The sequence below is a fragment of the Martes martes genome, assembly GCF_963455335.1.
Source record: "Martes martes genome assembly, chromosome: 2".
In the NCBI taxonomy this organism is placed as follows: Eukaryota; Metazoa; Chordata; class Mammalia; order Carnivora; family Mustelidae; genus Martes; species Martes martes.
Window position 1 is genome coordinate 168753791 of NC_137889.1, and position 144179 is coordinate 168897969.

Below are 144179 nucleotides of genomic sequence, written 5' to 3' on the forward strand. Positions count from 1 at the left end.
AAATAAAATAAAAGATTTTCTGAAATCATTAAATGTTTAAAAAGTGAATATACATTTTCCTATAAAACTATATGAATTGGCAAAAGGATAGAATTAAGCTGGTGGCAGCAGAGAAAAAGAAAGATGAATGAAGGAAGCAAATTTGGGGGCCAGCCTTAAAATCAGAGGAACCCACAAACCTCTGAGTTCTTATCTCCTCAAAGTCTGCATCATTCTCCTGTGGTCTGAAAGAGTACATTATCATTAGGAGTTTCCATATCACAGGAGAGAACACAGATACCCAACTCTAACTAAAAACCTCAATTGTGCAAAGAAAACTTTACTCATATAAATTGTGAATGTAACCTTATATGAGAATTTTGTCTCTCTAGCTACCCTGTATACAACTTATATTTTAGACTGGAAAATTTCAAAGATATAAAAAAAAAAGATGTCAAAAAAATAAAAATAGGGGTACCTGGGTGGCTCAGTAAGTTAAGCAGCTGACTCTTGGTTTTGGCTCAGGTAGACTGAGCCCATGCAGGCCTCCTACAGAGTTTTCTTAAGATTATATCTCTTACTCTCTCTGCCCTCCATTCCCCCACACTCACATGCTTGCTCTCTCTCTCTCTCTCGCTCTCTCTCTCAAATAAACAAATAAACCCTTAAAAATAAACTTTAAAAAATTAAAAATAAGTTTTCCTATAAAACTGATGTTTCAGAAACTTATTTAGGCAGTAGAGATTAGAGTATTTCATTGATGCTGATACGTATTTTACACTTTACTACTTCTGAAATGTGGATTCATCTTTAGATGACCTGCGGTTGGCCAGGCAGTAGTCATACTATAATTTGTCATTGTTTGCATGTTCGTGAACTTGACCACATGTTTATATTGTCATCATTATGGACAGTGCCACACAGGTTGAGCTTAACTGTCATCTCCAATGTCTTTAAAAAGATTACGCTACGTTTCGGCAAAAAGTCAAGGAAAGAGAGCAGTGGGATGTTAGATTAAAATCTACATCTAAGTAATTATTGAAGAGCATTTTCACATATGCCTATAATAAAAATTTGAAGTGATTTGTATTATATCTTATTTAGGTCACAGTGATTTTTTTTTTCTCATGGTTTTAAAAAAGATTTGTGTATCCTAAAATCGATTGCATTTTAGAGTTGTTGACATCCAGTAGTTTCTACAACTGCTAACATAAATATCTAATTGTATTTTTCCATGAAAAAAAAAGTTCCTTAAGGAAAAATTATTGTTAAAAGGAATTCCAGAGAACCTAATTATTGCCCAGTGGATTCACAGATGAAATACATTCACTGAGTATAAAATCATTACTTTCACTTTTTGTGCCAATTGTTCTCATATCTTTCCAAAATTCAGTTTACTAAACATGCCAGAAAATTCTATTTGTGCCATAGTTTGAAAATGCTTGTATAGCTCCATTTTTTTTCCTTTTTGCTAAAAATGCTACCCTTATAATATATAATTAACTTTGACAGCTCTCTGACCTCAAGAAACAAAAGAGGGGGGAGCCTGCTTCCCTTCCTCTCTCTCTCTGCCTGACTCTCTGCCTACTTGTGATCTCTGTCAAATAAATAAAATCTTAAAAAAAAAAAAGAAAGAAACAAAAGGGGGGGATTTAAAGAAGGAAAAGGTAGAGAGGTTAGAAATACAAAAACAATAGCTAGAAATAGATCCCTTGGGGCACCTGGGTGGCTCAGTGGGTTAAAGCCTCTGCCTTCGGCTCAGGTCATGATCCCAGTGTCCTGGGATCGAGCCCCGCATCAGGCTCTCTGCTCGGTGGGGTGCCTGCTTCTTCCTCTCTCTCTGCCTGCCTCTCTGTCTACTTGTGATCTCTGTCTGTCAAAAATAAATAAATAAAATATTTTAAAAAAAAAAAGAAAGAAAGAAAGAAATAGATCCCTTACACACCAATGAAATTAAACTATTAAAAACCTAATTTGAAAAGCACAGACTAATACCCATGTAAAAGGTAAACAAAAAACAAGGAAGGGATTGATAAAACCTCATACCACAAGACAACTGCCATAAAAGCAAAGGTCACAAACTTACTATGGGCAGCATGAACTCCAAGTATCTTTCAGAAGCTTAGAGTTTAGCAATTGTTAGTTTCCCAACTTGAGAAGATTTTATATTAAAATATGGATTTTCAGCTTCTTTTGAAAAATCAGAATGTCTGGTAACACTGAACTCATTCCCACAAAGCAAGTCTGAATTGACTGGAAATGCAGCTGCCCTTTCTGGACAGGATAGACATTCTTCTAATCTGCAAGAGTCCCACTCCCCCTGTTTCTCCTTGAGGTTGTAACTTAGGAGCTGTGAAGATTACAACTAAGGGATCTTGCCTGAAATTGTGATCAGTGGGAGATAAGCTATATGAGTGGTCTATGAGGCAAGCTTATGAATTTCCAAAATGGAGGTCTTAGAAACATACAGCCCAGGTCAAAAGTCAGTACCCAATATATTAAGAATGTTTTATCAGCAGAAGCAGCAGCAGCCTAATCTAGTATCTACTGAGTTCTTAAAGTAAGTTAAAGAACATATTAAACACTTTGTAACTGTTATTCATTCAACTAAATTTTTGTGGATATTATAAGATGTGATGAGTCATGGAGATGCAGAGATAAACATAGACATGTTTCACTATCTTTTGGAGCTAGCACTGTGATAGCACAAGCAGATATTACACAAATTATTACACAAATACACATGTATATATGGCACACACATGTACTATTATACATTTACATATAGAACACATAGTAGAGTGTACATATATTACATATATTACATACTACATAGTATATCTATGCAGGCAGACATATACATTTACATATTTACATGTGTACACAACATATGCTTGAATGATTATTTTTAAACCATATAAATTATTGATATTTGTCTATATTTTACCTCAAAAATGGTCACTGCATGAGCTTTATATTAATACATTGTAATTGAGAATGGAGGAAATGCTTTTCCCCTACTACCAATCTTTCCTTCAAGCAAAGGGAGTTCCGAACCCTACTGCCTCTCTTTGCCCCCATTCCTCATCCCTACATACTGCCCTGTGCTAGTGGAGTATCTTATTTATTGGGTATATTTGGAAGGAGGGCCTGGTCACGCCACCGGTCACCCCACTCCTTCATCCCATCTCTCTTATAGTGTGGGCTGCCATCAGGGAACTCTGTGCTGCTCTTCCAAGATGTAACACCTATGGGAGGTTTAAATATATTCAGAGCTTCCAGAACCTGACATGTTGACTACAAGTAATATTTGATTCCTTGTCTGCCTGATTCCTGGTATTACGAATGAACAAGGTTGGGGCGCATGGGTGGCTCAGTCATTAAGCATCTGCCTTCAGATCAGGTCATGGTCCCAGGGTCCTGGAATCGAGCCCCACATAGGGCTCCCTGCTCAACAGAGAGCCTGCTTCTCCCTCTCCCAATCTTCCTGCTTGTGTTCCCTCTCTCGCTGTGTCTCTCTCTGTCAAATAAGTAAAATTTAAAAAAAAAAAAAACTAAAAAGAAAAAAAAAAAGGAATGAACAAGATTGTACGCAAGAAAATAAGGAGAGGAATGGTTTTTGACCAGTTAATCAGAAGAGTCCTCTTGAAACAAGTGACGTTTCAACTGAGAAGTAAAGGCTGGGTGGGAGTGAGCTATGTGTGCTGAGCTTGTGTGTGGGAGGACTGAAATAGATTCCTGGCAAAGAGGAGCATTTGTCAAACCTCAGAGGCAGCAAAAGTAGGAACTTTGGAGGAACTTAAATAAGGTCTTTCAGCTATATAGTGAGCAAGTATGTAGATAGACAGGACTAGGCCGAAAGGACAGGCACATATATTACATAGTGCCTCATGGGCCATGTCTAGGTTTGGGGATTTTATCAGGAGTCATTGGGATGGCAATGGAAAATCATTGAAGGGATTAAAGCAGGGGAGAATGAAATTATTTCCTCATCTCATATAATCTTCAAAACAACCCCTGCTGGAAGGTACTATTTTTATGCCAATATATCAACTGAATAAAATGAGATGCAGAGAAGTTAATTGCAAATGTAGTAGTTGATAGCACATACATACATATGATTCTAGGGACCACTCTTTTAATCACTCTTCTACTCCACCTATCCAAAAGAAGTAAGCAGTCTAATCTGCAGAAATTTCAGGGTATATACATTTGTAGATTGTAACTTAAAGTAATAGCTATGACTAATCCACCAGCTTTTTGAGGGATTTATAAATATTTTCAGTATTTATAATTTGATACCTCTGGGCTTTGGGAAACAAAATGGACAATTGAGTCAATTCATCCTTCCAGTTTCTACAGATGCTAATGTTAGGGAAGATTCGTTTTGTTTGTTTGTTTGTTTGTTGTTTGTTTTACTGTAAGTGACCTCTTTTGTGTTAGATAAACAAATTCGATCATTTCCCCAAAACCAGGTAATTAAAAATAGATTGGAGGAAGGAGAACATAGGATAAGAATGCCCCAGCACTTCATGTAAAAGTTTTGGTAGATTTGACAATGAAGATGCTAACCAGTTACTGTCTCTGTATCTAAGAGCGCCACAAATGGACACGGGATTTAAAGGGTCATTCATCACGGATAGTTTGTACATTGGTTACTAGCAACTTCTATGCCATCAGTGTCTCAGGTTCTTACTTTATAAAAAAAAAAAGGCGGGGGAGGCACCTGGGTGGCTCAGTGGATTAAGCCACTGCCTTTGGTATAGGTCATGGTCTCGGGGTCCTGGGATTGAGCCCGGCATCAGGCTCTCTGGTCGGCAGAGAGCCTGTTTCCCCCTCTGTTTCTCTGCCTGCCTCTCTGCCTACTTGTGATCTCTGTCTGTCAAATAAATAAATAAAATCTTAAAAAAAGAGAGAGAGATCCATACATCCTGTTTCTCTGTCTAAAAAGGTAGTGTTTTCAGTTTCTTTAAAACACATTTTTAAGAAAAGATATCTATCTGCCATTTGATCATTCTCTATGTGCGAAATATGACATACCATCTCAGTTATGCCAAACAGCAGGTGCACCAACCTTCAAAGATCTAACTCTCAAGTCTGCATTTCCTTCACTCCACATGGCTTCAGTAGCATCCTGTATAATGGTTTTGTATTTTTTCCTGTGGAAACTCTCATACCCACATTACTTCAATTTCAATCTGCTTTAGCAATCAGAATCCATGGTGTCTGCTCAGTACATTTTACAAGCATATTAAGGAGACCGTGGCAGTCATGCTTGATTGAACTTTTCTTCTTTCACTTGTAAAGGAACTACTACTCATGCATTCACTTGGCCATGAATGCTTGGCTTTTTTTATTGTAGTTACTAGGACACTAAAAAAGGTTTTTGTTTTTGTTTTTCATTCATCTCCAGAAAATACAAGAAAATAAAACAGCACTGAAATCAGTCACTTGTCTTGATGCCCCAAGTAGGACAATTTTTACTGAAGTTATAATTTTTTTAAAAAGACACCAACTTAATTCATTAAGCTATCTTCCTAAAGTGCAGAGTGCGTTTTCAAATAAAAAGTAAAACATTATCATCAGATGGGTAAACACTTTATTGAACCAGCTGAATTCCATAGACAATAATTAAATGTAAGGAACTTTAGTATCTCTTTCATTGTCCCTTCCAAACTATGCTTTTTGGATTTACTCTACTCTTGCCAGTGAATGAAATATAGGACAGGTCCCTTAGATTTTCTGATCTGTGTCAATGAAAAGAAGAGTCTAATTCATTTATTTATTTATTTTTAAAGATTTTATTTATTTATTTGACAGACAGAGATCAAAAGTGGGCAGAGAGGCAAGCAGAGAGAGAGAGAGGAGGAAGCAGGCTCCCTGCTGAGCAGAGAGCCCAATGTGGGGCTTGATCCCAGGACCCTGGGATCATGACCTTAGCTGAAGGCAGAGGCTTAACCCACTGAGCCACCCAGGGGCCCCAAGAAGAGTCTAATTTATTTGATAAAAATGTCCAGCCTGATCTAGCATGACAGACTAACTCTAATATAGTTCATTCAATATATAACATACTGTCCTCAGTCACCACCCTCTTTCCCACAAGCCTGCTTCTGGTCCAGAATGATTCCCTGGGGTGGTGTTGTGGGGGCGTGGTTAGAGGACCAGCCTTATTTCTCTCAGTTGCTCACCTCTTCCCTCATTTGCTAGCTGCCAGATCAGACCCATCAATGATCAGGTCAATCAGAAAAAGAAAATTGAGAGGAGAGGTTGTCTCTGAAGTGATGGGTGCAGCTGTCATTTTTCTGGCTTTTCTTCTCCTGGTTTCCCCAACTCTATCCCCACTCTACCACCACCCCCTCATAACCGCTGCTGGAGCCTGGACTCTACTGGATGCTCTAGAGATGCCGGAAATACTTCCTCTTGGCCAGCAGCTTTTGAAGCCCCACCTAAACATGTCCTGATTCCTTAGGTTTCTCTCAAAAGACTCAAGTGCCTACTTCACAGCTCTCATACAGTCCACAGTCTTCAGCAAATTTTAAAATACACAGCTGAGGGGCGCCTGGGTGGCTCAGTGGATTAAAGCCTCTGCCTTCGGCTCAGGTCATGGTCCCAGGATCCTGGGATCGAGCCCCGCATCAGGCTCTGTGCTCAGCAGGGAGCCTGCTTCCCTCTCTCTCTCTGTCTGTCTCTCTGCCTACTTGTGATCTCTCTCTGCCAAATAAGTAAATAAAATCTTTAAAAAATAATAATAAAAATAAATAAATAAATAAAATACACAGCTGGCATTTACTACAGATGTATGGACTGCTGTCTTCCTTTTTCCAAAGCTGAGCCTCAAACTGCTGCTCCCACCGCATCGACCATGGCTAAGAGTAATAGATAAGAGCCAGAGGACAAGAATATCACTTGATAGAGACAAGCTGTGAAAAGAACATGTTACTCCCTCAACAAGGCTGGGGTCTCACTGATGTAGGAGTGCCGGCATGTGTGCATGTATGGGTGATCATAGCTATTAAATACTATCCCTATTTATTGATGCTGGGGTCATCTTTATTAATGACCCACGCACAGGCCCAGTACATAAACCATCTCTCGTAATCCTCATACCAGCTCCATTAATTCGATTCTATTATTAGCCTCATTTTATAGATGAGGTTACTTAGAGGTTTAAGAGTTTAACTAACTTGCCCAAGGTCACATGCCTTATAAATGGTAGAGCTGGAACTCAAGCTTAGTACCACTGTCAGATGCATTGGTCTTGCTCAGGGCAATTACTACATCAAGCCACCTCCCCTTGGGACCAGACTGTTATTAATTTAAGTAGGGACTGGAGCTGGGGTATTTAAATGGATTCTTGCATCCATAGTCAAAGGTTTGCCCAGATAAGAGATTTTAACAGTAGCTTTCATCTCTGCATTATTGATAGAAATCTTTCACTGAGTGAGGTGTTTCCTGGGTACAGGCCTATACATAACTATAATCTTCCAGTTAAACAATACAAAACAATAACAAGACCCAAGTCTTCAAAGTCATCTACCCACCCCCTCACACATCTTCTTGAAAATTGCATCAGTAATACAGTCAACAATGTTCTGATTCACATTTCTTCTAATAGTTCATGAAACTTAGAGTTTACTTAGTTATGATTTCTAGGAGTCTAGTTATGCATTTAAAATTCTAGTTCACAAATTCCTTGTCGTATCTTTGAACATTGAAAATAATCATATTACTTACAGTAGCTTGTGAGAAAAAACAGAAACAAAAACAAAACAAAACAAAACATTATCAGGCAGGTCTTCCACAAGACCTTCCACAAGAGCATTAACATCATGCTGAGTTCAGAGCAAGGAGATTTGCTTTATAGGCAAAGCAGCATATCAAAACCTTGAAAAACTTAATGTTCTTGGCTATCAGGCCCATAAGGTGCAGTGGCAAGGTTCAAAGGAAAAAGAGAAAGCCAGAATCAGACCTGAGGAATGGTCATTATTTGACTTCATAGTCTAAAGAGGTTAAAGGAGCACAAATAGATCGAAGAAAGCATTTGACTAATGACTTAACCTGATGGGATGGTTATGCCCACAGAGAACCCATGTAGTTCTCCAAATGATCCTGTTTAAGCCAGTCATAAAATTAGCAATTCCAAACTAAGGTTTTGCATTAGGTCTACGTAATGCTTTATGAAAACTAGAGCTACTTGATCAAGTTTGAAAATGCTTTCCTCAATACTCTCTTCTAAAGATTTATGACATATATTATCTCATTTAAGTCTTTACAGGAGTCCATAAAACAAAACAAAACCAAAACCAAAAACCAAGAAAACAACGAAAAACCTGTTTGATCTTGCTTCACTTAGCATTTCCTAGGTCTGTTGGATCAGGAAACCATCTGTTTGTGTAACGCCTTTAGTTTGCTGAACCACACTTTTAGAAAAGCTGATAGAGTTTAATTAGGGAACCATACATCTATATGTAATGCTCAAAGATTATTGACTATTGTTTCTTATAGCAAAGCTACTGAGAATTTTTCGGTGAGCATGAGTTAAAGGAAATGATCTTTAAAATGCTTCTAAGCTGCAGCTTTTCTAGATGTCTATTCAAGGTCCAAAGACTTCATCCTGGAAACAGGGGTGACAAACCGAAGTGAAAATTACAGAGCCTCTAGTTTATGAGCCTCAATTGAAGGTGTGTCCACCTCTTCGTGGAAATGCTATAAGGTGTCCCTATGGATGAAGTTGAGGTTTCTACTTAAAAATCAATTCTAGGGGCACCTGGGTGGCTCAGTGGGTTAAGCCTCTGCCTTAGGCTCAGGTCATGATCTCAGAGTCCTGGGATCGAGCCCCACATCGGGCTCTCTGCTCAGCGGGGAGCCTGCTTCCCCCTCTCTCTCTGCCTGCCTCTCTGCCTACTTGTGATCTCTTTCTCTGTCAAATAAATAAATAAAATCTTAAAAAAAAATTTAAAAAATCAATTCTAGAATCCAACTCAACTCGCAGCCAAAAATGAAGATCACAAAGTTTATACTACAGAACAAAATTTAACTTAGAAAATTTGTGAATGGATGATAACAAATCCTGCTATAAGCTCTAAGGAGCTCAATAAAGTACACTTATGACATATAACTAATTAACTAGTTTAATTTGTGAAATAACTTCCAAATAAACTCTTGAAACAGTTATTTGCCAAAAATAATCAGTATAACTGAATGGGTTGACATACTGGTCTAACAATAAGATGATAATATTTTTGAAGGCTTAATTTGTGTCAGTTACACCAGTGAGCACTTTGATGGATTAAGTATGTTGATCCTCATAGCAACCCACATTTCACTGAAGGGAAGGGAATCTGAGGATAAGAAACTTTAAGTAATTTGGTCACATTTATATTGGTAATACTTAGTTGAGTCAGAATTTCCCACTCTATTCTATATCCCATTATAGGACTTCTATGTGTTGGGATTTTATGCTACTTCTCGGGATGTGGCAACAAAGGTCAGAATAATAGTTCTCTAAATAATACAGAAGCTTATTCCTCTCTGAGTTCACATAAGCTCTTTATCAACGTGTGGAATTTATCTCATGGCCAGAGATGGCTGCTCTAGCTCTCGCCATCACATCCACACCCCAGCTGGTGAGAAGGGGAGAAGAAAATGCACGGTTTATTGTTTTATAGGACAGATCTAGAAATCACTCACTATTTTTATCCTCAGCCTATGGCCTAAAATTTAAGGGAGGCTGAGAAATGAAATCCTTATGTTGGGCATCCATGTGCTCAGTTAAAATTCCAGGTTCTCTTACTAAATGAATGAGGAGAGAATGACTGGGGAAAACTAACAGTTTTTGTCAAAGAGTCATTAGCTGTAAGGTATTGAATTATAGATCCCTACCAAAGATTGTTTTTTAGCTTTAGAATGGATTATGTTAAGCAATCTTTCTGCTAGAAATTGAATAGGAGAGCCACTTTGCTGGAATGGCATGAAGTCTGAGTCAACAAAACATTCTTTCTTCAGAAGGATGGGAGAGGGCAGATCTTTCTCTCAAGATGAAAGTTACATCCAACATCTTCAAAAATATTACAAAATTGTTAGAAATTATTTTTGGATCAATTTAGAGATCAAAATACTTGCTATGTCTTTATGGTGCTATCAAGATATAAGTAGTGCTAAAGCATGAAGGTTCAACATTAAGCTTATGCAGATGAATCCATGAATGATATATTTCATAAGGGTCAAGGAATTTTCATTTAAAGTATTAATAGTTTCATTTATTTCAACTGGATTCAATGGATCATAAATAAGAAAACTAAATATGACTGTCGTGAGATTACCTTGGATAATGTATGAGAGAAAAATCTACATTAGAGCAATCCATTCTAAAATTTGTGAGGACAGACTACATCAAAAAAACCTCACAGAAATTTCTACAAAGAACCATTTCTCCTGGGGGGCCTGGGTGGCTCAGTCAAATCAAATGTGTACTTTTGGCTCATGTCATGATCTCAGGTCCGGGGATGGAGAGCCTCACATGGGACTCCCTGCTCAGTGGGGAATCTGCTTCTCCCTCTCCCTCTGCCCTTCCCCCCAACTTGTACACGCTCTCTCTTTAATAAATAAATAAAATCTTAAAAAACAAAAAAAAGAACCATTTTCCTTTGAAAAAAATATTTAAAAATCTTTGGAACCACACAGAAATTATTGCAACTATCACAAGTAAATTGCTCGATGTTTAAAGACTAAGATTTTCCCAGATTTTGCTTATTTTGACTAGCAGACACTAATGTATAGTGAATTTAACCACTTTGAAAGAAATACGGCATTTTTTTTTTTTTTTAAGCAGACTCCACTTTCAGTGTGGAGCCCAGCGAGGGGCCCCAACTCATGACCCTGAGATTAAGACCTGAGCTGAGATCAAGAGTCAGATGTTTAACTGACTGAGCCACCCTGGTACCCCTAAATAAGTCAATTTTTAAAATCCAGCCTTTATATATCTCCCACCTATATAGGGTTCTGACTACTTTTAATTTTCTGTATTTTCATTTACTTTTCTAGATTTTCAAATATTTTTCCAGGTACTCACTTTTATTGAGAAGAGCACTGCAAATATCTACATATCATTTTTGTTAGAAATCCGCAGCTTTCAAATCCCTTTCACATGCAATTTTCATTTACTCCTTGGGACTAATGCATATGAATGCAAAGTACAATGTCTTATTAGAAATATCAGAAGCTCAATACATTTCTTAATTTTCTCTTAACTAGTGAAATCCAGGGGTTCTGAAGTATGATCATTTTAACTGATGGAAGTTTTTCTTGTACTCTGGGACCTCCAAAGTATTAAATGTCACTCCCCACCTTTTCTAAGTTCTTCGGACCCATAACAACTAGTCCAAGAAACATAGGCTTTGTATTTCCTAAGAGACCACGTACACACAGCAATATTCTTCAACAAATAAAGAGCACACTTACTCTTTTTCCAAGATTATAAACCTTGGGAGAAATTTTTATATTAAATCCTATGAACCAGAGACCACGTGAATTTTTTTTTTTTTTTTTTAACATTTATAGTGGTGGCCTCAGCTTGAAACCTAGGTATTTTTATCTTTGTAATTGGATAAGTTTGGGTACACCTAGAGGCTTTATGCCAGTAGTTTTGAAAATCTTTTTGTGAAGATTCCCATGTTCAAATGAAATCTTCAGAGGAAATGAAAATGAAACTAATAAAATTGACGATAATCTAGTTGAAGTAGGGAAGACATGGGGGTGGAACATATTCCCCTCTTGTGAGTGTGGGTAATTCTAAGTAGTTCACTCTGTCAGTGACACGGATTGCCCTTCAGCTCAGCCCCATGACTCAGACCTCTGCCAGAGGGTAGCACTAGCGATAAAATAGAACTGTAAGTGAAAGCTGTGCCCTTCAAGTCTGAAAGATACTGAAAACCCAACAGAAAAGTCATAAGTAAAGCCTATCAAAGCAAGCAGCCCTGGAGAGTGGAAGTTATATCATGCTGGAAATTTTTGGAGCAAGGAGTGAGCAGTCTGTGGAGCTGCAGAATTAGTAGAATGGATCACCATTTAGACCATCAAGGAAGACCTCATCTTTGATGCATAGCAGCGGGATCAGAGTTTCATAGCTTTCAGCAGGCTCTGGCAATAGACATCACAAAAAAAACAGAGGTTGAGGAAAATCGCAGGTACCTCATTAGTAGCTGACAGGATGTTTCTTGAGGATATCTGAGGAAAACCTTAAAAACAGTCCTAAATATTGGAGGAGAGGAAGGAGGCAGGGAAGATCTAAACCCCTCTTATTTGCTAGAAGCCATGTAATAATGAATGTATCAGACAGGTTCCAGACAGGAAAACAGAATTCACATTCAATGCTTTATCAAGAAAGACAGAACATAAAGAATGGTGACACAGGTGTTGGAGGCCTGCAAGAGGGAAGCCCAAGGGTAAACTCAGAGCTAATGAGAGTGCTCCAAGGGCTATGGGAACAAAAGGCAAAAGAAGAAGGTTTCCAGGGACGCCTGGGTGGCTCAGTGGGTTAAAGCCTCTGTCTTCGGCTCAGGTCATGGTCCCAGGGTCCTGGGATCCAGCCCCACATCTAGCTCTCTGCTCAGTGGGGAGCCTGCTTCCCCCTCTCTCTCTGCCTCCTTGTGATCTCTGTCTGTCAAATAAATAAATAAAATCTTAAAAAAAAAAAAAAAAAAAAAAGAAGGACATTTCCAGAGTAGCAGTTTCAATGAGGGGCCTCATAGAGCTCAGGCTCAGACCTCTGATCAGGGGGCCTACTGGGCTGGTGCTGGTTTCTTTAAGGCAATTGATGAGCCTTGTTCTAGAATAAACGGTCATTTTGGAGTAGATTGCCACTACCAGGTGCTGCTGAGGTTAAAAAAAAAAAAAAAAGAAAGAAAGAAAGAAAGAAAAGAAAGAGGAGGGAGGCACTTCCTGCCCTTTGCCTTCCCTTTTCCTCTGAACTCCTTGTAGTGACTCCTACTGGCAGAATGTAATAGGACATCAGCTAGCAAAAAGGTACCACATGTGGGTTTGCACAAAGAAAAATACATTTGGGGCATTTTGATTCTGTATCATTGAAAATTAAAGTTGAAAAGCATAAAAGAAAGAAGTATATTATAAAATTATTCTCAGGAAAAAAACAGCTTGATATAAATTATGACAAAGCCTTTGTTTTTTAAAGATGTTTCAACACTCAATTGATATATTGACACAATAAATATGTATTTATTTATTTTTATTAAATATTTTATTTATTTATTTGGCAACAGAGATCACAAGTGGGCAGAGAGACAGGCAGAGAGAGAGGAGGAAGCAGGCTCTCTGCTGAGCAGAGAGCCCAATGTGCGGCTCGATCCCAGGACCCTGAGATCATGACCTGAGCCGAAGACAGAGGCCTTAACCCATTGAGCCACCCAGACACCCCTAAATATGTATTTATTAAGTAATTAAATTAACTCCATTGAGTTTCTTGGAGATATATTTTATAGGCAATTATAGACACATGAAACATTTTTACTATTAGAGGCTTGACTGAGAATGCCTGCTCTTAAAATTTTCTTGACTAAAATATTATCCTCTGCTTTTTTAGGACACCCAAATCTAGAGTCTCGACCAGGTACATTTATAGGCTTTCATACGTATTTAATTTCAGGGGGCAAAAATTTGGCCTCTTGTCTCATACATTGTGGGGTAGTTGGATGAACTCTTATATGGGAAACAACCAGTGAAGGACTTTAACTTCAATAATTTATAGTCACATTTTCTTCTTGTGTATTTGGTATTTGAAACAAATGAATTATGTTCACTTGAATCCAAAACAAAGGGTATTGGACTCTGAAGACCGACTGCATACATCTTAATCCCTAGGCTAGGCCTAAATTGCCCATTCATTCAGCAGATGTTTGCACTGTTACTCTATCAGTCAGGGTTGACGCAGGGGAGGAGAATCACTCTGTGTTCTGGGAAAAAGGATTTATGACAGGAATTAGACTTTACAATTGTGGGAGGAGCTGGAGAAGTGAAAGTCTAGAAGACAGAGTTTAGAAGATCAGAGTAGTTAGCGAACAGCCAATCTGAGAAGCCAAGAGCAGTCAGTTGCTAAATCAGAACCATAGAAGGGGATGGAAGGGAAGCTTTATGGAGGGTTGTTCTTTCTGTGGAGGCCAACTCTACGGTCCACAGTCAAGTATTTGGAGGTATACGTGAGGTCCCCGTTGATCATCAGGGCCAGTAGGCTGCAAAAGATGTACTGTCAGAGCAGAGGAGAACTAGAACCTTCATGGGACCCACTGATCACAGCTTTGTCTGTCTATCACCTCGTCTTGCAGCAAAACAACTTGCCGAGAATAATGTTTGCTGCATCACTTCCAACTTTCAAATATCTTGCAAGTTCTTCTTTTGGCTAACTCTAGGTAGGGGGACCATATAGATGAGGGTATTCTGGGAAACATGGTTCTCCGTTTAAAGAAGATGACATGATAGTCCACCATAGCCTGTCTGTGCAAGAGACTTATTAAGTAATTTTCTGTAAAATGGGAATAATAACAGGGTGTTTGTGAGGATGAAATGATATAATGCATGTGAAGGTTTTCACAGTGTCTGTCACATGATGAACACTCAAAAAGTGATTATTCTTATATATTAAATAAACAAAAATGGAAAGTAGTATAAATAATTCTGTTCAGGGTCAAGTAAGGCTATTACATGCACATTGCTATGGTGGGTCTGACAAGGTGTCTCTTGGATCTCTGACTGCTCAGAGTACAAGTAATGCCGCCCTTGGCTGCTGAGTGCTGGCCACGCCTTTCCCCTGGCCTCCAGCCAATGACTGGGTGTGGCAGTGATCCTAAGGCAGGTCTGTTCCTGGGAGACCCAGGACTCCCTCTGGCAACAGAGCCTTTGGCTCAAGACCTCCCAGATTGTCATTGCTGTACTGAAATTTCCTTAAAATTGCAAGGCCCGCCTAGAATCAACCCTTCTTTCCTTCCTTCCTTCTTTCTTTCTTTCCTTCCTTCCCCCTCTCTCTCTTTCACCCAAGTTCAGGGCAAGGCCTCTCCCAGCTCCTTACCCTTGTCTCTCACTGGCAGTTCCCCTAATACATTTCTAGCATGGTTAATCTGATACTGGAATTTGCTTCTTGGAGGACGTGGACTGACATGACTGCAAAAGAAAAATGTCAGTACCCTAAGAAAGTAAGGCCTGACACCAAAAAGAAAAAAAAGGGGGAATTCATAAACTGATGATTAATTTAGAAAAACTGACCTTCATAATTTGATTACACCACAACAAAAACTGTCTGTAGAGTGTATGTGGTTTACATAACCTGCCCTCCCTCTCAGGAGCCAGGCTATGACTACACAGTCCTAGAGTTAGAAGGAGAAAATCCTGTTTTCCTGAGACCACACTGATGAAAACCCAGGGAAACCACTCCCATTTCATGTCTCCCTATGGGGACTTCGCTGGAATGAAGGCATCATGGGAAGAATATCCTGGGAAGAGTATCACTTTTCCCACCCAGTCCCAGGGAATTCAAGTAGGTGGAGCTATAGTTCATTCTGCTGTTTACAATACAATATTGAATGAGCTGGCATCGATTCTAGCCTAAAGCATAGTTGTTATAATATTTGAACAAGACTGTAAGAGATGTTAAAAGATAAACTGAAGCACATTAAAACATTTTTAAGGATTTATTTGAGCAAAAATATATTCAAATCATGGAGCACCTAACCCATGGTGGCCGGGAGCACTCCCCAATCAGGAGCCAGGGAAAAAAACTTATATGAAGTACAGAAGCAAAAAAAGAGAACTTTTGATTGGCTAGAGCTTAAAGCCTACTTGGCTTTTGGGATTGGTTTTCCTTACCCTTCTGATTGCATAATCTTGAGGCATTTATAAACTTAGATTTTGGTTTATTTACATAGGCCCCCACAGAATTAGGGCCACATCAGTCTAATGGGCTCCTTGTTCAATTAATTTAAGAAGGTGAGCAAATCTTCATTCCTTTAATTTCTTCAAACTCTATTCTTGTTTCAATGGAGGTTATTATAATACACTATCTAAAGTAATACTCTTTTTCCCTAAAGCAAAATTATTTTCCAGTAGTACAATGTAATGTTCAAATGGCCCCACTGGACTCAATATAAGAATTTGAAGAAATGTTGATGCTTTTTAAAAAGCCTCTTGTGGAGACCTTGTTCATCATTTTAGTCCTTTACCTGTAGATCTATATGCTGAAATGATCCAGAATGCAGTACGAGAAATGTTTTCCACCTCTTTTCATCTAAAAATAAGACCAAAAAGGCTTCATCCTGTCATTGCCTGGATGAAAGGCAATGGAAGTTTCAATATTTATGATTTCACTCATGTGTAGAATTTAAGAAACAAAACAAATTAACAGAGGCAAAAAAAAGAAAAAAAGAGAGAGAGAGAGAAACCAAGAAACAACCCTTAACTATAGAGAACAAATTGCTGGTTACTAGAGGGGACGGTGGGGGTAGTGGGGGAGGGGATGGGTGAAATAGATGATGCGGACTCGAGAGGCCACTTGTGATGAGCACTGGGTGATGCATAGCATTGTTGAATCACTACATTGTATCCGTGAAACTGACATAACACTGTATGCTAACTATACTGGAATTAAAAGAAAAGAAAAGAAAAGAAAAAGAATGAACTTACCTCTTTCCTGGTCATTTTTTTCCCCCTTTTTCTTTGTATGATTTCTGCTCTTTCTGGTTTTATTTGTAATGATCATATTGCTGATGAGTTTATTTTAAGAATGCTAAAATATTTGGATTTGTTTTGGAAGGAAGAGGAATAAGAAGGCTATATAATTTTAAATAAATTATATATATAATTATAATGTAGGTGATCATATATTATATATATGATTATGTATCTCTAAATGTTTCTTCAAGCCATGATTACAAATTACTGGCCAAATTTTAGAAATAAATAATACTTAAAGGAGTTATGAGTAATTTAATAGTTCTAATTCAAGGAAGTGCATGGAGTTTACAATTCATGATTTTTTATTGAAAAGAACACATCTTTCCTGTTCAGGACTGAGCCAGGTACCAGAACTGGGAAGTGGAACTGGCAGGTAGCAGATGAGCTCCATAGCAACACCTCACACATGTGGCTATTTCTTTCCTCAGTGTCTGCATCATAAAGTAAGAAGGTGGGACTAGGGCAAACTCAGATTTCCAGCTCTGGAATTGTATGATCCTTTTTAAGTTTAAGTTTATTGGATTTCAACATTCCAATATCTAATTACAAGAGAACATATACAGGAATGACAAAAAGAGGTGGCATTAGCAAGACGGAGTGTTCAAAGTTGCACCTATTTACAAGACACACAGGAAACGGACACTAGTGAAGAATTTCCTTTCAAATTAGATTTGAATGTTTTATTACATAGTGAGCCTTTTGAAGTTCCAAGAACTCAAAATTCCATTCAGTGATCTGACATCATGAAAACGGACCTTTAACCAGTCAGAGGACCAAATTCATTATGGGGAAAACAATGATACTAAACGTATCTGCAATTTCTTAGTCATTATAATGTTTTGTGAAGCTATAACCAGTTTAAAAACACACTTTTTGGTATAGTATCACGGCATAGTATCATCAAAACAGATACTATGCTTGACAACAAGGGAGAAGAAGAGTCTTCATAATTATTTTGAAATGCAGTGATCTGTTTCAAGCATGACTATTAACAATTACTTTATTCTAGCACTCAAGATAAACAAAAAAATCAGTGCTGAAAGAATTTGGTATTAATTTTGTTGTGAAATATCAGATAACCTTTACCTGCTGCAACAGGTTGCGAACTGTCTTTTTACCCGTAGCACTAAGATAAACTCCCAAAAAAATACATAATAAAGGCAGAATACACCGCATTAGAAATAGTTTATCTGAAGTAGTTAGTTAGTGAGCCTCTCTTGGCAGGCTGAACTGCACAAACAGGATGTGTGTTTCACTTTACTATCAGTTCCATGAGGAAAGGGACTTATGTGACCAGTGCCTAAAAGTATTTGACACATAGTAGACGCTTAGTAAACATTTGTAACAAGTGAACATATTTGTAGGTTATCTTGCTAAATTTAGGATTTATAACTGAAAGTGATTGGGACTCACCAAAAGAGATGAATTTTGTTTCTCTACAACACGTGGAACACATTTTAGAATGTGTGTGTAAGTATATGCATATATTTCAAAGCCAGTTGTATTTCCGGTATAGTATACAGCTGTTTGAAGGTGGCTGCTGTTGTTTTCTTATACATATTTAAAAAAGGAACTCCCTAGGTGTGGGAAATCCCTTGAGTCTGAGCTGACAAAGTGCTTTATTATAAAGCTCCATTTTATCTTGGTATTGAGGCTCTCCAAAGGATATACCATTCAAAAGTAAGGAATCTGTATTTTATCTGGCAGATGCAATCAGCCATAGGACAAAAACAGCACTTTTTTGAAGGCTTATGAGAGGGTGGAAAGTTTTGAATCTCAAGGGGATGGAAGTAATTACCTCATATTATATACTCCCATCGGTTTACCATTTTTGTATCCTAGAAAATCATTTGAGAGTAAACTTAGGGAAAAATGTCATGTTGACAATTACCATAGAGGAGTAGAAATCCCGGGATCCCTAGAGAAGTAGCAGGTGTGAGAAAAACTGTTTCTTCCAGTGCCTTCCACACTGTGTCAGAAAAAAAAAAAAAAAAAAAAGCCAACCCCACACCCCCTCCAAAGCCAAAAACCCACCAATGCTTACATTTTCATTCAAAATCACACCCACAGAGTTTTCTTTGGGCCAACCAAATTCATTTATCCACCAGGCTAAGAGATTCGAGGATTGAGCAGAAGAAATTCATTATTAAACAAAAGTTCATATATAACCCAGAGGAATTTTTTTTTTTTTTTTTTTTTTTTTTTAGGTTTAAGATGTCAGCTGTGTCACAGTTCCTGTCCCCACGGAAACAGGATGTGCTTGGTCTACCTACATGATGAGTGGAATGATGTCATGGTTGCTCGGCTGCATCCCTGGGGATGGCTTCACCCCCAAGTTCTCCTGACTGCTGTGCTCTTGGTTCATCTGTGGTTCCACTGCCCATTCTGCAAGTCAGAGACTTAGCCACAGGTTTGTAGTTGCATTGAGGATGTCTACATCGATATATATTGAGCCTCACTTGCCTGCCTGTGCTGTTAGGCCATTTCTTCCATTTCCTTTCCTTGTCTAGTCTATGGCATTAATTCTTCTAAAACCCTGGATAACACATGGCTAGTTTGCTCTTTTGGTGTAAATTTTCCGATTCTTATTAGATGCAATGTTTGACTACTTCTGCTAGATTTTTTTAAGATCCACGAGGATAAGAACTATTTCTTCTAAGGCACATAGAGGATCAGAAGAATACTCAGCACACGATAAATATTCACTGGCAGGCAAATATCGCACTTCGGGGCTCCCGTTCTCTGTAATATGTAGATAGGCAGGTCACTTGTCCTCATTTTTATTCAGCAGAGATTTGGTGATAAACACCTAGCTTTTCTCAAGTGGATTATGGCTGATGATCTCATCTCACTGTCTGTGCTAGTCATGGCTCACGGGTGTTGATTGAAGTTGCCCCCCAATAGGCTGCAGTATCTATTATTGGCCCAAATCTCACAGCTAAACTGTAGAGAATCTATCACCGCTTTCACACTGAAACAGTTAACATTCTATGGAAGCTAAGCTGTATGCACATAACCGACTTGCTCAAGAATTCACTTGCCTTATTATATTCTGCTTCTTTGTTTATTTTGTATCATACAAAAGGGCATTGCCACAGCTGCTGGATTAAGTAATGGCTCAAAATATCAGTCTACAAGGTCATACAAACACACTGCTATTTCTTCCTTTGGACAAGGATAAGGTTTTCAACTGCTGCAAAAATCCTCAAAACACAGTTCTATACTCACATGAATAGCCCTCCCATGGATCACTTCTTCCTCTTGAAAATCATATTGAAAGTATTTTCTCGTGTGTGTGTGTGTGTGTGTGTGTGTGTGTGTGTTTTAATTCCTAACACGTTTGCTGCTCTCTATACCGACGTGCTCTACTTTCTGGGTTCTTAAGAATATTGAGATTCTGTTGGCAGGTATTAAGCTTAATGCTTGTTGCTGAAGGGAGAACAAATGAAGTAAAATAAAATATTTGGGAGTCGGGTACTTTTTTAAAATGTTGAATTTCTTACAGAGAATATTTTGAATGTGTTAAAAATGTATATTTAAAATCTTACAGCTTGTCCCACAAGGTAAGCTGAAGTCTCCTTGTATTGCCAGTAATTGAATTAGTAACTATCAATTCTTTCAGAAGTGTTCCTTTTTACTATTCTAAGCTATCATTAAAATCATGAAGATTTCATTAATGAAATTGTGGTTTTCAAAAGTACCCAAACAGAGGAGTCAGCCCTTTCCATGCATGAATACATTCGCTCTCTTTTTTTTTTTTTTTAAGATTTTATTTATTTATTTGACAGAGAGAGAGACAGAGAGCACAAGCAGGCAGAGAGGCAGGCAGAGAGAGAGGAGGAAGCAGGCTCCCTCTGAGCAAGGAGCCCGATGCGGGGCTCTATCCCAGGACCCTGAGATCATGACCTGAGCCTAAGGCAGCTGCCTAACCCACTGAGCCACCCAGGCACCCCCGCTCTCTTATACATTTGGAATAAGAAAAGTCCTCTAGTATTGAACACACTGGCATCTTTCTCCTGTGAACATTAGTCCCATATAGGATATAAATGAGGCACAGAGGGGTTAACTCTTTCAGAGCATAAGGAAGTTTCCCATACAGAGGTGTTGACTTATTGTACTGTCCTGTATAATCGAATGAATTCATATGGTACCTTTACTAAAATGCAGTTAAATAATTAATCCCTAAGCACTTAGTTTATTCTTTTCCAGGAATGATCTTAGACTTTAGAAAAATACAGACCAGTGTAAAATCAAGGAGAAATTACAACCACGTATTTGTAACAAAGGGAGTATGAAGGAATGGTGGGGAAGACCAAGTGGACTATACTATTTAAACTAGAATTTTCTTACTCCCACCCCTACCTGGACAAAGATTGCTTATAGAAATCACTATCTATTGCTTTTAAAACAAAACTATGGGCGCCTGAGTGGCTCAGTGGGTTAAAGCCTCTGCCTTCAGCTCAGGTCATGATCCCAGGGTCCTGGGATCTAGACCTGCATTGGGCTCTCTGCTCAGCAGGGAGCCTGCTTCTTCCTCTCTCTCTGCCTGCCTCTCTGCCTACTTCTGATCTCTGTCTGTCAAGTAAATAAATAAAATCTTAAAAAAATAAATAAATAAAACAAAACTAATATTCTGGAGCAATCACAGCATATTAGAAAAGCGTAGACCTGATTTTCAGACCTGATTTTCAAATAGTGCTCTTAGTTCCTTTGTAGGCAGCAGCCAAGAGTTAAAAACGACCCTCCTCTTGTGTTAGATAATACCACAGAGAGTACTTCTAATTTCAGCTTTAGCTTCTGTCTACTGACTAGACCTATTTAAATTTCCATAACCTGTTTAATGAGCTCCAAAAATAAATGTATATTATAGAGAAAACTGAAGCACACTCACTCTTTACAGAGAAATGACACAGAGGGCGTTTATGCAGTATGTGACCTAAATAACCCAAAACAGATTTAATTCACTATGGGAACCTGGGATTACAGTGGCGCTGTTATCTGGGTCTATCAGGAGCTGTAAAAGCATCTTTAAAAGGTGGCACCATCTTGGATCGTCTGTGTCCTAACAAATGTGAATCCTTTATGAGAACAGAAATTAATTTACTCTTGTTTTGGTTTTCAAAAATCAAATAAAGTTCCCCTATGATTGTGTAGCTTAATTTTGAATGAAGAAATGAAACTTTAAAAACCATGCATTGCTAAATAACATTGTTCAAAGGGACAGAAAACAAAAATGTTCCTGATGATGTCACTTCATGGTGCAGACCTAACACACAGACTGAGAGGTACTATTGCAAATTCATTCTTAAAAAAAATAATTAATGCTAGTGAGGAAACTCACAGACCTGCCAAGACTCTAGTGCAAATGGGTTTATCCAAGGGATTCTTGGCAGTTGATTCAAGGCAGCAAAAGAAAAAGAACAGGGAAGATATGCTGAAAGGAAGAGGCAAGAGGGAAATAGTTCCAGAAAGGAGATGCCAGTGATAATTTCGTAATATAAATGCTTGCCCAGGGCCAGTTATGGCCGTCTTCCTCCATTCATTGCCACTTGCTGAGATCCTAGGGTGGCCTGGAACCTGGAAATCAGAGCAATGAGAGGGAAAGTGACAGAAAAAAAAAAGATTGATAACGTTTTCTGATATTGGACATGGTTCATATCTGTAGTGGATATACATAATTTAAGACAGCAGTTGAATGCATCACATCAATGTGTCAAGATAACAGTGGTCTAAGAGGGGAGAAAGTTGTGGTTCTGAAGAATTTAATACTTTCTATTTATAATGAATTTTATTTCTAAGCTATACAAAGTTGTTTGTATTTTTTATATTTTGTATAGTGTATTTCTAGGTATACAAACATACCTAGATTGAGGATTGAATGGGTATAATATTGTTCTCCTGGTGATGATGATGCTGTGGTGTTCTGAGGTGGTCTTAGTCTATCCATATTTAATTGGAAGAGGTCTATTATTTCTAAAAAGCAGCAAATTATGCATCCCTCAGCATCCTATCCTCACTTCAAAATCGAGTTTCCATGATGTTGAGGGTGTGGTTCCCACTGAAGAATTTGTTTCTTGCATTTTATTTTTGTGCTGTGAGGAATAAGATGATGATTCCACTTCCCAAGAGATGAATCTTTATATGACATGTCTAAGAATAAGGTCTCTAAGAGATGACTTAGAGTACAGGCGAAGGGTCAGTTTGTGGAATTGACATCTAGGATGGCACAGTCATATTCTATCAGTAGATTATGTTGTGACTGTCCAGAGGAAAGGAGGGAACCTGGAGGTGAACTTGGAGGACTATATAGTTTATGTTACACCCTTCTTTTTTCTTCTTTCTAGATTCTCTTTCTTTCAGGGACTTCTTTCTCTTTGCCAGAACTACCCTCAAAACTCTAATTACACTCTTGAAGAAGTCAAGCCGTGAGGAGGGTATATAAACACGTTCTAAATACTGGGACACCATGGGTACCTGTGTGGCTCAGTGGGTTAAGCATCTGCCTTGGGCTCAGGTCATGATCTCAGGGTTCTAGGGTAGAGTTCTGAATCAGGCTCCCTGCTCAGTGGGAGCCCGTTTTCCCCTCTGCCCTGCCACTCTCCCTGATCATTCTCTCTCTCTTAAATAGTAGCAACACATCTGGCACACCTTCATTTGAAAACGTGTCTCAGAAAACTTTGGCAGAGAGGAAAACTATCTCGTTTTTATTTCACATAAAAACTTACTTCATTGGTTTCATGTCATCAGCCCATGACTGTATGAAGAGTCAGAACCCTTACAAACACATCAATGACTCAACAGAGAAGTGCTGCAAAGCTGTAATCTAAATCCTGGTATTAATTTCGGAGGCCTTTAATGCTGTTAAAAGAGGAGGTTTTGCTAACCAAATTAACGAAATACCCTTAATTACTTCTCAATTCAAATATAGTCCCTGACAGTCTGACAGACCATTTTCTTTACATACTGACTATAGAATTTGCCAATGGAGGACTTGCAGTATTAAATTCCCAGGTATGATAAGGCATCTCAAATTCAATAATGACTGCAACTGAATGGTAAAAATTGACTATTTCTATATAAAGGAATGTAGCTACCTCTGTAAATACGTCTTCTGTAGTTTTGTAAATCTGATGCCTCAGTTTAAATCAACCCTTACTTCTACTTCTCATTACATATAAAAATGGCAAAATGAAAGATAAGTTTCACACCCGTAATTAAATTGTTCTATCATCATTTTTAAAAAAGATTTTATTTATTTATTTGACACAGAGAGAGAGATCACAAGTAGACAGAGAGGCAGGAAGAGAGAGAGGAGGAAGCAGTCTCCCTGCTGAGCAGAGAGCACGATGTGGGGCTCAATCCCAGGACCCTGAGATCATGACCTGAGCTGAAGGCAGAGGCTTTAACCCACTGAGCCACTCAGGCGCCCCTCTCTCACCGTTTTTTTTTTCTTTTTTTTCTTTTTTTAAAGATTTTATTTATTTATTTGACAGAGAGAGATCACAAGTAGGCAGAGAGGCAGGCAGAGAGAGAGAAAGGGAAGCAGGATCCACGCTTAGCAGAAATCCCGATGCAGGGCCCGATCCCAGCATCCTGGGATCATGACCTGAGTCGAAGGCAGAGGCTTTAACCCACTGAGCCACCCAGGCGCCCCTCTATCACTATTGTTATTGGCATTTTTTTCAATGAGTTTATCCTTTTCTTTAATTCATATGAAAATCATTAATGGGAATTAGTTGTCTATTTGGACTTTATTTGGAGTCCGATTTTTAAAACTTGTGTGAAAAATAAGGTGTTTATGACTTTTATGAGAAAGTTGGGAACTTGAACCCTGGCCAAGAATTTGATAATATTAAGGAATTTTTTAAAATTAATTTTTAAGGAGCATAGTCTAATGATTTTTTTAAAAGGATGCATGGATTATTTATTACATCTCACCATTGTCCTAATCATCAAACATTTGTTGACCTTCTGCTATATCAAGAGCTCTGTGCTCCAGATGAAGTATTTGATATGAGGCCATTACCAGGTGGTAATTATTCCACCTCTGTTTGAGGATCCTGCCAAGTGCAACTGACTACTTTTAAGTTCATTCTTGAACACCTGCCACTGAATTCCAAGCATTTCCAAATGACAAAATACTCTTTATAAAGTCAATAAGAATATATATTCATTGTTCTGAAGCAACCCACTTGATGTGGCTTTTTTGTTTTACAACTGTAATATGAATGCAATATTTGGTGTTAGTTCTCTTTTAATATATAAATTTCATTTGTATCAATGTACTACATGTATATAGTTCTTTAAGAATCAATAGCATGACAACTTTAAAGAAAATCAATAGCACTTGCTCCTTTCCCCCTCCCAGCCGAATTACCCAAGTATCTATCAATGCCCTACAGTCAAATGCCACCAGGAACACACCTGTCATTGAATAGGTAGAGCTTATTACTCATTTCAGTAAAGGAGAACTCACACCGTGGGGAGCCATGGGATGTTTTAGTTAAACAGACTTATTATAGGGTTGGGCTTCGGTTGTGTGGTTTAGAGGTCGTTTCTTGCTGTAGGTAAGAAGTTGTTTAGAAATGGGGACAAGTCTATAATTGGGTTTTTCCATAAATCTTATCTATAGGGAGGGAAGACTAGAGAAATACTAAAGTTACTGTTGGTAAGAAGTAGTCTTGAGCTGGAATGGGGAGATGTTTGGCATTTTGTGGCTAGGACAATGCTCATATCTAGTTTGTGTTTAGACATGATTATAGATAGAGTGGTTTTCATTTTGCCTTGATCTATTATAGTCACAGAATGTCCTTGTAGGATATTGATGTTCTATGAAATTTTTGTGTTCAGCAAGAGAATACCAGGTCCTAGTTGTGAGTGTCAAGCCAGTCCCTAACAATGCCTGAACCCAGCAGGGAGTGACTAGCCCTTAGAGGTCTGGAGTTGCTTTCCTCTTTCTCACAATTTTCACCAGGGGCAAACAAATTCATTTTTTTTTTTTTTAGCAGTTTCTTCTGCTAAAAATTTCTTAAATATTAGTTTCCTCTTATTCTTAAATATTTGATTTATTTTTAAATATTTGATTTCCTGCTATAGAAATAAGCCTTTTGCTCTCATATCCATCTGATTATACTCATTCCTCCACATATATGTCTCCTGTACCCTCCTGGTAATGTACTAATATCACTGGTATTACTTAAGAGTACTTAGAGTTATTTTTGTTATTATGGCAGTACAAATATTATCCATAGCAGGGATATATAGTATACTATGATTATGTTTCCTTTCCTTTAGAATTTCATTTTTTTTTAAAGATTTTATTTATTTATTTGACACAGAGAGAGAGAGATCACAAGTAGGCAGAGAGGCAGGCAGAGAGTGGGGGGTGGGGAAGCAGGCTCCCCGCTGAGCAGAGAGCCTGAAGCGGGGCTCGATCCCAGGACCCTGAGATCATGACCTGAGCCGAAGGCAGAGGCTTAACCCACTGAGCCACCCAGGCACCCCTAGAATTTCATTTTATTAATTGCTTCATTTTATTTCATTTGCTCAGTTATATATAATTCTTCCCCCAAATTCTCCAATAGAATTGCAAAACTTCCCTTTGACTGGTTGAAACATCAGACAGTTCTTTAGTTCCATTTACCCTTTGCAGACAGCCCTCTTGGACCCTCAGATGACCGCCGCACCCCAGACTAGGAGCTGTTGAGGGCCTTGACCCTGGACTTCATTTTGCATTTAATTTATCTGTCCCTCTCTTTGCTGGCTTTTCTAGCTCCTGATTCCCAGGACTTTTTTTCTTCTGTTAACTGTTGCTTTTGATGAGTACATCCCCTAGTACTTCCCAAGAAAATGTACATAGGAGGCAAATTTGATATGTGCATACCTGAAAAATCCCTCCCCTCCCTGCACACCTGGTTTTATTTTTTTTTTTTTAAGTTTTTATTTATTTGACAGAGAGAGAGAGAGAGAGAACACAAGCAAGCAAAGGGCAGGCACAAGGAGAGGGAGAAGGAGACTCCCCGCTGGGCAGGGAGCCCCATGTGGGGGGGACCCTAGGGTCATGACCTGAGCTAAAGGCAGATGCTTAACCAACTGAGCCACCAAGGTGCCCCCAACGGCTCACGCTTGAAAAAACATCTTCTCATTTTTTCCAGCTGTATTGAAATATAATTGACAGGAGGCTTCATTACGTAGGCATAATTGATGAAATCATTGGCCATTAGTAATTGATTCAGCCTCCACCCTCTCTTGCCTCCTTGGAGGGGAGACTTTGACAACCAGCCCTTTGACAACATCAGGGACTGTCCAAAAGCCACTTCATTAACATAACAAAGGACACCTTGATTGCTGTCACTGCTTAGGAAATTCCAAGGGTTTTAGTAGCTCTGTTCCAAAAATGGGATCTAAAACCAAATTTGTATTTCTTAGGATAAATCACAATGTCACAGTACTGCAATATGATTATCACCATAGCGTTAGCCAATCCTTCTACCACATCATAGCAACTTTTCTTTTTTGTATCCCAGTATACTTGCATGACACTTTGGGGGAAACAGAATTCTAAGTAAGAAAGCAGTTTCCCTCTGAATATTAAAGTCACAAGTCTGTTATTTTCTAGGTCTTAGTGTTCCTGTTGAGAAATTCATGACTTTTGATATAAAAGTGACCATTTTCCCTCTTCAGAGGCTATTAGGATCTTTGTTCTTGGGGTTTTGAATATTCCTTATGACATGACCAATTATGATTTTCTTTTTGCATGTATTGTTCTGGGACTTTTCTATCCAGAATATGAAATTCTTCAGTTTTGGGAAACTTTCTTATATTACTTCTTTGATAATTTATTTTCTTCCATTTTCTCTTTCTAGGGTTCATATTAGTTGAACCAGCAGGATTGAACCATCAATTTTTCTTAACCTCCTTTTTTCCCCATTGTCTCTTTGTCTTTTTGTTTGACCTTCTGGGAGACTTCCTCAACTATTTATTTCTACCCATATACCAGTTTGAAAAATTTCTGTTGTCCTATTTACATTTGTGTGAGTTCTTTCTCATTGTCCAAATGTTCCTGTTTTTAGAAAGTCTCTTGCTTTGTTTTGTTTTGTAGATGCATTATTTTCTCATATCCCAGGCTCTAAGGATGTTAATTATAGCTTTATTTGATATTTTCTCCTTTTCCCTGTGTTCGCTGTATTTTTTCATGTTCTTTATTCATGTTTGCTTAAGTGTCTAACATTATATTAGAGACTTTTTCCAATGCCCGACTCCCTTGTTCTGTTACTACATTCTTTTTTTATTTTTAATATTTTTATTTATTTATTTGACAGACAGAGATCACAAGTAGGCAGAGAGGCAGGCAGAGAGAGGAAGGGAAGCAGGCTCCCTGCTGAGAGGAGAGCCTGATGAGGGACTCAATCCCAGGACCCTGAAATCATGACCTGAGTTGAAGGCAGAGGCTTTAACACACTGAGCCACCCAGACACCCCATGTTATTACATTCTTAAAAGTGAGGCATTAGAAGTAGCTTTAGAAAACTTTATATACACAAGATGGGCCTTATGATGGACCACCTGGATGCTTCATTGTTGATGACCTGGGGGCAGGGCAAACTTTTGGGGGTAGGGAGTAGGAGAAGGGGCACTAACAGCTCCAGTATTGATAGATTTTGCTCTTTGGGTGTTCGTTATTCCAGAGAGGAAACCTCTAATCTGCCTGAGAGGTCATGCTTGCCGTCCTCCGTTCTTAGAACTGAGCAGAACAGCAGAGTGGGACCTCGCTATTAACACTCACATTTTACTTAACCATTGTTGTCATCATAGCACCTCCTTCCATTTCTTGTCTCAGTCTAGGCCTCCTACCTCCCTGCTGCAGCTTCTTCATAAAGAAAATCTCTAGCTTCTGATACATAGGAGAGAGCGTTGTCTGGCTCCTCGGGGCTGAGGAAGGGATTTGGAAACCTACCTCCTCCCCAAACTGAGTTTCAATTATACCTTGCTTGCTTATACTCCCCACTTCACTCTCATGGTCAGTGGTCAGTGGTGATGAATGCCTCTAATTCCTGGCACCTTCTGAGATTCCATGGCCAGAACTGGCCTATTTTCTACCCCTAGAGGTTCTCTCTTTGCTCGGTTAAGTCATTTAGCTTATCTATCTGATTTTGATCTTCCAAAAGATCGACAAATCCAGATTTGTTGACATCTTTTGTCTATCATTGTAGCACCTGTTTTCTTTGTCCTTGAAGGTTTATATATTATTCATCCTCTCCAGTGGCATTTTGGGAGAAAGCAGAGACAGAATATATATCTAACCTATATTGTTTAACCAGAAGTCTTAGCTTCGATTTTTACCACTTATTCTTTAAAAACTTTTAAAAATTGATAAGCACACTGAGAATTCTGTAACAAATTCCTGGGGTAACAAAGACAAAACGTCTCCTTTTCCTACTCCTTCCACACATCATGCAACTGTATGAGCTTGTCTGAAGCAGATAAAAAAATAAACAGAAATTCAACAAGAGTTTTCCAATGGGGCAAATGTAGTCTGTGCTTGTTGCACCAAAATTTCTGATATAGACAACTGCAGGCACTGAAAGAAAGTAACAAAATCAGATAACAGGAGTTGTAATATTAACTCATGGTACCTCAAGCGTATGTAACTCTTTTGCTTCCCTCTGACTTAGGAAGCATTACTCACGGTAAGTTTCGTGGAAAGTGGCATACTTTATCATATCGCCGTTCAAACACGGTTTGGCTGGCATCAACAGATTCCTCAGTCTCTTGTGGAGTTTTCTTTCTCAGGTAGTAAATCAGTGACGAACCTACTCAACTTGAATTTCATCTCTACTCACTGTGATGCTTTTAACGTTAAGAACAGTTGCTTTTCAACCACATAATGTTTTGTATGCGTTCACGACTGTGTACGAGTTTTTTTCATGTCAGTGGAAGCAAAGAGTTCTCAGTCAAGAAAGTAAAAGAAAGTCTTAGTAGTGCTAATAACTAGTGGCCACAACGAAGATGTTAATCAAATGTCAAATCCATCAAGATGAATTTTCACAGTTAACGTCTGTGGGTGTCACAAATCTTGATGGCAAATGTCAGTTCTTTCCATGGTTAGTGACATCAGTTCATTGAAAACAAGAGGCAGGAACATGCAGATGCTTGTTTTAACAAGTAAAGGTAGCACGGCCTGTGGTAGGTCTGACTTTGCAAATATTCTATGTTCTTGGGAAGCCAGACAGAGAGCAAGTTTGGACTTGAGGATAGCAAATGTCAACGAGGCTAAGGAGGAATGTTTTGGTGTTTTTAAATTCCTCTACCCTGAGAAAGAATTTTCCCACATATCTAGAAGGGGAAAAAAAATGAGTATTGTTCCAGTGTTCATCATTTGACTATTAGTTCTATCCAACACTCAAAACATGAATGGTGTAAATCTCCCCTGATCTCTTCTAATTCCATGGATTCACCCATCGGCTGGCTGTTTGCTGATGACATTCAAATATGCCAAGATTTTTCTGACTTTTTTTCTTAATTTCTAGTACATTTCGAAGAACTGTCCTCAGCTATCTCAAACTCCACAAATCCCAAATTAATCCAATTTTCTACCCATTTTCTACCCATCCAGTCTAATTTTTTTCCCTAATTTTTTTCTTAATTCAATGAATTTTTTTACCACCTAGCCAGTCATCCAAACTGAAAGTTTTAATCACATTCTACCACCAAGCACAGTTCTTGCACCGATGGCCAATAAATATTTCTCAAATAAATGAATGAATGGATTTTCGATGCATTTGCTTCTTGTCCCTCTAACTAATGATTTAGTAAGTTCCGGTCACTTGACAGCAAACCCCCTCTTGAGGCATCCTCTTCCTTTGGCTGCACTGTTGCTACTCCAACATGGGCCCTCAAGCCTCCTCCCTCTTGGGTCTCTACCATCTTGACCATCTGTAGTGCAGCTTTGGTCATATTTCAGCTTGGTTTTAAAATATTTAATGTCTCCTTTTTGCCTACCAAACAAAATTCCAACCTTCTCTTCCTGATTCTCCTCAATTATCAGAGTCTTGTCACTTCCTCTGACTTCTTATTGAATCCTCCCCTAAAGCCGTGCTTTCCCATTTTTGATCACACTGGGTCATTTCATGCCTTCACACCTTTGATCATGTGATAATTTCCTATGCTGGAATGTGCCTTTTCTTTATTGTCTAGCCTGCTCAAATCCAGATAGTCCTTTAGCTCCTAAACCAGACACTTCCCCGGCCTCTAATTGGAATTATTTTTATACTCCTCAAAGCTTCCATGATCTTTTTTATTTCTGCTCTTGTGCTACCTCACTGCACAGGCTGAGCTGCATTTTCATAATATGTTATGTGTCTGCCTCTCTCCCAAGTCCTAAAAGACCCCATTCCCAGCCCATAGGTTGTGGGCAGTAAATGCAGTAAATGCTCTCTTATTAGGAGAGAACAGTAAATGCTATGGAAAGTTTTCAGAAATGACACTGAATTAAAGCCATTATATATACTAGTACCAAGAACTAAATACTTATTTCAGGAGTTAAAGGAAAAGAAAAGAAAACAAAAGTAAAGAAAATTGAACAAGAAAATGTTTAGTGTTGAGAAGAAGGTGTAAAATATTAAAACAATGTGACCCATGATGTGGTATGAACTCGTATCTCCAAAAAAATCGCCTTTTTGGTGAACAGGGGTTCACTGCGCCCCTACTTCTGCACCAACTTGGTACCTCGCTGCATACTTCTCCTTTCCTTTCCTCGAAGGCTCTTCAAACCCCAGGCAGCTGGGACAGTATTTAGGCCTGTGATATCATTCCTTATTTATTCACTGGGGTTTGTCTCCCTGTCTTGTCTTCCAGGCTTCAGGAGTGCAGCTCTACGAATTCCCCTGTTAGATGAGATGATGCAATGGCTGTGGAAGGCAGCAGTCTGGCTCCGCTCTGGAAAGCTTTCACTTCACCTAGTACTTCTGAGAGAACATGAGTCTGTATGGAAGGTACTGCCCTGTCCTTGGGTGCTGTGTTCTCTCTTATCAGGAGAGGGGAGTGGGATTGGATGGGAGGAAGCGGGCTGTCCTGGGTTCTCCCCACAGCACCTCCCCAAGGCCCTCCTGTATCAGGTCCTGTGTTGCAATGGCCTCATGCATAATTGCCAACTGAAAGGCCAGTGGTAGTGAGAACTTGTTGCATTTGATTTTTAATTATACAGGGTGCAGAGTCCTTGCTAGTTCAGAGAGAGTCACTCTTCGGGTTTGCTTTATTTTAGTGAAGGGGCATTTTATCTAATTAGAGAGAAAGTATCACAGAGTAAAGAGTCCAAGCACCTATCTCAATCATACTGCAGATTTGCCCTATAGGAAGGTACTAATTAGATCTTCCCCAACAAATGCCAATAGACTTGCCCCAGCAGAGAAATCTTTTTTTAACTCTTTATTATAGGGGTGCCTGGGTGGCTCAGTGGGTTAAAGCCTCTGCCTTCGGCTCAGGTCATGATCCCAGGGTCCTGGGATCGAGCCCCGTGTCGGGCTCTCTGCTCAGCAGGGAGCCTGCTTCCTCCTCTCTCTCTGCCTGCCTCTCTGCCTACTTGTGATCTCTGTCTGTCAAATAAATAAATAATCTTTTAACTCTTTATTATAAAAAAGTTATAAATATATGCTAATTAGAGAGACTTGTAAAGACCTTGCTTATAATCACGTCCAGCTTCAACAAGTAAGTAACAACCCATCTTAATTCTTCTGCACACCGCTCCCACTCTCCCAGATTGTTTGGCAGCAATTCAAATGTCGTATTACTTCATTCATAAGTATTTTGAAATATCACATAGGAATCTTGTTGGCAATATTGTTAAACAGTTTACCTTTGATTAATAAAGTTCTCATCCTGCCACAGAATCTTTATTTTGTTGCCTCCAAACTTGAAAGGCTTACAGGGCTTCCCATATATATATTGAATGTGTAACACTTAGATGGCAAGTGGAATGGTGTGAGCTAGTTTTATCCCTGTGATTAATCTATTCTGTACACAGTGGCACCCAGGGTGCGGGAACACCCCTCCTTGGTCACCTAGTAACTTTTCACTGGTCAACAAGAAGCTGAATAAACTATTATATTGCAAGAAAGTGCTTGGCTGGCTCACTTGGATCATCTCCTAGATTTGAAGCACTATCGCCAAGTTTGAATTTGCTAAACCTTTAGGCTTTGCTGGCAGAAAAGAAGCATTCCACTCCTAGAGCATACATGGATTCAGAGGACATGGGCTCAGGCAAACTAGGAAAAATACTGAAGCAGATTTGGAGACAAAACCTGATGCTACAGCAGGCCCTCCTGGGTGAGAACCCTGGTGAAGGGTCTGGTGAGGCCACTTGGATAGCCACAGTGGTCTTTCTGGGTCAAGAGCTCAGTGGGGCCCTTCACCAACTCTTGGAGCACACTGCAGGCACTCTGCTTTTTACCTGCCAGCAGCTGTATGTACTGCTCGACAAGCAGAATCAATGTATCCGGAGACAAGGCAAGTATTTCTTTGATTTATTCTTTCTCTAAGAAATGTTGGTAGGGTAGTCACTTTGAGAGGTACAAAGGAGCATGCAAAGAAGGCTAAGGTAGAGCCTTGTCCACAAAGGACCCACAATATATTAGGGGAAATAAGGTAAGACAAATGCACAATAATGCAAGGGACATTAAGGCCAGTCCCATTAAAGATATACAAAGGAAGCCCATTAAGACTTCACAAGCAGACAAGATTCCATTTTCAGAGTGGGAAATAGGGAACCTTGCTAGACCAGATGTTGTATTTAAACTGAAGCTTAAGGAATGAACTGGATTTATGCTGCTGGAAATTAGGAATCTTGAAAGAGCATTCCAGGCATGGTTATTATTAACAGGATCCAAGATTAAAAGTAGGAAAATATCCCTAGTTTGAGGTAGAACAAGCAGTTTTTCTAGATTGGAATATGATATTCTATGTGTAGAATTACTTGAATTTGAAGCCATTATTGCAAAAACATTAGAAAGACTGGGCTGAGCTGAGCTATAGAATTGGATCCCCCTCCCACACATACAAAAAGGGGAGCAGATTCTTGGGAATAGTCCCCATTGGGTGCTATGGATGCTGAGAAGTATGGAGGGAAGAACATTGTGTCTGATAAATATGATCTCAGACAACAACAGTTACTCTAGATAAAAAGATGGGTGGTATCATGAAATCCAATTCTAAATAATACAGTGTCAAGGCAAGTGGGTAGGTCTCATCAATCAGGAATCCAGGGGATAATGTTAAGAAATTATCTAGGGGGCAGTTGGTAGGCATCAGGGAAATTTGCCCAAAGGCAGCATGACCCAGACAACAGCATCTGGAGCCTGTAGCCAGGAGTCCAGTCTCTGGAGAGAATTGAACAAGGTCCCAGGCAACATATTGAGACAAATACTTATTCATGGAAAATGATAAGGACACTGCTTCCAGAGGAGGAAATTAAAATAAAGACAGTCTTAGGTACAAGACCCCCCCCCCCAAAAAAAGCACAAGTTGTCAGATAGGAGCCCAAAGATAAACCCAGACTCGTAAAAAGATGATTTAATGATGATTCTTAAAATACCGACCTATGGGGTTATAAATTACATATTCCTTAGTTCAGAATTGAATTCTAAAGATTGGAGAGTTGCTAAGCCTGCAAGAAGTGATCAGATGCCTTCAGCTGTGAGCTGTAACCTCCCAGGAAGGATAGACAAAGAAGAGAATGGCAGGACATGGGGATGGAGTGAGACACTATATCAGATCACATCATGGGGAGGGTCTACATCAGCATGAAGAGGTTTGACTTGGTTTAGCAGCCTTTGAGTAGCCAGTGCGTGTTCTAATCAGAGAATCAGAACCTGTACAATTGGAGCTATTTTTTGGAAGGCCAATTTGAAAATCGTAAATGATCACAAGCTCAGCAGGAGGAATAGTGTAAACAGAACTTAATTCTTATAGCATCCAACAAAGCACCTTATAACATGTAACATCTGTGCCAGTAGAAATAGTGTAGCTGTGGTATGCCGGCTACCCAAGTCTCATCCAAAGTGTTTTCTAAATTTTACGCACATAATTATAAGTGGGTCATTCATAAATGATATAGTACATTCAAAGGAGAAGAACAATTCTCAAAATCATACTAAATCATCAAGGAATTATTGAGAAAGATGTTGATTTCAATCGAAGAGTTTTATGGATGTGATGGGGTCATGGTGTCTGCCTTAAACATTCAAAGCATTTTTATGAGCAGGAGGGATTAGACTTATTCTTTGCTTCTACAGTAAGAAGGAGTTTGTCCCCAATTCCTAAGTATGTTAAAAGAGTGACAGTTGTACACATGACTTGTCTTTCAAGAGGGAGTTAGGCTTACATGCCTGATAAGGGTCTTAGTAGGTTTCTAAGGTTATCTTGCCATACCTCATTAGATGTCAGTGGCAAAATATAATTTGATTCAGTTTTGTATTTTGTTCTCTTTGTGTATCTGTGTGTGTGCAGAAATCTCTACTTTCATAGACTGCCTCATGAAAATAAACGAATATTTGGGGAGCACTGCTACACTTCTAAAGAAAGAAGAAAAAGAGATGTGTAATTTATGCGGCGTGCATGATGAATGTACCCCACTGCAGACAATGTCCGCCATTCACGATATCAAAGCAGCAGACATTGCTGCAAGAGGGGAACAAAATGTCATAGAAACAGCTACTGTTTCTCCCACAAATGGAGAGCAAAGTCCTTATACAAACCAGGTCCAGTTAAAAAAAAATAAAGCACATGTGAGTTCAGAATTAGTGGGGGAAAAAAACAATACCTCATTGAACGGAGATGTAACAGAGCAAGGGGAGTCACAGAACAAAATGTTCCCTGATAATGATGAAAATGAAGACGATGAACAAACAGTACACATGACTGCTGAGAACATAAATGGCAACAGGGAAGAGATGCATGACATAATCCGGACAACAGAAAGAGAAATTCAAGAGACCTCAGAGAGCCAAAGAGAAGAGATTACCACATCCTCAATAACACGTGATATCTCCAGCAAGTATCTGAATAATCTTCTTTCCAGTGATTCAGAGAGTCTAAAGCAAAAGAATAACATAATGGAAAAGGAGTAAGTATATGTAAAGTGAGAGGTACTTATATATCCCTGGTGATAAGCATGTTTCTGTAGTTATTATACATAGTATTTATATATGATGATTTTATGTTTCCATTTCCGATCTCCAAAATATATTGTAAATCAATAATTCTGTTTAAATTATTCCCAGTAAAATTATGTGACTGCTATTACCAATATTATTTAAAATTTTAGGAAACAAACATTAAATGTTTCTTTAAAGGAAGAGGAATCCACTATAGAAGAAAGTAATTTAAATGAACAATTGTCCAGAACATGAACACTCTTCTAAATCACTACTCTTTCAATTATAATAAGAAAAAACTAGGAAGCTGTGGAGAGTTCAAATACTAGGAAAACATTTTCTAGCCTCAGATTTATTTTAGCTGTATCCTCAAATAAATTCTCACATTTATTTTATTTATAAATTATCATAAATTCTTAACCTGTGTCTGTAGATTTTAGGGGGCATGAGTAAGCTTTAGGCAGTTTTTAAAACCTAGTGTATGGTTTCATATTTATTTTATCTCCTTAGAGATGATGCAGAGCCTTTACCAGATTCTCAAAGAGCCCCTGACTTCAAAAAAAAAAAAAAAAGTTGAAATTGACAGATATACTTTATGAATTATCTCCCTTAAACAAGGGGATAATCATCCCTATTTGTCCAAATAAAATAAAATATTCACAGCCATAGTTTTCCTGCAACGATCACACTCTTAGAAGACAATGGGGAGTAATGAAAAGAATCATTGCTTTGGGAATCAGATGGACTTAAATTTTATCTCCTGGTTTTTTTTTTTTTTTTACATGCTAGTTTTGTGACCCTGCTCAACTTGCTTCATTTCTCAGTCCTATTTTCTTCTTTTCAGAAATAACATAAACTTCCTGGGTATATTTGGTAAGGTCAAATGAGAAAGTCACATAAAGAGCCTAGCACCACACTCCTTTGCAGATGTTCAAGCTGAATTAATTGTGAGTGTGTAATTGATTCCACTCTCAACAACCCTCACTTTCTCTACCTCCCACGTGCTTCCAACCTTCACTTAACCCCTCTCCGCCATGACATATGATGCTCTTTTCAGGTGTACAGTACAATTTCCACAACTGAGTCTTCAATCTCAAGCAACTCATTTTGCTATTTTGACCTTATTTAACTCATCAATAAAATGAAGAGGTTGAGTTAGGTCAGCTGTGAGGTTCCTACAGGGCTGAGAATCTAATGAATTTTATAGATGTCATGGAAGCACATTCTGAGCTTGACAGACCCCATAGCTTTAAAGAATTACTGCCCCTGCAAAACAGGTACTTAAATTAGTTAATATGTAGTTGCCCATTTCACTTGAGAAAAAATTAACACTTCATATTCTCACATTCAGAAATGACTCAAAGCATCACCTAATGAGTCACTGCTGAACCACTCCCTCTAACACCTCCCTTAGGTGTTCCCTCCTTGGTGATTTCCTCTTTGTAGCACCCAAACCGATTGTGCTTGGCTTGCGTATTTATAAAGATGACTAGTCCTTTCAATCCTTCAGGCTAGAAAGCCATCAGGTCACTTAAAATATGTGTATCATAAACAAAACCTCGCTGGGAATCTGTTGTGATTCCTCCCTGGATAGCTTTCTGTAAGAAACCTATCTCGTCTAGTGTCCTTGTCCTAGTGTGTATAGACTTAAAGGAAAACAAGAGTAACATAAACCAATCTGATTACTTTAGCTGTGGGACTAGATCTCTTTGACTAAGGCTAGAGGAAACGGAAGTATTTACAGTTCTCTTTCCTCACTTCATCTGTCAGTCTTTTAGTGCACATAGTTTCCAAGGCACAGAAGAAAATTATTTTTCAAATTGTACAAGGCTGGGTCACTGTATTCTCTATTAAACAATTCAGAAATTATTTCTCATTTTTTTTGAAGTACCATCATTAAAGAATATACAAACAAACCAATGTACTGGGTAATTTTTCTTCCAACTTTACAGGTTCAGAATTATAAATAAATCAACTTCTCTGCAATTTCAACATTTTTTAAAAGATATCTATGTTAAAGGGCACTATAAAATTCAGTTCACTAAGAACAGAAAAATAGTTAAAACCTGATTAACCTACAAGTGGGTATTAGCACTCTATTTTGTATTGATTGATCCTCTCATTGACATTGCCAATATTTTAGCCATTTCACTGACAAGAAATGAAAAGTAGAAAGAAACTCAAGGTGGTAATTTTAATGTAGAGATGTAATTTATTGAGCATGAAATTTATGCTAACCTCCTATTATAAGTTTAAATATTTTATCTCATTCCGTCTTCAGACTTTTGTGAATTAGGTATTAGTTTTAGTTTGTAATGAATAAAGAAGCCAGTGGTTTGGAATGATTTGAGGATATTTTGTCAGAGTTTGGGCTTTTGTGCTAAATATAGATGGATTCAATTATTGATTCTATAGATCTACCATCAGTGTAATTTTCAACAAGTGAAATTTTCTAAGCCTCAGTTTCCCTATCTGTAAAAGGTGATGACAGTAGTACCTGTCTGACTCCCTAGTGAGGGTTAAATGAAACAATGTGGGGGCACCTGGCTGGCTCACTCAGTAGAACATGCGAACCGTGATCTGGGGGTTGCAAGTTTGAGCACCATGTCAGATAGAGAGATTACTGAAAAATAACAAAATTTAAAAAAAAAAAGAAACAATGCATAACCTAAAATCTGGTCCATAGAGAGAGCTAAAATATTGGCTATTTTCATAATAATTATTGATGTGTAAAGTCAAACAAATAATGACTGATCTCAAATTTTAATCAAATGTTTAAGACCCTAAAACCTTTGGCAAAGGTGATGGTTATAAAAAGCAAGAGTGCAAAAAATGGTCAAAATAAACTTTTGGATCAATTCTTCAAGGATTGTAAATATTTTGCTTCTAATTTTAATGATTAATCATATGTTCACAGTACTTTTGTACCTTTCTCTGGTTTTCTAAAAAACATAGTAAACATCATCTGATATAATGCATTTGGGTAATCCCAATACGAGAAATGTATTTATCCCCTCTCCTCAAAATTTAGTTAATGATTCAGGTATTAGTACTTGGTTTTTCAAGAAGCATTAACGATCTTCAGATTCATATTGTAAAATGAACAAAATGGAGAAATCAACCACCTAAATAATAATAGTAATGTCAACAGTAACAATAGTAATAATAGCTCATATATATAATACCTACTATGTTTCAAGCATAGCTTTTTAATTACTTAACATATACTAGTTTATTTAATTCTCACAGCCTTCTTATGAGACAGGTATTATTTTATTATAATCTTGCAGTCGAATAAACTAAGGCACAGAGAGGCTGAGTATCTTGCTAAAGGTTGCACAGTCAGTAAGTGGAAAAGTTGGGATTCACAGGAAGACAATGTGGCTCTAGAGCTTGAACTTATTTATATATTTGTTTTATATTTTATTTCATTTTTTAAAATTTTTTATTTAAATTATAGTTAGTTAACATATAGGGTAATATTGGTTTCAGGACTAGAATTTAGTGACTCATCACTTACTTAAGACAGTGCTCACCACAAGTGCCCTTCTTAACACCCATCTCCCATTTAAGCCCATCCCCTGCTCACCTCTCTCCATTAACCTCAGTTTGTTCTCTACAGTTAAGAGTCTCTTATGGTTTGTTTCCCTCTTTTTTTGCATTTAGCCATAAAGTACATAAGTAATTGGAAAAATTGTTTATTTTTTTCCTGCAGGTATTTTGATATGCTGAGTGATACCAGCCCCCAAGTGTCTTGTTACATTACGGCACCATCGTATATTCTACAACACCTAGAATGCCGGATAGTTAACAGCATGAGTTCTTTAATAGTGAGCGATAGTGAAGAGTTGGTCAGTAATGTCATCACTGTTGAATGTTCAGATATGGAAAAAAAAATTCCATTTCCAATATGCATTGCAATTCCATTTACTGCACGTTACAGGGGAAATTACAGAGACATCATGGTGAAAATGTCTGACATAAACCTTCAATCAAGTTACCTAACCCCAAATTCACTGGAAGGAATGAGAGGAAGTTGTAAGGTTGGTAAATCCTTGGCTACATATACATTTGCTATTTGACTCCTTTACTAAATATTACTAAGACTACCAGATTGTGTGTATCTATAATTATTCCATTGGTAAAAAATGGAAGGGTTAATTAGATTAACACCAGTGAGTCCACGAACTTTTTGCTATCTTTTTATCTTTATGGTCAAAGAGCAGAAATTATTGGCCAAACTTAAGAATGAAGAACTTGGGTCTAGGACCCAGCAACTGTTGTATTTTCACCTGGGAAACAAAATCAAAATCATGGCTTAATTAGCTTCATGCCTTAGACTACCAATAGACTAACATTTAAATGTGATGGACTCTCTGTCTAAATTTAAGAATGTTGGAATCCCCAGATAATACTAGCTTTATTTTTTATCATTCATGAGTTGGGAAAATATGTTAAAAAAAAAAGATGAACAATTGTGCGTGTACCTTGAGATAGTTTTTAAGTCTATAAATTGTGTTTTGTTCATACACAAGAGACAGTATATGTGGTAGTTAGGATGTGGGTTGTGGACGAAGATAAGCTGGGTTTGAAATCTGGTTCCTGTACTTCCGTGCTGTGTTAGTGTGGGTAAATTATGTAACCTTTCTATGACTCAATTTCTTTATCTGAAAAATGAATACAATAATAGTGTCCACCTGATAGGGTCATAGGGATTAAATTAATAAATGCACTTACAGAGATAAAAGGAAGCCTATAAACATGTGTTAGTAGTTAACAAATTACCATTTTTCATGGTCAACTTATTGTAGTAACTCTGAGTTTCTCTATGGTCACAAAATCATATGTTTTGAAAACAGGCTGTAACAGTTATTAAACTCAACATAGAGTTGATGGGAACTAAGGTTAAAGATTCTTCTGTGGGCCACTGAATTTATTTTTAAACAGAATATCTGACTTTTTAGCTTTATGAAAGTTGTCATTATTTGAAGACAAGGGCAAGGAATAAATATTTAAAATTCCACTAAATAAGGGGTGCCTGGGTGGCTCAGTGGGTTAAAGCCCCTGCCTTCGGCTCACGTCATGATCTCAGGGTCCTGGGATCGAGGCCCGCATCCGGCACTCTGATCAGCAGGGAGACTGCTTCCTCCTCTGTCTGCCTGCCTCTCTGCCTACTTGTGATCTCTCTCTGTGTGTGAAATAAATTAAAAAAAAATCTTAAAATAAAATAAAATTCCACTAAATAAGAAATTCTTTATAATATATCTCTTCTTTTTCTGATTTGTGTCTTTTTTGAGTTACAAACAAGGTTATACAGAAGAATATGAAAGCAAACCCTGTTCTAATTATTTATTCCAATTCATGTCACTATCATATTTTATATTTAGTCCAGGAAGACTATATGTCTAATAGTCTGGTCTGCATTGCCCTTGACTGTGGCTTTTTAATCTTAAACAGTCTGTGTGACTGTCATTATAAAAGCAAAAATGGTTGATAGTGCATGTGACTTTCACAAAATGGGCAGCAAAATGTTTTGTAAATGGATCATCAGTGCAAAAAGGAAAACAAAATAAGAGAACCATTGTCTACTGGAAAATATAAAAGCATATACTTTTTATAGTTTTCTAATGGTAGTTATCCCTATTTTTAGCTCAAAAATTTTTAAACTCTGGATTCCTTCCAAAATTTTGCGTGGTTCATAGGACATGTAAGAATTCTAATTCTGGAGTCAGATAAACAAACCATCATCAGAGTTCTGCTCCTGACACTCCCCTGCTTAAAAACACTTCCGGTTCCCAGCATCTGCCAAGTAGGCTCTGAATGTACAACCCACTATAAGTTCCGGGAAGACGTTTTTTTTACCTCGCACCATTTTCCCTTCAGCCAATTAACTACATTCATCACGCCCTGAATTTTCCCAACGACGGATTCATGAAGTGATATTGTGAAATGTCTTCCTTAGTTTTCAAATGACAGATTATTCTCCATTGTGACTGTCCCTGAAACGTGTGTGTGTGTGTGTGTGTGTGTGTGTGTGTGTGTGTGTGTGTCTGCATGATTATCCACTCAGGCTGGGGCGGAGCCAGGCTGGGGCGGAGCCCGGCTGGTGTTTGGGGAGACATGAATAGACCAAATGACTTTTAAATCTTCCTCTTCATTTTAAGCTTTGCTGATTATATGAGTAGATAATTTTATTTTCTTTTATGTACTCAGTTCCTTTTCTATGTGATAAAAAAGCTTGAATACGTGCCTGCATAGATGCATTACAAATTTAAATGTCACTATATAAAAATGAAACACAAATATCTATTTTCAGTCATTTGTTCCACTGCATGGAGAGAAATGGAGAAAATGAATTTACTAAGAGACTGTGAATTGTCAGAAGGAAGAATTTGTTGACAGAACAGGTGCTCTAGCTTTTGCATAAACTACCCAAATGATGACGTTTGGGATTCCCTAAAACAGTGTTGAATTTTCTGGCTAAAGGCCAATATTTAAAGTTTATTCTGGTAAAGGAAGAGAGGATTCCAAAAATAGTTAATATTTGTGAAAACACTACGTCTGATTGTCCATTCACTATACATTTCAGGGAGAATTTAATTTAAATTTAAAAATATATGTATTTCTCTCTTTTCTGTTGTGTAGTTCAAATTTGAGGAACTAATATCTACCTCTACTTCACCTCATGAGATGACCATCCCTTCGGAGTTAATGGAATCTTTCCCAACTGTGGAAGATTACAGGGATAGCAGATAGAGTACGTACAGCAGATCCTCCCAGAACTGTGCTGTGTTAATGTACTTTCATGTCCTCAATCCATACAGGGGACCTGTGCTGAAGTGAAAGTGTACAAGTTGGGTATCTTTTCTGTTGTGTCTTGTTTAAAGAAAGAGTCCTTCACAGTAACAAAGAAAGGCCTTACGCTTAAGCCAAGCATGGATTCCCGAGTGTCCTTAAATTATCCTCCAGGAGTTTTCAGCTCACCAGTGCTGGTACAATTAAAGGTAAATATTAAAAACTCATCAGTTTCTTTTCATAGATTTTTTGGGTCAGTAAACTTGATCCAAAAAGGCTAAAGAAGATACAGCTTTTTAACATACCAGTAAATGAATTCTTCTCTTACGCTTTTAATGACCTAGCATACTAAAAACTCATCAGTTTCTTTTCATAGATTTTTTGGGTCAGTAAACTTGATCCAAAAAGGCTAAAGAAGATACAGCTTTTTAACATACCAGTAAATGAATTCTTCTCTTACGCTTTTAATGACCTAGCATACAGTGTTATTAGTGATAAAGTGATAATTTAGAGCATAGCGAATCTCATTCTAAAATAAATCCCTGCTATATTTGAAAACTTTCTTAACTACTTTCGTGAGTGTTTGTATGTCTCCTTAATGTTATTTCTTGACAAAAACATATGTTGAGTATCTATGATAAAACTGATGCCAGACATTGGGACGTTTATGAGTCAAGATTTGCATCTGAGAGGATGACAAATAGGAGGCTAATCAATTAAAATATTTATAATTATGAATATTTCATTATACTTAATTATAAAACAGCCCTTTTTTGGAATGAGGATTTAAAATATACAAACACTATTTGCAAGGTATACACAAGATGTAATGGAACGTGGTTGCACGTTTTAGAAGATACACTTTCTCCATATTTCTTGTCCTTACAGCCTGACTCTTCCCCCTTGCTTGCCTGTTTCTCTCAGTTATTGTAAGTGGTTAGCAAGAAAGAAAAAGTAGGGGAAAACCATATTATGAGCAATTTATTCGTAAATATTTTTCATAAACTTGAAATTTTAGAATCATGCTAGCTATTTTTATTAGCCATTCTTATGTGATAGGAAACAAATAAATATAGTCTTGTTTTTCTAGTTTCTGAAGATCACTTGATCTAACAACAGTTCTAATTAGAAATTATGTAAAATGTCTATTTTGTTTCCTAGGTCATTTTGTTGCCTACAATTAAGAGTGTTTCTCGGTTATTTATAACATAGGACAGGGAACCTAGATTTCAGAAAGACTTTGTAAAAAGGGGAGCAAATGCTGTGTTTTTTTTATAAATTAATGCAGTGTTGATTCTATCAACAATGCACAAAGAAGTATATAAAACTAGGTTCTATCAAATTTTCAGAAAATTGGTTTAGTAATGTGTTGATATTTTGCATCTTTTGCTATTAAAATATATGAATATATGTATTATTTCCTTGTATAGGTTCAGCCAGTTGACCCATCATTAGTGGCATATCTAAAAACACAGCAAGATACTTCTTACCCGATAGTATCCACAAGCCCTCTGATCCATGTTAAGCACCCATCAATACATCCTTTCCAGAAGCCAGTCACTGTATTCCTACCTTGTGCTCCACAACCTGATAAAAAGACCCTTGGGTCTGAGATAGATCGTAAAAGAACAGCTAGTGCCACGACCAATAGGATCATACCTTTATACCTCAACCGGTGAGTTAAATCTTACTATCTCTGACTTGATGATAAACAAAGAAATGTAAATAATTGAAAAATGTAATTTTATGTCACATATTTAAATATCAGTATTAAAATATTATGAAACATTTTGAGGTGCCTGGGTGGCTCAGTGGGTTAAGCCTCTGCCTCTGGCTTGGGTGGTGATCTCAGGGTCCTGGTATCGAGCCCCGCATCTGACTCTCTGCTCAGCAGGGAACCTGCTCCCCCCACCCCCAACTGCCTGCCTCTCTGCCTACTTGTGATCTCTCTCGGTCAAATAAAAAAATACATAAAAATCTTGAAAAAAATATTATGAAACATTGTAATATAGAAATAAAATACTGTGGATTCATAAAATATAATAATTTTAGCTGTAACATGCCCAAATGTGTGCTATGTGATAAGGCTGATACAGAGGAAGTAAAATTAAATCTTGCTTTCAAAGAAATTGTGGTTCTGTTGATTATAAAGATGTGGTATAGTGATTTTAATTTCTATATTTAAGAGTGTTCTGTAAATGTCAGAAAAGAATTAACCTGAACCTTTCCAAAACAAATTAAATTTGAGTCTGTTTTTCCTATATAGGTAGATTCTTTCCTAATTTTTATAATTAAAATCCCCACTGGTAAGAAAAATATGCATATTGAGTTACTAGCCAGAAATGAAATTCAAAAGGACAGGTTAACAACAAATAGGGTACACGCAGAATAATCCTGATCTTAATTCTTATCCTTTCATTTAATACTTATTTTCTTTTCCTAATGAAAAATGTAGAAGGGAATTTCCTACTCTTCAGTTCTGAAGGAAAAGGGTTTTGTTTTCCTCTGAAAAACTGGAAGAGGGAGAAACAACTTCAGACACTTAATTGAAATGCTAACTACTATTCATTAAGAAGCTTCTGTGTGCCAGGATTCCTGTGTATATCTTCTTATCCAATCTACCCACCATCTTATTTTCTTTTCTTTTCTTTTTTTTTTAAAGATGTTATTTATTTATTTGACAGATGGAGAGCACAAGTAGGCAGAGAGGCGGGCAGAGAGAGAGGAGGAAGCAGGCTCCCCGCCGAGCAGAGAGCCCAATGCGGGGCTCGATCCCAGGACCCTGAGATCATGACCTGAGCCGAAGGCAGAAGCTTTAACCCACTGAGCCACCCAGGCGCCCCCCACCATCTTATTTTCCTTTTATTAGAGAGAAGATTGAAACTCAGTATGAGTAAGAACTTGTACAAGTATCTGTATCTACCAAGTGGTGTAATCTTGGATGCACCCACATATCTCTAGATCTACTCATGACTCTGAGTAGCTCTCATTTATTTAGTTTGAGGCTGCAAGGCTGGAAATTAAGAAGAGGATTATTTGTCCTTTCCCACCATGTTTACAATTTAGGGTACTGGCAATAGTAAAACATCAGGTTATGGCTGGGAGAAGAAATTAAACTTTCCCTCATGTTAGATCAGTGAGAGAGGGCATAAAAATATATATGTGATCCAGTGATATGTACTTTTGCTACTTGATAAATATATATATAATATGTTTAATATATCTATATATGAATATAATAATTATTATATAAGATATAATAAATATAATATTTAATAATATTTAATAAATTTATGTAATAAACATACCATAATAAATATAATATAATAAATATAATTATTATATTTATATTCTATATATATGCATATATATATACACACACACACACACAAACAGTTGTAGTTTAGTTAAGCCACATTCCTGTGTATCATGGTAAAGTAAGATTTAAAACCAGAAATATCCTGGAGCTTCCAATTTAAAATGTACATTCTAATAGATTAAGACATTCTCTTTTAGACATTCCCTGAAATACATATATATATATTCATAAAGACAAGAACTTAATTCTTAAAATGGATTTTACCAGTAACCTGTTGCTAGAATCTGGTATTTCTACTGTATATAGAGGATGGATGGCAAAGGATTGATAAAAAATAATTTGTGACTGATACATACTTTCCATCATAAAACAAAACTGCTCCATTTGCAAGAAAGATGATAGAAAAATAATTTGTCTGTCCTTGGTTGTCTATTCCCATAGTTTGAGAAATATAAATTTATCTCTGTAATACACAGACAATCATTTTTGGGAACTGATTACATCAGTGTTCCTTTGCTCCTCTTTTGCTATGCTTCCACATCCCTCAGAAATGACAGAGTGGAATGCAGAGAGAAATTAGAGACAGCATTTTTCATTGTCAAAACTGAAATTCCCATAAGTATAGGGATAAGAATAGAGACAATCCGAGCCCTAGTAGAAATCATGCAGACATTGGCACATTTTCATACACTTAATTGATTCAAAACACTTAAAATCCAGTTATCCCAGGTAGGAAAAGATGACACGTGGTAATCCAGATAAATGATCGTCAGTAAAAATGATTAGACACTGAAAATTGATTTCTAAATTATGCACATGGATCTGCTCTCCAGATCTAAATCTCTTAAAGAGATTCAAGTGGTTGCCAAACTGGAAGTGTGTGGATGAATATTTATTCAAGATTAAGGAAAAAAGCCCTATATGGTTTCTTAAGGGGGAGAAAAAAACTTAATACCAATCAAAAAGATTCCAAAAGCAGAACAAAACCACAAAAATCAAATTATAGAAATAAGGAAGGAGAACATCATCCTGACATTTCACAGTAACTTGAATAATGAGAATCCCAGTTCCCTGGAGAGTATTATGGGAATCTATTTTGGAAACTTAGTAGTATCCAGTAAGCAAAATTTCTGAGAGGCAGAAAGCCATCAGGATACACCAGAGCAAGATGAGGACACAGGATGAGATACAAAGATAACAAGCAGAGATGAAAAGGGACCCAGGTATGATAAGGAATCATTTGAAGTGATGTCACCTAGTAATTATGGGTAGCATCAAAGGAACAACCAAAACAACCATAAAAGAAGCAATAATCAAAGGCATAGTTGAATTTAATTTCTTCATGTTGATTAAAGCCTTGAGTTAGAAAGTGCTGATTGATTACTAGACACAATTATGAAAAAGAAAAAAAATAACAATACTTTCATAGGCATGACTTGGGAAATGGAAATGTACACTTAAAGAAAACATAATTCTATAACAATCCACTCAGCAGAAACAGATTAAGTAAAAAGGAATAAGATTATTCTTGTCTCAGTCTCATTCATAAAAGCAAAAAGCAGAGAGGAAAAGTTGATAGGGCAAAGGATAACCCAAAAAACCCAAACAAACAAGAAAACAGCACAGGGGTATTAAAGAGAAAAGATGATTAAATAAAATAAGTGGTTACTTTAAATAGATATAAATAGGTTAAACATAATCTATACTATTGTTCATCTTATACAAATCTTTAGTACTTTTAATTTCATCTATGCTATATTTGAGGTGATTTCCTTAGATTTGTCATGTATTTTACCATTTTTAAAATATTTTAGTATTCTTGGGGCGCCTGGGTGGCTCAGTGGGTTAAAGCCTCTGCCTTCAGCTCAGGTCATGATCCCGGGGTCCTGGGATCGAGCCCCGCATTGGGCTCTCCACTCGGCGGGGAGCCTGCTTCCTCCTCTCTCTCTGCCTACCTCTCTGCCTGCTTGTGATCTCTGTCTGTCAAATAAATAAATAAATAAATCTTTAAAAAAAAATAAAATAAAATATTTTAGTATTTTTAAAATCAGTTGTTTCAACTATTCATCTCATTGTAATACTCATTTTTGAAAGGCTATTGCTATATTTTAAAAATCATTTTCCACGATGCTTTGTTTTTCATTAAGCTTTCCATTTCTTTCTTTATCCCCTTAATCATTGTAAACATACTCATTTTATGGTTTCATTCAGATTATTCTATCACCTACTTACTAACATGTTTACCATTATCTAATAGCATGGTATAATCCAGAACATTGTCTATAATGCTGATTCTCTCCTTAGAAATTCATTTCCGAGTATTGATTATGATTTTTAGTCAGATCAACTTTTCTTCTCCCCTTCCCTCCTGCCCAGAGCTGCTTTGCGTGTTTGTTGATTTCTTGAGCCCATGTTCTAAGAGAGTTTGGTTGTTTTTGTTGTTTCTCATTTCATGACCACTGCTGCCCTTTTGGGATTCCAGTTTTATGACTGAGTTAGTTCCAGCTAGTAGCTAGAGGCTGCATATAATGTGCCTGATAATATGTTCAGCTCCAGCTGAATTCACCTGGTGTGAATGCATAGTTGGTGGGGCAGCGTGTGTGTATGGAGAAGACTGATGACCGTGGAAGTATCCATAGAATGAATTGCTCATGTTCCCTAGGGAGAGAAGAGAATTCTAGCTTTTTGAGATTTTTTTAAAAAGATTTTATTTATTTATTTGAGGGAGAGAGCGTGAGCATGAGTTGGGGGGGGGATGGGGAGTGGCAGAAGGAAATGAAGAAGCAGACTTGCTGCTGAGCAGGGGGCCCTCTGGGGCTCTATCTCAGGACTTGGAGATCATGACTTGAGACAAAGGCAGCCGCTTAACCTACTGAGCCACCCAGTGCCCCTAGTTTTTGAGATTTTGTTAATTTCCATACCTAAGGGATTTCCTTTCTGGCTTTTGAGTTCTTCTACCTTGCTCTCTGTGTGTCTGTGTGTTTAAGAGAGAGTTTTTGTCCAGCATTTCTTTTTTTTTTTTTTAAAGATTTTATTTATTTATTTGACAGACAGAGATCACAAGTAGGCAGAGAGGCAGGCAGAGAGAGAGGGGGAAAGCAGGCTACCCGCTCAGCAGAGAGCCCAATGCAGGGCTCAATCCCAGGACCCTGGGATGATGACCTGAGCCGAAGGCAGAGGCTTTAACCCACTGAGCCACCCAGGTGCCCCTGTCCAGCATTTCTATGTAGCAGGAAGATGACCATTTGTCATCAATTCAATTGGCCAAAGTGCAGATTTCTTTTTTTCCCCCCCTCTGTTTCTTTGCCCTGGTATATGCGCTCTCTGCTAGAAAATCCTTTTACTATCCAGGTTTACATGAAGAACTCTGGTTTATTCTGCAAGTGGTAGTTCAACTCTTTCCTTATCTGTCAAGACATTCTAAAATCTCCAGGAAGGACTGATTTTTTCTCTCTTTGTGTCAGTCCCATTCTTTCTGCACATCCTATATCATACCATAGTATTATTAAATTCTCTTTTCCATTTAGCATCACTCAACGCAAGTACAACATAGTAGGTGCTCAATAAATGTTGCATGAGTTAAATAAATTAATGAATAAATTTGTGGAAATATAAATAGTATTAGTAATCCTTCTATTTTTTTAACAATATTAAATTAGTATTTTATAATATGCTCTGTTGTTATTAGCGCTAGATGTGGTAGATGCATTTTCTCTATCCAGTGGAACACAAAACAATAAAATGGGGGTCACCTGGGTGGCTCAGTCATTAAGTGTCTGTCTTTGGCTAAGGTCTCAGGGTCCTGGGATTGAGCCCTGCATCGGGCTCCCTGCTCAGTGGGGAAGACTGCTTCTCCTTTTCCCACTACCCCTGCTTGTATTCTGTCTCACTGTCTCTCTGCCAAATAAATAAATAAAATCTTAAAAAACAGCAACAACAATAAAATGGAACCCCATACCAGCTGTTTGTTTAACATTCTTTCATCAAAGGGTGAAAATAGGTGAACATTTTCTGTGGAAATAGGAACACAATGAAGCACTCCATACCTCATAAAATTAAAAAGATAAAAGCTAGTTGAGGCCAAAACATAATCTAAATAATAAGAATTAAATGTCTTTATTACACCATATTCCTTTATGTCTGAATGATTTCTGGGAAAAAGTCATATAATTATGAACCAGAAAAGATATCTTGACAGTGATGAAAGGTGACATTAACTTATTAAATAAAAGTTTATTCCATATTATATTAAAAACATTTTAGAGAGTCAAATGGGAAAACATTTTTGTTCATGAAAAATGCTATTTCTGCATAATGTTATTGGTTTTAAGATGATCTTGTTCAAATGTAACATGTGAGTCATATATGAGAATATTTGTGAAATAGGTATGTCATATCACATAAGAATAAAATAGACCAGTTGGTAAAACTACCATGTAACTTAAGAAATCAAAAAGAGATAATCCCCCAGAATAGCCGACACAGGAGAAGAACAGAGTTGGAAGAGGAGCACTACCTGATTTTGAGATTTACCTTATAACTGTAGTAATCAACACAGTGTGGTACTGGGGAAAGAATAGGCGAATAGATCAACAGAACCCAATAGAGAGCCCAGAAATAGATCCACATATATATAGTTAACTTATATTTGACAAAGGAAAAAGGCAATGCAATGGAGAAGACAGTCTTCTGAAGAAACAGTGCTAGAACAAGTAGATGTCCACCTGCAAAAAACAATGAATCTAGACACAGACCTTACACTATTCACAAAAATTAACCCAACATGGATTATAGACATAATAATAATTATGGACATAAATGTAAAATGCAAAACTAAAAAACTCCTAGAAGATAACGTAAGTGAAAACTTAGATGACTTGGGTATGGCGATGACTTTTAGATACAACACCAAATGCATGATTCCTGATAGAAATAATTCATATGCTGGACTTCATGAAATTAAAAATTTCTGCTCTGGGAAAGAATATCAAGAAAATAAAATGAGTCACAGATTGGGAAAAAATATTTTCAAAAGACAAATCTGATAAAGGACTGTTTTCCAAAATATACAAAGAACCTTAAAACTTAACAATAAGAAACATAAAACCTAATTAAAAAATGGTCCAAAAACCTTAAGAAATACCTCATCAAAGAAGATATACAGTTGGCAAATAAGAATCTGAAAAGATGTTCTATGTATGTCATCACTGAGATGCAAATTAAAGCAAAAATGATACATCAATACACATCTTAATGGATGGCCAAAATCCAGAATACCGACAACCTTAAATACTGGTGAGGATGTGGAGCAGCAGGAATTCTTATTCATTGCTGGTGGGAATTCAAAATAGTACAGCTGGAAAACTGTTGGTTTCTTACAAAACTAAACATACTCTTCTCCTAAGCACTTCTTGTTATTTATCCAGAAGAGTTGAAAACATGTCAACACAAACACCTGCATAATTTATTCATAATTTATTTATTCATCATTGTCAAACCTGGAAGCAACCAAGATATCCCTCAGTGGGTGAATGGATAGATAACATCCACAATAGAAAATTACTCAGTACCAAAAAGAAATGAGCTGTGAAGCCAAAAAAGACATGGAGGAATTTTTAAATGTATATTACTAAGTGAAAGAAGTCGGTCTGAAAAGTCTACATGATACGTACTGTATGACGTTTTGGAAAAGGCAAAACCATGGAGACAGTAAAAAGATCAGCATTTGTCAGAGGTTGGAGTGAAAGAGGGACAAATAGGCAGAGTACAGAAGATTCTTAGGGAGGTGAAAATACTCTGCATGATAATACGATGATGGGTACATGTCATTCTCCATTTGTCCGAACCTATAGAATATATAACACAAAGAGTGAATCCTCAGGTAGACTATGGACTTTGGATAATTATGCTGTGTAAGTGTAAGTCCATGAATTATAACAAAGGTGCCGCTTTGATGGGGGATATTCATAGTATATTAGATATGCATATGCAGGGGTAGGAGATAAATAGGGAATCTCTGTACCTTCCTTTCAATTTTGCTGTAAGCCTAAAACTGCTATAGATAAAAAGGATTTAAAAAAAAGGAACTATCCTTGAAAAGTTCCCAGCAATGTCTATTTCTACTTGTGGAACATTGGAACAGATCTTTTTTTTTTTTTTTTTTATCTTGGGAAAAATCTTCTGAGTATCTTTTAATTTTTTGGCATTAAGGCATTTATCTCAGAACAATGTATTGGGGGCACTGTTAGACCTGAGAAGGGCAGTCTGGAGTGCACATCTGCTGCTTTGTCTACCCAGACACTTTATTTTTTGGGGGAATTGTATTACAAAATCTGGAAATTGTTCTTTCCATCTATGTGAACGTAATGGGATTTTTCATGTTTTTCTATGTCCCTGTTAATTATAATTGAACACTTGAACATAAATAGGCCAATTATAATTCCCTTAATGCCTGGAATTTTGATACAGAAAAGTCCTTAAGAAATAGCAAGGTCAATTATTCTTGAATAAACAAATTGATTTAATAAAGGTTGATTATGTTTTAAGGATCTCTTAATACATCAGAATGTCTCGTGGAGTGTGAGCAGGTGCTATTCACTATTAGGCAATACTAGATATGAAAGTTTGCTAATAGCATATATACAAGGAAGGGTTTATTTGCAGAGTTGTCAGGAACAGCTGGGATAAGCAAGGATGCTGCCAAATCATTTAATTTCAGGATGAGGTATATGCATTATCACATTAAAGTCTAAATTTGAAGTGATGGATGTATTAACTAGCTTTACTATAATAATCATTTTACAACATATACATGCATTAAATCATCACATTATACACCTTCTACAATATGTCAGTTACATCTCAATAAAGCTGGAAAAAATGAAATCTAATTTTGATCTTTATATCATTAAGGATTTTCTTATTTTTATTTTAAGTGTCAGAAAAGGAAACTCAAATTTTTAAGGAGAAAGAAATTCTTTGGTTCATGTAAATAAAGTCTGGGGATATGTTTATCTTTACATTTCCTCTTAACCCAGAAAGTACCTAGTCTCTCTCTTCTCTTTCTGCCTTTCTCTGTGCCAATTCCATTCTCTGACATTCTCTTGTTCCTCATGCTGGCGATAGCTACATCTTGATAATCCAGTGGAAATGGGGAAATTTCCCCATGGATATGCATAAAGGCCCTGAGAATTATTCTTACTCCAAATCAATTACAAACCCATCCCTGAACAGATCACTGGGACCAGAAGGATGATGCACTATACAGAGCAGGCTAGGTTAGGTTATGGCATATTAACAAAAACCTGAATTCCCAAGGGCCGGTTATAATCTTTATATCTTACACATGTTGTGTTGTCATCAAAGGCAGGCTGCTCCTTGGTTATCCTTACTCTAGGACTCTGGCTGAAAGGCAGCCACTTTCTGGCTGCTGTCAAGTAGCAGAAGAAAAAGCTTTGGCTAGATTCACATGAGCAATTAAAAGCTTGGTCTCCAAGTGACATTCACCGTTCATTAACCACAATTAGTCATATGGCCCCACTCAACCACAGGGGACAGGAAGTGCAGTTCACTCTGGAAAATGGCATGGAGGTTCTTCAAAAAGTTGAAAATACAATTACACTGTGACCCAGGAATGCACTACTGGATATTTACCCGAAAGATACAAATGTAGTGATCCGAAGGGTCATCTGCACCCCAGTGTTTATAGTAACAATGTCCACAATAGCCAAACCATGGAAAGAGCCCAGATGTCCTTTTACAGATGAATGGATAAAGAAGATGTGATATATATATATATATATATAGAGAGAGAGAGAGAGAGAGAGAGAGACACATACATATGCAATGGAATATTATGCAACCCTCAAAAATGAAATCTTGCCGTTTGCAACAACATGGATGGAACTACAGTGTATTATGTAAGCGAAATAAGTCAATCAGAGAAAGACAATTATCATATGAGCTCACTGATATCTGGAATTGGAGAAATAAGGCAGAGGATTATAGGGGAAGAGAGGAAAAAAATGAAACAGGACGAAACCAGAGAGGTAGACAAACCGTAAGAGACTCTTAATCATAGGAAACAAACTGAGGGTGGCTGGAGGGCTGTGGGGTGGAGGGGTGGGGTAACTGGGAGATGGACGTTGGGGAGAGTATGTGTTGCAATGGGCACTGGGCATTACATAAGACTGACGAATCACAACCTAGCATCCCTGAAATGAATAAATTATATGTTAATTGATTGAATTTAAATTTAAAAATAATTTTTAAAAAGGAAGGGCAGTCCTATCATATGATCAGAATGGGGGAAAACTGGATTTTTTGCCAAACTGTATTAATGAATGCCAAATGCACTATTTAGCTCAGGTTTTACATCCACCTTGACCTGGGAGTAGCACCATTTCCACTACAGTGAAGAATCTATAGGTCCCCACAAAAATTTAAGGCATTGGTAGAAAAAAAAGTAAGAATTGTCATAAGAAAAAGAAATCAATAATACATTTCTTTAAGGCAGTTTCTAGTAAATGGTCAAAGTTTTGGATTCACTTTGAGTGTATCTTCCTGTGTTAATAAATTATTAACTTCGAAGGATTACAAAATTCACTGTATTTGTAGTTTTAAAACAAAACCCAAAAACTAAATGCTATTTCTTCACTATCTTCCTTAGTTTAAACTAGTCGATTCCCTGAAGGAATCAGAAGAGTCTAAAGTTTTCAGAGTGGACATTTTAAATATGATTTAGTTCCTAATTTATGTCATAAGACAGCTCAACTTGTAACACTAAGGTAGATTTAATGCCATAACTAATTCTTTTTTTTTTTAAGGTTTTATTTATTTATTTGAGAGAGAGTGAGTGAGAGAGAGCATGAGAGCAGAGTAGGGACAGAGGGAGAAGCAGACTCCCCTCTGAGCAGGGAACCTCATGCAGGGCTCGATCCTGGGACTTGGGATCATGACCTGAGCCGAAGGCAGGTGCTTAACCGGCTGAGTCACCAGACACCCCCCACCGTAACTAATTCTATTCACAAATAAAGATGTGGGATTCACACTTGGGTCTTCATTCTTAGTAGCTGTCTAAAATTGTTCTGAAACCCTCATGAGTAGTAGCATCATTAGACCATTTTCCCTACTCCAAGATGGTCAGTATCAAGGACTTCTTCCTCAGTGAGTAATATAAACCCATTTAAGTGAATTCAGGAAAAGAAAAGTTTATTGTAAGACTATCCATTCCATCTCTAGGACTACATGAATTCTTTCACTGTGATTTTTCTCCTTTCTCTTTTAGCATCTCCTCTATTTTTCCTTTCTTACTAATCTCTGTGCTTATTATTTTCATAATCCAGGGCAGTGCAGCTAAAAGACAACACAAGTTATAATCTCTGAGCCTCTTAGACAAATTCTGAAGAAAAAGGATAAAATTTTTTTCAGTGCTGAAAATTGGTCTACTGTGAGTCTGTCCAGCTCTGGCTGAAGGAAGGTAGCCCATGATACATACAACTGCCCCTTTTAGGGGATCTGAGTGGAGCAGGTTAAAAAGGAAGGAGCACTGTACAAGAAAGCTAATTTCTATGTCTGCTGTAGGAAGTAGGATGGGAATTTTTTTTTTTTTACGATGAGAATATTAATGGCATTAATGCTTAGTTCAATTATAAGTGCTTTATAAATACTGATTTCATTCCATGATGTAGATACTGATGTTACTCTCATACTATGAATAAGGAAACGGTGATACAGAGAGAACAAATATCTTGCCCATGGTTAGATGATAAGATGCAGATTCACCTAGGATTTGAAAGTAGAAAGCCTTGCTCCCAAGTCTGTGATCTTACCTATCAGGCACCTCTATTAATCTTGGCTCTCCTAAGGCATCTGTACTTACCAGCAAGTTTATTCATGCTTTGGGGTTTTCCCTTAACTCTTTTGTTAGTAATAAAATGCTTCTCATTCTCCAAAGCTTATCACAAATATTAACCTTTCCACTTTGCAAGCTTCCCTGAGCCTTTCCTTCTGCTTTAAGCCATCCTGCACATTCCCTTAATTACCACACTGATCACCTTGTCCTGTATTTGGATAATACTGTAATCCTGTGAGCTTCTGCAAAGCAAGGGCTGTATATTTCTTATCTTTGTATTCCTGGTGCCTGGCATAATTACTGGCCCATAGAATACCACAATGTATTGTTATTGAATTATTCGCTTAATGAAAGAATGAATGCCTAAAATAAGATTTATGCCATGCAAATTTTACCAGTCTTTCTTCTGCTACCATTATATAGGACAAAAAGCGCTTCCCTAAGAAAACCTGGGAACAATGCCTGTGAACCTTTGAAACTACTGGGATTCAGAGCCCGAGACGGTGATTGGTTTGTTCTGGATGATGTGGTGGTGAGAAACATGCAGAGTGGCTTGGTAGCATTTGAATTGTGTGAGCATTTAGAGAGGTAATACAATGGTAATCACTAAAAGTTGATGATACTATATCCTGATGATTTACAATTGATATTTATAGAAACGGAACTATAGGATTAAATTTTTTATTCTTCAAATAAGAGTATCAATAGTTCTTCAGAGTGTGCTTCAAACGTCGGCCGGGATTGATATGAATACGCTGCCTATAATTTCATTCATGAGAGTTTCATCAGTGCTTTTGGAAAGCCCTCATAACTTAGACGTATTGTTTAAGGTTTCTCTTAACTCCCAAATGGTTTCAAAATAGCACCTTTATTTATGAAATTCCATAAAGACAGTAATTTGCTGTTCCTACTATGCTCATCTCGTAACTGTGTATATATAAACTGAATTCGTTATTTCTGTGTCCTCATTTTGCTTTCTCATTTCCATGTTTTCTAGACAGTTCATTATGAAAAGGGTTTTAGACAGTTTTAAAGCTCGTGAGGAGCAGACACTCGTAAAGAGAAGGCAATCCTATGGCTAAAGATAGCTTTTATTTTAAAATGGAAGATCTTACATCTACAATTGTCTTGGGTCAGAAACAGAGTCTAAGATGAGAATTTATTGATTTATTGAGGGAGAACTCTTAGGTGAATCTTGTAAGGGAATGAAAGAAATAAGTAGGGCAAAGGAATAAGATCGGAAAACCTCTGGTTTCAGTAGAAGTTTTACCTCAGCCTGATACCTCAGGGAAGCTCTGGAGCGCGAGGACCGAGAAAGATGGCTTTGTACCTCTGCATCGGTCAGTCCTTGTCTGTGGGTGCAGGGATGTTCTGGCTGAGGGGGCTCCTGTAGGGTAATTCTCTGGAGAAGAGTCGGGGGAAATGTGTGAAAGGGCAGTGGTCCAGCCCAGAGAAAGGCGTATTTATTAGTCTGCCAGGCTGCCCTAATACAGTCCCACAAACTAGGTGGCTTTGACAACAGGAATGTATTGGCTCATCATTCTAGAGGCTAGAAGTCCAAGATCAAGTTGTTAGCAAGTTTCCTTCCTTCTGAGGACTGTGAGGAAGGATCTGTTTCAGGCCTCTTTCCTTGGCTTGTAGATGGTCATTGTCATGTTCACATGGCTTTCCCTGTGTATGCATATTTCTATGTCCAGATTTCCCCTTTTTATGATACCAGTCATATTGGGTTAGGATATATCTACTGACCTCACGTTAACTTGATTACCTCTGTCAAGACCCTACCTCCAAATAAAGTCACTTTCTAAGGTACTGGGGGTTAGGCCTCCAACACATGAATTTAGGTAGAGGGGATAAAATTCAACGCACAACAGGGTCCATTCATAACCATCCTTACCACACAGAGACAGAGATAAAATGTTTAATACCCACTTAATTATGACCTGTATTCTTTGTCCCATTGGTAGTAAATGGATGATCTTGATTATCTTTCTCTTCTATAGTTTGAAGTAATACTCTTTGGTAATGCTAGTTAAAATATAATTTAGAATATGCTGCCATATTTAGAGCTGATCTGAGACTGGACAATTGCTTCATCTATGAACATCTGTTTAGAACTTGGTTTGGTTTGAACGGTTCCCGGGCTGCCAAGAGTTGCATTAACGTCATTCACGAATCTAACTATTGGGTTTTCAGCATGCTTGATTTTGAAGAATGTTGAATGGGATTGGCTCTTTCCTTGGGTGTTATTTGTTATGAGTATATCTTTGACGTAGCAGGTGGCCCTTACATCATGCCTCTTTGCTCCCATGCAGGTTTGTTGTGCTTCATCTTTCTTCCAATGTGGAAAACAGCCATTTGGTTTCTTTCGTGAAAACTCTGGAGGAAGCCACACTCAGCACCACTGCCTGTGCCGTACTGTGCCACCAGAAAGACAACCCCCGGAGAGTAGTTATCCTTGTGGTGCCCTCTAAAGATTTAAGCCAGGTGCTTCGGGGCTTGCGCTTGGAAGCGTTCAGTGGTCCCCCGGAGCCATCGCGTCCCTTCCAAGTAAAAGAAGGAGACCAGCTTCTTTTAAGATTTACTGGAAATATCTTTGCTTCAAGTAAGTATAAAGACACCTTGTTGTACTCTCTATGGGCTAACAGCTGCAAACTTCAGAAAGAATTTGTTCAACTTGTAGGACTAAGGACACTTCCAGAAAACCGAGAGGAGGCTTTTAAAAAGTGGGAAGAGGAAAAAACTTATTTGCTTCTTCCTTCCCGGTCTCTTCTCTTATGAGGGGATGAATGATCCTTACAGACAGACTCTAAGTGACATTCTTCTAGGAATAGTCTTCTCCAGGATTACTGAGTTCAAGCTAGAATTATCTCTCTCATGCAACAGGGCAGTTACCTCCTAAATGCTCCTCTGTTTCCACTATTAGCCATGTGAAATCTAATTCCACATAGGAACAATAGTGACCTTTTAGAACTATAAATCATACTTTATTGCCCCATCATTAAAACCTTACAGTTATCTCTTAATTTACTTAAAATAATAACTAAACTCTTTCTGATGTACTACGAAGAATCTAATCTGGGATCAGTGGATTCCCAAGAGATGTGTGCATAGAACTATATTCCAGTATAATTATCTTATTTATACTTCCACTTACTTCATTTTATATATTTAAAAGACTACTCCGAGAAGCAATCAACAGGTTTCACCAAGTTCCAAAAGAGTCCATGGCACAAAAGTGGTTAAGGACCTCTCTGATCTAGATGACACCCTGCTTACCTCTCACCCTCATATTTATCTGGTGCTCTTTTGCTTCCATTATAAATCTTACCACAACTTGAAATTATTTTATTTATTCACTTATTTTTCATTCATATACTTGTGTTCTTCACTGGAATGTAAATTTCATGAGGCTGATGACTTTGTCTTTCCATGTACCCTTGAGCCTGGTACATTGAGAGTCTGGTACATCAAGAGCTTTCAATAGGTATGCAGTGAATGAGTAAATATATGACAATACTAAGAAAAACAAACAGTGCAAATGAATATGAGAGGTTTCAGGATAATGGGGGAGAAGTGAGGTAGATAAGAAAAAGAGGTAAAAACATAGACCAGTGGAACAGAGTAGAGAGCCCAGATATGGTCAAATAATCTTCAACAAAGCGGGAAAAAATATACATTGGAAAAAGGACAGTCTCTTCAATAAATGGTGCTGGGAAAATTGGACAGCTATATGTAGAAGAATGAGACTCAACCATTTTCTTACACCATACACAAAGATAAACTTGAAATGGATAAAAGACCTCAACGTGATGCAGGAATCTATCAAAATCCTAGAGGAAAGCATAGGCAATAACCTTTTGACATCAGCCACAGCAACTTCTTTCAGGACCTGTCTCCAAAGGCAATGGAAACAAAAGTGAAAATGAACTTTCAGGACTCCATCAAGATCAAAAGCTTCTGCACAGCAAGGGAAACAGTCAACAAAACAAAGAGGCAACCCACGGAAGGGGAGAAGATATTTGCAAATGACACTACAGACCAAGGGCTGATATCCAAGATCTATAAAGAACTCCTCAAGCTCAACACACACAGAACAGATAATCATGTCAAAAAATGGGCAGAAGACATGAATAGACACTTCTCCAAAGAAGACATACAAATGGCTAACAGGCACGTGAAAAAATGTTCTTCATCGTTAACCATCATGGAGATTCATATCAAAACCACATTGAGATACAACCTTACACCAGTTAGAATGGCCAAAATTAACAAGACAGTAAAAAACAAGTGTTGGAGGGGATGTGGAGAAAGGGGAACCCTCTTACACTGTTGGTGGGAATGCAATTTGGTGCAGTCGCTTTGGAAAACAGTGTGCAGATTCCTTAAGAAATTAAAAATAGAGCTATCCTGTGACCCTGCAATTGCACTACTGGGTATTTACCCCAAATATACAGATGTAGTGAAAATTAGGGACACCTGTACCCCAATGTTCAGCAGCAATGGCCACAGTTGCCAAACTGTGGAAAGAACCAAGATGCCCTTCAACGGATGAATGGATAAAGAAGATGTGGTCCATATATACAATGGAGTATTATGCCTCCATCAGAAAGGATGAATACCCAACTTTTACATCAACATAGATGGGACTGGAAGAGATTATGCTGAGTGAAATAAACCAAGCAGAAAGAGTCAAGTATCATATGGTTTCACTTACTTGTGGAGCATAAGGAATAACACGGAGGACATGGGGAGATGGAGAGGAGAAGTGAGATGGGGGAAATCGGAGGGGGAGACAAACCATGAGAGACTGTGGACTCTAAGAAACAAACTGAGGGTTTTGGAGGGGAGGGGGTGGGGGGATGGGTGAGCCTGGTGGTGAGTATTAAGGAGGGCACGGATTACATGGGGAGCACTGGGTGTGGTGTGTAAACAATGAATGCTGGAACACTGAAAAGAAATAAAATAAAATAATAAAATAAAATAGAATAAAAATAAATAAAATAAAATAAAAAGGGAAAAAAAGAAGATGAAGAGAATGAGAAAAGGAAGAAAAAGGAGAACACAAAGAGAAAACAGCTATATGAGAGAAGAGATAAAAAGTTTTTTGGAGAAGTTGCCATCCCAGCAATTTCTTTTTACTAATTCAACCACTTCCCCTCTGTAACTTCTCTCCTTGATGTGGAATAGAATCTAATAGGTCCGTTTGCAAAAGTGAGGGGTAAGGGAGAAGTCAGGCATGGGTTTTATGGGGATTTCTGGCCCAGGAATCTTGTGATAGACTCAAAGTAATATTTTCTGTTCACTTGTAAATTGATACAGATCTCATTGATTTTTAAGGATGTTTATTTTCTCTCTAATTCTGGAAATGAAGCCAAGCTCCACTGGCTCTTTGTTGTCACAAAAATGATGCAGCTTGAAGCCGAGGCTGCCCTTTTTCTGGCATCTCAGAAATAAGACCCAAAGCGTCCCAGCGCAAACTGTCTTTTCCACTTCCGCATTCACTGTCCCAGCCATCTGAGTCAGCTGACAGGAACCAGTGAGTGAGTGACAGGGTGTCAGAAAAAGGGAAAGGGAAGGGTGAGGAGGAGGAGGAAGGAACATAGAAGAGATACTTTCCTACTTGGCTTCCGAAACAGAAACCACAGTGTCTACCCTGGGACAATCTCTCTAAGAAGAGATAGTCAAAAACTAGAAGTGTCCCACCCAAAGTAATGATGCCAGTGATTTTCCTGTAATACTTGGAAGAGCAGCTGTGTTTATCTAGTGCCCTAAACAGGAGTGAGTTACTATGCTTCTCATAAGCCATGGTACTGAGTGTATCATTGCCCGTAATGGGGAGGGAGAGCATAAGCTAAAATAAGAGTGCCTGAGGAAAGCCAGTGCCTGAGCAATTCCTCCATGTAAGGAATGGAGAAGAACTCATCTTCACTTGAGGGAAGTAGGGACTCGGGCAGGAGGCCGGATTGTTTCTCTTTTGCCTTTCCTAGAGACCTCTGCTCAGATCTGTGGCCTCACTGGGTTCTTCTCCCTGTAAGAGGAGCAAGATTCCCAGGAAAGCTCTGATATACCTCATCCTTTCATTAGAGCCTGTGATCATTTCTGTGAATCTCAAAGATGTAAATCAGCTAATGTCTGCTTAGAGGGGTCTCCTCTCTACCCATTCACCCCACCCACTTCCAGTTACTTCCTCCTCCACTTTCATACCTCACCTTGATGGTCATGTTTAGAAGAGTGTTCCCACCTTTCCTGATATGTCAGTTCTTATCTTACATTCTTTTTTTTTTTTAAGATTTTATTTATTTATTTGACAAAGAGAGATCACAAGTAGGCAGAGAGGCAGGCAGAGAGAGAGAGGAGGAACCAGACTCCCCACCAAGCAGAGAGCCTGATGTGGAACTAGATCCCAGGACCCTGAGATCATGACCTGAGCCCAAGGCAGAGGCTTTAACCCACTGAGCCACCCAGGTGCCTCAGTTCTTATCTTACTTTTTCAGATCTTTATGTACTTCTCTCTTGTGTACCTGGTCATAGATACAATCTTCATTTATTCATTTAGTTGTTGGATCAATATCCTTTTCTCTGACTACAGTCCCTTGAGAGCTGGTCCTATCCTGTTGGTGGGCACCATTCCATACCCAGTACCTAGTACAATGCCTGACAGTTAGACGGAGTATTTTTTGGAAGAATGGAAGATAAAAACAGGAAAGAATTTAACATTATAGAATTATGCAATTTAAAGTATTTAAAAGTTTACTTTTTAAAATATTTAATTTTAAAATTAAATATTTAAACTTTTAAATATTTTTAAAATTAAATATTTTTATTTAATTTTAATTTAAAATTTAGGTGACTGTCCTTTGAGAAATGTCAAAAATTTTATATTTATTTATATAGAATAGAGATGATCCTTTTAATGAGATCATGGGCCATGTACTTAATTTCTCCTTCTAAGAGAAAATAAGATAAGTGCTCCCCTGGGTTTTTTTATACTGGTCTTTGTCATCCTTCTGAATATATGTTTTCATTCTCCAGGTTATATCTGTTAATTCAACACTTAGACCTACTATTGTATGTCATCTAAACCCCCAATGCTCACAAAATCCAGAAAGTGCCAGGAAATGGGCAGATAAAATTTGATATAATGACACTTTAGCATGACCCATCACATCTCGTAATTCCTAAAGAGGTCCATGTGTGTCAAAGTTGCCCTGAATGCGCTTTGGCCCAGGGAGGCGCCCTTCCCAGAAACATGTGTAGGATGTTAGAATGAGCACCCTTTTATTCATTCCACAAAAATTTCCTGCCCTTGTGTATATTTTATTCTACTGGAGAGAGACAAAGAAGCAAATAAGTAAGTGAAATGTACAGTGTGATGGGGGAGAGGTGCCTTATAGATGAATAAAGCAAGGAAAAGATATCAACAGTCTCAGAGGGAGTGCCAGAGTTGCAATTTTAAATCTATTCATGATGGAGGACTTTTTGAGAAAGTGGCATTTAAGCAGAGACTTAAAGAAGGCAAGAAAGGAGCCGTAATCCTATCTCAGGGGAGTTTGTCCCAGGCTGAGGGATTCCGAGTGCTACTGAGCAGAGGCAGATGTGTGCCTGATCTGTGTGAGGAACAGCGAGGAGGCTGAAATGGGTGGATGAGAGGAAGTGAGAGGACAGGAGGATAGGAGGTGAGTACTGAGCATTCCTTGAAGGCCATAGCAAGGAGTTTGCCTTTTATTTCAAGTGAAATGGGGAGCCATCTTGTTACACAGAGGAGTCACATAATCTGAGTTGGATTATAGAATAGATTCCCAACACAGTTGTAATCTCAGAGGCAAAAGAAGAATTGGGGAGATGGTTAACGAGCCATAGTAATAAACCAAGCAAGGGATGATGGTGGCATACGGGTAGAGGTGGTGGAGATGTGTTAGAACACAGAAAACCCCTGAGCCAGTGGTTCTTACAAAATTCTTCTGGTTCTTCATTTTGCTAGCCTTCAACTTACTCATCTGACTTCTCTAAGCAAAAGCATATATTTCTACACTTGTACTTTCTATGTAATCTTTGAAAAATATTCCAATTCCCCTCACTGAGAAGAAAATATATTGCTATAAGATATATCTAGTAACATAAAATATAAGTAAATTCCTTATTTCTTCATATGACAAATATTTATTGAACAGCTACTATTCCAATGTCTTCTAGGAACTATATTACATAATATGTTGAGGAGAATGAGGTTTTCAAAAGGTCAACTGATGGTTGATTTCATAATTTTGGAATGCAATAAATGAATTTTACTTCTACTTCTCTAAATATGACAATGTGGGAGAAAAAAATAGAATAGTGAAATTTCTTTGTGTTGCTTGTCCTTTTTAAAAAATTTTTAAACATTTTTTCCAACGGGCATTCAAAATGTAGTGCCATATCTTGGCAGCAATGAAATTCCAACTTAAAAAAAAAATCTATGCTTTCTATTTATAACATTAAAATCATGCTATTTACTCCTAGTAAATCCTTAACAGTTTAATCTTTATTTCATATATAAACATGACAGAGATTTACATTACAGATCCTTATTTTAAAAAATTAACAGGCAATGAAAGGCAGACAAATTTAAGATCTAAATTGAACCAATGTAGCTATGCTTCACCCTTAATCTTTTTTATCCTGAAACTAAATTATTCCTTATGAGTAATTTAATACCTGGCAGGGAGTATCTTTCAAAGGATAGAAGGAGAGATTTATTAAGTTGTATTCTGTTGGGACAAAAGTAGCAGCTCTAGTAGCATGGAGTAGAACTTTGTCAAGTGTTATACTCCAGTGATCTATAAATTCTAATTTACTTAATTTACTAGGTGACATTTTTGGTGACTCCAATTTTTTTTTGTCTTTTTTTACTGGAATGAAACTCTTTAAGAAGGCAATCCCTGGCTTGGCATTCCTTTTCTAGGATGTCCTAGGAATCATTCTATTCAAGTAGCCAAGTTGCCCCTAAAATATAAACTTTTGTAAAGAGACATTCTCCAACACCTTTCATAACCTGGAGTTCTTCAAATTCTGGATTTAACTGTGCTTTAGAGATTCACCAAAATGGCCTCTGGTAGTCCAACAGGGAGAAAAATATTGGTGTCATCTACATCTTTCACTGAACTCTTCTTTTATTGGGAAGGTTTTCCATGAGAGAGACCTCTGAGTAGTCAACATTTAGGCTTCTAGGAATAGGAGGAAATTTCAACTTCTATATAAAGGCTTCATGTTGATATTAAAAAAAAAAAAGTGCTGATAACTTTATCCATATTATTTCTTTTCATTCCCAGAACAATCCTAGGAGGTAAGTTTTATTTCTCTTGTTTTAAAGATAAGGAAGTTAAGCCTCCAAGAAGTTCAGAGATGTGAAATGACTGGATAAGTATTACAGTGTGGGTAAATAGTTGGGCTGGACTTGGATTTAGCTCTCTAAGTTTGAAACATACTATCTTACTGTTACAATCTAGTTTACATTTAAATTTTGAGAATGGTAATATAGACATGCCTTAAGGAAAATGGCAGTCTCTGTCTTGCTTTTGCAGTGACACAACATAAAATTGTCCTGGTAAAACCTCCATGAGAGAAAAGTTATCTCCACCAAAGCTCTAGTATGTGCAATGAGCAGTTGAGAAGATATACCCTTATTTGGTGGAATTAATCAAGTTTCAATACAAATGTCAGTAACATAAGTCTAGTAACTCTTCCATTTTAAAATTTTGCTAAAATACATCTATTTCTGTGATGGTAGAAATGTTTTGCACCTGCACTGCCAAATAAGGTAGCTACTAAACATAGGTTGCTATTGAATATTTGAAATGGGGCTGGAGTGATCAAGGAATTGATTTTCCATTTTATTTAATTTTAATTATTTTCACCTTTAATTTTAAAGCCACATGCTGCTGGTGGATACCATACATCTAGAATGCCTATGGTGAGGTCAAGATAGTGTCCCATATGCTATGAATAGTTAGGGGAGAGAAAAAAGACAATTATTGAAAGGTAAAAATAATTTTCTAAATACAGGAAGAACTGAATATTTCCAATAGTTTTTTTGTTAGAGCAAAATGGAAGGGAAAAAGAAAATCAAAGATTTTTAGATCTAGAAACAGCCAGAGAGCACCTGACCCAATTATAGATAAGAAACCCTTTTAGTCATCTGCAGTCTCAGACCATTGCTGCTTAAATTTTGGCAAAAAGTGATGATACCAAAATAAATTATATTAAAAAGTAAAATAATTATTTGGATTTTAAAAAGTAAATAAGACAAAGTGGTTTATTTTAATAATAACAAATGCATTTTACTTCTTTTTAGGCAATGGGAAGGATTATGAAAAAGATTATAAGCTTATATTTCATTTACAAAGAAAACCCAGGCTGGAACTCCAGATCAAAGAGGTGGATGAATTTGGAAACTATAGCTGCCCTCATTATAAGGGCACCATTGTAATTTATAAAATACCTAAAGAAAAGGTAGTGCACAACTTGGATCAATCTCTTATACTTGATGAAAGTCATCATCAGTTGCCAATTTGCAAATTACCATTGAAATTGCCAAAGGTAAGATATTTTACTTCCCTAATTACCATATTTTGTTAATTCTTCCTAAGTCTCTACCATAATCTATACTTCATGCATATGGATACTTAAGGTTAAAAAGAAAAGCAGGTCTAAAGTTGATAAGGAAGGAGTGGGTAGCTACAATTTTAAGGTGGTGGAACACCTATTGGGATTTTCATTTTCTTTCATGGTGACTTTTTAACAGGAACATTTCAGATTGATCTGGTCTTGATAGTATGTTCTTGGTGATTACGGAAATAATGGCATTCATTTTCTGTAACTGCATTGGAATAACTGGAAAGTCATTTATGAAATGACTGTATATATTTCAAAACACAACATATTTAGGAAAAGTCATGTGGTGAGCAGGAAAACAACGTCAAAACATTTTCATCAAGATTTATCAAATCCTGCACACTTAAGGATGAGTTACTCTTACCTAAAATTCTTATTCTTATCAGGGAAGTAGGATTGAGTTGTTTCTCCAAATAGGTCAAACAAATAATTTTATTGCTGTGCATGCTATTTTCTTCAATGATCCAGGACTTAGTATTTCTAAAGTATTTTCTTAATGAGAAATATAACTGAAAATTCATTTTATCACTCCAATGAGCAAACTTATTCTTTAAAGATGCTGAAACTATTTTTCCATGTTTTTGCTTTTTTGTGTTATGAATAACAGAAGTATGTTTCCCCTACTGTTAGGTTTTTATACTGATTTTAAGTTAATTAGCAAAGTACTTAATAAATTGACAAGTATTTTTTTGAACTTCTGAAATAGGGTATGTGCTATGCTGGGCATTGTGAAAAATACAGAGATAGAGAGGATAATACATGCCCTAAAACAGTGTTGTCCCAAATGATAGTCACTATCCGTATGTGCCTGTGGGATACTTGAAATATGGCTAGTCCAAATTGAGATGTGCTGTAAGTGTAAAACACACACTAGATTTCAAAGATACAGTACAAAAAACACAAATTAAGCCATTAATCATTTGTTTATATTGATTTTATAATAAATTTTGTTATTTTGGTTATGGGGTTAAATAAAATATATCATCAAAATACAACATAAATAATATAATAAAATACATTATCACTTAGCCCCATAAAATTAATTTCACCTGTTTAAAAAAGTTTTTTTCTGTGGCTAACTAGAACATTTCAAATTACTTATTTGTCTCAAACTATATTTCTATGGGTTAATGTTGTTCTAAATGATTTGCAGTCTAGAACAGTATGGAAAACATGTACAGAGGATCCTTGAACAACTCAGGGGTTAGGGGTACCAAGCCCTGCACAGTAAAAAATCTGAGTATAACTTTGCACTCCCCCAAAACTTAACCCTTAATAGCTAACTGTTGACTGGAAGTCTTACTGGTGACATAAACTGTCGATTGACCCATACTGTATGTTATATGTTTAATATATTGTATTCTTATAATAAATGAGAAAAGAGTATCATTAAGAAAATCATAAGGAAAATACATTTACAGTAAATGTGCTGTATTTATTTAAAAAAAAATCAGTGTATAGGTTGACCCATGCATTTCAAACCTGTGTTCTTCAAAGGTCAACTATATACAAAATCACCCTGTAAGTCAATAAATGATTAGACTAGTGGGATAAACTGTACTCATAGTTGTTCAGAGGAGGAAAAAAGCTTTTCTAGAAGCTGATGCTGGTAGAAATTTCATGATAGGTATAGCATTTTATCTGAGTTTATAAGTTGGTAGAAATTTGGCCAATGGAAATGAAGAAAAAAATATGTGAAATGTGAATTAGTTAGACTGGAGGTGGTAGGCATAACTTAACAGGGGTTCATAATTCATAGAGTAACCACTATAATAACTTCTAATGTCTCTCAAGTGTTTCACATATCCCATGTTATTAAATCTGCACATGAGACACCACTGTTCTCATTTTACAGGAACTGAGGCATAGAAATTTTCGTCAACTTGCTCCTGGTCCCATAGCTAAGTACGTGTCTGATTAGGACTCAAACCCAGAAAATCAGCTTCCCACATGAGCAACCGCTCTCTGCTCTTGTCTCTTTAGCAGATAAAACCAGGATTTGGATAAACTTAAGGGCATAAGATGGATTTTAGGACTTCCATGTTCACCCCTGAAGTTGTTGAATAATTTCATGAGTGTTATGCTTTAGTGTAAAGGTGGTAGGAAAATTATATAACGAATGATATGACCTGGATTCTGGTCAAACTGAAAGCAGCCATGACAGCCAAGGTGCTGGGTTCTAGAGACATTAATTCCTTACTTCCTGGTTTGGAGGAGATTCTGGGGCTCCTGGAAGGCATAGGTAGGGTAGCAGAATCTATTAAACTACTTATACTTAAAAAAATTATGTTTAAAAACAGTATAGCTATGTAAGTGTATACCCACTATCAGTTTTCCCTCTGTGCATTTTCATCTCCATCTCAGGGCCTTTGCACTTGCTACTCACTATGCTTGGGGCTCAGATATAGCTGGTTCTTCATCCTTTGGGTTTCAGCTCACATATCACCTCCTACCATTATTACCCTCATCTCCTTATCTACAGTCACTTCTTAACACTTGAGCCTTTTAAAATTTACCTCATAACTCTGACAATTAGTTGAAACTATTAGCTTTATGTATTTGTTCACATATTTTCCATTTGACTTTGCCCCTTGAGAAAGCAAGCTCCATGAATGAAGGACCTTGTCTCCTTATTCTGGCTGCACTGTCAGTGATTAGAACAGTGCCAGGCACATAGTAGGTACTTTAAATATTTGCGACTGGATGAATGAGGGAGAGGTCTGTAGCGTTCCTTAGATTCTAAAAGTTTAAGAACTATGGACTTCATGGAATACTCAAATTCTCTTAAACCAGTGGTTTACAGTCTCATTTACGAACACTTAGCTGGGGGGGTTGATATGCATCTCTGTGAAGCTTTGAGAGCAGAGGAGGGCAACATTGGGGACATTCTCCAGGTGGCTCAGTTTAGCACATGACTTCATCAGCTTACTCTTTTGTTCTGCTGCTATAGTGACACCGGTGAGTTGACAGGTCAGGGGGCTGTTGGAATTCTCTGGCAGGAAGGAGTGAGGGCCTCACTGTGATGATGGCAAATGATGGAAAGAAGCCTCTAATGGAAGAAAGGACAGACTTGAGGTCCAGAATGCGACACAAATTCAACTTTCAGCTTTTAGTGTTTTCTCTTTGGCCTATCTGACTTCATGAATCAGTGAGCCAAAGTAGCCAAGCTAGATGGCCCAGGGCTTTATGTGGATTTTGCTCAGTGAAAGTCCATGTGAGTGACTGTCCAGGTCATTTGCATAAGCTCTTCCTCTGCCTTGATTCTAGCAAACCATTCATCACCTGCATGCCTGAACAAATCCTACCAGTCACCCCTTATAGCTCTGCTGAGGTGTGACTTCTCCCAGGAAGCCTTCTTTGATTTCCCCTTTTGGTGTGCTTGGTGTGTGTTCCCACAATACCCTACAATTTCCCTATCACTGCAGTTACTGGATTTTATCATAATCACTTATTTCCCAGTAGACAAATATTTCTCAATCTTTTTGTTTGTTTTTGCCCTCCTAATGAGTCTTTTTTAGACAGCTTTCCCTCTAATCAACCCTCCCCCATTAAATTTTAAAATCACAGATATACAGTAGGCATATTTGTATTTTATAAATTGAAAGTGTAAAGTCTTTTCAACTTGCCCTAGTGAATTTTCTCTCCGGGAGGGTGATGTTACCCTGGTTGGAAAGGCATGCGATTATTACCCAGGCACATATATTATCCTGTTCAATTTGCATTTCCAGTGCTAGGCATATAGTACATGCTCAATAATTATTTATGGACAATCAGATGAATGAGACAATTTCTTCAAACCTTAAGATTTGTTCAGTCCTGACACTGATAATCTTGAAACTATATCGGCATGTTTAAACATAGTATATTTTATGTGTCTGCTGACCTTCATGTATCAATCCACTGTTCATAGCCACTGTCCTTTCTTTTTCTTCTAGATAGGTTTGTATAGGACTTTCCAGATTCAGTCTCTTGGCTGTTTTTTCGTGCCTGTTTACTAGAAATTTTTTGGGTTGAGGAAAAAAAAAATCTGTGGCTATAGAAAATTTCCCTCTTTTCAAACTAGTATACCTAAGTGGGAATTGAAACCATGACCTTTAGTTTGTAAGAACAGATTCCTTCTATAAAGTTCAGAATTAAAAAAAAAAAATTGACCTCAGCTTGACAGTATTAGAAGATGCTATTTTTCAGGAAATGAAAGTAGCCCTATTATATGGAGGTTAGCATTAATGGACACTACAGTATGCACACATTTGTACATGTAGTGTAAATTAGGTGAAGTCTTTTGTCAGATGTTGCTTTTCACACAGAAGACACGCAGTAAATATTTATACATACATATGTAGATGGAAACATGCACATTCACATACACATAATTCTAATGTTGGACCTTAATGTACTGTCTGGTTTCCAAAGATGTGAGAACATATCACGCATTACCTCATGTTTGTGAGGAATAATGTATCTCATTCCTCAGCTTCCGTCTTCCATTTGTTCATGTATAAATCTATTCAACAAACACTTTTTGTGTCCCGTGGACCAGAAATACAGTGGTGTTCTCTTACGTATCATCTCATTTTCCTCTTACCTCTCCGCAGGCTACTGTCAACTCAGAAAGCAGAATGAGCCTCTAAACCATCAAACAGATGATTTCCTCTCTCAGCTCCAAACCCTGCAATGGCTCCTAGTTTCACTCACAGTAAAAGACTGTGTACGAACTGGCCCTCATTGACTCTAGGACTTTCTCTCCTATACTCTTTCCTTGTTCAACTCTTGCCACAAGGACCCTCTGACAAGTCTTCGTACTTGCCACACCTGCTTCTGCTTCAGGTCCTTATGTTAGCAGTTCCCCTTGCCTGAAATGTTCTTCCATCCAGCAGATACCAGCAAGGCCAACACCCTTACCTCCTTCAATTCTCTGATGAAATTCCCCCTTCTCTCTGAGGCCTACTCTGATTCTAGTTCTTACTTCAATCTACTCCTTCCCATACAACCTGATACTCCTGATCCTCCTTCAACAACTCTGCTTTTTTCTTTCTTTCCCTCTAAAGCATTGATATTGTCTAACATTTATTTCTGTGTTTACAATGTTTATCAGAAGAGCACTACTACTTCACAATGGGAACATGAGCTTCTTGAAGGCAAGGACTTTTTTTTTTTTTTTTTTAAAGATTTTATTTATTTATTTGTCAGAGAGATGGAGTACAAGCAGGCAGAGTGGCAGGCAGAAGCAGAGGGAGAAGCAGGCTCCCTGCGGAGCAAGGAGCCTGATGTGGGACTCGATTCCAGGATGCTGGGATCATGACCTGAGCCGAAGGCAGACGCTTAACTGACGGAGCCACCCAGGCATCCCAAGGCAAGGACCTTTATGTGTTGTTCATTGCTGAATTCCGAGGCCCTGGAAGAGTGCCTGCCATGGGTTAGGTGCTCAGATACTGCTTGTTACAGGAATGAATTCAGATACTGCTTGTTAGAGGAATGAATTCATAATTCATATTTTAAATACCCCAAGTGTGAAGAGCGAAGTGAGAAGAGTCAAGAAGGAAAATAAATTAGCTTTGGAGGGTTGACAGAATTTGAAGTGTGTGCTTATGGATGTGATAGCCAGCACAGGCTTCACTGTGACTGACAGGAAACTCTTCTACCCATGTGGCCAAGAAAGCCCTGTAGTGAGGGAAACACTAAGTACCTAGGGAGCCATGGGCATGAATTTTAATCAAGGACTCCCTGGTTGATGCTCCTGGGAGGGGCAGAGAGGGGGGAAACAATTTGAATGATAAAGAGGGTCCTCATGATAATTCACATTTCAATATGATTTTCTGAAAATGGTCACATAATCAATATTGGTGAAAACGTATGATGGAAAAGAAGCATGATTTGTCTTTAAGTCTTTCCTAAGTTGTGCGTCAAACTTCCTTCTTTTACAAAATTTTCTCGTGAATTCAGTTCACACCATTTCTATTTGTACTTTGGTGGAAACAAGGCAAGTTTCAAAAAACTCTCAAAGATTTTTTTTTTTTTAGGTGGAAGGAAGTGGTGTGTGCGTATGTGTGCTTCTGAAGTCGCGTCACATACGTGACTGCCATTTGATTATTTGCACTATGTTGAGCTGTGACTGCCTTTTCATCTTCCTGTCTGCTTAGAAGTTTTGCTCTGAAGGAGAGAAGGGTTCTGGGTCTGGTGGCTCTTTCTGTGGGATTCTGTCAGGGGGCCCCACTTTCCCAGCTGTACCTAACCTACATATTTACGTAAGCCATCTGGTAACCCACGTTTTGCTTAGCCTGAACTTCCTCTTTTTTTTTTTTTAACTTTTTTTAAACGACATGTGATTTCTAGTAAATAATGATACCGCTTCAACACTTACTTTCACCACATTAAATAACTTGCTTTGTCAAAGGGAGGAAGCAGGCAGAGGCTGCTACACGATTTACTCCACAATCACCACCTTCTCACCACTCTGGACTTCCAGGGCCATCTCCCTGCCCTGTCAGGAAGGACGATTTTTCATACGATTTTTTAATCTAAGAATATGAAATATTATAAAGAACATTCTCAACTATGTAAATGAGAAGACCCAGAGCTGTAGAAAATTTTTACATTCACGGGCTCTTCAGTTCTACTTAGGTTTTTCAGTTGTAATAATCTACAAAGTTATTTTGAAGTTCAAGGATGACATGGAACTTCATATCCCATTGCTAGCTACGACAAAGCAGATTTTACCAGGTGTATACTTTCCAAATAAAACTGGATAAGAGAAATCAGGGTTTTGTTGGCTTTTGTGTGTCCGTGTGTGTTAGACGGGGGGTAGGTGGAAGGGAGCCATTATGAACCTCATGGTAATTATGGAATTTTGGGGAACTTAGTTTCATGCCTTTCCTCATAGAGTTAACTGTAATAACATGCATGTTGCTTTGTGCTCCCTCCTTATCAATTGTAGAAGAAAGTCACTAAAATCTTGGTAAGTAGAGATATCATGTCAATTTTTTTTTTTTTTTTAAACCTGTGAAAATTTTACAAAGCCTTCTCCCTCTTTCCAGTGTTGCAGTTCTGGCTCTCCTTGGCTCTTCCCTGACCTGCCTTCCATTCCCTCAATCGTACCTTCCTCTAAGCCATCAGAATGACCTTCAAAGACAGCCTTGACCATGTCACTGAAAAATCTACTTTTTATTGTATATGAGATGTTTAAGGAAGAAAACGATCAAAACTGCTTTAGTCAGAAACAGGACCTTTTTTTAGAAGGGGGTTGCCCCACCAACTTAGTCAGAAGAGAACCTTTCCCTTCTCTGGCTGTTCTCCTTCTTCTTTCTTTCTTTCTTTTTTTTTTTTTTTTTTTTTAAGATTTTATTTATTTATTTGACAGACAGAGATCACAAGTAGGCAGAGAGGCAGGCAGAGAGAGAGAGGAGGAGGAAGCAGACTGAGCAGAGAGCCCGATGTGGGGCTCGATCCCAGGACCCTGAGATCATGACCTGAGCCGAAGGCAGAGGCTTTAACCCACTGAGCCTCCCAGGTGCCCCTGTTCTCCTTCTTCTTTATCTATCCCTTCTTTTTCCTTTTCCTACCCCTTCTTTCCCCCTTCTCTCCCACTCTTCCCCATCTCTTCCCCTTTCTCCTTCTCTGTTCCTTCTCACCTCTTCTCCTCACTCCCCCCTCCTTCACTGTCTGTTCATACAAGGGAAGATTTTCTCTGCTCAACAGGCAGAATAACTAAACCACGAACTGGGCTGCATATTGTCCTGTGGATTTCAAGAATTTTTTTACAAAGGAAACACATAAAATCTTTCCTCACTGAGAAAATTTTAACAAAAAAGTAATTGACATGTTTACATGTATTCTCGTAATATTTAGTATGTAAAAAATGATGTTCATTAATTCAGACAATTTCTAGTTCATGAACTCCAACTGTAATTTTTTTTTCTGTAGAAATGTCAGCCGACATGTTAATTAACATACACTGATTAAATGCCAACTATATACAAGATATTATGTAGGGCCTGAAAGTTAATAGTAATAGTGGTCAAAGCTCTAGCTTTCGGGAAATTACAATCCAGTTCAGGAAATAAAGCATAAATACTTTAAGAGTTATAAAACAATGCAAGAGATAAATAATAATTGAATACAACAGTCTAGTAATATCACAGGACAGGAACTGATGATTAACTGCAAATGAATGGACAAGATGGTAAGTGCTAGGACATTTCAGAGAGGGGAGGGAATCCTGTGGCTGAGGTGACCTGGGACACTTCACATGTAGAGAATGTCTGCGTTCTGGAAAGGAACCGGGAAAGAGGCAGTGGATTCCACACAAGACAGATGGCATGAGCTGAAACTTAGAAGTGGCAAAGCATAAAATATGTTTCAAGAAAGGACAATGTGTAGATCTGTGTGGCTTGTGTGGAATATTTGAAAAAATCACATTGGAAATAAATTGGGGGGAAATTATGGTGAGCTTTGAATGCCTTATTATATCAACCAAATGTCTCTGTGAAATTGAGAGAGATTTAGGATTTGGGACCAACTGGACTTGGCGATAGAGTGAACTTGTTGAGGGGGCGTTGGAAGGTAGCAGGACACTGAGAGAGAGAGGCTGTTGGGGAGGGGTGCTTCTGAGTGTGACTCCCAGGACACTGGTTTGAGAGACGGTGCTATGATACAACATAGTGTTTCATTGACTTTAGTTTGGAATTGTGTTCAAACTGGCATTCCGTCTCTACTCACTCTAATATGGTCCTAAACAATAGATGGTTGTGAGTTTCTCCTTGAAGGCTCATCACCAGTCCCCTTTACTACTCTATACCACCCAACTGACAGGGTGGTTTTCTTAAAAATGAGTATATGATTTTATCAGTCTTCTAAAACTTATCAAATGGCACTCCATATCTGTTGATCAAGGTCCAACCCACTCACCCTGGTGCGTCAAGCCCTTCCCAAAGTGGGGGCCACTTACCCTCCAACCCCTTCATATTACATTTACATGATTGGTGTCTTTTGCTCCAGGGCCACGGATGGTCCCATTTCTTTTACACATTATGGTCTTAACTACCTCAGAGCCTCTTCCCACATCTGCCCTTGGGGAAGAACTTACTCCACACTTAGCTCTGTTATCTCTTCAGAAGAAGCCTTTAAACTTTCCAGGCACAATTAGACACTGCCCTGGATCTGTAACCTAGCACTTTGAATAGATACGAAAGGATGGTCTCTTATCATTTTTATTTGTATAATCCTAACAATAATGATAATTACTCATACTTATTAAGTTATTCACTACGAGTAACTCGATAAAGCATTTTTGCATATTAACTCATTTACGGAAAGGGTAAGTCGTAGAAGAAACCAAGGGACAGAGCGGTTTGTTCAAGGGGAAATAGCTGGAGAAAGGCAAAGCTACTGTTGGAATCCAGTTTGTCTGATTCCAATGGTGGCTCTCCTCACCGTGATACCGAGCATCTCCTCTGATAACTGAGTTCCTCAGGGCTGGAGGCATAGTTTGTACCATTTCATAATCCCATCTCCTGGGTATGCATTCAGTAATGTTGTGCTGAACTGTTTAATGAATAAATGAATGCCTGCTGGGGAAAGTGATAAAGCAATTGAAGAAAGAGTTTTACTAGCCCACAAAAGCTTTACGTGTTTGTTTTCCCAGCTAATAGTTAATACATTTAGCAGAAGCCTGTCATGCCTTCAAAGGAATGACTAATGTGGGGATTTTGCAGTTGTGGCCATACCTGGAAAGGAGATGTTTGCGGCTATCCAGGCCTTTCCCGGAAACATTCATATCACTCTTTCTGTTGGAAACGCTACTCCTATGTATAAACCAAAAAAAAAAAAAATGAAACAAAGCAAAAAGATCAGGAAACTTGAAAAAAATTCTACAGAAGAATATTGGCGTTAGATATTAGAATTTAATTCTGGAATCTAGAAGTTAGAATACACTAGAAAAAAACAATGCTCCGAGTCAAACAGGCACTTGGACAGGTCTTCACGATGGACAAAAACGTATTGGGATTATAATTTAAACAATAAAGAACAATAAAGAAGAGGTAGCTTACATAAATTTGAACGGTGTTATGTACCTTTGAGTTGTTGAGCTGCTTTTAAAATCAATAGTGTCTCCCACAGAGCTGCATTTATGGATCTAAGGCATCTGCTTTTGCCAGAATTGCTTGGAAGAGTGAGCAGTGTCAAGTATATCAGTGATGGTTAACACTTAGCCCATGTTTGCTGTGTGCCAGGCATGTTGGAGGTTCTCTGTATATTTTGTCATCTGAGCATCACTACAACTGTGGTATATGTACTGCTTTACCCTTTGGTAGATTAAAAAAAAAAAAAAAGAACACAGAGATATTCATTTCAAAATTATGTTTATCTATTCCAGACTGATTTGACAACTTTTCTTTATTGGCTCCGTGTATGTCCTATCTATAGTTCCTGAGTTCTCCAGAACCTCGCTCATGTTATATCTGCAGCCATCCCCCAAAGCCCCTTCCTTCCATCTGTCCCAGCTCCTTAGATAAGCTGGGGTTTCTTGAATTAGTCGATCTGGTTACCAAGGTCCTGAAGCTGTTTCCCTTCAGGACTGACTTCTTAAGTCTGAGAGATGTTTATTCCTGTCCTCTCGACAAAGCCACCATCAAGTTAAAGCCCTAAATAAAAAGAACCATTTTCTAAGAAGCATTTGAAAGAACTATATTGAAAAAAGAAAAACATAAGCTTGGCTGCAGGAAAATGAACCCAAGCTTAAGACTAAGAAAGATCTGAGCTTAAACAAAGATAAGAATTGAGATTTCTTCCGGGATAGACAGCAGTCTGATTTCATTTCCAAAAAAAAAGTTAATTCCATTTCCCAAAAAAAGTTAATTTCTAGATTTATCTCCAAGCTAGACTCTCTGTCAGATCTTCTTGCTCTAAACCTTCCCCACACCCCCTTACGTGAATCTTACTTCTCTGTGGGTTTATGCCAGTCTTCAGATTTCTCTGTGCAGAAGCACTTCCTTTTATTGTGTGCGCCAAGCATTTCTGCCTAAGCCTTCAGGAAGTTCTACACTGACTGTGCAATTACAAGAATATCCATGATGAAAACAACAAAAGGATATGTATTGACTGATGTTGGAGTCTTTTAATTTATTTTAAAAGTTTATGGGGTGGGGAGGAGATTTACAGCGGCACACAAAAACAGAAAATACATAATGAATTTACATGGACCCATCACCTTGTGCCATTTAAAAAAAAAAAAAGATTTTATGGATTTATTTGAGAGAGAGCCCTTGTGCATGAGCAAGGGGGAGGGGCAGAGGGAAAGAGAAAAGCAGGCTCCCCACTAAGCAGGGCTTCATCCCAGCACCCTGGGGTCATGACTTGAGCTGAAGGCAGATACTTAACCAACTGAGCCACCCAGGTGCCTCTGCTATTCTTGTTTCATCTGATACCACTGTTTTTTTTTTTGTTTGTTTGTTTGTTTGAATCTCTTAAAGCAAATCACTTAAAGCTATAGTATCCTTTTACTTGTAAAAAAATTCTGTGTGTTTTCTAAAAGGGTAAAGATTAAAAAAAAAAACATAGTACCATTGCTACACCAATGATATTAGCAATTATTACTTTAAAAAAAAAGATTATATTTATTTATTTGACAGAGAGAGAAAGAGATCACAAGTAGGCAGAGAGGCAGGGGGGGGTGGGGGGAGCAAGCCTCCCCCTCCCCGCCAATGAACAGAGAGCCCTACACAGGTTTGGATCCCAGGACCCTGAGATCATGACCTGAGCCAAAGGCAGAGGCTTAACCCACTGAGCTACCCCACCTTAGCAATTATTACTTAATATCATCTACTACCCAGCCTATGTTTTATATTTACCTACTAACTCAATTTTTGCTTTCTGTAGTTAATATGTTCAAAAACAAGGTTTAAAAAAATGCCGACACGTATTTATGTGTGTCTCTGCCACAGCTGGTTGAATTTTCAGGGTAGGTCATGTCCTTTATGGACTTTATTTCCATCTACCCTCAACATACTTTGGAGGTAACTCTGTCTCGGAGTTAGAGAGTGTAGATGATTTGCTTGGACTTGTACCACCTCCTGGGGCCAGAAGCTGTGCTAGGTAGGACCCAGACTTCAAAGTCATTCCTGTTTCATGCTGTTCCCTGTCCCCGTGTTCCCTGAGCAAGCCAGATCCTTGCTGACTTTACATCTGCCACTTTTATTACCACGTCATATTACCTCTCATGTTCTTTACCCCTTCAGGGTGTTTGGCGATTCTAGACCTTTCAGAGAGCCAGACTGGTTGGACTTTGTGTTGAAACCGAGCTTTTAAATAGAGCTGCCATAACCTCCATTGGTGATTTCCTTTGTTATTTGGCATTTTTCTGCTTCTGAGGCAGAACCAGACTTTCTCTATCATCTTGATGTTAAATGCATAGTCACTTCTGCACAGCTCGATAAGGTCCTCTGTTTAACTCATGTGGTGACAAGAGTTCATCACACCTCATTTCAGAGCAGAGATTATCGCTCTCCCTTTCATATGAGGAAGGCTCCAGCTTTCTCTGCCTTAGGTTGTAAGTTCACATTCCTTGTTTTTTGTTCATGATTTATAATTCAGATTTCCTCAAAGTATTTGCTATAGTTTTGAAAGAACAAAAATACTTTCCATATATGTTTATAGTAAAAGATATGATTCCCAGCAAATAAAAGGGAATGTTCCATAATACTGTTTTTTTCCAAATTGCAAGAGCTTTTTTTTTTTTCCCCCTTCTTCTTTTTTAAGGATGGTAACACACCAGCTTTAAATAAAATGGATTCACATGTGAGGGAGTTATTCGCTCTCTAATCCTTTCCCTGGCCCTCTGATTAGATCTCAGGTTAGTGTTAACATATTTTTACATCTCTGTAACACAAAAGCTCCCCTGTTAACAAGCAGAGAACAATCCTTTGGCTCAGAAATCCTGGCTGGCAACAGAATTAAATAATGTTGTTTTAGTTGTATTTATTTTATAGATATAAATATATATTTATGTATAAATAAATATAAATATAATATATATTTATATTTATTATTTATTATTTTTAAGGTTTCCATGTTATATAACTGCAATTGTTTTTCTACTTATGACTAAAGGATCAGTTTCTTTTAAAAATGTACTCGTGTAGGTTAAAAATATTTTAAAAGAAAAATGTTAAGTAATGACAACTATTATTTTGAGCATTTATTACACACAATGTCTTGCTTTAAGTTACATGATAGAACTCAGTGTTTCTGGGGCACCTGGATGACTCAATGGATAGAGTATATGCCTCTTGATTTTGGTATTGTGATTTCAAGCCCAATGTTGGGTATCCAGATTACTTAAAATAAATAAAAAAAATTTTTATAAAAAAGAACTCAATATTCACTTCAATAGCACTATGAAGCAGGTACTAGTATCATGGCCATTTTGTAAATGAGGAAAACGAGGCACAAAGCGAATACTTTAAGATCCCAAGTTTAGTAAGTAGTATGATTAGGAGCTGAGCTAAGCTCTTTCCCTTCCCCTAATCCTGGCTCCCAGTCGAGACCAGTAAAGTTGATTTATGTGAAAGGCGAGCATAACACAAGAAGTACTAGAATGTTGGATGAACATCTTACCTTATACTTTCAACCTTCACTTTACATGCAAGTTTTAACTTACAGGTTAAAAATAAAGGATCTGTATTCTTACAAGTGATAGTTTAAATATTTTTGGTCAAACTATTTTACCTCCCTAAGCCTCAGTTTTCTCATTTGTACAGTAGACGTAACAACAACTAACTCACAAGATTGTAGATAGAGTTGACTATACTGAGGTTATATAATGGTTAAATGGTTAGAGTAATTATCTATGGTAAATAACAAGAAATAGTAGCTGATATCATTATCCCGAGGCAATAGGATTTACTGTTTCAGTGAGGGCTTTAGAGAGACCTAGGTTTCAAGACCATGTTACTTTGGAAATCTGTGAAACAGGGATGACAGTTATTCAAACTATTGTCATGGGTTTGGAATGAAATATCTGTATCTGTCGTTTGTCCTCCTTGGTATTCTCTGAGCTTCTTAGAACTGTGGTTTCATCTCTGACATTTATTTGTGGAAATTCTCACTATTATTTCATATAATTCTCCTGTCCCTTTATATATTTCTTCTTCTTCGGGAATTTCTATTACATGTATGGTTTTTGTCGTTGTTTCACAGTCGTTGGATATTCTGTTTGTCTCTTTTTTTTTCTTTCATTTTTAACTTTGTGATTTCTATTGAGATGTCTTCAAGCTCAGGAATTCCTTCCTCAGCCATGCCCATTTACTGATATACCTATCAAAGGTATTCTTCATCTCTGTTACAGTGCTTTGGATCTCTAACATCTCTTTTTGGTTCTTCCTCAGAATTTCCACCTCTCTGCTTACATTGCCCACTGCTCTTATGTAATGTCCTTAACGTATTCATGCCCTTAGCATATTAATGCCCTTAGCATATTCATCCCAGTTTTAAAAAATTTTTGGTCTGCTGGTTCTAACATCCTTGCCATATCTGAGTCTGGTTCTGAAGCTTGCTCTGTTTCCTGAAATTGTCTTTTTGCTTTTTAGTATGTCTTGTCATTTTTTTCATGGTAACTGAACACAGTGTACTGGGTAAAAGGAACTACTACAAATAGGCCTTGAGTAACGTAGTGTAAGGTTTGGGTGAAGGGAGGTATAGTCCTATGATGAGGTCTCAGTATTCAGTGATCTTGTACTTCTGGGCTATGAACTTCACATGCATCCTTCAGTATCCCTCATAACCTCCCCATCCTGGAGAATGGGATGTCTAGAGGTGGCTGGAGTTGGGTATTTCCCTTCCCCCATGTAGAAAGTCAGAGAGAACTGGAGTTGGGCCTTTCCCTCCCCTCCCCAGTCAGTTAGACTCTAATAAAACCCCAGCAGATTAGGTTCTGGTTATATAGTTTCTACCAAGCTCAGACTTTGTTAAGAAGAACAGAATCTCTGGTGTATTTAAAAATGGTTCTTTTTCCCTTCTCCCTGTTGGGAGCAGGGGGAATTTTTCTTAGCTTTCACTGTGACAACCTGCATGAGGTTCATGGAGGTAAAATTCACAAAAGTGTGTGAGTCCCCCTTGACTGGGTCCCCCCAAAGTTTTTAACTCTTAGATCTGTCTACATTAAGTCTCCAGCAATTTGTCAATTATAGTTCAGTTTTCCTTACCAGGCACTGGATCCAGAGGCAGTTTCTGCTCATGGGTTTCTGCTCTGGTAAATTGTGATTCTCTGTATTCACCTGTCAGTCTTCAGTTTCGGGGACAGAGGTCCTCCCTGTGACTTCACTTATCTGATGGATCTAAAAAGAGCTGTTGATTTTTCAGTTTGTTCAGTGTTTTTACTTACTAGGACAGAGTGGCAACTTCCAGCTTCTTACATGCTTGACTGGAAACCAGAAGTCTAGCCCAGTTCTTCATACCAGTATGCCCTCGCTCTACATCAATACTAGATCAGTTTTGATTTGGTGTTAATGTTACACCCATAACTGCCACATGAAATTTTATGTTAACATTAATCATTTGTACCAGATTACTTCTTTGATCAATATTCTATCTAACTTATTTACAATGAAAAGCCATTAAGAGTTCCATAGACACTGTACATTAGAAAGATAGAGAATATACAATTTCCTACTATGATGCAATAAATGAACTGAAGTTAAGCAAATGGCCGAAATTACTTAGTTGCAGACGCCTCTCTGCAAGATTAAGAACAGAGTAAGACTAAACAGTGAAAGCCAGCATTTAGTTAGGGTATCTTAAAGGCTTCTGGTAAAATCTATGCTAAAGATACACATAAACATTCTAATTATATATACTTTCTTGGCCCATTATTATTCATACACCTTCACTTGGATATCTTCTGGCTACAAAATAAATAACCCATTTACTAGAAAAATCTGCAGGTATGTGGAGGTAGGAAGGGTGTGGGAGTTAGGACTGGATGGAGGAGTTGTGGCCACAAGATATCATAATAATGAACCAGTCAAAGTCTCTTTATACAGACGTGCCATAGGGTAAATAGGAAATAATAACATCAATATGGCATTTTTGTTTGTTAAATTTCACTGACGTTGATCTGCAGGCTAGGTGGCACCCGTGTTAAATGGTGCTTCAAGGGTCAGAAAGTTTTCATGTTTCTTGACCTAAAAACTGGTTCTCTAGTAGAGATCCAAAAACTAGAAGACAGGGAGAAATTAAAGAGAAAATCTCTACTTATTATTTCTATATCTGCCCATAGCAATAGTATTATTGTGGGTGCTTTTAGAATTAATATCTGTTGCAATTTAAAATAGGATATTCCTTTTTTTAAAAGATTTTTTAAATTTATTTGAGAGAGAGAAAGAGAGAGCAGGGAGAGGAGCAGAGGGAGAGGGACAAGCAAATTCTGTTCTGAGCATGGAGCCTGATGTGGGGCTCGATCTCATGACCCTGAGATCATAACTTGAGCCGAAACCAAGAATCAGACACTCAGTGGACTGAGACACTCAGGTGCCCCCAAATAGGATATTCCTATGGGATTCGAAAATATCATCATATTATGTCACTGTTTCCACTTACTACTTCAAAATATGTGTGAAATAATGGGAAGGATTTATAATTGTTTGACCCCCCCCTTTTTTTACTTTTATATTAAATTTTGTGGATTATTGTGGTGATCTCTGTAGGAATGTCTCCCCATCATCTTCGCTGAACTCCCTCGTTTGATGCAAGTTAGTCCTAGGGTGGAAGGGGGGTGGAGGTGCACAATGACTTACGTTATCCAACAAATCAGCCCTAAAGGCAACCGTCTAGGCAGTTGTTTGCACCGCCTTGTTCCTCATTCTTGTTTTCCTGCACATGTTTCTAGAGTGCGGTTAACTTAATTAACACTGGCACCACCTTAAGCATCCTGAAAGCTCAGTATAACGAGGGTGAATCCTGGCTGAGATGGAAACATTACGTTTCTTTCTAAGCCCTGTCAGAGACTAAATGGTCAGCAGTGCCTGAGCCCAGTTTGGCTGTGAGGCCACCAGGAAAGGGAAGGTCTGTATTTTTGTGTCAAGGTAACACTCAGATCACGCCCTGCTTTACTATACTTACAGGATTAGCTTTAGTTACAAATGGATCTTTGGACAGTCATCTATGCATTAGAATTTGGGAGATTTATAAAGCCTTTCTGCATGCAATGTGAGACTCTAGTTCTGCAAGACAGCTTTGGCCAAAGCAAGTGACTTTGGTTGAGTACCCACAGTGTGCAAGGAACTCAACTAAGTCATTTCATTTTATTTCAACAGAAGTGCATTATTTTATTTCACTTAAAGCTCACTACACACCTAAGAAGTACATATGATAATGATAGCAAATTTAAGGCACAAACTGAGGCACAAAATGACTCTCAGGAACCAACAATTGACAGAGTGGGGTTTAAGGGCAGACTTCCCCCAGGCCTGCAGGCTCAGGCAGCCTTGTACTAGGGAAAGAAAGAACCAGCTTTAGAGTTAAACACAGTGAGGTTGAACCCTCCATTCACTCTGTCTGAGGTCCCAGCCATGAGACCTCAACCCCTCTTGAACCTTGCTATCCTCGCTGGTCAGAAAGGAAACAGTAAGGGCTCCTTCATTTTCCTCACCGTATTTTTGGCAAAGATAGATGAGATAACCAAGAAGAAAAAGAATTTGTAAGTAACTGTGAAGCAGGATCAATTCTGAGAGTTTCAGACTTGCCTGACAAATGGGTGCTGAGGGTCCACCAGCCTAGAAGATTATTTATATGAAAGTTGAGGTACGTTCTGGCTAAGAAATTAACCTGTGTTTACAGGGTCTGAAATAACTGAGTAAATGCGATATGACCTGACAGAATTCTATTTGCAGGGGTCAGGGTGGATTTGCCTAAAAGCACACATACATATTATATACAGCTCCTTGAACAATGTGGGGGCTAGGGGTGTTGGCCCGGCACAGCTGAGAATCCACATGTAACTTTTGACTCCCTCAGAACTTAACCGCTAATCACTTATTATTGATTAAATGCCTTACTGCTAATATAAACAGTTGATTAACACATATTGTGTATGTTATATGGACTAATACTGTATTCTTACAATGAAGGGAGCTAGGGAAAGGCAAATGTTATTAAGAAAATCATTAGAAAAAGAAAATACATTTAGTGTGCTGTGTTGTATTTATCGAAAAAAAATCCACATATAAGTGGATCCATGCAGTTCAAACTTGAATTGTTCAAGGGGCAACTGTATATTAAGCAAATAAACATATTATATTAAATATGTATATTCTATGTTAAATACACAGCATATTAATATGTATTGAAGCATCAGAAGCTATCAGAATAGAGTGCCAGAGTTATTAGTGAAATCTATTTCTCAGTTCAGCCCCTCAGATACATGATTGTGTCCTAAAGAGAAAGTTTTTAATTTAAAAATGGAAGACCTCTTTCACTAAACTCTGTGACACATCAGGGCACAAACAACATTACTGTCATGTAACATGATGGGTAGGGAGCCACTTTGTTCTTTCCCTCACATTTTACCACAGGCCCTACATACCAGGAGGGTTTAGGGCGGCCACTAGTGGAGAATGACTTCCTGTTGGAAAAACCTAGGAACAAACATGAGCTCCATGTGGAGCCAGTCAGGATGTGTCAGAACTACGGCAGAGCCGCAGAACAAACCCACAGCTGACCACTGGTGCGGGACAAATGTGCTTATATGACACCTCTGAAACAAAAGTGCAGTATGGGTAGAAACCATCGTGGCACACTACATGACACTGCACAGGGAAGCCCCGGGAAGGGAAACTGTTGTGCCCACAAAAGGAGCATGGGTGGCTGCGTTCCCTGGCTGAACACTGAAGGGTACCTAGCAGAACAGTGTGGCGGCCCAGAGGAAAGCCTGTGAGACTGCTCGGAGCACTTGGAGCGGGCTATGCCAGAAGCTAGAGTTTCTGGAGGAGGAGGTGGGCACCAGAGCTAAGTCATCTGTGTGACCTCCGGGAGGTAATTTATGGATTAGCCGTGATTATGAGTACTGTCTTTCTACAGTGTTAGGTATGTAAGAAGCAAGCTGAATTTCACTTTGGTCCTGGTATTAGAAATCTTTGTCATGTTTTGGACAAAGATAGTTCTTTCATTTTTCTGTGCACTTGGTAGGATCCATTTGGGATATAAGTTGATAACTGGTGTAGGTCCTAAATGATGTTTCTCTAGCCACCATACTTCAATATTGGAGTTACCCAGTTGGCTTGGTGTCAATATGGCCTTGTCTGAGGCCAAGTGAATCAAGCTGTGAGCTTTTTTTTTTTTTTTTAAATTTTATTTATTTATGAGCGAGCGAGAGAGAGAGACAGGCTCCCTGGTGAGCACAGAGCCTGATGCGGGACTCGATCCCAGGACCCTGGGATCATGACTTGAGCCAAAGGCAGATGCTTAACCAACTGAGCCACCCAGGTGCCTGGTTTATTTATTTATTTAATTTTATTTCATTATTATTTTTTTTAATCAAGCTGTGAGCTTAGTTTTTTTTTTTTTTTCCTTTTATTTCAGATTAATTTGCTTGAACCCTAAGGTTTGAGAACTACTGCTTTACTTTCTCATTGAGTAGAAAATAAAACCCCCTTGCTGAGAGAGTGGCAGTTAGGAGCAAGGTATGGGTCTTGCAAAGAGTAGTAAAGTTTTGAACTATCCACTGAAGGGAAAGGGAGAAGAATCTTCAGGGATACACAAAAACATTGCAGAGCAGCCCGGTCCCCGCTGAAACTGCAGACCTCAAATTTATGATGATAACAATCCTTATGCATATTCATAGAGCGTCCTCATGTCTATGACATATTTATTGAGGTATGGTGTGGCAACTGTTTGGTAAATATAAGTACTGATATAAAAGAAGATACAGAAAAGAATATAATAGTTTCTATGAGCAGCAAGTCCATAAAGAGGTATTAAAAATGATTAAAGAAGACAATTGAGGTGATGTAAAATTTATTCAGTACATCATGAAGTAGATAGTGTCAGAGAACTACAAAAATGTGGTGTGGGGGGGGTGCCTGGGTGGCTCCTTGCATTCAGCCTCTGCCTTCAGCTCAGGTCATGGTCTCAAAGTCCTGGGATCGAGCCCCACATCGGGCTCTCTGCTCAGCAGGGAGCCTGCTTCCCCTCCTCTCTCTGCCTGCCTCTCTACCTACTTGTGATCTCACTATCTGTGTCAAATAAATAAATAAAAGCTTAAAAAATTGGGGTGGGGGTTGCCTGGGTGGCTCAGTGGGTTAGGGCCTCTGCCTTCGGCTCAGGTCATGATCTCAGGGTCCTGGGATCGAGCCCTGCATCGGGCTCTCTGCTCAGCGGAGAGCCTGCTTCCCCTCTGTCTCTGCCTGCTGCTCTGCCTACTTGTGATCTCTCTCTGTGTGTCAAATAAATAAATAAAATCTTAAAAAAAACATTGGGGTGGAAGGAAAGAAGTGTTTATAGGATGACTAAAGAACAAGAAAGAGACAAATGGAAAACATCTGATTGGCTGTGGTCACGTAGTCGCTCTTGTTCGAAGTGAAAGGCCCAAGGTTGGCTTGGCCTTTGGGGACTGGCTGGCTGAATATACTGGATTTCTGCTCAGCAGAGCATTTACAGGGACACAAAAATTAATTAAGTTTTGGTTTTCTGACCTTGCACCCTGGGCAGAAGCACCTCCATCATGGCCTAAAGATTTATTTAAAAAGAGGCGCAGGGATGCCTGGGTGGCTCAGTTGGTTGAATGTCTACCTTTGGCTCAGATCATGATTCCAGGGTCCTGGGATTGAGCCCCGCATTGGGTTCCCTGCTCAGTGGGAAACTTGCATCTCCCTCTGTCTGCTGCTCCCCGTTTTGGTGTTTCCTCTCGCCCCCTGTCTCTCCCTATCAAACAAACAATCTTAAAATTTTTGCATAAAAAATAAAAAGTAAACAAAGGCACAGTCATGTCTTGAAAGGGGCCTCCACATGCCGAGCTCTGGTTGACAGCTGGGTCTCCATTCTGCTGCTGCTTCTCTGCTCACATCGATACTATAGTTCTGGGGTAGCAGGAAAAAGGCAGCCCTTGGTCATCACCAAACCATCAGGCCAGACCAAACTATCAGACCTGCTTGAGTCTAAGGAAAATTTCGAGCAATCCCTGCTTCCAATCATCAGCAAGATGCAGGAGGACATTCCACTTTGCTCTCACGTGCCAGCAAGAGCTCATATGCAGAATAGGAGCCCGCTGTGGAAAACAGACAGTCTGCTCATCCACATAAGAACCACGTGAAGGCCTCGAAGAAAGCACCCTGGATCGTTTTTAGAATCCAGAAGACAGAGTGCAGGAGTGACCAAATAATGCAAAGAAGGCCAACGAGAAGGCCAAAGAGATTCTACAGATGGCAGTGAGGCATTGATTAACCTCGTCTAGGAGATAGAGAAAAGCAAATAAGTCATCTTGGAGGATCAGAAGTTTCCAGCCAGTGGTTTCTGGTCAAGTGATGGAGATCGACGGACACCACAGAGAAGCGGGAACTGGAGAGCCTTTTGTGTTTTCTTCCTCTTTCTCTCCTTTTTCTCCTCTTTGTCTACATGTTATCCTCACTTATACTATGGTTCTATAATGGTTGGTCTGTGGTTGATGACTTCAGTATGAATTTTGATTGTTAAATGACAAAAGAAGGTAACTTTTTTTTGTCTTTTTTGTCTTTTTTGTCTTTTTTGAAAACGCTCTCGCACAAGAGAATGAAGGCTCGATTGTAAACTCTGGCAGGAGTTGGCCTTGGTTTCTCGACTTCGGTTATTTCTATTTTATTTTATTTTTTTAAAGATTTTATTTATTTATTTGACAGACAGAGATCACAAGTAGGCAGAGAGGCAGGCAGAGAGAGAGGAGGAAGCAGGCTCCCCGCAGAGCAGAGTGCTCGATGTGGGGCTCGATCCCAGGCCCTGGGATCATGACCTGAGCTGAAGACAGAGGCTTTAACCCACTGAGCCACCCAGGTGCCCCTAGACTTTGGTTATTTCTAAATGTCGAGGTGCTTTGCCCTTTCTTGTGTGACTGGATAACTCCCCCAGAACTTTGGGTCTAGATGTGACTCGTAAGACTCAGAATTGGGTTTCTCCATCTCTGGAGGTGCTGAAGGAGCTACATTACTGCTAGAAGACAGCCCCACGCAGCGAGTGCTAACAAAGCTGAACGAGGGACCAGACATGAGCTGGGGATGTGAACGGGGCTGATGGGGCTAGGATGGATGAATCGGAAGGAGCAGAGAATGGTACTGCCTATATTTTGAGACTTTAATTTCTGGGTGAGGCCAAAGGAGGAGAGATATGTTTTGTCCAAAATTTGTATTTCATGTGACACATTAACTGACATAACCATTTGGTCCATTTGCTTGGACAACCTAACTCGGCTTTATTTGACATGGAACCTAGAACAGAAGACAAGATCTTCATATTCTATACAGATTGACGGAATCCCCTGATGTATTTCAGGGATTCTGGACATAGGATGAAAGAGGTATTTACAAAGGCTGTTGAGGATTGGGGAAGAAAAGTGAGGACTGTCTACTTTGGACCCTACACTGAACAGGGAATAGGTATCTTCAAGGTACTGTGAGTAGTCCAAGCTTAAGTTCATTTACGTAGCAGAACTGATAAGTATTTGGGGTCAAAACCTTACTAGGAAGGGAAAGAAGGTTGCCATGTTAACAAAGCTATTCATTTGCTTGAAAAAGGAGGATACATTAGAGTGCTGAAAGCCAAACTGAGGAAAGAAAACAGGCATATATGAATGGCATTAGCAACAACACAAGACAACATTATGTTGAAAGATAAATTGAGTGATAGTTCCTAATTCCTAAATATGAAAGCAGGGACTAGAGCAGTTGATAAAAGAAGTGAAATATGATGACTGCCTTAAAAATATGGTAGGATTTGTAGGAGGAGATCATTCACATTAAGAGAAGATATCATCATATAAACAGTTTATACTACCCTATGTATGCAATGCCATTTCTAGCACTGTAAAGAATTAATATAGGAACAAGATTTTTTTTGGCTCTCAAAGACATTCCAATCTAATAACTAGAGCCAACACTGATCATAGCAGGTTCTTAGAGTGGTGAAAAGCATAATGAAGGGAAACTTTTGAAGGTGCCTTGGGAAATAATGTTGAGTAAAATAATAAATATGCTCAAATCCTGTTTTTTTTTTGGGGGGGTTGCACAAAAAAGGTCAAGATGCCACATATATGAGCTCAACTAAAAACTGGTTTGCTTGGTTTTAAGAATTCAGTAACAGGGTTGCATTTAGGCAACATGGAAAGGATAATAATTGAAGGAGTCTTAACAACAGTGGCCTATAAAACTCAAGACACAATACCATTTCAGGTGTGAATGGCTTTCTTTGCTTCCAATTTTTTTTTTTAAACCAGTTTTAACTTAATGAGACCTGCACTGCATGTAGCAGTATAAATAAGACACAGCTGTATATATCTGAATTACTTATCATTTTATACTGATGCCTTTGTGAGGCTAATGGTGAAGGGAAAGCTGCTACTTACACCCCACTACACTCTTTTACAGGGTGGATGTGTTTTATAGAGAGGTTGGGAGCGAGGTTTAGATTTTGCCAACAATCTCCCTGAGTAATGACATTTTGAACATGGCATTTAAGAAATTGTATTCAGCAAAATAAAATACACACTATTAATATAAAAGCAGGCAATCTTAGAATAGAGAACATTCCTTTACCAAATAGTAGAAGCTGAGAAGAGGCAACAGAATGATACCTTTGGATTAGAACAGGGAAGAGAGGAAAGTAGGACACAATTAGAGTCAGGGCCACCAAGGAGGCACCCAGGAAGCCAAACATCCCACTGGGAATCTGGGACTCTGTGGGAGGGACATAGGACAAGCAGAGGCTTCCCTGTTCTTCCTGGAGCTGACCTTGAGGACTAGTGAGATTTGAAAGGTGATGTGCAAGGCAAAAATAGTGCAGACAAAAATCATGTGCAAAAAAAAAGGGAAGAAAAAGGAGGGAAGGGGAGCACTCAACATCCCTGATGAAGAGGCCAAGTGGGAGACCAGCATAGTGCCTTCAAGTCTAAAAGTCTAAGAGTCAGAGATTTCCATGCTGCTCCAACCCACTACTTCTGTGGTTGGGTGTCAGAAGAACTGGGCTTGAATTTTCATGTATGTGAAAAAGTGCATATCCTTAAACACTAGAATCATACTCTATGAGACATTTCTGAAGAAAGAAGGACTGATGGGGGAAATTATTTATACAAAAAAAGAAACACAGTGTCTTTTGTCTCAAGCTCAATCCAGGCCATGTGCCCTTTGATGGGAAAGACAGACTCTCCTTCACTTGCATATATTTCTCTCTCTCTCTCTTTTTTTGCAAGGTTTAAGCACATAGTTGATTTTTTAATAATTACGTGTATTTACTTTGCAATTCCACAATATTAATATACTTGAATGTTTGTTGTTCTTATTTTAGTTCCTAGTTTCCCCTCATTAAAACCTCTTAATGGAAAATTTATAAACATGTTTATGTGATGTCTATGACAGGAATACCTACAGAGTATGACATTCTGTTTTAGCTTAGGCTGAAATCTCCCTATGAACCACCAGTGTGTTATGTGTTAGGGTAACACACTCAGATTATCCTTGTATCATTGTTGTGAAGCAAGCATTTTAAAAAGACTTTTTATTTTGAAAAGTATTGAAGCTTGTGCGAGGACTGTCTTTGATCAGGCACTTGGCAATTCGATAGCTTAGAGAGGAAAATATACAAATGTCAGAAAAATTTCACCTCTTATCTTAAATGGTAAAGGCATTTGCCCTTGAGAAATTCTTATAGGAGTGAGGCATTTATAGCTAATGACTTTTTCACAATAAAAATTGGTGTCATTAAATATTGTATGAATACATTGTCATTAAAAATTAACTTTGAAGGATGCCTGGGTGGCTCAGTCCTTAAGCATCTCTCTTTAGCTCAGGTCATGATCCCTAGGTCCTGGGATTGAGTCCGGCATCAGTTCCCTGCTCAGTGGGGTGCCTGCTTCTCTCTCTGCCTGCCGCTCTCCCTGCTTGTGTTCCCTCTCTCGCTGTCTCTCTTTCTGTCAAATAAATAAATAAAATCTTTAAAAAAATTAACTTTGAGGAGCACCAGGGTGTCTCAGTGGGTTAAGTGTCTGCCTTCAGCTCAGGTCATGATCTTGGGGTTCTAGATTGAGTTCCATGTCAGGCTCCCTGCTCAGTGGGGAGTCTCCCTCTCCCTCTCCCCCTGCCTCCCCATTGGGTGCTTTCTCTCTCTCTCTCCTCAAATAAATAAATAAAATGTTTTAAAAAATTAACTTTGATTACCAGTCTTAATTTTCTGAAATCCTGTATGGATCCTAATATATTAGTTCATATGCTTTTATGTGTGTATTATTTTGACCATCTGGATAATATTAATGAGAAATACTAGCTCCTCAACAACTTTATTGTTCATACCAGTACCTTAAGTAGGATGACTGAATGCATGAATGCATTCAGTGCATGCATGCAAAATTATTTCCACTGTAAATTACTACTGTAGCATTTTCCGTCACAAGTGCATGTGCATATGTGTAAATCTATGTCAAGTTTCATAGGCAACCTTTTAAAAACCTACCTGAAATTTGGAAAATTATCTGTAGAAGGTATTTTTTTCCTTCAGTATTATCTGTATTTTCCAAAAATTGCCAAAAATTAAGAGGTATTTAAACTTACTCTATGAAAAAAAAAAAAAAAGGTTTTTTTTGAAATAATTATGGATTCCTAGGAAGTTGGAAAATAGAGTACAGAGAGGTCTGAGGTACCCTTTACCACATTCTCCTTAGTGGTTACATTTTATATAACTATACCACAACATCAAAACCAAAAAGCTGACATGGATACAATGTGTGTATATAGTTCTAGGCCATTTTATTATATGTGTAGATTGTGTAACCTTTGCATTCAAGATACAGAACTATTTTATCACCACAAAGATCTCCCTTGTGCCACTTGCTTAAATTGCTATTTCTCTCTCTCTCCCTCTCTCTCTTTTTTGTGAGGTTTAAGCACATAGTTGATTTTTTATCATTTTATCATTTTATACTGATTTATTTACATGATCCTTTACGGTCATCTCCCAGCATCCATAACTCCTGGCAATTTCTAATCTATTCTCCATCTCTATAATTCTGTAATTCCAAGAATGTGATATAGATGGAATCATAGAATATGTGACCTTTTAAGACTGGAGTTTCTCACTCAACCATTGGGGAGAGGCCCATGCAAATTGTTGCTTGTATCAGTGATCGGTCCCTTTTATTACTGAAGAGCACCCCATAGTGTGGATGTCCCATAGTTTGTTTAACCATTCACCACTGCAGGAATTTTGAATTGTTTCCAGTTTGGGGCTGTTACAAACAAAGCTGTTATGAACATTTGTATACAGGTTTTTGAGATTTTTTCTTTCAATAAATCGCATTTCAGAGCTGAGACCAGAGAGATAAATAAATTGTAATAAATAAAGTAATGATTATATATTTGAATACTCTTGATAAAATATTGGTTTTAAAATAATATCTGCACAAAAACATGATTATTTTTGGCATGATGTATGCACATTGACTCACTCTTTCATTCTTGAAAATTATTGTTAGAGAACTTAGGACTCGTGCTGAGTGCTGGGAAAAGTTGCCTTCCCCATCAGGGCTTTTATAAAATAGTGCCTTTGCTGCATACAGGTAGGTTGCTCTATGTTCGTTGGTTTTCACAGTTTCAAATTTTAGCTGGAAAACATTTATTCCGAGTTAACGTGACTGCTATGCTGATATTTAAGTGTGTAGTCTTAAATTTAAATTCACTGAAAGATTTGGGTTAATATATTTTGCCTTATCTTAGGAAAGCAATTGCCAAGCATGCATGCACAAATATACAATCTACTTTTGCAAGGTGTGCAATTCAGTACTTCTTTCAAATAGGGGTGAGGTTCAGATGGATTTTTACTTGTAGCCTGTTCACAAATTAATGAATTCTTCTGCTTTTTCTGTGTCCTTTTTCTCCCATAGCATAAAAAATTGATCAACCGTCCACAGAGTACCAAAACAATTTCTACTGATCCTGTAGGTAAGAAATATTTGCTCAGTCCTCCTTACAGGGGCACTATTTTTCCTTTTATATTTTATACTATGTGAATTGTGTAAAAAAGGGTGGAGAAAGTGACTTTGCAATTAACAAATAATTATACTCATCAGCCTAATAAATGAGTTTTCCTTTGGAAATCATACACATATAAACCAAAATATTCTCAAATGTGGGTGTAATTAAAATTGTTAAACTCTCTAAGAAATATGAACCCTGCTAAAAAAAAAAAAGAAAAGAAAAAAAGAAATATGAACCCTGCTAAGATAACAGTAATTGCTTGGTTTGGTAAATAAACAACTACAGTTTATTCTGAAATGTTGACAATTAATTCATGGATCAAAGTGTGGTCACTTCAAGTCTACATTCGAGGCCAATAGATTTTAAATAGAGGTATGTTGGTATGAAATCACAAAAAAAGAAACATTTAATAGTTGATTGTGGGTATACATAATTCAATTATATAACAATGATGTGGACTTCAAGGTAGAATTTGACATTTTTTTAAAGATTTTATTTATTTATTTGAGAGAGAGAGATCACAAGTAGGGAGAGAGACAGGCAGAGAGAGAGGGAGGAAGCAGGCTTCCTGCCAAGCAGAGAGCCCGATGCAGGGCTCGATTCCAGGACCCTGGGCTCATGACCTGAGCCAAAGGCAGAGGCTTTAACCCACTGAGCCACCCAGGTGCCCCAGAATTTGACATTTTTATTCTATTTTAGCCTTTGAAACAATCATTTCATAATGTTAATGGTCACTAAATAATTTATTGGTCTTCAAATAATTTATTATTTGATCTTGGTCTTCAAAAGATGCCAGTGAGTCTGCTTTGACTACGGTGCCGGGCCACCACTCACAGACGGCATAGCGTTTCATTCAGGGGTTACCTGTATGGATTGTATGTGCGGGCTTTACCCGATTACATTAAATGTGAGGAGGGGCATAAACCTTAGCGTTATACACCATCTCAGAGACAATAAAAACCATTTTCAAACAAAAAGCAGGTGATGTAGAAAAACTAAATTAAACCTACCAAAGCCCAAACCGAGAAAACCCAGCAAAGCAAATCTGAAACAACAACAACAACAACAAAACAGCAGTAGTGGGACACCTGGGTGGCTCAGTTGGTTCCGTGTTTGACTTCAGCTCAGGTCATGATGTCGGGGTCCTGGGATGGAGCCGGCATCAGCTCCCTTCTTGGTGCGGGGGATGGGGGGGAGTGGGTGTGTGTGAGGGGGTCTGCTTCTCCCTCTCCCTTCGCCCCTCCCCTTGTTTCTGCTCACTCTGTTTTTCTCTCAAATACATAAATAAAATCTTGAGCAGCAGCAACAACAGCAACAAAAACCAAAAAGGAAAACAAAACCCAGCAGTCATAGATGAAAACCTGGCAAGTTTTGTAGGGTTGCTACCTCTTGAAGAATTTGATGTCTAAAGAAAAGCACTCTCTTTGCCATTGCCAACAACCGGCGGAGAGCACGAGAGTGCAATGGTCTTCCCTGTGTATAGAGGAAGTCCTAGGTTGTGACCGTGTGGGGTCTCTCACAACCAAGCTGCTGCAGGAGGAAGGGTGGTAGGTGAGGTCAGAGCAGGACAAAACTGTGAGAAGTTTTAAATGCCATGTGAGGACATTCAGACAGTAGGAGGAGTCTCTATGAAACTTATTAACAAGGAATGGGTACAATCAGATGAGACTTTAAAAACTGTTAATTATATGGAGGACCGAAGTGGGTCACAACTAGCAGGGATAGGAGTTAAAGTCCTGGTTCACAATACTCCAGAAAAGGGAGGCGGGGCATGACTGAGATTGTCAGTGAGGCTGGCAAGGAGGGGAAGTATCTGAGGTAGGTTTAGAGTTAGGACATGGGTGTGGGGGATAAGAAATAAACATTGAGAAATTTGAATAATATGACGTGTTTCAGCTTACTCAGCGGAGTGGTCACATTCACTAAGAAGTGCATAGGGTGAAGGAAGAATCTAGTTAGAAAAAGGGCAAAGTTGGTTTTGACTTTAGAAACCTGTAGCTTGGATTGGCTGTGATATATACCGGTACAGAAAATTAGGAGATGAATATTGCAAATGCCCTCCAAGACTTAGGGAGACAAAGCCAAAGATAAAGGTATAGCTGAGCTGAGATATTTCTTTTCTTTTCTTTTCTTTTTTAAAAGATTTTATTTATGTGAGAGAGGGCGAGCACAAGTGGGGGTGGGGAGAAGGGTAGAAGGAAAGGGAGAAGCAGACTCCCCACTGAGCAGGGAGTCCAACACAGGACTTGATCCCAGGACCCTGAGATTATGACCTGAACGAATTCATTGAGGGGAGAGGACAGATCAAAAAGAGGCCTGAGAAAGGAAGTAGTAATTCATCAGAATCAGGAGGAAGAGCGTCAGCAAAGGGGAAAGAGAGGGAGGAGGAGAACCAGGACAGGCCATCGAACCCAGGGGAAGGAGTGAAATGCTTTCTGGAAATCAGAGAAGCTACAGACTGAGGGTCGTTAGCTCTGAGTCATAATTAGGAGGGTACTAGGAAGATCAGAAAGAGGATTCCACAGGGTTATAACAGACAGCACATAACCCGTAAAGCAAGGGCTTGAGGAGTGAGCTGAAATGATGAACTTGTGGCACTGAGTTTACATTAGGCATAAAAACATTTTATGGTTAAAGGGAAGATGGAGAAAGCCTGGTAGCTTGAAACAGTAGCAGAAGCAAGGAAAGGGGAGGCTTGAAGCATGGGAAGAACTGTGTGGTAAGGAGGAGACTGAAGGAACAGGTGTGAAGGGAAATTACTTGGTGAAGAACACTGTAGGGAATGGAATCTGGCAAACGTGGAGGAGTGAGATTTTATAAGATGGTGATATCGAAATGAAAATGAGCTTTAAGAGAACTCAGGTCAGATGACTTTGGGTGAATGAGGAGAAACAGACATTGGCTGAGTGAAACAGAAGGTGAGTGGGATTTGGGCTTAAGGATGCTGGAAAAGTTTTTGGTCATTGGTGGGAAAATTTTAAATTGCATTTAGGAAAAATATTTTTTTTAATGGATGGGTTCACTGCTATAAAAGCTTCACTGGTATACAGAACACAGGGTTAGTTGATGACATTTGGCATAGTTTCATAACCGTGGAGATCTCAGTAGTTGAATGCAGGGTGAGTAAAGCAGGATTGACAATTGATAAATTAGTAACAATGAAAACTGAAATGGACAACAGATTCCAAGATGGCTGCAAGGCAGTCGCTGATGTACATAGCTGATTATGGGGAACAGCACGAGCTTCTGATAGTAAGAGGTATGCAAGACTCAGTAGACATGAGTGATGGGCATCCAAGGACTCGCTGTGTCAGTGACAGGGTCAAGAATCATGACGGGGGGGCACCTGGGTGGCTCAGTGGGTTAAAGCCTCTGCTTTCGGCTCAGGTCATGATCCCAGGGTCCTGGGATCGAGCCCAACATCGGGCTCTCTGCTCAGCGGGGAGCCTGTTTCCTTCTCTCTCTCTCTCTCTCTCTCTGCCTGCCTCTCTGCCTACTTGTGATCTCTGTCAGGTAAATAAATAAAATCTTAAAAAAAAAAAAGAAAAAAAAAGAATCGTGACAGGGGCAGCGCTGTGGAAGTTTAGGAAATGGTGGTCAGCAGTAATATTGAGAAACTGATCCCTTGGAGGGAGATGAAACATGAGTATTGGGCGTGAAAGTCTGTTTCTTATGTGGAATCACAGCACAGGTTGACAAGATGTGGTCAGATGTGTGACTGACAACCGTGTGGTCAGATGTGTGACTGGGTATCAACAGGGTTACTGATGCTGCTGTCAGCCAATGGCAAGAGATAGATGATGTGGATGGGGAGAGGAAGGCCTCCTCATACAGCATGAGCCTATAGTGCACGATGGAAGCAGAATGCTGATTTGAAGAATGAAGAGAGAGGATGTGTGGACTCCATTTCCTGAGTAGCTTTCCTAGAAAAGTGGTATGATTCACAAATTCATGTGCAATTTCTGTGACTGGGTAGGTAGAAGGAATCGTGGAATCAAAGATGGCAGATGCAGAATTCTTGCCCCATCAGATTAGGCAAGAGTTAGCTGAGAGTGGTGTAGGCTGGAGCAGAGAGGCAGGGGGATGGGAGGCTCAGGGGCTTGACTGAGAGTGATGGCTCAGAGTTACACAATGAAAAAGAAACATTAACAACCAAACAACAGAAAAATGGCATCATGAGTTTAGGTGGTAGACACGAGTCATAGGATAAGGGAAGAGGTATACTGAAATACAGGATGTATTCAAAGGAGATGTTTGTGGCTGTAAATGGTCCAGAGGCCAGGGGAAATGTTTTGGTCTAAAGGACTTTCCACAGAACTGCTCTTTGGGTTGAATCTTGGTGAGTTTATGTGTGCATATATTTGGGGCTGGTGGTGAGAGCATTATGTAGTTGCTGTTACAATTTATGCATCAGATTAGTACTAATTAAGAAAAAAACATTTGAACCCAGGAGTCTCCTTTAACATAGTGCTACTCAAAGTATGGTTGGGGACCCCAGTGTTAGCATCATCTCAGAGTTTGTTTAAATGCCCAATTTTACCCCTACCCTAGTTTTACTTAATTGGACTACCTGGGGAAGAGTGTAAAATTCATTTTCACGAACCCTCCTGGATCTCAGGGGAGTTAAAAATCTGAGAAGCATTTCTCATCTTTGTTAATCAGTCGTTCCCTCAGGGCGAAGACCCCAGAAATGCCAGGGATCCAAAGGTTTTCACTTGTCCACTGGGGGTGGTTCCAGATCTTTCCACGGTTCAGAGGCCAAAGCAGAGAGCCCTCAGATTTCCCGGGAGCAGGTGTGGAGGGTGAGATCAGCACTGCCCCCCGGGAAAGAGTCCTGATGCCGCGTGTTCTGCGTGTGCCGGCAGGTGCCCTGTGGGATAACCTGCTGCACTGGCTGGCCGAGGAGCTCTCGGAAGAAAACGCCACGCGTCTCTCCTCGTCCCTCCCCGTTCGCCGCAGCACCGTTGAGCTCATCAGACTGAAGAGCCCTGGTGATCTCACAGAACAGATCCATGAGCTTCTTTGTTTCTGGAAAAAGTCACTCCCCAAATCCACCGATAAAGTTCGCCTTCTGGCTCGTCACCTCCGCCACATCGGCAGGAGGGATCTCGCCGAAGAGCTCAAATTCAAGTGGGAACAGAAGGTGTTCACGGAGCCCCAGCAGTGGTTGGACACGGCGGAGTAATGCCAGCTCGTTCTTTCTTTTGCCCTAGAGAAGGGCCATAGCTGGTTTGAAGGAGGTTTCAGTCAACATCTTACTAGCGAGTTTCCAAGTCAAGTTGCTTGAACTGAGTCTTTGATGGATGTGCTATTTGAGACAGTGGAAAAGCACTAATCAGATCATAAAAAGCATTTTCGGGTTTGAGGGCTCCTTCGTGATTCAGAGATGTACCTTCTGCAAGACTTACTGTCTTGAGTTCAGCCAAGTTTAATAGCATCTGTAATAGAGTTTACTGTGTTTCCATTTTAATGCAGAGGTTGTTTTCTAAGTGGGAAGGGAAGAGATGATATACAAAATCCCTTTTTTTTTTAAATTGTTATCTACATAAAAGCAAACCAGTTATGCAGGACTCCAAGCAAGTAATTCACGTTATGCATATACTGTGGAACCCGCAGTTAACAATACAAAATAAATTGAGTTGCAGAGACCTGATGCTGATGATAGTAAATCAGTAAGGAAACAAATAAGCTTGAAATAAATTAAAAATAAAGTAACATCGGCCATTTGCTGCCACAAAATTTTCTTTTATTAAAAAAAAAGGATCTTGGGGTAGGGAAAAATCTCATATTTTATTATTAGTGAAATGAGGCAGTGCAGAGAAAGTGAAGTACCAGTGAAAGGATTTAGGGCGTTTTAACGTAGGAAAACAACTTAGTCTTAAATCGGTTTTCATAGAAACCTTATTATATAAGCCCTATGTGTTCATCAGTAAAAAAAAAATGTAAAAAACACACAACTGAAAGAAAAAAAGTAATAATTACTTAAAGCCCCTCCATCATTGATAATCCCTGTTAATGTCTAGCGTGTAAGCTTTGAGACTTCAGCTTTAGCTAAAACAATGTGATATGAATGGGTTATTATATTCGTATTACCATTTCACTAAGGCGATGCCTCACGGCCTTGGCTTGTCAGCATCAGTGGTATTAATTTTGATTACTGAATACCAGAAATTAATGAAATCACATGAAAAATTAAACACTCATGTGGCTCTGAATTTCAAAGACAAGGTTTCCTTCTACAAATTAACCAAGGTCTTAGATATCTATTTGGCTACATATTGAAAAAAGAGGATTCCAATTTTCAAATATATTCCTATTAAGACACATTTTGGTCATCAAGATATGTATTACTTTTACATGTTTCTAGAAAGGTACAATATTTTTCATGTGCTCTTGGAATGAAGAAAACAGACTGAAATGTTCATTGTTTTTCTGAATACAAAGTAGCAGAAAAGTAGAGTTGTTTATCGCCTGGAATGAGCCAGACACTTTACCTTTAGCCCTTTACAAGCATGAACTGATTGAATCCTCCTGACTGCTCTGTGAGGTAGTACACTGTCCCAACTTACAGGAGATGAAAGGAGATTCCAAAGATTGCCTTGCCTAAGGTCATAAGTGAGTGACGTAGCCAGGATCCTTGTTCCAACTCCCAAGATTACTATTATGAACATTTTGGAGTATTTTCTTCCAGTTTTTCTTTTTTTTCCTAGAAGGAAATGTTTCTATTGCTATGTGTATAGATGCATAAAAATACACTCACCTATGTGCTCATACACACAAACATACTATCTTTAAATCACCTTACACATACTGCCACACTCATGCACCTCCTTGCTCAAGCACGTCTGCTCACACCGTCCATGCCTTCGTCTCCCCCACACCCAGGCGCTACCGCTCATATGTACACATACCCTCCGACACACCTCTCAGAAACACCCGTGAACACATCTAACTATCCCTCACACGTACACAGTCTTATGTCCATCCGTATATCCTCATGTGCATGCGTACATGGTCACAAACACACGTCTTAGCACACAGCCCACTCTTACCTCTCATACACACTTACAATCACCCCTCCATATATGTTCACTCACATACATACTCCACAGACATGCACACACATAAATAAAATACACATATTACCTGTACACTTTTGCAAATACCTGTTCTTCTCACACATGAATCCACTCACATACATCACACATATACCTTCACAGGCACTCATCCCTTCTTTCTTTCTCTCTCTCTCTCTCTCTCTCACACACACACACACACACACACTCTGACACATCTTTCCAGAATTTAAAAAAACAGGCATATATTACTGCAACAGTAAAATAATAAAAGGGTATATGGACAAAAAATGGGGTATCTCTTGGGCACTGACTCACCCAGGTTATCAAAGGAATCGGTCTGATAGGGATCCTGTACCTCATGGGGTTAGTGGGCCACACCCACCCCTGCTCTCTGTCAGCTGACCTGTATGGACCACATCAGCGGTTCCTCTGGCTTCTTGTTGGGTTTGGATAATGGAAGCCCCAGAAGGAAGTTGGGCGAAGAGAGGAGAGTGAGTTAGATTATTCCTGTCTTGCTCCCTTCAAATTCACTGGGACCAGGCTGGATCCTTCACCCAAAGGCCACCTCTCCTCTCTGGGCAACTATTTCCTGGATTTTGGGATCTGCTCCTCCTCTTGTCTCTTCAGGACTAGGGGAAGCAACAACTTTATTGCTGCCCTATCGATACCTTGTGACTCCCTCACTCCTGCCCATCCTTTAAGATAAAGCCTCCTTTAATTTTTCCCAGTATTATCATATGTTTTGTATTAAGATTCTGATACTTCTCATGGCCATATATATATATGTGTGTGTGACTTTTTTCAGAATGGGGGTTATATATTATGCATACAGCTTTAAATACTACTGTCCATTAAATTATGAACATTTTCTAATATATTAAAATGTTTTAATAGCTGCTGAATATCCCATTCCATAGTCATGCCATTTTAGTATTAGCAATTTTTGAAAATATAAAAACATAAAATGATGCAGTATATCTTCTTTTAAGTCTGGCTTTCTTATATTCAGCTTTATGCTGTTAAAATCCATCCATGTTGTTCATGTGGCAATACTTTTTTCCTTCTCCTTAGTAGTTCCTTAATGCACACTAGTCCATTATATGAATATACTGCAAATTGCATATCTGTTCCATTTACAGATGAACATTTTAGTAGATTCCAATTTTGAGCTATCATTAACAGCACTTTGTGAACATTCTGTGCATGGCTTTTAGTGAACATATATATTTATTTCTTCCAGATATAAACCCAAGAGTTCAGTGATTGTTTACCATAATTAATTTAAACCTTCCTCTTTTGTGGTGACTCAGGTGACTTCTTTCTTTTTATACAAACAATACTGCAGTGGCCATTTTTCTACACAAGTATGTGGATTATTATTTCATCAGGATACATTTTTCGAACGGGGATTACCCTGAAAGCATTTTAAAGGTTCTTGAACCACAATGCCAATTGCAGTTTTATATTCAAATCATCAGGTTATGAAGATTCTTAGGAAAACAGGATTTTTAAGAATTCACGAAAAGGAATTCACTTGAGGCACATAACATGAAATTCTACATACAAAATAAACCTGGATTGTCTTCAGTTGCTCTATTGAGAAAAAAAATATATATGGCTTAATTTTTTTACAGTTATTTCTCTACTAATCGATAGAATATATTCCATTGTCATTGCCATTTTTAAAAGGATCAGAAGGAGAAATAATACGTCAGACATGTGGACAGATTCTAGCTTGTCAGAGAGCTTACAGTGTCAAAATAAAGCCAAATCCCAGTGCAAGAATTGCTAAATTCACTTATTCAATAGATATATATTGAACACAAACTCTGGCTCTAGCAATCTGTTCAACACTATAAGCACAGAAATGAGTAAGAGACAGTTCCCTGGGGAAATGCTTTCTGTGTAAAGAAAGAGTCAGCGAATGAGATCAACACCTAGTTTATCTGCTGTAATGAACCAGACTCTTCATGCTTAGCCTTTTACAAGCACTGACTTATTTAATACTCCCCTACCCTGTGGGGTAGGCACATAGCCCCCAGTTTATGAGAGGAAACTGGAGTTTCGAGATTGAATGCCTTGCCTGAGGTCATAAGTGAGTGACAGAGCCAGGATTCAAATGTCAACTGTTGGCTTGGCTCCCAACATAGCATGATGCCACCACGCTGAGGGGAAGAAAGAAAGGGAATGGACACATCTGTTTCTCCATTACCCAACTTCATATTTTGCCAACAACATTTCTAATTCACATCAGTGATACAAATCGTCTTGAATTTTAAGGATGGGAATGGGGCAAAGAGCAGGAGGTGAGAGGAAAGTGTGATGTTGACATCATTGATATTTGTCCCAATTCAGTTAGTTAAATGTTCTCTTCGACTTATTTAAGAGACTGACAGCTTAGGAAAATAGTGTGAAGTTACCAAACACAAAACTGGTGATGCATAAATATTGGGTTATTTTTGGCAGCTATGAGTAGTCACCAATGATTAGAGCTACTTTGCCACAATTTGGCTAATCAGGCACATCAACAACCCTTCAAAGTAGTGGCTGCCAAACAGGATATTTATTTAGCAATTAATAATAATTTAATAAAAATAATTTTATACCACAGAGGGGTATGAGTATTTCTACCATTCAGACCGATCTACAGATCTGAATAACATCAATTTCACTAATGAAAACCCATTAGAACCATCATTTTGCTAATTATTAAGCACTAAATATTCCAAATAAAAGCTTCTAACATTTATTATTCTAACTAACAAAACTTAGGGTGTTAAACCATAGTTATCTTAATCAAATACATACTATATCTGTAACATAAATTCATGATTACAATTGATTATTCCTAAAAAACGTAGCTTAAATGTACACACACACTATTACATTGTATATTCTGAAGTATTTTAGAGTAAGATAAAAACCTTGTAGCAGACAAGTTAGATAGACTTTGAAGGCACCATAATCCAATTTTCAAAATATCTAAATCTTGTGGGGAAAGTTCTATTTTCCTACCCAGTGTTTGTTGTGGGGGGCGCTGTTATTGACATTTTCAAAGGAATATATATTTTTTTAAGTAACATGAACCAGGTGATGCACTGAAGACCATTTAGCACCCCTGACCTCTGCCCACCAAATGCACACAGCACCATCTCACCCCAGTAAATATGAGAAGCAAAATTCCTTCCACACAGTTCCAGTCAGGGGATGGGTGTTGGGAGAGTATGGAAATGCTATCGCCGGACTTAAGAATAGGGTGCCACAGACCTTAAGGGAGAGTGTTGAGAACTACCGTTTCAATCCACTTTTGGCTTGGAGCCCGGCATGAAAGAAAGGGGGCAGAATAAGCCCAAGGAAATTTAAAACATTATAGGCAAAAGAGGGCCCAACTTCAGATTCTCCAGCTGGTATCAGTGTTTATGAGAAAGTTCAACGGCTCTCTGATGACTTGCCCAGAAATATTCTCAGTGAGGAATTTCCTCTGGGTTATAATCCAGAGTTGTGCTATAGAATGAGAAGTTTGTCGAAGGTTCAAATTCAGGCCCTTGAAAGGTAGAACAGTGATAGTTCGGAAGAAAAGGGAAATGCTGAGTGAGGTCAAAGTCGTGATTGACCGGCAGGCGTGCGTTTCCCCTTTAGCTGAGCAAGCATGGCTTCTGGGACTCCGTGTCAGGAGAATGCCTCTGTGAGACGTCTAGACATTTTGACAGACATTTTGACATTCCCAACTTGCCCCTTGTCCCAGGCCTTCGCTGCGGATGTGACCAATTTCCTTCACTCTGCATTTATGACCTAACATGCTAAATAATTTACATTTCAATTATGGTTACTATTTACTTTTGGTAAACTCCCACCTTTGTGCACGCTCTCCAAGGGCCAGAGAGCTTGTCCGTTGTTCATTGATGTAATCTTATTACTTTGAACTCTGTCTGGCACTCCATGCATGTTTCTCTGTTTTGTTACCCTTACTTTCCACTGTAACTTAGAGTTACAGTGATACCAGTCAGTGGTAGAGCCTGGATTAGAGGCCAAATAAATCTGTTTTCAAAGTCTTTTTTCCTCTACTATCACTTTCTGCCCCTGGTTCCACCTCCTGACTCCACCCCCATAGTCCTCTGTGTTCCATAACCTCGGTAACATTTTTCCAGTTCCCTAAATAACCCAAGGCTGGGTTCATTGCTCATGGCTATTCCGAAGTCTAGTTACAGCTCTTCTATACTCTGTTGTAATTGTCTACTTACCTGTGTTTTTCTCCAGCCAGTTTGCAAGTATCCGGAGGGCAGGGACTGATTTTTGTTCATGGTTGAATTTCTCATACCCTGCCGGGGTCCCGGCACATAGTAGGCACTCATTAAGTCCTGTTGAATTAATACATGAGTGACATTTATGTGCTGACAGGCTATGACCCTCCTACCCTCTTCTGTTTTCCTTCTGAAAGCAACCCTGTGGGGCAGATGTCATGTCTAAAAAGATAACAGTGAGCTTGGACTGTGAACATCTGCCCTCCCATTTATCAGTCCAGACTAGCAGACAGAGATGAAGCCAGCTCCAAAATTAACAGGATTCAATATTTCTCCCCAGAACATACTGTAGCTGTTAACGTGTCCCTTTCTTTGAGTAACTGTTGCTTTTTTATTCACTGAAAAACATGGTTTTTCAAAATCACAGACTGTTACAAACTTTGCTTCTGAAATCACATCAGTAAGAAAGAAATATTCCTCTCTTGCCTGGAGGATCCTAAGGCCCTTAGACACAGAATCGCAGTCTTCACTGACGATCCAGGTGCAGAGTTACAGAGAGAGGGTTTCTGGTTAAGACATTGCACGTCTCTCTCAATGTTACTGTTTTCAAGGGAGCAGGACCCTGGGTCTGTTTGCAGTGTGGACCCAGTGTTAGTCCCTTTACACAAACTCTGCTTTGCTGTGAGCCCATGCAAATACTCAACTCCGCCCTATGTCTATGTCTTAAAATAACTCTATCTTCGCCTTTGTTTACTGAGACACCACTGTTCCTTTGGCTAGCAATCTCCCGCACTGCAATGAGTCAGTTAACCCTGACTTTGTTGAACTTTAGTTGAGTCTCTGGTCGTCTTCGGTTGATCAGGCTCTGACATCTATGCTTCCGCGCGCGGGCCCAGTAGTTTTCAGATAGGCTGCCCATTAGAATCAGTAGGGGATATCTGGCCCCATCCTGAGAAATTCTGATTAAGTAGTCTGGGGTGGGTCCGGGGAATCAGAATTTCAAAGCTGTCCAGTTGATTCTGCAGCCAGGGCTAAGAATCATTTTTCTAGCCAAATGGCCGCAGGAAAACTCCGAAGGGGTGTTAAAACCCGATTTCACAGAACCACGGGTCAGCCCCCTAAATCCGTGCCACTGGCTACAGAACTGAGGAATCTGTACCCTGAGTGAATCCCTCAAGGATGTTTATGCATATGGAAGTGTAAGGACATTGCTGGTGATTTACTTCCTGTCTTAAGCACTGTCAATTTTATTTTTATTTTTCATGGTCAGCACAGAACATAGAGTAGCCTAGGAGGGGAAGAGAAGGGAACAGGGAAGGCTCTGTTCTGTGCTGAATATACAAGACTTTTTCTTTCAGTTTATGGGCGTATTTTAAGACAATTTATCTCTTCACAAGAAGCAGGGTGGAGTCCAGAGCTGAGACAGGGAATTGGGATTGTTGGGAAGGAGGAGCGCTTGACCCAGGCCTCATAATAACAGAGGAACATGAAATACAGTTTTTAAAAAGTGTTTCTTAATGAAAAAAGCTGTGCCACAATCACAAAGATGGACAGACTTTCCTGGAAGTGGATTCTTGTATCCCTTTAAATCTGGTCCCATTAATAGACTGCACACTAAGCTTACAGTGAATTAATATTTTTTAATCTCTTCTCTCATTTTAAAGAGCAAAACTCTATTCTATTGTATTTTTTGTGTGTGCTAAAGAACTTAAGAGGCACTGCATTAGGTTATATTATTTTTAGACTTCTTTTTGGTCATTTTTACAGACATTGAGGTCCTCAAAAATTCAAAGAGGGCCAAGGCTTGGTCCACCTGAATGGCCCTATCTGTGGCTTGCAAGTTGAAACCGGTCTTTAGAAATAGTCAGTGCAAATGCCTAGAGTCTGCCACTAGAGGGCCTCTGTGTCTCAGATAAAATTAAGGATTCATTTAAGACTGCAGAGAAAATTTCTTCATGTTGTCAAAGAAGTGTTTTCTATGGTTTTAAAAAATTAAGTTGTCAAGTTCAAGGGCATAATTTGATCTATGGTCAATATATCGTTAGTTAATAGTACATAATTTGGGGGCTAACTTCTGGTCTAATAGAAGTACCCAATTCCCTTTTGATATGAAAAAACGAAGTACATAGAAATTTCTGTATTTATCCAAGTCTTTATGTTATATTGTACCTTCTGTTTCTTCAACTAATGCAATAGAAATAACAATGCAGTCTATTATGGGTCATTGGAACTGATGTATGTAATTTTGCTGAAATTATCTGAGAATAGAAATTGAAAGTATAAATGATTGATAGTACCACGGGGTAAATGTACTTTCGATTCACTTAACTTTCTGGTAAATGCTATTGTTGGATGTGATTTCTGAAGAATTGCCTTCTAATTTTTGAAGGTTTTGAATGCAGTGTTCCTATCGTTTGTCAGTAAATAAAAGTGGCTAACATACACTAAAAATAAATCTCTAAATTAAGATTTGTATTTAAAAATAATTAGGTGAAAAAATAAAAAAATAAAAAATAATCAGGTGATAGTTTTCAGAATATTAGTTTTTTTATTAAAATAATATATCTCCTGAGATAAATTCTAAAATAAACTGAATAGTCCTTCTTCCACAAAGCATCACGAACATGCAAACCAACAGTGTTGTGACAGCAACAGAAGAACCCCTGAATATAAAGCAAAAATGAGCAGCACAACTGGAAATAGTCAAATATACAAAAATGAGCACTGAAATGTGATTGAGTACACTAAATTTTTCGCTGCTCCTTTTTGTGGGAGAATGCTACATTCCCATCCCATTGATGTAACCCTTGATGATATGTTTTAGAGTGCCCAAGGAAAAGAGTGCCATGTTTGAGCAGATGCATTAAAAGCCATTGAATGGTTCCATCATGTGTCTTCTCTCTCTCTGCCTTGAGATCAGCAGTGTTCTAGTCGAAGCTTTTCCATCAGTCTGGATCCTGATATATATGAAAGAGATCCAGAGCCTACTTGTGACACATATCATGAAAAAGATACATGGAACATATATTTTTGTTGGTGTGGCTCCCTATTATCGGATTGATGTAATTAATTTACCAAACATAAGGAAAAAACGATATGATTGGCTATCAGTTCTATGAGACTTTAAGAAAAGGAGTTGAGCCATAAGTTCTATAAACAAAGCAAAAAGAAGAAAAAGGGATGAGAAGGTCAGCAAAACTTCAAAGTGTGGTATTAACAGCCAATTACCACAGCAAGTGGGGGAAATTAGAAGTCATTACAGAAATGAGAACCCAGATATTTTGCCATTGTAGAAAGATTAATAATAGATACTGATTTATTGAGTGCCAATTAGGTGCCAAAATTTTTTTTTTAAGATTTTATTTATTTATGAGACAGAAAATATGTAAGCAGGAGGGGCAGAGGGAGATAGATAGAGAGAGAGAGAGAGAGAGAGAGAAAGCCCAAGCAGACTCCCCACTGAGTGTGGAGTCTGATCATGACCTGAGCCAAAATCAAGTGTCAGATGCTTGAGTGACTGAGCCATTCAGGCACCCACAAAGAACTTTTCGTGTATAATTTCCTTTCATTTTTGTAAGTATTCTTCAATTAAATGTCATTATTTTTCTTTCCTAGATGATGAAATAGGTTTTGAAGGTTAGGTATTTATTTATAAATTTCCTTGTTAATTTGTTCATTTTTTCACTCAATCATAATTCAATCAACAAGTATTTATTAAGCACCTATTCTGTAAGAGTCCATGAAGTTAGGTTTTTAAACCTCTTCCTATCTGACTTCAAAGTCTGTGTTCTCACCATTTCATAAAACTGTGGTAGGCAGAATTCTAAGATGACCCCCAAGATTTCCCACTCTCTTGTCATAAACACTCTATGAACATAATGAATATGATAGATTTAACTCCCAGGAAGAGGCTATGCTACATGACATAGTTGACTTTAAAATAAGATTATTCAAGTGGGCCTGACCTAATCTCATGAGCTGGTCTTGGAGGGAGAAGTTAGAAAGAACTGAAGCATATAAGAAATTTGAGATGACAAAGCTTCTCAATCCCGGAAATAGAGGGGACCACATGGCAAGGATCTAAGTGTTGTCTCTAGAGAAGAAAGAAGTCTGTGATGACAGCCAGAAAGACATTAGGGACATTAGTCCTATAACCACAAGGAAGTGAATTCTGCCAACTGCCTGTTAGAGTGTGGAAGAATATCCCTAATCAACTTCCAGATGAGAATACAGCCAGCCAACACCTTGAATTCAGCCTTCTGAAACCAAGGTTGCACAAAAGACTATAGCTAAAATGGGACAGACTCCTGACCCATGGAAACTGTGAGCATATAAATCAGTATTTTTCAAGTCGCTAAGTTTGTGAAAATTTGTTACACAGCAATAGAAAATCAGTACAGTCTTCTTTAGGTTGATAACTTTGAGCCATTAATAAAAGCAGATTTTTTAAAAATATTTTATTTATTTATTTATTTGACAAAGAGAGACAGAGAGAGACAGCGCTTGAGTGGGGTGGCAGAGAGAGGGGTGGAGGGAGAGGGAGAAACCGACTCCCCACTGAACAGGGAGCCTGATGTATGGGGTCAAGATCAGGACTCTGGGATCATGACCAGAACCAAAGGCAGATGAGCACCCAGGTGCCCTTAAAACTTAAATTTATGTTCATAATTCCTGCTTGAGAAGGTAGGCATGTGCGATCGTAGAGTTTAGAAATACGCTCAGTCAATAGAGAGTAAGGCAAAAAGAGAAAAAAAAGAAGAAATGGAAAAATGATAAGAAATGGTTATAATACAGGATTACTAGGGGTGCTTGGGTGGCTCAGTGGGTTGAAGCCTCTGAATTTGGCTCAGGTCATGATCCCGGGGTCCTGGGATCGAGACCCGCATCGGGCTCTCCCCTCAACAGGGAGCCTGCTTCCTCCTTTCTCTCTGCCTGTCTCTCTGCCTACTTGTGATCTCTGTCTGTCAAATAAATAAATAAAATCTTAAAAAAAAATACAGGATTACTAAACTCGCTTCCAAATCCATAACTTATGATTCTATTTCCTGTGATTTCATGACATCTCTAGTCCTTTCTTTTCGAAGTTATTTTATGGGTTTTTATTAACTTTGCCAGATACGCTAATTGAGTTATTTGTTGACTCTGGGTGAATGTTTGTGGCAGTGGTGGTCCACTCAAAATATAATGACTTTGAACATGAGATATTTTTCAGGGTTATGAGTCATTTAATTTAGACTTCTCCATTTTTAAAAAATTTGTTATGACCGCCTAAGTCGTTAACAGTGACTGGATGAGACCAGCGGTTGGATGAGACCTCTCCATTTTTTTCTTTATGTAAGACTCAAAAGTCTGTTCAAAAGCTTTTCTCATGAGAATAATAAGAACAAATATAAGGGCACTTTCACTGTTATAGTCTTTTATTTCAAAGCATGTATTTCCTATACTAACCTTGACCTCTCCTCACTATGATTTCCCTCTCTTCTTATTTATGTAGCGTAGGTTAAATATTCTTTGACCATTTGAGATATTTTTGAAAAGTCCCCATAATTTTTGTCCAAGATCTTTTTTTTAATTTAATCTTAGTACTCTTCTGTAGCAAAAGCTTCATGAATAATTTTAATTTTCCCTGTTCATAATATGTATCTATAAGAAAATATCATTTAAATAAAATACATGGAAAATAAATGACCTTTAAGAGGATTCTTTCCCTTATTTCAAGATCTATGTTAAATGTTACTTGGTATTATTAGAGAGGTTTGAACAATATGCCATACAAAAAGGCTTAAACAACACGATCTTAAAAGTTTACTAAGTTCATAAGGAACAAAAGCTACAAATAGGTCATCCAACCAGAAGCTTTGTGAAATGAAATCTTGCCATAAGAAATTATTCTAAGCTTCCTAAGTAATGGATCTTCCACTGACTTCCTAGAAGACTGCTCCCCATTATTCATTAGTATTCACTGCTAGCCTGCCCTCCACCCAGGCTCACTTTCTTTGTAACTTGTCCCATTGAATTATATGTCTCTGTTCAGGAAAACAATCTCCTTTCTTCTTCTTATATATTTGGAAATGTAATTATCTTTGGGTTCAGTAACATTGTTTCAATTCAAATCTCAAGTTGTCTTTCTTTTTTTTTTTTTTTTTGGTTAAAGATTTTATTTATTTATTTGACAGACAGAGATCACAAGTAGGCAGAGAGGTAGGCAGAGAGAGAGGAGGAAGCAGGCTCCCTGCTGAGCAGAGACCCCGATGTGGGGCTCGATCCCAGGACCCTGGGATCATGACCTGAGCCGAAGGCAGAGTCTTTAACCCACTGAGCCACCCAGGCGCCCCTCAAGTTGTCTTTCTAGAAGAGAATTGCTCATGTCTTGTCTGGGGTTTGCACTCTTCAGCGTATAAAGAATTTAAATTGCCAGTCCTCAATTAGTGGATAGAATACTGCAAGCAGCTCTAAAGAAGTCGTTTACCTTTTAGAGTTCTTGATAAAATCTTGCTGTTGGAGGAGGTCCTTGAGTGCATATGACCACCAATAGACCTGTGATCTGGACCCAACAACTGGAAGTTCCTAACCCTTCCCCCTGTTTCAAGAACTTAATTAAGCTCTGCTTACCTTCCCTGCACTAGAAGCTGCTCTAGGACACTTGAGATGGAAATAGGTGGTTGGGACCCTCTGGATGGTCTACATGGCTAAGCCCAGTTAAGGACTCCATGTAAACTTTCCCAAATTATTGGGCACATGCAGAGATCTACTCACCTTGCACCACCCAAGATTTGCGTCATTAAGTTCCCTTGCTTTTTCAACCTGCCACCTACCACTCTGGCGTGGCCGCCTCTTTCTGTCTCTCCCTGCCCTCTTTGTGGAGGGGGATTCAGATTTCACTTGGGAAGCTCCAGAGATCACAAACTAACATTTGCTGAGGCACAACTCTGTCCTTTGGAAAAGAGCCCTGATTAGAGTATATAAAAATGGCATAGTACAGGCTATGAAGCTACTGCCGTAATCCATATCAGAACATCAGCATCAGACAATGGGTAAGATATCCTGAGTTCCTCCTTCAGGCTTTGAAACTCATTCACTGTTAACTTTTGGCAAGTCCCTTATTATCTCCGTCATAATGATTTTTGCTTTATGGAGGAATATGCTGGATGTATTTGGGATATATGTTGCTTGAGGGTTGATATTTTCCTCCCATCCCTACATATATCCATAACAGATGGTTGAATGTAACACTGTTCGTTTGTTCATTCATTCATTCAAATTCAACCAAAATTCTCATGTTTAAACTCAGAAGTTTTCAACATACTTTTAACACAGAGATTATTTATTTTTTATTTATTATTTTTAATTTTACCTTTCCTATACCATTTTTCTATTATAGATGGCTGTACAGTGAAATGCCACTGATACTTCTTTTTGTTTAACTATCACTGAGAGCAATGGTCTCAAAATGGGTAGTGTTTGTGGGATCCCTGAAACTCTCCCAGGGGATCTGAGAAGATGAAGTAAACACTCACTGTAATGTAACTAATATTTTGTTTTCCTTTTTCATTCTCTTTCTCTTATTAGTATGCTGTGGAATCTTCCAGAGGGTACGTGATGTGTGATGATTGAATATAAAGGCAGATATGAGAGTCCAGCTGTAATTTTTTTAAATCAAACCCAATATTAAAAAGATTTGCTATAATTTAAACAAGGCCAAAGTTCTCTATTTTGTTGGGAAAATATAGTTATTTTTAATGAAAATGTTGTTTAGGTTAACATACAATGGATTTATAATTGTTGTTTTAAGTGAATTAGTCAATACATACATCAAAAATTTGTTTTTATTTACAATATGATGAATATAGCTAGCTAAAACCAACATTGAAAGAAGCACTTTGAAATCTTTCATTTTTAAGAGTGAAAAAGGGCGTTGAACCAAAACAATTTTCCTTAGGAAATTTATAGCCCAAAGAATATAATTATGGGGTGCCTAGGTGGCTCAGTTGGTGAAGCATCTGCCTTTGGCTCAGATCATGATTGCAGGGTTCTGGGATTGACTGAGCCCTGAGTAGGGCTCTCTGCTCAGCAGGAAGCCTACTTCTCCCTCTCCCTGTGTTGCTGCCCCTGCTTGTGTGAGCACTCACTCACTCAAATAAATAGATAAAATCTTCAAAAAAATACTTAAAAAATATGATTACGAATATACCAAAAAGCCTATTAGTGACTATGCTGTCTGTGCCTTAGGAATTTCCTAGGAATATTTCCATTGACAGGAACTAATATGAAGAACAAAGAAAAAATATCAAACAGTGAACATGAATGATTTAAAGTTTTAAAAAAGGTTCGGTATCTTTGGTGGATAACAAGGTTCCATGGAAGCAGGGTGGAACATTTGGGTTGAGCTGGTGACCACACCTGTGGCAAGTGCCAGCCTACCGAGATCTCGCTTTCCTGTCCTGCAAGTCTCTTTACCTGCTTGCTGTTATTACTGCGAGATGAAATAAGACAAAATACAAATATTCCAGATGGTAATACATTGGACAAAATTCTCACTAACATATGAATCATTGCCAACAGAAAACCACGCACCGGCGGGGCCAGGCAGGGAGTACAGAAGTGCAAACCCCCGTGGTGTTAGGCGATACAGGAGTTTGAGATAGGTAGGATTTTATTCAAACGAGGTTCAAGCCAGAAGTGCCATGGATATAGTCTTCCCACAGGGCAATGTGTCTTTACAGTCCTTACCTGAGAGGAAGTTTTGATAGAATTGAGTAGAAGGTGACCTAAATGGGAGACTGAAGGACATGCTAGCCAATGGGAAAGAGCATCTACTTCAAAATAATGTTTTCTGTAACCACTGACAAATCTAAAATCATGACTAAGAGCGAAAATAATGTCTGTCCTTTTCTACATCTAGCAGGATATCTTCTCTAGGAAGTTGAAATCCTTTTTATCCTCATTCTCTTTATCCTCATTCGAAGTTCCTCCTGGAAGCAGAGGTATTTGAACTGTGTGACAATAATCTAGTACCTGGGAAAAGGAGCACAGTACTTAAAAAGTACATTAATATGGATTAATTAATATGATTGGTTCATTAGGCTCCCAGAAATCATTATGGAATGGAGGATCACATTAATCCAATGACTAGACTTATTGGCCAAGTGTGAACACTATAGCAGCCCCACCCTCAAAGAAGCAACTAGATAATTATTTCCGGTTGTTACTAACTTGTGGTTCAGCTGTGGACAGTTGGTTACCAGAACACCTAGAGATTCTCTCTTTTGTTCATTTATATCTCCCAAGTGCTAAAAGCAGTACATGATTGATCATTGGTGCTCAGTAAGTATTTAATGAATAAATCAATTAAGTCAGTTTAGATTGCAAGTAAGACAAAATTTAATTCAAGTGAGATTAGATAATAGAGTGAACCTATTACTTCTCACATGATTAGTTCTCACACGGGAGAGATTTAGACCATCCTTTCCTATAAAAAGGGGCCTTAGAATTCTTATACTAATTCTCAGTGATTCTCTCAAACCTATTTTTATTAATGAGTTGTCTTGTACACAGGCTGTCTTTACCCATGACTGTAGCATACTGGCTTCTTCCACATGTATCTGAAGGGAAGGAATCTCACTCAAAAGCAATGATCAAGAGCCTTTGCCTCACAGAACTTGGACCACCCTGTCATATTCTCATGACCAGGAGAGTGCCAAGTGCTGGACGCTCATGGGAACAAGGAACAAAGCAATCAACACATCCGTCCATGCTAATGCTAATGTTAAGCATCATTTCTTTTTCTTTAGAGTACTGGTAACATCAAGCCCCAGTGTTGGCTGTGAGATTCACCTTTCTTCTGTACACTAGCATTAATAATTTTCCTCCACACTGTTATGTTATCTTACTAGAAGAAAGAATAGGTTAAACAATATGTTTTCCACTTTGTTAAATGTTGGCTGTGAAACCCAGCTGATCATCAGAATCATTGTTGAGTTTCTAAAAATTCAGATTCCTAAGCCCAAAGCTGGTGATTATGCTTTAGTTGGTTCCTCAGGTAATTCTGACAATCAGTTAGATTTCAGAATCAGTGCTAAAAAGCACTTCATAAAGGTATGGTAAAATATGTGAAACCACAGAGCTTGTTTGTATTGTTTGGCAGTCATCCTTATAATACCAGGTACCTGCCTATCTCTGCTTTCCCTGAAATTGCTAGCATATTAAAAGCAAAAACTGTTTCATATACTGTGTATATGCCTCACTGTATCCTCATACTTGATATTTTGTGAATAGTGTGCACCGGAAAATTTGACTGGGTTTGACACACCATCACAAAGAAGAGGGTAGGGGTTTAAGACACAGCACATCTGGAAGGCTCAAGTCTGGCTTTGGGAAACTGAGGGACCCGGCCTTGCATTTTACCTAGAAACCATCAATAGATCAATCAGGAGCAGTACTCTTTTAAATAATTAAGGAATGTTTAGGATGACAGGCGAGTGGTATGGTCAGATAAAAACCTGCATTTTACTTGGATAAATGAAAATATTTCTAATATATAGTATTTGACACTCACATAAATTCTATGTCGACATTTATTAGGTAAAGTCACTTTATTTACTTGAAGAAGAAAAGAGTCTATGTAGATTTAAAATTAGATATTGCTTCTGGAGAGAACCAGTGAGATGGCAAGCTGAAGAATAAATATGCTAGCATATACTTTCTGCTATGATAAACTATATTAAATCTTGTGTTTTCCTTTTTTAGTAAAACTTCAAATAATTTTTACTTATGCTTTAAATCAAGACAAATAGAAATCCTGAAAGATTAATATTAACACTTACATTAGTGCAGTATTTATTTGGATATTCTCTTTAGTTTAAAAAATAAATAATAAAAAGAACATATAAGTACCTATATTTTATGAAAATATTCTGGATAATTTGATATTTCATGTGAATTATAAACTCATCTTCCTCTTAGAAATCTGAGGTACAATTCTATGGATAATATTCACTGAAAACTTAATTTTTAAATAATTTTTCAAAATGTGGAGTTACTACTGTCTACAGTTTACCAGTAATCTAATCAATTGTTGAAATTAATGGAATCCTCAGCCAGTAAAGCACAGACACCTTCGTGGTCTGCTTAATACCTTCACTTCCTAAAGTAACACTTAGCATTCAGTGCAATTTATCAAGTACCTAAATTGCTTCCAGGAGATTGCTTATAGGGAAAATTTGTCTTTCTGAGTTCTGGACTTCAACCCTATTCAATAAACAACATATGTGCAATTATAAGCAAGTAAAAATAGGTTTCCATACCAAAAATATGAAATATAACAGAAGTGACAGCTGGGAAGAATCTTAGAGATCAATCTGATATGATACTTTTATTTTGTATATGAGAAGACTATACTTCAAAGTATTTAGATAACTTTCCATAAAGTGTGTACCTAATTATTGAAAAAGGATGGGTAGAATACAGGTTTCTTGATACCAAGCCCATTTTTCTTTCAGTATATCAGCATTTTTCAAAGTCTGATTCTTTTTTTAAAAAGGTTTCATTTATTTACTTGAGACAGGGAGAGAGGGCAAGCAAGAGAGAAAGAGAGAGAAAACCTGAGTGAGGTAGAGGGGCAGAGGGAGAGAGAGAAGAAGACTATCCACTGAGCAGGGAGCCCAAAGCAAAGCTCAATTCCAAGGCCCTGGGATCATGATCAGAGCTAAGGGCAGACTCTTAATTAGCTGAGCCACCCAGGTGCCCCAAAGTCTTATTCTTATAATGCTGGTGGCAAAGTAGATGAGCCCAGGTGGATATGGATGAAAATTTTTAAAAAATTATTATGCATTCACTTTCAAACATATTGGGGACTTGTGATTTCTGTTTAGGATATAAAAATCTGGGAAAGTCATTGCTTATAACCCAACAATCAAAAGAAGCATAGTAATCTACAAAATCATAAATTTTCTTGAATCCATCAGAGAGATAAGGTTGCAAGTCAATCAACTAATCTGAAGTTAAAGGAAAAATTGGTACTTTCATGTAGTAGAGGTCATAGCCCTGACCCTAAGTGAAATATCATGGGTGGAAGATGGGGCTTCCATGCAAGTTGGCAGGAAGAATTCAGCCGTAAATAAAATAAGTTTCAATTAAAAGTTGCTAAAGATGGAGTGTAGACAAGTGTGAGAGTATAGAACCCCTAGAAACTAAAGATACAAGGGGAATTTGCACCCACTCAATTTCTTCTTCATAGCTCTCCACTGGGTTCTCACAAGAAAGGTTAGAAGATGAGAGGCAAGTGAGAAAAGAATGCAAGCATTCCTCATGGTCTAGTTCTGGATAAGGGTAGGAGTCACTACTACAGGAAAGGTAGAGAGCCCACCTAGATGCTACTCTCTGTGGGGGGAAAAAAAAATCCCTATGTTATTGAGGGAAGGGTGGTAAACCCCATCACATGGGCCAAGATTCTTCATGGCTTAGAAAACAGAAAAGAAAAACACTCTACATCTTCACAGGGGCAGGAAATCTCCTAGGCCTAGATCATAAGAAATCTCTTCCCTGTGAGGGAGGGAAGGGATCACTGAGATGCAGTGATACATAGTCTGCCTAAGACTGAAGCTGAATCAAGTGAAGGGCAGACTCAGCTCCCCTCACCCATTGGACTAGCAAGCACTTAATAACAAGCACTAGCGATCTTTGGCTGGGGAAGGGACAAAAGTGTGGAAAGAGAGCCTCTGAAATGTAGTTACAGGGAAGGCCTACAGCTGAAGATAGAAGAAGAACATTGTGAAAACCCCTCTAGCAAGCCAGCCCACACCATAAGCAGTGGCAGGAGAGGAAACTGAAGCCAGCAATGTCCTAAAAGTGCACCACTGCAATAATAAAATCCTTTCCCTGCCTCTATTCACTAAAAGTCTAGCAGAAGAACAGGTGTGCCCACTTCAAAAATAAATTCTATTTACTTCAGTCTCTACTGTCCTCTAACAATGACAAATTTTCAACAAAAATTACAAGACACACAAAAAACTAAGCAACAAGCAATCTAGTTTTAATTGACAAAGCAATTAATAAAATCAGATTTATATATAAACTAGATATTGGAACTATCAGACAGCAATTTTTCCTTTTTTTTTCTCTTTATTTTGGAGGGGTGGGCAGCTAGAAAGAGAGAGAGAGAATCTTAAACAGGCTCCATGCCCAGCATGGAGGTTGATCTCAAGACCCTGAGATCATGACCTGAGCTGCTATCAAGAGTCAGATGCTTGGGGCGCCTGGGTGGCTCAGTGGGTTAAACCTCTGCCTTCAGCTCAAGTCATGATCCCAGGGTCCTGGGATCAAGCCCCGCATCGGGCTCTCTGCTCAGTGGAGAGCCTGCTTCCCCCTCTCTCTCTGCCTGCCTCTCTGCCTACTTGTGATCTCTGTCTGTCAAATAAGTAAATAAAATCTTGAAAAAAAAAAGAAAAGAGTCAGATGCTTAACTAACTGAGCCACCCAGGCACCTCCTATCAGACAGCAATTTTAAAGTATCACGATTAATATATTAAAGGGTTTAGTGGAGAGGTCAGTCAATAAGGATGAATGAATGGACAATTTCAGCAGAGAGATGCAAAGTAAAGGGAAAAGTCAAATGAGAATGCTAGAAGTAAAATTACAGTAGTAGGGACAAGAATGCCTTCCAAGGGCTCATCAGTGGACCTGATACAGATGAGGGGAAAAAAATCAGTGAACCTGAAAATAGGCCAACAGAAATTGCCCAAATTGAAACACCAAAATAGAGTTAAAAATGAATTAGAAAAACATAAACAGCCAACCAAATGCGTGATCCAAATTCTACTAGTTAGATAAGGTTGCAGAGAAAAATAAATGTTAATATCAACAGAGACATCATATTGATAATATATGATAATATAATGTGATGAGAATGGGCAAGTTACCTCTGTGATTTTCCTCACAAAAACCTATAACCCCAGTCTAATCATGAGAAGAACATCAGACAAATTCCAATTGAGAGACACTATACCAAATGCCTGATTCATACTTTCCCCAAATGTCAATGTTCTCAAAAACAAAGTAAGTCTGAGAAACTATAGTAGCCAAAAGGAGCAGCCTAGGGGGATATGATAACTAAACATACTGTGGGATTATGGATGGGACACTGTAATGTAAAAAGAACATTAAGTAAAAACTATTTGCAAATAAACTAAAGCCTTCAGTTAATAGTAATATATGAGTAATATAATTAGTTTCATACTATATACATATGCATATAAATGTATCTATGTACAGGTACAGTTACATACTAATAAAAGGTGTCAATAATAGGAGACATTGGGTATGAGGTATATGGGAACTCTGTATATCTTCACAATTTTCTTATAAAACTAAAACTATTCAAATATAAAATACTTTAAAATAAACAATTTCATTTTAAACCTCAAATAATTATGTAGGTAGTATGCATAAATGATAAAAACATGAAGGCAATATGGGAATAAATGAGGTTTGGGAAACACTTCATTAAGACAGTTAAGTGTCTATATTATGCCATGCTATTTGCCAATTTACTTGGAAAAAAATTCTTAATTTCTCCATTCTGGGTCTGTATTTTTACGGAGTTTCTCAATGGTGCTTTGTGCGCCATAACTCAACAGCAGAACTTTCTCTATGATTGGAAGTTTTAATTAAGACAGAGCATATGTCTTTCTTCAATTCCCTTGGGATCTTGTATGACAATGTTCAAAATGGATATGAAGCATTTATTCACAAAATCAATTCCTATGAAGATGAATGTTTATTTGTGTTTTTCTTTAATTTTATATCACTAATTTCTCTCAAGAGTTAAGAAGCCCATATTACAGCTATGTTTTTCTTTAAAGTGACTTTAAGATTTGGATCATTAATAATACCAAAATTGTCATAGGGATTTTTTTCTGTGATTACTTGCATTATTTTATATTGAGATCAAACAGATGAATATCGTGATCTGTGCCAGCTCTTACTAAATCTGCTTAGACCTGGGAGAGCAAATAGGGTCATTTTGTAAGCCAATTCCAATCCCATTGTGATGGCTATCCAGGAATCTGTCCTGAGGATTCTGAGGCCATATCAGCTGCTTAAGGGTGAAGGACAAAGAATGATAATGCCATGATGTCTCAGGTGTCATATGCCTGGAAAACCCAATTTGAAGACTATTTGAAACTAACAAATGTTATCATTCTCACAAGAGGGCTCTGAAAGCCTGAAGAACTTAAATATTAAAATATGTAGATATCTATGGGCAAATTCAGACATTTTGACAGGTGGCAGATGGTAGGGCTGCCCTATTTGTTGGTTTTCTTTTCTTTTTTTAAGATTCTATTTATTTCTTGGGGCACCTGGGTTGCTCAGTGGGTTAAGCCTCTGCCTTCAGCTCAGGTCATGATCTCAGGGTTCTGGGATCGAGCCCCGCATCGAGCTCTCTGCTCAGCGGGGATCCTGCTTCCCCCCTCACTCTGCCTGCCTCTCTGCCTACTTGTGATTTCTGTCTGTCAAATAAATAAATAAAATCTTAAAAAAAAGATTCTATTTATTTCTTTATTTGAGAGAGAGAGTATGAGAGAGCACAAGCAGGGGTAGCTGCATATAACATATGGGAAATATGTTATTGCATATAAAATTGCATGTAACACCCAGTGCACATTATATTAAGTGTCTTCCTTAATGTCCATCACCCTATTACCCCAGCCCCCCACCCATATCTCCTTCATTAACCCTCAGTTTGTTCCTTGGGGTTAATTCTCTTATGGTTTGCCTCTCTCTGTGTTTTTAATCTTATTTTATATTTCCTTCCCTTCCTCTATGTTCATTGGTTTTGTTTCTTAAATTCTATAAATGAGTGAAGTCATACAATATTTGTCTTTCTTTGACTGAATTATTTCATTTAGCATAATACTCTCTAGTTCCATCAAGTTCCATCTTGGAAATGGCAAGATTTTGTTTTTTTCTGATGGTTGAGTAATATTCCTTTGCATGTATATACCACGTCTTCTTTAACCATTCATCTGTCAATGGATATATGGGCTCTCTTCATATTTTGGCTATTGTGGACGTTGCTGCTATAAACATTGGGGTGTATGTGCCCCTTTGAATCACTATTTTTGTATCCATTGATAAATATCTAGTAGTGCAATTGCTGGTCTATTTTTAACTTTTTGAGGAAACTCCATACTGTTTTCCAGAGTGGCTGCACAGTTTGCATTCCCACCAACAGTGTAAGAAGGTTCTCCTCTCTCCACATCTTTGCACACATCTATTGTTTCCTGAGTTCTTAAGTTTACCCATTCTGACAAGTGTGGTATCTCATTGTGGTTTTGACTTGTGTTTCCCTGATGATGAGTGATGTTGAGCATCTTTTCATGTGTCTGTTGGCCATTTGTGTGGCTTCTTTGGAGAAATGTTTATTCTTGTCTTCCCATTTCTTAACTGGATTTTTTGGTTTTGCAGGTTTTGAGTTTGATAATTTCTTTATAGATTTTGGATACTAGCCCTTTATCTGATATATAATTTGTGAATATCTTTTCCCATTCCACAGGTTGCATTTTAATTTGTTGATTTTTTTTTCTTTGCTGTGAAAAAGCTTTTATTTTTTTTTTTAAACATTTTATTTATTTATTTGAGAGAGAGAGAGAGAGAATGAGAGAGAGAGAGCATGAGAGGAGAGAGGTCAGCAGGAGAAACAGACTCCCCATGGAGCTGGGAGCCTGATGTGGGACTCGATCCCGGGACTCCAGGATCATGACCTGAGCCGAAGGCAGTTGCTTAACCAACCGAGCCACCCAGGTGCCCGTGAAAAAGCTTTTAATCCTGTGAAGTCTCATTAGTTCATTTTTGCTTTTATTTCCCTTGCCTTTGGAGACATGTCTAGCAAGATGTTGCTGTGACTGAGGTCAAAGTAGTTGCTGCCTGTGTTCTCTTCTAGGATTTTGATGGATTCCTGTCTCATAATTTAGAACTTTCATCTAATTTGAGTTTATTTCTGTGTATGGTATAAGAAAGTGGTCCAGTTTCATTCTTCTGCATGTGGTTCTCCAATTGTCCCAACATCATTTGTTGAAAAGACTTTTTCTCCACTAGATATTCTTTCCTGCTTTGTTGAAGATTGTTTGACCACAGTTCACCAGAATCTTTTTTTTTTTTAATTTTTATTAACATATAATGTATTATTAGCCCCAGGGGTATAGGTCTGTGAATCATCAGGCTTACATACTTTACAGCACTCACCATAGCACATACCCTCCCCAATGTCCATAACCCAACCACCCTCTTCACACACCCCCTACCCCCAGCAACCCTCAGTTTGCTTTGTGAGATTAAGAGTCTCTTATGGTTTGTCTCCCTCCTGATCCCATCTTGTTTCATTTTTTCCTTTCCCACCCCCCAAACCCCCATGTTGCCTCTCAAATTCCTCATATCAGGGAGATCATATGATAATTGTCTTTCTCAGATTGACTTATTTCGCTCAGCATAATACCCTCTAGTTCCATCCACATCATCGCAAATGGCAAGATTTCACTTATTTGATGGCTGCATAGTATTCCATTGTGTATATATACCACATCTTCTTTATCCATTCATCCGTTAATGGACATCTAGGTTCTTCCCATAGTTTGGCTATTGTGGACATTGCTGCTATAAACATTCGGGTGCATGTGCCCCTTCGGATCACTATGTTTGTATCTTTAGGGTAAATACCCAGTAGTGCAATTGCTGGGTCATAGGGTAGCTCTATTTTCAACTTTTTGAGGAACCTCCATTCTGTTTTCCAGAGTGGTTGCACCAGCTTGCATTCCCACCAAGAGTGTAGGAGGGTTCCCCTTTCTCTGCATCCTCGCCAGCATCTGTCATTTCCTGACTTGTTAATTTTAGCGATTCTGACTGGTGTGAGATGGTATCTGATTGTGGTTTTGATTTGTATTTCCCTGATGCCAAGTGATATGGAGCACTTTTTCATGTGACTGTTGGCCATCTGGATGTCTTCTTTGCAGAAATGTCTGTTCATGTCCTCTGCCTATTTCTTGATTGGATTATTTGTTCTTTGGGTGTTGAGTTTGATAAGTTCTTTATAGATTTTGGATACAAGCCCTCTATCTGATATGTTGTTTGCAAATATCTTCTACCAATAAAAAGCCCAGAAATAGACCCTCAACTTTATGGTCAACTAATCTTCAACAAAGCAGGAAAGAATGTCCAATGGAAAAAAGACAGTCTCCTCAACAAATGGTGTTGGGAAAATTGGACAGCCACATGCAGAAAAATGAAACTGGACTATTTCCTTATACCACCCACAAAAATAGACTCCAAATGGATGAAGGACCTCAACGTGAGAAAGGAATCCATCAAAATCCTTGAGGAGAACACAGGCAGCAACCTCTTTGACCTCAGCTGCAGCAACTTCTTCCTAGAAACACCACCAAAGGCAGGAGAAGCAAGGGCAAAAATGAACTACTGGGACTTAATCAAGATCAAAACTTTTGCACAGCAAGAAACAGTCACCAAAATCTTTTATGAAACACACAAAAAACTCAATTTCTAGATAAAAAAATTGTGAGTAAATATATATTACCATTATTATCATTGCTGATGGAAAAAAATAGATAAACATAGAGAGTAAAAATTTCCATAAGTATCCATAGGATACTTTTTATTGGAAAAGAGAGACAAAATGTCAATCTTTCAAATTTAAAAAACATTTTATGGTTAGCCTGGCAGTGATCCTAGGCCTAATTTCTGGGAAAGCTCTGAGTCACCTCTGACTTACCATATATGCCAGTTTAAGTATGGTTCACCCTAACTGAGGCCAAAGGCAGTCAATTACCTCCCCATCTCACCTCACCTGCCACCTTGCTTATTCTTGGCTACAAAGATGCTGCTGTAATCACCAGCCAGGTACAACTTCTCCAAAATATTTTTAGAATTTCCATTTATAGGAAGTATTTGTGGAAGACTAATAAGTGAGCAAAATCTCCATGTTATCAGCTAGATTGTTAGCTCTTGGAGAATTGGAGAGATGTTTTCTTTATCTCTACTTCTCTAAGACCTACTGCAAATAAATGAAATTTATCCTTACACTCTCCATATGGAGGTTACTTGGCTCTGGTATTTGCAGGTCCCTCTCAGCTGTCCATCTCACTCTCTCCAGCCATTCATCCATCACATCAATCAACAAACATTTATTGAGCATCTACTATTTTCAGGCACAAATAGATGAATACATCAGTTTTTGTTCTCAAGAAGATCATATTCTAGTATAGGAGAATTAAAATATCTCTACTTTAGTTTTCTTCAGAAAAAGAAGGAGTGCAATTAGTGTCTGCCCAGGGATTAGGGAAAAATGTTCTTGAGTAGTATAAAATCTAAATGTCAATGATTTTAAAAGACATCATTTCTGGACAGGATCTTCCTAGAAATTAGGAGTCAAAGTACAGAAAAGTTATGACTAACTACGAAGGGCACTACAATTGAATTATGATTTCTAGCCCATAGGAAGCACCTAGATCAACATTGAAGCCAAGTAGGTGGGAACAGGAGTGTGCCTTGCCTTGAGCTCTGGCAGAAGCATGAGACTGATGGATGTGGTCCTTGCTTAGAGAAAGATACTCCACTCTACCATTTTTTTTTCTTTCTTAGAAGACATATCTGCTCCTTTCATTAATATAACAATTGAACACCAGAGACATGGTTGAAAACACATCCATCTCTCCCTGGAATCTGCCAACATACTTTCCTTGGCAGTTGAAAAGTCAGTAGGTGCTCCTGTGATGACATTGGCATCATGAGCAAATCTCGCCCTACACAGGTGGCAAGTGTCAATGGGCAATACTTCCCCATTCATCAGTTTGCATCTGGGACTTCCATAGTGCTCTGATCACCAGGCCAAATGAGAATGTATTCATATATATATATGTATGAACATATATATATATAAATATAAATATATAATACCCAAATAGATACCCAAATATATAAATATATATATATTTAAATATATATATAAAGATACCCCAAAATTTTAATATATCTGTGGACTCTGTCATCCTAATGTATATAATATATATATTTTTTTCTTTATATAAATTTATTTATACACATATAAAAATATATATTATATATTAAAATAATATATATAATATATATCATAAAAATTATATATATTAGGATGACAGAGTCCACAGATATATTAAAATTTGGGGGTATCTTTTTTCTTAGACAAAAATATCAGAAGAAAATAGAAGTAATAGCCATGCCTTTTGAACAGCTATGCATTTTTTCCAATGGAGACCGTTCTATTCATTCATTCAGTCATTCATGATATTTTTTTTAATTATTGAACACCAACAATGCTGATTCAGATACAGTCCTAGATGCTGTGACTTCAACAATCTAAAAAAAAGGTTCTTTTCTCAAGAAGCTTTCATTCATTAATTCTTTCATTCAACATGTATTATTTGAATGTCTACTCTAAGGCATATGCTATGCTAGGTCCTAGGGATAGAACAGTAAACAAAACCAGATATGACCAGACCTTTGGCCTCATTATTTTGGAGTTTTCTTTTAATACTTTACTGAGAATACCAATAAAATCTATCAGGTTCTCCTCCTGTGGCTTCTGGGTATGGGAACAGGCTAGTTGCTCCCAGCAAAGTAACTTACTCTTTTAAAACTAAAGAATCAGGGAGAGAAAGACAGTCTCTTCAGTAAATGTTGTTGGGAAAACTGCACAGCTACATGCAAAAGAATGAAACTGGACCACTTTCTTAAACTGCACACAAAAATTAAACTGAAAATGAATTAAGGACCTAAATGTGAGACCTGAAACCATAAAAAATCCCAGAAAATGAAACAGGCAGTAATTTCTCTGATTATTGGCTGTAGCAACATTTTTCTAGATGTGTCTCCTAAGGCAATGGAAACAAAAGTAGAAATAAACTACTGGGACTACATCAAAATAAAAAGTTTTTGCATAGCAAAGGAAACCATCAACAACAGGAAAAAAAAGGCAACTGACTGAATGGTAGAAGGTATTTGCAAATGCTATACCTGATAGGCGGTGAATATTAAAAAACTATTAAGAACTTACACAACTCAACACCTAAAAATCACCAAACAATCTGATTAAAAAATGTGCAGAGAATCTGAAAAGACATTTCTCCAAAGAAGATATACAGATGGCCAACAGACGCATGAAAAGACGTTCTTCCATATTACTCATCATCAGGGAAATGCAAATCAAAACCACAATGAGATATCACTTCACACCTGTCAGATGGCTAAAATAAAAAAGACAAGAAATAACAAGTGTTAGCAAGAATGTGGAGAAAAAAGAAACCCTCATATACTGTTAGAATGTAAATTTGCAGAGCCAGTATAGAAGAATATAGAGTTCCCTCAAAAAATTAACAATATATATGCCATGTATCTAGTTATTTCACTAATTTTAGTATTTGTCCAAATAAAACAAAAACACCAATTTGAAAAGATATATACATCTCTATGTTTTTTGTAGCATTATTTACAATAGCTGATATATGGAAGCAACCCAAGTGTCCCATGACGGACAAACAGAAAAGGAAGATGCTATATACTCTCTCTCTCTTTCTCTCTCTTTCTCTCTCTCTCTCTCTCTCTCACACACACACACACACACACACACACACACACACACAGAAGAATATTATGTGGCCGTATAAAAAGATGAGGTCTTGACATTTGCAACAACATGGATAGACCTAAGGGGTATTTTATGCTAAATGAAATAAATTAGACTGAGAAAGACAAATACCATATGATTTCACTAATATGTGAAATCTAAAAAGCAAAACAAAACAAAACAAAAAAACCCACAAATAAATAAACAAACAAATAACATGCAGAATTAGACCTATAAATACACAGAACAAACTGATCGCTGCCAGAAGGGAGTGAGAGGATGGGAAAAATGGGTGAAAGGGAGTGGGAGCCACAGGCTTCCAGTTATGGAATGCATGTCATAAGAATAAAAGGCACAGTATAACGAAGAGTCAATGGTATTGTAATAGGATAGTATGGTGACAGATGGTAGCTACACTTGTGGGGAGCAGAGCATAATGTAGAAACTTGTCTAATCACCATATTGTACACTTGAAACTAATGTAACATTGTGTATCAACTGTACTCAAATGATAACAACAACAACAAAGAATCAGGGAGAGAAGGAAGAAGTCTCTTTTCTTTTTTCTTTTTTTTTTTTTAAGATTTTATTTATTTATTTGACAGACAGAGATCACAAGTAGGCAGAGAGGCAGGCAGAGAGAGAGGGGGAAGCAGGCTCCCTGCTGAGCAGAGAGCCCGATGCGGGGCTCTATCCCAGGACCCTGAGATCATGACCTGAGCCAAAGGCAGAGGCTTTAACCCACTGAGCCACCCAGGCACCCCAGAAGCCTCTTTTCTACATGGGAGAGGAATCACAGTTAATCTTTGCCTTGGAAATGAAGGTTGTTGGGTAAACTGATTAATCTGATATATGTTTACCATACCACTATGTTATGCTGAAACATATGTTAGGTTCAATGGAGAATGAATTCTGGGAAGTATAAATATAGATATAAAACTGATGAAAAATCTCAGAAAAACCATAAACGTATTTTAAATTCCCTTTATCTGTATATTGTTGTTAAGGCACTTTGTTTTTCACACTGAAATGACATAAAACAGTACAAAGAGCCCAAAAGGAAATATAATAATGACACAGCTAGGTTTTTTGATGTGGAGACATCCCATCAGCAGACTTTCTTGTTCTCTGACATCTGGCATTCCTAAAAACCTGGGCAGGAAGTCAGAATTTAGGGTTCATTTATCTTATGCTATTAGTAGAGGATAGAAATCTAAAATAATAATAATAATAATAGATTTTAAGTAGAGGCCATACCAAGAAAGCCCACACATGAGAAAAATAACAACTATGGCTGGTTTTTATGAGTATTTCTGATTTTTCTTTTTATTTCTGAATTTTTCATAAGAAAAGCTGGAAAGTATGGTTGAGACAATGGAAAGGAAAATCTATTATCCTAGGTTACAAGTGGGAAATTCTTAATGAAAGGAGAGGTCATCCGGGCACCTGGGTGGCTCAGTTGGTTGAGCCTACTGCCTTTGGCTCAGGTCATGATCCCAGAGTGCCAGGACTGAGTCCCACATTGGGCTCCCAGCTCCACGGGGAGTTTGCTTCTCCCTCTGACCTTCTCCTCTCTCATGCTCTCTCTCACTCTCTCTCTCAAATGGATAAATAAAATCTTAAAAAAAAAAAAAAAAAGAAAGAAAGGAGAGGTCATCCAATTGCTCCACAAACATGTCACGTATAGCATTGGCCTGTTGGACATGCTAACCATCTCCACTTGCAATAAACTCTCTTCCCTTCTGACTTCCAGCCAAATGAAATATATCCCAAATCTTCTCTCTTGTATGGCTTTTCCAACCACAGTGATCTCCTCTGAACTCATTATACTTATCTCTATCACCAGTTTCTCTGTTTAACCATATGCAGCCTTGTGATTTTTTTTTTTTTTAGATCACTTATTTGTTATTATTGAAGTGTCCAGACTGGATCCAAGATAGACTCACTTATTTTAAGCCCCAACACAGACCAGAAGAACTTAATTAAGTTTCTATGTTCTGTTCTTCCAAAAAAGGAAGGCCTACATCAACCAGTCAGGCTTGCCTGCTCAACACAAGTTACCTGACTGCCGCCCCTGCACCCTCCCTACCCACCCCCGGACTTCCCTCTGCACCATATGAGGGAAGTAACCTTGCTTTAACGAATCAGCAAATGCCCAGGATGGCTTCCTGGTTCCTGCTCATGTTGGTCTATAACATTCTCTCATCTTGTACCATTCTTTGAAGCTTTTAAAAATTTTTTAGACTGGATGCTTCTCAATTCATGAATCGTTGAGGAAGCTTACCAGATCTTTTCAAATTTTATGATAACTGGACTTCCCTTTAACACGACTTAGATCTTCCAGGAGGACATTTCTCATATTTTTCCCACCTCAGTCATAAACTTTTAGGGATCAGGGATGCCTCTTGCACATATTTCTATCTCCATCACATGGAATAAGCAAAGAATCAATACCTGAAGCATGCCATGACCTTAGGTAACTCAGAGACCACTCTCTATGTTTGGACCAAATGGACTTAGGAACCAGTTGGAGGAGCACGAAAACTTGCATATCCCATCTGGGCCTAATATATGCTTTGTCCTATTCTGGCTTCTTTGATGAATAATTTCTACATCTTCACAATAAATATTTGTTGAACAATTAAATAAATGAATGAGTCAATTTTGTCCCACTTGGCAGTCTTGTGATGACTCCAAAGATAGGGAATATTCCGGATATTTGAGAAAAATCCTTAAGGAAATTTTATTTGGTCAGAAGGCTTGAGAAAAACTTAGGGTGATTTCCCTGACCTCTTGTCAAATATGCAAAATGTTGTAACTTAGCTTTTGCTCAGGATAATGCTTTGTCAGAATTTTGTAGAACCTAGAAGAGATTGCTTTCCTGGCTCCTTCAGCCCCTCCCTGCTGTTTCACCATGTCTAAACTGAGAGGAGTAGACTCCAAATGAGCTAGTTTGCTCTCTCTTCCAAGGTTATACTGCATTTTATTTCAAATTTACTGTCTACTTTAGGGTCCTTTGTTCTTCTTAAATCTTGATATTGTAGTTCCTAGAAAATTCTAATAACAGTCTATCCAAGAACATGGCTAGTCCAAAGTAGAAGTAATTCAACATTGCTAAGTTGATTGCATCTTTCTTTAAACATTCAGATGGCTCATGAGCCTCTTGATACATTTTAGAACAATTATTATGAACATAAATTACATGTGGCTTGGGAAGAAAACAAGTGCTTGGAGCCTTGATCACTATATACATGGGACTTTAGTATTTTAGTTTCCTGTGATAAGGAATATTTATTCCCCTAATCTCAATGATGACATGAATAAATGATACAAATATAGAAATAATAGTTAACATATACCAAGTACTTGCATTTTATAATACATGTATTATCTCCATTGCTGTAAATTCTTACAAATACCCAGCTAAATAATATTTTTTTCATGGTCATTACACAGATAAGTGTTGAGATACGTAAAACTAACTTATTCAGTTAGATAGTTGGTAACTGCAGATTCAAACCCAGGCATCTGGAACTCACACTCTGATAGCAAAAACTAATTTCTCCTGGTTCATAAGCTGATTGTTAAATATTCAGGAATTTCATGTGCCAAATGATGTCATATTATGGCTTGAAATTGGCTATGTAGTGGGTGTTGTAGACAGAATAATGGTCTCCCAAAGTTGTTCATATCCTAATCCCTGAAAATTGTAAGTATATTATACGGCAAAAAGGACTTTGCAAATGTCATTAAAGTCAAGGATGCTGGGGAGATTATCCTAGTTTTTCCAGGTGGGTTAATCTACTCACAGGAATCCTTAAAAGTAAAGAATCTTTCCCACCTATAGTCTGAGAAAGAGAAGTAAAATCAAAAGCAGGGTCAATGAGATGCAGTGTGGGAAGGAAATTGCTAGGGCAGGCAATAGAAAGGTATGGGTTCAGTGGGAGTATTTACACTATAGAAGCCAGCAAATGGTATGAATTGGCTTTTATGTTTTGTTTCTGAAGTGACAGTTTTTTTTTTTTCTTTTTTATTTGACAGACAGAGATCACAAGTAGGCAGAGAAGCAGGCAGAGAGAGAGGGGAAACAGGCTCCCTGCTGAGCAGAGAGCCCTATGCAGGGCTTGATCCCAGGACCCTGGGATCATGACCTGAGCTGAAGGCAGAGGCTTTAACCGACTGAGCCACCCAGGTGCCCCTGAAGGGACACTTTTAAACACTTACTAGCACATCACTGCTTGTAAACATTATATTCTGCTGTATCCTATTAAATACATGAATAAGAAACAAAGAGAAGTAACTCATTCAAAAGACAGAATAGAGATTTAATTGTCTTCATAAAAATGTTTGTTGTCAGGAATACATAAGCATGTTTTTAATCTTTGCAAAACCAGGAAGCTTAATTTATTTCTTTATTGCTGTACAATGTATTTAGGTTAAATGTGTTTAAGTAGAACCATTCCTTACTACAGCACATTTCTTCAGAGTCCCCTATTTTTCTTGAATACAACTTTAGGGAATACCGCTCTGTCCTCAAGAAACAGGATGGTATCCAAAGATATGCAGGCCATTTAAAGAAAATAGAGAATCAGTCAATGATTATTCATCCATCCATCCATGCATCCATCTACTAACTTACGCATTCAAAAAATAACCCAGTTACTATAAGCTCAGCTCTACATATTTGGTTGTTAGTGGACAAAACAGTCAAAAAGCAACAATGACGAAAAACCCCAAACTACCACCGTCTCAGAGAGCTTAAATTCTAAGGGAGAAATACACAAAAATTACCCCAGGCACAGAATATTGATTTGAAGGGCAGGGACTTTTTCACATAACCAGATGTTGTCATTTTGGGAAAGCCCAGGCCCAAATAAACCAGAATGTTCACCCTTGTCGACTCTTAACCCTTTATTCCCCTTCCTCCTTCTTATGCTCCTCCTCCCTTCCTCTTGCTTCTTCCCCTTAATATAAAGTGGGTATCCTTTAGAAAGAGATCATTAGGGGCGCCTGGGTGGCTAAGTTGGTTAAGCATCTGCCTTTGGCTCAGGTTGTGATCTCGGTGTCCTGAGACTGAGCAGGGAGCCTGCTTCTCCCTTCCCCTCTCCCCTCATGCTCATGCTCTCTCTCTCAAATAAATAAAATCTTTAAAAAGAAAAAAAAGAAAGAGATCATTAAAGGTCCAGGCAAATAAAGATAGAGTAAATAAAGAGCCTTTATTAAAGCCATTACTTAAAAAGGCATGATTAAAGCTATGAAATACCAAAGGATGATGAGGAGACTCAGAACTAACAATGACATGTTCCTAAACCCTGAAGGAATAGGTTTTGGATAGGAGCTATGCTCATGGAGAGACACGGCTCCTGCCAGAGGCACAACACTCAAGCAGTGAGGCAGTAAGGAAAAATACCATGACTAGCTACCTCCTCCTGACACCTGTTCTCATGCTGGTGCCTCCCCCTGGCCAGACCTTAAGAAGCCAGCCAGCAAGGGAACCTGAGGGATGCAGCCTGCTGTGGTCAATCCTGGGGTTGCAGAGTTCAGAGACTGCATCTGAGGCAAATAGTGAGTTATCAGCACAGAAATAATTCAAATTTTGTTGCAAATGTTGCATATGTATAAATTATTTACAATACTAATAGAAGGAAGATACAATCTTCTAATAGTAAAATTCAAAGTAATGTTAAATATTTTGGGTTAATGAAGGCTATCTTTTGACCCTCAGATCACTATTGATCTCTAACAAGTTGTCAACCTTATTGCAGACATCCTGTGTTACTCAAGAAAATAATGAGATAATAAGAAGTGAGATTAGGATGTTCCAATCAGACTGTCTTTTCTCTTCTATTTATTAATGCTTGTGCAAAATGAAACCTTAGGGTTTAAAGAATGGATCTGTGGGACAGTTTGGGTGAAAGGGAGCCTCCTAGTCCTGTGGGCATTGTCCTTACATTGGTAGCTTTGGGGAAGTTATCCAGTGATCTATTTAGAAAAAAGAAAAATGAGCTTTTGCATCATGTACACCCTTAACCAGCAGATGTCATGCAAAGTCTTGTGCATGTGTTTTTCTGCTTCCTGTTGTCAGTAGAATAACAATAGTGTATGAAATTCAAGGAAAATTTTTCAAAGGCTTATGACTCCAAAACTATCTCTTTTTTCTTTGAGAAGAAATAGCAAGTTTAATAAAAATTGTTTATATTTTAATATATTTGAGGGAAAGAAAAAGAACTAGATATTTAATGCATTTGGGAGAAAAGGAGCAATCAGGAAGAGAAGTGATCAGATATTCCCAGATTTGTATCTTAATCTTAAAATACAACTATTCTAAATATTCTCCATTGGTGTTCTAGCCCTCACAGTTTAGTAACTGTGCTGTGTATGAAGGATAGGGCAAATTCAGAGTGCTTTCATTGGCGTGGATTTTGTTCCTTTGTTCAATGGTCTGGGGCATTTTAAGAAAAACTAAATCCTATAGATTTAGCACAGTGCTTTATACTGAAGAAATGCTATTAATCCCCACCGAATCTGTTTATTAAACACAGGAAGAGTAACTTTTCCACAGTCACATAGAAAAGGACAGTCACATCCTGGTATAAGGCTGCTTATATTTACGGGAATTTTTTTTTTTTTCATTTCATACACATTGATATGGGGACTTTTTCATATTGAATCCTACTTTGTTCATTCTGAATAAATAAACACCCCTGCAGGTATATTTAACCCATTATTCCCTTTGCTATCAGCTGCATCACTTGTAAGCTTTATCTTTCCTTTAGTCTATCAAACTATTATTATCTTTCTCCTTCAGAACATTAGTAACTCGATAGACATCACTGGGTTAAGTACTAGGTTCTGTATTACCTTATTAGCTAACTCCTAATTATTTGGAAAAAACTATAATGCATCACTATAATCTAATATACATGATTATGTCTTCATTCAAGCTAATGTGAAGCACGGAGTTTATACCCAGTGGGTGGATAAACGAATTATAGAGAAACAAATGGCTCTATGCTAAGCAGGCAGTGATTGTTGATGGCAAATTTTTAGGATATCATCTTTATTAAGTCTTACTTTTTTTTTTTTAACATCTAGCCAGAACTTCAGAGGTACAGACCATTTATTAGTTAGAATTTTCCAGAGAAACAGAACTAATAGTTTGCATATACAGAGATTCATTATAAGAATTAGAAATTCACATTCATGGGGCCTGACATGTCCCAATATCAGCATTTGGCAGGCTGGAGATGCAGGAGAACCGGTGGTATAGTTCCAGTCCAAGTACAGAGAACTGACAACTCGGGGAGCCAATGGTGTCGTTGAAATCTCAAACCCTTCAGGCTCAAGACTCAGGAAGAGCTGATGTTTCAGTTCCAGCTTAAAGGTAGGAAAAAGCCAATGTCCCAGCTCAAAGACAGGGATGAGGAGTTCCCCCTTTTTTTTTTTTTTTTTTTTTTTGAGGAGAGCTCAGCCTTTCTGTTGTATTTGGGCCTGTACAGAGCAACTGGTTTAGTGGCACATCCGTGTCATTGAGGACAATCTGCTGTACTCAGTCTACCAATTTCAATATTAAACTCATCCCAAACAATCTCCACAGAAACACCTAGAAATAACTGGGAACCCAACTGCCCTGTCAGGTTGACACATAAAATGAACCATCACAGACCATAAGAACTTTCAGTTCTCTTGCTCAGTTTCCTCATTACAAAATGAAAAGTTGCTTCTCCATCAGCGGTTTCCAAATCTAGCTGAACTTCAGAATCACTTGGATACCTTAGAAATAGAGATTTTTGGTGCTTGCTTGTGATCCACTGAATCAGACATTCTGTAAATTGAATCCAGAAATGAAGCGATTCTGATTCTATATCCTCCAGATTGATGTTTGTGACTTTGCAAACTATATTTCTCCAGTGTCAGTCGCCTTCTTACCCTTTCTTCCAATAGAGTTTACTAGAAGGAGACCAAAATGTGGCAGGAAGAAAGAAGGGATTTCTTTTTTTTCTATTTGCTTTCTGTTCCTGTTGGCATCATTCTAGAAATGACCCTTTCACCCGGAAAGAAAGAGTTGATTCCAGTCTTCAATTTTTATTGGCACTTCGGGAATCAATCTCATTCTGACCCCTGAGAACCCCCATCTCAGTAATCCAGGTCCCAGTTCTCCAGGCACCTCATTGGATAGAACCTCTATGGCATCAGTGCAGATGGGCAATGGTCCTTCCTTTGAAATAGGAGACCAAATCTTGCAGAAATCCTCTTCTGAGCTCCTAAGGTCCCCAAACCAGATGATCCGTGTACCGTCTTCAAATGTATGAGCCTCGACTTCGTGGCCACTCCCCTGAGTTATTAGCCTGATAACTCTGAACCCTTCCATTTGTTTTTCCTGGCTGTAGAGGTATCAGACATCTCTTACCTTTATATCTAGTGTTAACCTGTTTGTTGCCTTTGACTGTTCCTATCCTTCAACATCAACTTCACCAATTTCATGTCAAATTTTCTCTCTGGAAAGACTTAATGTCTTTCATCAGACATTTAATTTAATATTCTTAATGTTTTCTGACTCATATCTGCAGCAAATTCGTGATATATCCATGTGAACGTCTATGTGGATAACTGTTCAGTCAGTGCAAAGAGCAGGTACAAAGTCCTCAAGGCAGAAACATGACTAGAATTATTTAAAAAAAAAAGCAAGGAACCTATTTTGGTTGGATAAAAGTGAAGGAGACACAAGCATTTATAGATTTCAAAAAAGGCTAGATCATGCAAGGCATTCTAATTATAGAAAAGCAAGAAGCAAAAAACTTAAGCTTTTGAGCACTGAGGGAAGCCACAGAAACCACTAAAGCTACGCTTCTCCAAGGGGAGGACTGATATAATAAAATCTTGTATGAAAAGTATCACTGTGACTGCTGTATTTGGAATATATTTAGGATGACACAAAACCAGAGATATCCACTAGGAGCCAATTATAAGCATGCAAGCAAGAAAGAATAGTCATTATTTTTAGGGTAATAGTAGTGGAGGGAAAATAACGAATGAGATTGTGAATATATTTGCCAATAAATGAGATGAAGAGGGATACCTGGGTGGCTCAGTCAGTTAAGCCTCCGATTCTTGATTTTGGCTCAGGAGATGATCTCAGGGTTGTGAGTTCAAATTCTGTGACAGGCTCCATACTGGATGTAGAGGCTGCCTAAGATTCTCTCTCTCCCTCTGCCCCTTCCCCACCTTCCCAATCTCTCCCTCTGTCATTCTCTCTCTCTCTCACTCTCTCTTTCCCCCTCAGCCTATTGCCCCTCTCTAGCATATATGCCTGTTCTTAAAAAAAAAAAATTGGATGAAGAAAGAAAAGGCATCAAAGATGACTTCAAATTTTTGGCCCATCCAACTGAGCTAATGAAGCTACCACTGATAGAAATGAAACTGCTGCTTTTTGGTGTGTGTGTGGTGTGTGTTTGGGGCTGGGATGAACATCAGGGAATTATGTTTCTAATAGGTTAGGTTTAAGATGTCTATTAGACATTAGAGGTGTGAAGTAGACAGTTGTATCTGTGGGTCTGAGGTTCAGGGTTAGAGTTCCAAGATGGAGATATAAATGTGAGAGACCTCAGAATATAGATGATATTTAAAAGCCATGAGAATGGATCAAATAATCGAGGGGCTACAGATAGCACAGAGAAGAGGTGCAGGAGATTCTCACATTTAGAGAATGAGAAGCAACTATCAAAAATGACTGAAGATCCTGAAAAGTAGTAGGGATACCAGGAGAATGTGGTATCCTGGTAGGCAATGATATAGATGTTTCCTGAAGGAGATGGCATAAACTGTGGCAAAGGGCGCCTGTAGGTCGACTGAGATGAAGATTGAGAACAGACAAAGAAGTTTCGGTGATGTCATTGATGACCACGGTAAAGAGCTGTTTCTGTAGAATGGTGCAGTTAAAAGTCTATTCAGAGTGAGATTAAGAGAGAATGAGGGAAGGGGATTAAGACGTATAAATTTTCTGTTATAAAATGAGTAAATCACAGGGATGGACATTACAGCATAAAGGATACAGTCAATAATATTGTAATAAAGTTGTATGGTGACTATACTTAATATGGCAAGCACTGAGTAATGTATAGGATTGTTGGATCACAGTGTTGCGCACCTGAAACTAATATAACATTGTCTGTGAACTAGGATTCAATTCAATTAAAAAGAGAAAGAGAGAATATGGAAGTAGATAAACTGCAATCAGAGAGTATACACAACTTTTTCAAGTAATTTTCTTTCTTTTCTAATTTTAATTCCAGTATAGTTAACATGCAGTGTTGTATTAGTTTCAGGTGCGCAATATGGTGATTCAACAATTTTATATATTACTCAGAGCTCATCATAATAATGGCACTCTTAATCCCCATCATCTCTTTCGCTCCCACCCACCTCCCCTGTGGTAACCATGTTTATTTTCTGTAGGTAAGAGTCTGTTTTTTGTTTGTTTCTTCTCTGTTTATTTGTTTTGTTTCTTAAATTCCACATAGGAATGGAATCATATGGTATTTGTCTTTTTCTGTCTGACTTATTTCACTTAGGATTATATCCTCTAGATCCATTCATGATGCTGCAAATGGCAAGATTTCATTCTTTATTACGGCTGAGTAATATTTCATTGTATATAAAACACCTTTTTATTGTTCATCTATTGATGGACACTTGGGTGCCTTCCGTAATTTGGCTATTATAAATAATGCTGCTATAAACATAGAGGTGCATGTATCTTCTTAAATTAGTGTTTTCATATTCTTTTTTTTTAAGATTTTATTTATTTTTTTTTATTTGACAGACAGAGATCACAAGTAGGCAGAGAGGCAGGCAGAGAGAGAGGGGGAAGCAGGCTCCCCACTGAGCAGAGAGCCTGATGCAGGGCTCGATCCCAGGATTCTGGGATCATGACCTGAGCCGAAGGCAGAGGCTTTAACCCACTGAGCCACCCAGGCGCCCCTGTTTTCATATTCTTTTAGTAAATACCTAATAGTGGATTTATTGGATCATAGTATTTATATTTTCGATGTTATGAGGAACCTCCCTACCTTTTTCGAGAGTGGCTGTACCATTTTGCATTCCCACCAACAGTTCACAAGGATTTCTTTTTCTCCATGTCCCCACCAACACTTGTTTCTTGTGTTTTTGATTTTAGCCATTCTGACAGATGTGAGGTGATTTTGATTTGTATTTCCCTTCTGATGAGTGATATTAACTATCTTTTCATGTGTCTGTTGGCCATCTCTACATCTTGGTTAGAGAACTATCTGTTCTTGTTTTCTGCCCATATTTTAATGGGATTATTTTTTTTCTTGATGTTGTGTTATATAAGTTTTTTTTATATATTTTAGATACTAACACTTTATTGGATATGTTATCTGCAAATATGTTCTTCCATTCAGTCATCCCCTTCCTTATACTGTAAACTAATGAGCGAAATAAGATGGTAAAGTGGGAAGAGGGATTGAGAGGTGTTTTTTTTTTTGTTGTTTTTGTTTTTTTTTAAGGTGGTAGGAAAAAAACATATTTCTGTGTTGTTGGGGAAAATCCACTAGAGAGGACAACTAGATGTCCTTGATCTAGGGCAAAGGTGGAGAGGTACTTTAGAAATATGGGAAATTCATCTACAGTATTTTTAAGTCACAAAACCTATTATTTCATTCCCCCACTGAAAACCTATCAATGATTTCTCTTTGTTTGTGAACACAATCCACAATCCTTACCCTTACATTAGGTTGGTTTCTGCCTTTCTTGGGTGCATCATCTCCTACCATTCTTCCTGCCACTCTAAACTCCAACCAGACTGGTTTCCTTTCCGTACCCTACACATATCAAGCTTTTTTGAAATTCAGAAACTTTGTGCTTCAGGAACTTTGCACCTGCTATTACTTCTGCCTGGTAAACTATTTTCTTGGATTTTTGTTGACTTCCTCTTTCACATATTTTAGATTTCAGCTAAACACTTCTTTTTTTCAGAGAATCCTTTCCTGATAACCTTATGTTAATATATGCTCAGAAATTACTCTCTATCATTATGCCTTGTTTTCTTGACCTTACCATGATTTGTAATTATCTTCTTTAATTATCTTTGTATCATTATCGTGTATCATTATCTTTCTCCCCATTGAAATGGTACATTCTAGCTATACCTCCAACAACTTGTAAAGTGTCAGGCTCACACAGATGATCCATAAATTATGTTTGTGACATAAATCAGTCTTTATTAAAATAATAATTAAAAGCTCAGTGTCTCAAAGTTCTCTAGATCTCTAGGGTGCTTATTACTTTTAATACACATTCAACAATAATGTGAACTCCCATATTGGATAATTGTAGGAAGTCTAATTTTCTTCCCAAGTACTCTTGAGCTCACTCCTTACATGTCCTAGATATTCACCCTTTCTTGCTTGTCACTTCTTTTTCTTCCTTGCAGTTTACCTCCAGCTGTCTTTCACTACTTTCTCATTTCCTAGCATACCACATCCCAAAAGATGGATGAAGGTGCCTAAATACAGCTAGACCAATGCTCTTGTTAAACTTTTTATTGATTCTTAGGGATAATCACAATACTGGTAATAATAATCTCATATTCAGCACTTGCTGAGACTAGACATGTGTGTGTGTGTGTGCACGCACGTGTGCATATGGGTGCATGTGTATAGTCACTTAATTACCCCACCAATCCTATATTATAGCTGTTATTGTCCCTATTTTCAAGATAAAACACTGAAGCACTGAGAGGGTGTATGAATATCCCCCAAATACGTAACTAATTGTGATTTACTCAGGCTTCATTCAGTCTCAGGCAGTTTGACCATGGAGTCCGTTATCTTAAATAGAAGGAAGTCATCATGTAGGAAAGGAAAGGTTAAAAACTGACTATCTGATCATGTTTTCCCGCTAATATACTGGCTGTTTTCTTTGATCCAAGTTCTTCTACTAGACACATCTTTCTCAGCTGCTGGCTTATTTTCATAGTACTTGGAATAACTTGGGGCTTGACTCTCTTTCTTTGGGATGAATTCACTTTTTCTCAGCTCTTTATTCACACTCATTGCCTGCCTGTAGCGAGAGAAAATCAATATACCTTAAAAACAGAATAATCTCCGCAAAGACTAACTCAATTCAAAATAAGCAGAGCCTTTTACATGATTAAATATATAACAACAGCTTGATCTGAAATATGTGCACTTTCAGTTCTCCACTCCCTGTAAGAGCAAAGGGAGGATGTTGACATTCACCCCAGACTTCAGAAATGGCTGTGGCCTTTAAAATGGCACACTTTGTCCCCACTTTATATGCAAGACACTGCAAGGGTAACAAGTAACAACGATGGCATTTGCTACTCCTAGCAGCTAACAGGGAAAAAAAAGAAGACAGCATGACACATGATTTCAAGTGTTACGAAATAGCTTCTGAGAGCTGGGAAGTAACAGCATTTTGTTCAGCAAAGAGATGTTACAATGCCCGAGGCCAGAAGTAAAAATCTAAAGTAACCATCATAAGTCTTTAAGAGAGCGTTCATTTGAAGTGTTGTTCTTTTTTGGGGGGAAAGGGATGCTCTTGAGCAATAAGGATGTTAAAAAAGGGTGACTCTCATGGCTGCACACAGAAAGTAGAGCCTCTATTACGTTGGAAACATAACAGCAAATCTATTTCCCCTAAACATTCTGAGGACAGTATACACCTATATGGGTCGAAGATTAAAAAAATGTGCCTTCTCTCCTTATGAATACTGTACACCTCATGAATTTACATTAACAACTACAAAAATAATAATACAAGCCATTGCCATTAATTATTTGATTATATAAAAGTTTACTAAGTGCCAGGAGGTGAGGCTTTAGTAATGAACAAAGCAGATAAAAATTCCTGCCTGCATGCAGCTTATGTTTATAGAGTACTTACTGTGTGCTAGACATTGTGGCTGAGTTTTTATAAACACTTATGATTATTCTTCATAACAGAGTAGTTTTTTGAGATGGTTTCTTTTTTGGCAAGTATTTTACAGTTCTAGAATAAAAACAGTGAGGCTTAGCAGGACTCATCAGGGTCCAATAACCAGGAGGCAAGGGAGTTAACCTGCAGCAGCCAGCTTGCCTGAAGTCTAGGGGCCTGATATACACTAGTCTAGGGGCCTGATATACACTAGTCTAGGGCCTGATATACACTAGTCTAGGGGCCTGATATACCCTTGCCTGTATACCCTGATGCTTTTATACACGTAAGTGCTGGCTCCTACAGGCCCATTTGTGTTCTGTGGATTCCTTGGCTCTCTACTGCTAACTCCAGGCTGCTGATTTGCCTTTGTTCCTCTGCTCTAGCCATTGATATTTCGACTACATAATAGATTTTTGTCTACAAGTAGAATACATTTGCTGATTTCACTTTGAGTTACACAGAATCATAACAGCACTGCTGGTATTTCTTATTTTCTTTCTTAACTTTCTGATGGGGGCATTCATGAAGCAGCATTATTGTGAGATATCAATTTGTAGGAGTCTCACTAAACATAACATTATCTAGGTCTATTCAGTTGTCTAATAAAGGATGTATTCTGATAACTTATAAGGCCAAAGATGTCTGTTCATGTCTTCTGTCCATTTTTAAATTGGATTATTTTTTGTGTGTTGAGTTTTAGAAATTCTATATATACTTTGAGGACTAACCCTTTATTAGACATGTCATTTTCAAATATCTCTTCCCATTCCATAGGTTGCCTTTTAGTTTTGTTGACTCTTTCCTTCACTGTGCAGAAAACTATTAAGAGTTTATAGTTAATAGTTTATTAATAGTTTATTTTTGTTTGTTTCCCTTGCCTCAGGAGACATATCTAGAAAGAAGTTGCTATAGCCAATGTCAAGGAAGTTACAATCTGCATTCCCTTCCAGTATTTTTATGCTGGTCTCACATTTAGAACTTCTATCCATTTTAAATTTATTTTTGTGTATGGTATAAGAAAGTGGTCAGTTTTATTCTTTTGCACGCTGCTGTACAGTTTTTCCAACACCCTTTGTTGAAGAGACTATCTTTTTGCTCTTGGGTATTCTTTCTAGCATTATTAAAAATCCACATAAAATTGTGGGTTTATTTCTGCATTTTCTGTTCTACTGATCGACCTATGTGTCTACTTTTGTTCCAGTCCCATACTGTTTTGATCATTACAGCTTTATAATAAAACTTGAAGTCTAAAATGTGATGCCTCCAGCTTTGCTTTTCTTTTTCAAGATTGCTTTGGATGTTTGGAGTCTTTTTGGTTCCATACAAATTTCAGGATTGTTCGTTCTTGTTCTGTGAAAAATGTTATTGGTATTTTGATAGGAATTGCCCTGAATGTGTTGATTGCTTTGGGGAGTATAGACATTTTAACAATATTTGTTCTTCTAATTTATGACCATGAAATGTCTTTCCATTTCTTTGTGTCATTTTTCTCCAAAGAAGAGATCCAGATAGCCAAAAGACACATGAAAAGATGCTCATTATCACTTATAATCAGGGAAATGCAAGTCAAAACTGCAATGAGATATCACCTCACACCTTTCATAATGGGTAAAATCAACAACACAGAGAAAAGAGGCATTGATGAGGATGTGGAGAAAGGGGAACCCTCTTACTCTGCTGGTGGGAATGTAAACTAGTGTAGAGGCTCTGAGAAACAGTATGGAGGTTCCTCAAAACATTAAAAATAGAGCTACCTTATGATCCAGAAATCACAATATTGGGCATTTACCTAAAGAATACAAAAACATTAATTCAAAGGGATAAATGCACCCTTTATAGCAGCATTATTTACAATAGCCAAGATATGGAAGTATCCCAAGTCTCCACCCATAGGAAAATCGATAAAGGAGATATGGTATATATACATACTGTGGAATATTACTCAGCCATAAAAAAGAATGAAATCTTGCCATTTGTAATGATATGAATGGAGCTGGAGAGTATAATACTATGTGAAATAACTCCATCAGAGAAAGACAAATACCATATGATTCTACTCATAACTGTAATTTAAGAAACAAAACAAATAAGCAAAGGGAAAAAATAAGAGAGAGAAAGAAAAATCAAGAAAAACTCTTAATTATAGAGAACAAACTGATGGTTACCAGAGGGAAAGGGGTAGGGGAATGGGTTAATAAGTGATGGGGATTAAGGAATGCACTTGTCATGATGAGCACAGGACAATATATGGAATTGTTGAATTACTATATTGTACACCTGAAACTAATACAACGCTGTGTGTTAACTAATAGGAATTAAAAAAAAAAAGCTTTTTAAAAAAGGCCAGAGATGTGTTGTACTATTCTGCACATAAATAGACTAATATTTCAAGCAGAGACACACTTAATAGCTTTATCTGATTTTTACAAGGATGAGTATACATATGACATTTACTGTGGTCACTTGGATTAGGCTAGGAGTTTCATTTCCCCGTATTCTTCCAAATTAGCATAGTCAAAAGGACTTGTGTGTACTTGAAATCCAGAAATAAGGCTGCATCGATTATTCTTTGAAGGCCTTTTCCAAATCATATATGGTGACAGACATTCACCTAGAGGCTTGCTCTTTATCCAGTTAGGCTTCCAGACTCCTGGCCAAGACCAACAGTGACCTCACCCTGTCCCCACACTTTGCTGTTGACTCATTGATTCAATAGCTACTTAGAAGTAATGGCCTCTCATAGGCTTCTCCACAAGCCCTCCTTTCATGGTTCTAGTCTATAGCTGGTACTACATGGTTTCTCTGATAGGCTGGTTGGTGAGTCAATCTCTAATCCAATCCCTCTTCTGGACCTGTATTTTCCAATGATTGTCTAAGGTCTACTTCCTGTAATCACTCTCTTATTCCAAAACACTCAAACAGACACTTCTCTACTGAATGATGATTATTAGTAAAACAGGAAGCAATATGATAATTATTTATTCCCAGATATAGAATTCTCAGCAAAAATATTTATAATCTCTTTTTAAGAAGTGTTGTCCCTATGTTGAAGAGATACCTGTACCACCCCCCCCATGTTCACTGCAGCATTGTTCCCAATATCCAAGACAAGACAAAAACCCGTGCCTATCAATGGATGAATGAATAAAGAAGATAGAGTGTGTATGGAAATGTTTGTATGTATGTACTTGTATGTGTATAATGGAATATTATTCAGCACTAAAAAAGAAGGAAATCCTGCTATTTGTGACAACAAGGATGGACCTTGAGGACATTATGCTAAGTCAAATGAGCCAGAAAGTGTAAGACACATATTATATGATCTCACTTATATAGGTTTTCCCAGCCTCATGAAAACATTCTTTTTTTTTTTTTTCCTTTTTTTTTTTTTTTTTTTCATGAAAACATTCTTAAGATGAAACAGCATAAGGTGAAGTAGTGATTATCATTAATTCATATGAAATAATTTTTGAGTGTTCTCAGACCCAAAAAATTACATCTCTTAAGGTTTCCTGATACCTTAGGACAAGTCCAACAACAGATGCACAAAGTAAAC

The 144179-nt window shown here is 38.1% G+C and overlaps 1 protein-coding gene across 1 annotated transcript; it reads left to right on the forward strand.

Moving 5' to 3' along the window:
- Positions 1-32944: 32944 nt before the first annotated feature.
- On the forward strand, positions 32945-99605 carry DTHD1 (death domain containing 1; the record flags this gene model as incomplete). The annotated part of the gene is made up of 10 exons (XM_080795459.1): positions 32945-33215; positions 35214-35829; positions 39576-39903; positions 42685-42864; positions 44086-44330; positions 56251-56415; positions 58143-58432; positions 66161-66405; positions 93581-93638; positions 98540-99605. The coding sequence occupies 10 exons, from the start codon at positions 32945-32947 to the stop codon at positions 98857-98859; spliced, it is 2718 nt and encodes a 905-aa protein (XP_080651585.1). The 3' UTR covers positions 98860-99605.
- Positions 99606-144179: the final 44574 nt, after the last annotated feature.